Here is a 144,179-nt window from a genome sequence, read left to right on the forward strand (position 1 = left end):
CTCAAATATACATGATTATCAAAAGAAAAATAAAAAGTACAAATATTTTTTTAAAAAAAGATAAATGATTATCAAACAACGAAGAAGACATAATTATTATTCAATGGGATTTAACATGTTTACCCTAAAAAAATTAGTAATAAACACAAAATGTGATTAGCTTTACTATATATATCCTAAAGATTGAAGAAAGGATGAGTACAAAAATATAGTAATCAATTACAAAGTTATATTTAAAAACCAAAATGATGGAAATATGAAAAATAAAAATTCACTTACAACTTCATATTGCAGTATATTCATCTTGTAACTATCATAATTTGCTTATTTCTTGACCAAAAAAAAGATAATAATATGCATGAAATTTTAAAGAGAGCAAGTTATGATATATTCAAATTCTAAAGAAATTAGAGAACAAGATATGGAAGAAATACGCCAATGGATACTTAGTCTACTCAAGCCAGAGCAAAAATCAACAACAAGAGCATTAAGGAAAATGTTTATTTCGGAAGAATTATTGACCAGATATTGCAAAATTATTGGACAAAAATACCCCGACCATATATGTTCAAAATGCCAAGGAGAAGATAATGTCATACCAGATGTTCAAATCGAATAAAGATAAAAAAAAAGAGTATTCTGTATTTTGTATAATTTTGTGTCGGCTGAATATCAGCCATATGTAAAAAGTAATTTTTATTTTTGTCGTGTTGTGTCGGCTGTAAAAAGCCAATTGTAAAAGTCTGTAAAGTAAATAGTGTGTATGTCGGCCATAAATAAAGAAGAGGCCATTATGTAAAGTAGTAATAGTAAGTATTTTGTTTTCTTGTGTCGGCCGAATATAAAAAGGACAGGTGTAAAGTAGAGTGTCGGCCATTTTGGCCAAAAGTCTGTAAATTTTGTGTATAAATAGAGGGTTTCCCTCATAAATAAAATCATCAATCTTCCACCATCCTCTTCTCTCTACAATATTTCCTCTTTCCCGCTTCCACCCTAAAGATTGATGATTTTATTTATGAGGGGAAACCCTCTATTTATACACAAAATTTACAGACTTTTGGCCAAAATGGCCGACACTCTACTTTACACCTGGCCTTTTTATATTCGTCCGACACAAGAAAACAAAAATACTTACTATTACTACTTTACATAATGGCCTCTTCTTTATTTATGGCCGACATACACACTATTTACTTTATAGACTTTTACAATTGGCTTTTTACAACCGACACAACATGACAAAAATAAAAATTACTTTTTACATATGGCTGATATTCAGCCGACACAAAATTATACAAAATACAAAACAATTTAGACGAAGCAAAAGACATAAGAAAACAACATTTTACAAAATTACCAGAACCATTTAGTACAAAAATAATAAAGGATTGGATTAATGAAGGAATGGTAGATACTTTAGGAGCTAGAATAAAATTTCTATCTCAATGGTTTACACAATTATGTGAGAAACAAAAAGAAAAATTAAAAATGGAAAAAGTACTAAATAAAAATTATGTTGTAAAAATAGAATGGCACCACTGTTTGGATGTACAAATAAAAAACAAAAATCCAAAAGATATAAAAATTATAGAAAAAATAAAACTAATTAAGCTAATAACTATGGCGAAATCTGGAGCTACAAATCTACAAAATCAGGTATACACTCTTAAATTTATGAGTAGCTAAATAAATTTATTCCTGAAAATCTCTTGTTGATTATAATTGTTTATCATGACTTAATAATGTTATAATAAGCATCATTAGAAGGTTTGCTACAGAAATATTCTACGAATAAGTATGCCCAGACTATGTCATCTAGTAAGTATTCTTATATTTACAAACTGGTATGAAAATTTTACAACTGATATAGACTAACCTATTGTAGAATGCAAGATAAACACAAACTTGAATAAAAGAAGGAATATAAACAATGTGGTGTGAGTGTGTTTGATACACTCTTCATTACCTCATCTTATCTTACAAATTAAAATTGAAAAGTTATTAGACTATTCATCACCCACATTTGATTAGTACATGAATATATGATGCATTAAGATCTTGTTTGATGCATGAATTTAAATATAACTATTACTTAATATTTGATTAATTTTTTTTTTGGTAATTAATGTAAACTATTACCATAGCCAACAAAAAACCAATTACAAATAAAGAGCACCTTCTCCTGATAACAGGTTTAGGTCTCCAACAAAAAGAACAAGAAACTAATTACAAAGTAAGTGCTGAATGAAACAACTACATCTCTGAGCTTATTTTGAATTACTAAGGAAATGTATTCTCTCTGTTATCTCATTCTTTATCTGTATGATTGCATCTTTTGTATTTACCGTCTTTCCTTTATACTTCTTCCAATTACTTGTACTCCAAGTGTGATAAAGGACTGCTCCACTGACTGCCGCAATAATTTCCTTCTGAAATTGCTTCCAATGCTTCACTTTTATTCTATCAAGAATCTGTTTGATTAATTAAATAGATATTAATATTAAATTATTTTAGGGATAATATAAGAGCAAAATGGTAATTGAACTTTGAGGTTAGAAGCTTTTCACTTATTATATATATATATATATATATATATATATATATATATATATATATATATATATATATATATATATATAACAGAAAAGGGTCAAAAATACCATGAACTATTCAAAATAACTCAAATATACCATTGAACTATATTTCGGCTCAAAATATCCTTCCCCTCAAACTATAGAGTCAAAAATACCGTTCCCTTAGAACTTATGTATTTTGTGAAATCGTTCTAAGGAAATGGAGAAATGAGGAAAAGAGGTTCTATGTTTTTCAGTGAAATCGTTTCTAAATTCTACGGAAAATGGAGAAAATTGGAGGAAATTAGGGATAAGTTTATTAGTCTGTGTGGCACGAGTAGAACTCTATTGGCTCATGTGGCATGCCATGTGACATCCACATGGCATCTAAGTGACGTTTAACCGATTCTATTAATTAGAAGGGTAATTTTGACCCAATAGTTTGATGGTAAGTGTATATTTGAGCTATTTCTGATAGTTCAAGGATATTTTTGACCCTTTTCCGTATATATAATGAAAATGAGTTTCTTACTGTAATGATCCTAAAGGTCTTGTGATTTTTGTTTCTTTTCCCTTGGTGAGGTCAATTCCGAGTTTTGGTGATTTCTCTAGCTCTATAAGGTGATTTGTAGTGTAGAACCACCGTTTCCGAGGCATTAAGAGGTGTTTTGGACCTAGGATTTGATCCCTTGTGTTTCTAAAGTTTTAAGTTGACCACGATCAAAACATGGTCATGTCAACTCCATAATAGTTTTTATGGCGATTAAGTCTAACACAAAACACAGGGAAGAAACATGTCTCAACATGATCAAGTTCCTTGTTCTTGTAGTCGTACATTGCCACCTGACGCCGCTCTCTTGAATCGACTACAACACCTCATGCCTCCAGTTGATTATAATTTCATGTCTCATATTAAGTCAGAACATTCAGATATTGGTGAAATTGTTGATGAAATTGAATAAGAAGCAGAGGAGTTGTCGGATGAAGATATTATGGAAGGAGACGAGGAAGAGGAAGAGGAGGAAGAAGAAATCGTGAATGAGTTACAAATAGGAATGGAGTAAGATATACATCTGCTTGATCAATGCAATCAGCAAACAAGTGGAAGGAGGACAAGGACAGCTCGAATAAAAGTGAATACTAACTACATTGGTTACAATATTCAAGTGCCTCAATCGATTCTTGATCACACCTATACTGATGAAATTGAAGACGAAGAAGAAGAGGTGGTGGAGGAAGAAGATACTAATGAGTCTGTGGATTAAGATATGTCTGAGTATTTCGAAAGAAGTACATTTTATGTTACTTGTATTATGGACATAGACGCCAACAAAGATGCTGATGCTGATGAGGAACAAGAAGCATGTGCTATCTGCTTGCTTGAATATAAAGATGAAGATACCATTGGCACACTTCAATGTGTCCATGAATTTCATGCTGAATGCATCAACAAATGGTTGGAGAGGAAAAAATCAAGTCCTTTTTGTAGAGCTTCAGTTTTGCCCACAAACACATGACTGACTGTCTATATTATTCTGGAATGATTCATATTGCAATCACAATTCAGTTTTTTAGACTTCTACCTGATTCCGTATTGTAGTTTTCGGGCATGTAATCTGTTTATAATGGACATCTATTACACAATCGATTGAGTTATGTGGACACGTTTTGGCCTTGTCACCTGTTTATTCCATCTATATTGCTCAAAAAGAAGGGCAGTAATAAGCCAAACAGTCAATACCCTTGTATTCTAAACTTCGAAATCATGTGTAAAAATTAACAAAAACACAGAGATAGTGCGCACTATTATCTTCTGTAACATGAGAAATTAAAAATATTCCTCAATTAACAATTTATCAAACAATCAATTACAAGGTAGTATAAAATGTGTTTATAGTAACATGACGAGTGGCAGTAGTTATAAACTCAAAAGTTCACTACTGTAGCCTAGATCGTCCTATCTGATTTTTTGTTTGAGGAAAACAACATGAAAGACATCAAACTATATGATTATTTCGTTAAGTAGTCATGAATGTTCAAGTTGATATGACACTCAAGAGTTAAGCAAAGTTAAAATTTCTCTTAGCTTAGAACTCATATAGGAAAGACACTGGCAACGCTTCAACAACAAAGCAGATGACAATGTATGATACTTTAGACAACCAAATTAAGACTAGTTGTTTTTTTATAAGTAATAATCTTAACCCTACTGTTTTTCTTTTTAGCTTTCCGATGTCACTCATTTCTAGATCAGTTAAACCCTGGAACACACATAACTTAAAGCCTTCTTCGATGGGTATCATTGGAGGACGGGATGATATCCAGTAAAATTAAATTTGAGAAGGAGAGCCAAGACAGAGCTTGAACTCCTTTTCTAGTCTTGTCCTACAGTTCACTTGTGAAGTGCTCTCTGTAATGAACCCAATAACTAGACCAATACAATTCAAACTCAAACAACCAATAGATATATTTCACTAACTCGTAATTACAAGTACGAAGGACTAAAGAACTAAAAGGGAAATTGAGGAACAAAAGTAGAAGAAAGGGATGAGAAGCAGAATTCAGAGAAAAGGAATGAGAGGACTAGACATTTTTCTCAACAATTTGCACAAGTCTAATTTTCCTTCACAAGTATTTATCAACCCGGATCTAAACAGCAGTGGCGTAGCCACACAAGTGTAAGGGGGTGTCCAATTGGACACCCTTCGTCGGAATATTATACAATATATACAAATAAAATGATAAATTAAGTGACTAAATAATATATTTTGGACATAAAATGATAAATTAAGTGACTAAATAATATATTTTGGACACCCTTGACACAACAATATGATGTAGTCTGGTGGTTTCAGGCGCCTTGAAAGAGTAAAGATACACAAATTTAAAGTGTTTGTGTATATCGAATTTCACTAGTAGAATTTTTTTTTCACTTTTTAAGAACAACAAATTTACTTTAGCACTTGGACATCCTTTGTAAAAATCGTTGCTCCGCCACTGTCAAACATTGTCTCTTGATCCAGTGTTGGGCTACTTCACCCATACTGGTCCTGGCCCATCCATAACACTCCCAGTGACAATTGGGAGGGATAGCTTATTCAGGACGAGAAATAACGGAAAAAGTCTTCGGACTTTTGCAGTGGAACTTGCGTAAAAAGGGCATATAGGCCAGTGATAACAGTAAATGATCCATGATTGCTTCAACAAATTTTCTTGAAACGTAACAAGATTGTAATGATGTGTCCATTTTGTACGTTCTAACTGCAAGGCATCTCGTCCGAAGCAACAGAAAATACAGAGTTTCTTGTACCTCTAAGGAATATAGTAAGTAATCAAGAGCCAGGATTAAATGAAAATGCTAACCCGCATTGGTCACGAGTAAACGAATACTACAAAATTAAGATAAGTGAAGCACGACCAAGTCTACTAAAGTGATCAGTTATAACTTTGTTCTATAAGTTGGGCATATGTGCTAGTTGAAAACATCTCCTCCGAGCATTAGGTTATCCCAAGTCCAATTTGCATTTTAAACATGACAAGGTCACTCTACTCACCCTTAACTCATTGAAACATTTAATCAAACATATAGTATGCAAGGAATAGAGGTTGAAGAACTCCCTTGAATTTAACAGCTCAAGAGTACTTTCAAATTGGCCATTCAAATTGCAATCATTGTATGATATTATTCGAAATACTCGTCCTTTTTTCATTTTTAAGAAGATCTTTATTGAAATGCTCTTCCTTTCAAATTATTTTGATTTGTACATATCCCATATTTTATTTGGAAAGCTAATGAAAAGGTTAACGTGTGTTTTTTTAAAATCATATTTTTAGGGAAAATGCACAAGTAGCCTTATACTATAATAATAGATAGTATTAAATAAATAGTATTAAATAATATTAGTATTTACTGTGTACTAATCCTAGTCCTATTAGGATTAGTACTCCTTAATCCTAGTCCTATTAGAATTAGTACTCCTTCCTATATCTCCTATATATATCTCCCATGTATTCCCTTATTAGGTTAATACTTCAATACAATCAATATTCCTTCATGGTATCAAGATCCAGAAAACCTAGATCTTCTTTTCTCTAGGTTTTTTTCTCTCTTTAGGGCACCGATCGTTCCCTCTCTTCTCTTGGGTGGCGGCATCCATGACAATCGAGGTGGATCCTCTCGATTCACTTCCTTCTGGCGTTAAACTCCTTCTCAGGCATCTTCATGCCCTGATTCCCGAAAAATTATCAGACATAAATTACCCTACATGGAAAATCACTGTTCTTACAGCCCTTGAGACCAATTACCTTCTCAAATACGTCGATGGAAGCACAGAACCGCCGCCGAAAGTCATCACCATCACTGACAAATCAGAACAAACCAATCCGGCCCATGCCGCCTGGAAAGCCGTGGATGGCCAGATGCGATCATGTTTGATTGCGGTCATCTCTCCCAGGGTTCAGAAACACGTCCGATCCTACACAACTGCTTCAGCCCTGTGGACGGCCCTCGCAACACGCTATGCATCAATTTCCCACTCTCATATTTTTTAATTGCGTGATCGTCTCCACACAATTACCAAAGGCACGAAAACTATGGCGGAGTATTTAGACGAGGTCTCCACCATCATCACAGCCCTCAAAACCATGAACAAAATCATTCCCGAAAAAGATCTCGTCATGTGCGTCATTCGGGGGCTCCCATCAGCTTACTCCTCCATTAAACAGGCGGTTCGCATCAGTCCAACGCCCGTTGACCTGGCTACTCTCTCCTCGTGGATAAAATGTGAAGAAATCAACGTGGATCTGGAGAGCAAACTTCTTCTCCGAGAAGCCGCTGTTATGAAGCCGGCCACCGCCCTCACCGCAAGCCAGAACTATCACGGGGGGCGTGGTGGCGGCCGGCAGGGGAGTCGCGGTGGCTACGGCAGAAACAACGGAGGCCGCGGGTGCGGCAGTCGGCAGGGGAGTCGTCCGTCGTACGACGGTTAGCAGCACGACAGCAATAACAGCCTGCACTCCTTCGGTAGCGGCGGGCAGTCATCTTCCAGCGAATGGCAGGGCACTTACGAGTGGGATTGTCCAACTTGTCAAATCTGTCATAAAACAGGACACACCGCTGTTCGTTGCTGGTTTTGATATGAGGAGAGCCGAAATAGTGATAACCATGCCAATTATGCATCTCAAGCCGGCCCCTCCTCTGAATGGCTGTTGGATACTAGGGCCAACATGCACGTTACTTCTGATCTATCCAAGCTTAACGCTCCAAATCCATGTCATGGCTCCAATTGTATTACTGTTGGCAACGATGAGTCCCTTAATATTTCTCACACTGGCACGGGTACCATTAAAACCCCCACCGCTATCTTTCACCTAGGTAACCTTACCCACGTCCCTTCTATTAAAACCAATCTTCTTTCAGTTCACCAATTCACAAAAGACAATAATTGCTCACTCTTGTTCACCTCTAATGATTATCAGATCCTAGACAATACTACCAAGAGGGTGATTTTTCAGGGCCCCTGTGAGCATGGTCTGTACGTTCTTCCTGGCACAAGTTCGTCTGCCCACCTAGTTTCAAAAAGCATTCCTGTGGCTCCGGTGGCTCTTTCGGCTGATGGCCATAGTCTGTTGTGGCACAGTCGTCTGGGTCACCCGTCTACTCAAATAATAAATTCTTTAATGTCTCAATTAGGTTTTTCTTCCATTCATGTAAACAATTGTGACTTCTGTTCAATTGCTAAATCTCATAAATTACCTTTTACTTTATCTGAGAAGCGTACAACTGCACCTTTTCAACTTATTCATTCTGAACTATGGGGTCCTACTGTTGTTCCTTCATTTGCTGGTTTTCGCTATTATATTTGTTTTGTGGATGATTTTACAAAATACACTTGGTTGTACCCACTAAAACACAAATCACAGGCATACACCACCTTTGTCACTTTTGAAAAAATGGTCGAAACACAATTCAATTCTCATGTTAAAGTTTTTCGAAGTGACAATGGAAAGGAATATGTAAATAACATCTTTGGCCAGTTTCTGCAATCCCTGGGTATTATACATCAAACCTCCTGTCCATACACTCCCGAACAGAATGGGGTGGCTGAGCGTAAGCATCGCCATCTCATTGAAATGGTGGTTACTCTTCTACATCAATCTCATCTCCCTGTCTCCTTTTGGGTAGAAGATCTAGCCACCACAAACTACCTCATTAACAGAATGCCCAGCCACACCCTCTCCAACAAATCACCCTATCAACTCCTTTACCAAGAACTTCCCAATTATACCAACCTCCGCGTCTTTGGGTGTCTTGCCTACCCTTGGCTACGCCCTCATATTACTCACAAATTACAACCCCAATCCCGTCCTTGTATTTTTTTGGGCTATCATCCTACCTTCAAGGGTTATCGGTATCTTGACCCACAAACTCATAAAGTCTACATATCTCGTCATGTCAAATTTGTCGAAAATGAGTTCCCCTACGAGTCTATTTCCTCCTCCACAAATACATCATTCATTGGCGTCCTTCCCCTTTTTCCAACATTCTCACAGGGTCCCTCACCACCTTCACCCACACCTCCACCCACTACCCAACCACCCCTCATCACCCCTTCGACCATCACCCACAATACACCCGCAACCACCACCCACACTCACGACCAGCCCGATCCGTTTTGGGTCCTTCCCGGCCACCCCCGAATCACCACCGCCCGTGCCACCCCCCAATACTCATCCCATGTTAACCCGTGGCAAAGCCGGTATCTTTAAACCCAAAACCTTTCAGGCTACCATACTACCAAATACACCCCTTCCTGATAGTGAACCAACAACCTACTCTGTTGCCTCAAAAAATGCTTATTGGCGTCATGCTATGGATGATGAGTTTAAGGCTTTGACTGATCAGAAAACATGGGTTCTTGTACCTAAGACCCATGGGCGGCACCCAGTAGGCTGTAAATGGGTGTACAAAATTAAACACAATGCAGATGACAGTATTTCCAGGTACAAGGCTCATTTGGTTGCTAAAGGCTACAATCAGGAGTATGGGCTTGATTACTCCGAGACATTCAGTCCTGTTATTCGGCAGGAAACCATTCGTCTGGTACTGTTACTCGTCGTGTGCAATAATTGGCTCATCAATCAGTTGGATGTTTCCAATGCTTTTCTCCATGGCATGCTTGATGAAACTATCTACATGACGCAACCACCGGGCTATGTTGATCCCGCTTCCCTCAACATGTTTGCAAACTCCAGAAGTCTCTGTATGGGCTCAAGCAATCCCCCCGTGCTTGGTACACACGTCTGAAAACGTTCCTCCAGGGACTCAGCTTAACGTGTTGCGTACACGACACGAGTCTGTTTACTCGACATTCAGCACACGGTACAGTCATTCTTCTTGTCTATGTAGATGATATCATTATTACAGGCTCTACTGCAGCTCTCATTCAGGATGTCACTCGAGCTATGCATACTACCTTCAAAATGAAGGACCTTGGCCCGTTACATTATTATCTAGGAATGGAGGTTTCTCGGACAGGCAACGACTTGTTTCTTCATCAGTCAAAATATGCTCGAGATCTGTTGCAGAAAGCTGGACTGGAAAAATGCACCAGTCAACCAACACCGATGGTAGTCTCTCCGTCTACGAATGGAGCCGACACCCCCTTTGCCGATATCACCCACTTCCGCAGCCTCATTCGGGCTCTATAGTATCTGGCCATTACCCGTCCTGACATCCAGTTTGCTGTCAGCCGAGTTGCTCAGCGCATGCATCAACCAAGTGAACATGATTACCATTGTCTAAAACGCATTCTCAGGTACATTTTTGGCACTCTTGGTCGTGGTTTACTCATTCGACCCGGGGACTTGGAGCTTCGGGGGTTCTCAGATTCAGATTGGGCGAATGATAAAAATGACAGAAGATCTACATCGGGGTTTCTCATTTTTTTGGGGCCGAACCTGATCTCCTGGTGTACAAAAAAACAACCCAAGGTCTCTCGGTCCTCGACTGAAGCTGAATACCGCGCCCTTGCTCTTCTCGTTGCTGAGACCATGTGGGTCACATATATTCTTCACGAACTCCGCGCCACTCACACTGTTCCTGCTCTCTATTGTGACAACAAATCAACCATCTGTGTGGCCAAGAATTCTGTCCTACACACCAGAATGAAGCATGTTGATACCGATTGTCTCTTTGTTCGTGATGAAGTTCAGGCCGGCACCATGACTGTGCAGTATGTACCCACTGAAGAACAACCGGCTGATATTCTCACCAAGCCTCTCCCGAGCCGACAACAGGATTACCTCAGTTCCAAGCTTCCGTTCGCTTCCGCTCAGCTCAGCTTGAGGGGGGATAATAACAGATAGTATTAAATAAATAGTATTAAATAATATTAGTATTTACTGTGTACTAATCCTAGTCCTATTAGGATTAGTACTCCTTAATCCTAGTCCTATTAGGATTAGTACTCCTTCCTATATCTCCTATATATATCTCCCATGTATTCCCTTATTAGGTTAATACTTCAATACAATCAATATTCCTTCAGACTATGACCGAAATCTCAAAGACAAATCTTAACTATTCTAAGGTATTACCCCTGAACCTTTTTTTTTTAATTTGACGATGGCAATTAGCATACAACAAGCATATACAAGGAATTCATTTTTAGTGTCTAATTTTTAAATCTTTTGATTTAAGAGGCTTCTTTTGGAGTTGGCCACATTGCTAATATATATAGTAGGATTCTTTCAATACATTTCCGGAGATAATTTTCACCAGTTTTTATATACACTCGAATACATTGTTATGCACTCGTAATAACGAAAGCAATAGATTCCACAAGGCATAGGCACACAATGTTTCTAATGCAAAGAAATTCTCAATCCACAAACTTCACTATGCGACTTTTATAACCAGTGATATGAATCTAGTATTTTCCACTTTAGAAACATCCAAGGAATGGTTTCTTTGGAGAACTTCCAGTGGCCTGACATTTTGCTGCCATCTTCTCAACAGTAAGAAGATATCTCCACGTTTAGCTCCAAATATCGCTCTTTTTTCTTCTGCTGACTTGTGGACTAGAGCAATCTTGTTTTTCAGTTTCTCAATGTTCTCTGCCTTCTTTTTCAACAATTGCTCCTGCTCACCCACAAGACCCATAAGGTTAAAGAAACCACAAATATGAACTTAGCTAGGAAGCTAAAATGCAACCACAAATATGGTTATTAAAGACAAGGATATGGTTTTTGATGCATCAACACATATGACTTGTATTAACTTATATCAAACAGAACCATCAAATAAAATGGAGAGTGAACAACTACAGATAAAATTAGAGTACCACAACAAAATCAACTTATTTGGTTGAAGTTTGCACAAAAGGCATATGAAAATACAAATTTTTATGATATTCATAACCTCCAAATATTTAATCTAAAACTTCATGATAACTTTCGATATTCCTTCTTTTTATGTCGTGATCTTTTTTGCTTCATGAAATCCTTATCCAAGGTTAGCATTTTTATTCTATAGTTAAAGTAAATGGTTGGATATCGGAAAAGGAGTTCATAAGAATTCATAAAATTCTATAATAATTTTGTATTAATTTTCCCATCTATATTATTATTAATTAAAAACATAAGAAGGATGTGCAGACTATATCTTTTCTTCTCTTTTGGTTTTGAGTGTCTGTCTTTTTTCAATTAAACTTCTTGATTTAATTTTCTTTGAATGTTTTATTATCATAAGTCTATACTCTCATTAATTTGGGCTTAAATTAGCCATTGTGATTTTATTAAAAGCTTACTAACTATAAACAAAAATTCTAAAGTTACAGTTTGTTGCTTAAAAAGAATTAGTTGAAACATCAAAATACACCCTTCATTTGGTGTTTTTTTTTGTCATATTATTAAATATTCATTCGTCCTTGTTACATTTTATTACTTGTTATATAAATGTTTTCATAGAAATTTAGTCATTTTAACATATTGATGAAAATTTAGATGGAACACGTGCGAAACACGTGTCCAAAACTAGTTAAGTGAATGAATTTGCATTTAATTTATTCAACCAAAAACTAGTTAAGTGAATGAATTTACATTTTAATTTATTTAACTAATCGACAAATCAAAAATCAATTGTATTTTCCTCTTTAACAACTAATAATACATTATGAGTTCACACTGTTATCGTTTTTCCTAAAACCTCCACTTTAGTAATTACAAGTGTCATAAAATATGATAATGACAAGTTTTAGTTTGTTTTATGGTATAACTTCTTTTTATCGCATGAATCACCATATTATGACAATCTAAAACAATTAATTAACTACATGGTATTGTACATCCTTTACATATATAAATACATTACTCTATAGGAACGTGCGTTGCACGTTTAATCTAAACGATAATATATTCATTCATCTTTTACACAATCAATAAAATTTAAAAAATTCATAAATTGATATTTACAACATAAAATATATGTTGCAAAGAAATAAGAAATTCTTACTAAATAAATATAACGAATCATTGAAGTTATCACATATAGTTGTAGTTATTAAAAAAACACCATCTTGAAAGAACGAAGAACAACTTTGGATTTTTAGTTTGTTTGAATACTTCCTTACTGGGACAAGCGTTTCAATCTAGGGTGTTTCTCCTTTCTATTTTTTGGGTGGTAGTTATTCATTTTCAATTGAGGCAAATCCCTCACTTTTTCTATATGAGGAGTTGTTACTTTATGTGAAAAACTTTCTTACAAGGCAAGCGGTCCTAACCAGAGTATGTGTTTCTACATTCTCTTTTAGGAAAATGATTTATTGGTGTTACTTTACTTGAAAACATAGAAATCACTTCCGACAATAATGTTTCTCCATTAAGGGAGGGAGGCAATTTATTCGTCTGGTCGATAATTCACCTTCCTTATAGGAGGAAAAAGAACTTTGAATTCCTACTTTATTTAAAAACTTCCTAAACATTGGAAAGTGCTCCCGGACAAATTGTTTATAAAATTTCTTTTAAGGGAGGGGATTCATTTTTGTTTAATTATCAAATCACCTTCGTTAAAGCAATATTGATCATAGTGTTTCTCTTTTCTCGAGCTCAAATAAAAAATATTTGATTGAAAAATTAGAGATTACATCCAATTAGGACCCATTTGATCTATATATATATAATCCAATTAGTTTAGATTTATCTTGCATATAGTCTAGTGATGGGGGGGGGGGGGGGGGAAGAACTCTTGATAAGAGGTTACTCATTCTTAGGGTTCAAACACAAGACTTCCATATAAGAGTGGATAAATCTCTATTTCTCTTTCTCTCTCTCTCTCTCTCACACACACACATACAACAAACACACACACACACACACGCGCGCACACACACACACACACGCACACGCACGTGCACGCACACACACTCACCCAGACACACACACACACAATATTATATTATTTGATTTGCAGGTTACTTTGTGTCAAGGACGACACATTCATGATTGAAGAATCACATTCAAGAAGTCAAGTGTAACGAAATAAGGAGTTGGACCTAATTGATTTCACAAAGTCTTTAATCAAGAAACTAGATAAGCCCTTCAATGTTTTTAAATGTTCAAGCAGATGACGATCGATACATGGACTTGAAATTGAAGCTTTATAGTCAAATAATCGAGCTCATACCAGAAATATTTTAGTAAAAACATGGGGATTACATCCAATCACGACTCATTTATAGTATATATGATTATACAAAGCTAATTAATTTAGATTTGTCTTGCGTACAGTCTATTTATGGGAAAGAATTCTTGATTAGAGGTTACCCATTCTTGGGATTCAAACACGAGACTTCTACATAAGAGTGGATAAATCACATTCATCTCAATTCTCATTGGTGTTATGTAAATGAATTATATATATACACACACACTTTTATACTTTTCTTCATGGCTACGTCTTTGATTTAGTGCTTTATAGATTTTGTAAGAAATTGTTTTGATCTTAAGCTTGTCCAACAATTATCATTCCCACCAGTTCTCCTCCATTGTCCAATTTTTTCTCTCATGATGATGAAAAATAATTAACTGAAGAATTGTCGAGGCATGTTGTTCTATCATCTTTTTAAGAATATCGTGATCCTCATCCTGTAAGTTAAAATTTGTTACCTACTAACCAAAGTTTAAAATATATAATTTAGGGAAAATGCACAATTACCCTCTCAACCTATGCCCGAAATCCCAAAGACACACTTATACTATACTAAGGTCCTATTACCCCCCTGAACTTATTTTATAAGTAATTTTCTACCCCTTTTTAGCTTACGTGGCACTAGTTTGAAAAAAAGTCAACCATCATTGGACCCACATGATAGTGCCAATTAGGGGTAAAAAATTATTAATTAAATAATTTCAGGGGGGTAATAGGACCTTAGTATAGTATAAGTGTGTCTCTGAGATTTCGGGCATAGGTTGAGAGGGTACTTGGGCATTATCCCTATAATTTACTTACAAATTAAGAACCCAATATGGTATGTGTTTGAAGTCTATACTATACGAAAGCATATATATTATATCATCATTAAGCAAGTATGACAAGCAAAATAAAACATGGACTGCCATAGGAAGATTACCTGAAAGAGGAACTTCATTGACTGGTTAGGGTTTGACTTTTCGAGCTTATGGTGATAGACTAATTAATTGTAATTGGAGAGCAAATAGCCATGGGTGTAGGGCCTTTCAAAATGAACAAATGCAAGTGTACAAGGAAGCATTTACATGAAACTTATTATTCTCCAATCTACTACAAAATAAAACACATTTTAAAGAAATATTGTATTCTCTTACACCATAGAATAACATGCATATATGTTTAATATACAGTAACTATTATAAATAGTATTAAAACTACCTTAATGTATATTTAAACTCTATAAATATAAGTATATTAAAAAATAAGATTTATTATCTTTAGAAATTGCATTAAAATATAATTAATAGGAGTATTGTATGTGCACACACATAACCAAAGACTAGTCATATTACAAGTGGAAAGATCCTAAGTGAAAAGTTACATTACAATCAATCATAATATCATATTTTTATATTTTTTTTATTTTTATAAATATTTATTGCCTTAATCACTTAATCATATCTTTGCGCTAAAAATATTGAAGTAAATTGCACATAGCATGATGCATGCACACCAAGCCATGATATAGAGTTAAAAAGATTTTTACATCAAAGTCAATACTTTTGAGGTTTGGAAGAAATTTGAAATGAAGACTTGAGAACATGCTAATGTGGAAGGACAAAAATTTAATTAATTAAAGACCATAATGCAATATAGTTATTCTTAAAATAAAAGCATCTTGACTAAGAAGACTAAGAGGACCTTTATTTATTAAAAATATTTTTGTAATAACTATTATTAAATTAGTATTAGTCTAATTAACTGAGTATAAATACGAGACTATTAGTCATGTTAATTAGGTAGATTATTTTGATATGATGAGTTCTCGTGAATTGAGTGTATTCTTTAGAAGAGTTTAAGGCTAAGTCCATAGTTGCTAGAAAATGTTGACGAGATTGCTTACCTAAGGATCAAAGCTCCTGAAGGTGGCTCTGTAATTTAAGTGCTTGTTTGGTATTCTTAATAGGAGGTTTTGATTTTGACATAGTCATTGTTGCCCAATAGTTCCATTCTTGTGTCTAGGTTTTTATCCTTTACTTTATTTCTCTTAGGTTTTAGGGTCCCTTCATTTTCCGCATTTCGATATTGTATCATAGCAATATTCGGTAATCATTGTATAATATTATTCTAAATGCTCATTCTTTTTTCAATTTCTTACAAGATCTTTATTGAATTGCTCTTCCTTTCAAATTATTTTGATTAGTTGATTTCCCAGATTTGATTTGAAAAGCTAATGAAGTGGTTAGCGTACCTATTTTTTTTTTGATGTTCAGGAACTTGACCTTAGAATATAATTTCAAACATTGAGTAAATGTTGAGTTGTTTTAGGGGGGTTTTTCCCTAGATATTCAATTATATTTTCATTTGAAGTCCTTTAAAATTTGACTCATTTTACTGTTAGGCTTCCTCTTACTTACTTATATTTTCAGTGCACTTGTGATATGCCAGGTTCAGAGTTAGCTTGGAATCGCTTGTGATCCTAGGTCTCGTGTTACATCTAAGGGGTAGCCTCGAGTGTCGTATCTTAATTGTATACTTACTAGGATTCATATCATTAATACTATTTGTATGAGACACATGTGCAACACACGTATGTAGACCCTAGTTTATATATAGTCAATGCATCTTGTAAATTTTGTCAATAAGTTATTTTCTACTTCAATATTATATTATTGAATATACAGGTTACCTTGTGTCAAGGACAACACATTTCAAGTTAGATTCTAAACAAAATCACTCTCAAGTTTCTTCAAGAGCAAATGGTCACGCTATTTTCCATTCAATGATAAAAAAATCTTATTCAAGGTGTCAAGTGTCCATAGATAAGAAGTTGGACCCAGTTAATTTTACAAAGCCTTTAATCAAGAAACTAGGTAACCCCTTCATTTTTCAAAATGTTGAAGCAGACGACGATCAAATATGACTTGAAATTGAAGCTTTACAATATAGTCAAAGGATCAAGCTCAAATAAAAAATATTTGATTAAAAGATTTAGGTTGCGTCCAATCAGTACAATTGGGTTTATATTAATAATACAAACCGAATTAAATTAAATTTGTCTTGCATATAGTCTATTTATCAGGGTATGAACTCTCGATTATAAGTTACTCATTCTTAGGGTTCAAACAAAAGACTTTTATATAAGAGTGGATGAATCTCCTTCATCTTAATGTGCGCGTGCACATGCACGCACAAACAATCTAGATACTTTTAGACAAAGTTTGTATAGATTGAAATTAAATTTAAATGGTGAATTGTGTACTTACTACGATTCATGTCATATGTACTCTTTGTATGAGACACACGTGCAATGCACATGTCCACACACTAGTGTTACGAGCGCATATATATATATATATATATATATATATATATATATATATATATATATATATATATTTATATTTATATTTATATATATATATATATTTATATAACAAATGCATCTTGTAAATTGTGTCGATAAGTTATTTTTCTACTTCAATATTATATTATTTAACTTGCATGTTACCTTGTGTCAAGAACGACACATTTTCAAGTTAGATTATAAACAAGGTCACTCTCAATTTGCTTCAAGAGAAAATGGTCATGCTATTTTCCGTTCAATGATTGAAGAATCACATTCCAGGATTCAAGTGTAGAAAAATAAGGAGTTGGACCCACTTAATTTCACAAATTCTTTAATCGAAAAATTAGATAAGCCTTTCATTTTTAAAATGTTAAAGCAGATGAGGATCAAAATATGTACTTGAAATCAAAGCTTTAGAAAATAATCATAGGATCAAAGGTGTGAAATAACTCCTAAAAAGTGTTTCTATGTAGTGTTTACTCAAACATAGATTTTTAATGGTGTTTTTCTTTATTAATATACTAGCTTCGGAAACGCGCGTTGCACGTTTGTCCCATATAATTATTATAAAGTTGAATTATTGTATAATGTCAAAATTAGAAATATTAGTTTTACTAATTTATATTTCATTAATTAAATAAAATTCATAATAATCGAATAGTACATTGACCATCAAGCAAGAAATATGGAAAAATAATTATATTACTATAGCATCTAATAATATGAATATATCTATATGACTAATCCTTAATAATCTCTCATTACGCTCCATATTAGCAAGTAGACAAATATGTAGCTACTTAAAGAAACTATATTAGTAAGGAAAGATAAAAGTAAATAAATATTATAAAAGTACATTTAAAAACTAATCTAAATGTCATAAATTAGTAATTTCAGCACTAATAAAAATAGACTTATAACATTCATAATTTCATTGAAGATTATATTAAAGAAGTATTATCGGTAAAGAATACAAAAAAATTAAACAAATAAGAATAAATACAACATTCATATCCTTCTTAAGACTTTTATTATAACATTATATATAGTAAAAAGAAATACACAAGGAGTAGAATATTCTTTTTCTCCCATAACAAAAAAAATAATCTAAAATGATAAAGATAAAATTTATGATACAAAATATCATTCTAATGAGGATCAACAAATATTAATGTCAAAATAAAAAAAAAAAGTACCTGAAAATTGTCTGATGATTCACATCAACACGAGGCAAGTGGTAAAGAAAAAATATTTTTTCATGATACATATATATAACTAAAGATTCATTGGATAAGATGAAAAGGTGAAGAGTTGTTTAAGTTAATTTTTAGAAGTTAAGTGATCTTAGACATGGGGTAGAGGGAAAGGTGATTGTTTTTACTAATAATTCAATACATTTAATCACATTAATTATAGAAAAAGAATAGATAAATTTTATTTTTGTAAAAAAGTAATTCCTAACAATTTCCTATGAAATAATTTCTAACAATTTTCTATAAAATATTTTTGTCTTTCAAAGTTTGACTTGACACCTTCTTATTTTTAGTATTTAGTATAATATAATATAATTATTACTTAGTATGTAAATAATTAAAATTTAAGCCATTGTGTCTAGATGCATGTATTTTTATATCATTATTTAATATTAAATTAATTATACATTAATATTTAATTTAATTTAGGAATAAAATAAGGACAAAATGGTAATTCAACTTTTAAGTTATGAGCTTCTCACTTATAATAATATATGATTAGTTGTCCTTCTTGTCATATCCACACAGACACACACCCCTTTAATTTTTATTTGAGTAGAGTCTCTTAAATGTTGGTATTAATAAAGTTCAAAACTTCTTGAAAGAAAAATTATTTTTCTTACTCTTCTTTTGTCAAAATGTTCATGGAATAACTCCTCAACTCTCCAATATTTAAAAAATCAAACTATTACCAAAAAAAATTAACCAATAACTTTTTACTGATGAATCAATAACTTTTTTAGCTGAAGTATCTTTTCCGTCCAGAAATTCTAGTTTGGACTCGTTTGCACACATGATAAAAGGTTCATCACTCTTAGAAGATATAGATTATTTGATGTATTATTCAATGAGTGGCATTAGCTAAGATCAATTTAATGATCAGAACTCAGACCTTTCCAAGAATGATTTTTGTTAGAACAATTTAGAGTTCTTAGATGCTTGCATGCATGATTTATTTATGAGTGAAGGGGTTGACAATGAAATAGTAGATGATGATATGTTTCAAGCAAACACGAGTTTGAAGATCACATGACTGTTGCAAATGGATTTGACGAATTGTGTTATCTGGTGAATTCAACATAAATAGTGATGGGATCAATATCCATATGAGTCATTTATATAATCAGCTTTGGAATGAATTACTTCTTATTGAATTTTTATGTAAATAGTTTTCCCTTAAGCATGATACTGTAGTTGTATCTTTCTTCAGTAATTCGACGATCGCAATAAGCACACAACAACCTCGTAACAAGAGATCCATTTTTAGTGTCTAATTTCAAATCTTTTGAATTAAGAGGCGTCTTTTGGAATTGCCACATTACTAATATAGTAGGTTTCTTTCAATACAATTCCAGGGATAATTATCACCAGTTTTTATATACACTCGAATACCTTGTTATGCACTCGTAATAACGAAAGTAATAGATTTCACAAGGCATACATACACAATGTTTCTAATGCAAAGAAATTCTCAATCCACAAACTTCACTACATGACTTTTATAACCAGTGATACGAATCTAGTATCTTCCACTTCAGAAACATCAAAGGTATGATTTCTTGTTGGATTTTAAAAATATGTGAATGGAAAATGAAGAGTTTCGACTTTTATGAAGAGTTGTGATTTTTATGAAATGTTGCGACTTTTATGAAAAGTTGTGACTTATATGAAAAATTGTGACTATTATGAAAAGTTGTGACTTTTATGAAAAATTGTGACTTTTATGAAAAGTTGTGACTTTTATGGAAAATTGTGACTTTTATGAAAGGTGACGACCTTTCTGAAAGATTGTGACTTATCCAAAGGTTTGTGACCTTTACGGTAAGACACAATAAGAACCTTTTCGCACTACCCTTTGTTTTTTATAAATTGAGGGATTTCCTCTCATTTTAATATATAATTCCTGAACTTATTCTTCAACTACTAAATCTAGTATTCTAAGTGTACTTTACTGCCGTTGAGTGGTTCGCTGACATCGGAGTTTTTGGTATCTATACTCTGGTGATTAATATCATTTTACCCTGGGAGGTCATATTACAAATCAAACCTCGGATACTATAGGGGAATAATTTCCTTAAGGGGACACTGTGAGTTTAGTGGACTTGATCTTTTTCCTATTATAATTTTTTCAGATTCTGGTACGTGTTTTACAAATTTTAGATTTGTGAATTAATTTCAATTCTTCTATTCTTTTGGTCTTCACTGTTTCGTTAAACTTGGTAACTTCGTGTTTCTGCAAAGTGTGTTGGAATCAGTTAGATTCTTTAGACACATATTAACAACAATTCTTCTTTAAGAAAAATATTTTGTATATTTTTTTAATCTGTTTCTGATTCTAGTTTCGCTACTAGTTTTAATTTTCTAGCTGTGTAAATGTTTTTAAACTTTGTTGTCTTACAAAGATGTTCAAAGTTTTGTTCTAAGTCTGTTTGGAATACAAGATGAACAACAATCTTAAGGAAATTATTATATTGTTAGCATTTTTTGTATTCTACTGATTGAGAAAATTTGATCATGGAAGTAGAAGAGAATGCATTACTTCTCCATAATTTGTTGTTTTGTTTAGCAAGGTCGAAGTGAGAATGTAACAGAAAATTTTTATGGTATTCCGTTTAAAGATTACTAGGTAACCTTCTTATTAAACTAATGAATTTTAAAAGTCACAAAGAATTTAATATGCATCTCTCATTTTGCAAACTAAAGAATTTTAAAAAATCTACAAACCATATGTTGTGGAATGAATTTTACTTCGCAAATATTGTTGCTTTTAAAATTCTTTAGTTTGCAAAACGAGAGATGCATATTTTTTGTTTGATAGTATGTCAAAATGTTATAGTTGGAAGACTATTTGATAAGAAAAACATTTCTATGTGATAAAGAATATGTGTTATTCTTTTTGGAGGAAAAAAAAGATTTTTGTAGTTTTGTACTCCATGAGAAATGTTAGTGTGACTGATTTTTGTAGACTAAAAACTTTTGTGGTTTTATACTCTGGATAAATTGGACTATGCAATTAGTTTGAAGAATATAAAAACTTCACATAATAAGTCAGTGTTGTACGTTTCATTTTCTATAAACTTCAATGTAATATAGAAATAAATTGTACAATTTTTTTTGTCCTTATTGTTAGTATTTAAAAACTAAGTGGTATGTCTACTTATGATAAAGAAAAAATACCAGTGACATAGAATTTATGATTTTGTGTCTCTATGGAATGAACTTTGACATTGTGTAAACATTGTCAAAGAGAATTGCAGCACTATAATTCTTTCGTAGAATATGTTTCCAACATTAAAATATGTGGAAAAACTATTTTCAAATACGAAAAAAATATTTTTGAGATCACATTTGAAATGTGGGGGTTTTTTGCTTATGATTAGACTTGATGTCTAATTTAACTTAGGAGCAAAAAATGTGAAATTCAATGATACTTTTGTATTATGTTATACACACAAAATTCTTGGAGTATATTTGGTATTGTTGTTGTTGAGTTTCTCTATTACTAGTATATAGTGTGACTAGTATGAAACATCCAAATTATATATATACTTGTTCAAAATAATTGTGTTCTTTTATGGAAAAAAAATATCACTTAAAATGTTGTGATTTTTCATGAAAAGATATGTCTATTATGATAAAAGTATTTGCATAGACATGAATATTGGTGAATAGTCATTTGTTATGTTTTTTTGTAAAGATAACATTTGGACTATATTGTCTTCATTGAACCCGATGAAACTTTGTTCATGGGTAATTCTATAACAATTATATTGAAAGTTATGGAAATGTCATTCTGAAAAGGAAATTTGACAATCTAAACAATGTTTGTATCACACAAAATTGTAAGAAATAGGAACAAAATATTAGTGAGGAAAAAGCTACCTCGCAAAGAGCTTTTCGAACTTAATGTTTTATTTTTTCTCTTGCTTGAGTCAATGTTTGTGACATGAACACTTGGGGCATGCCAATTACAAAACCTTGTAAGAAAAACTGATCAACTTAGAAGTTTTGCCTAACTTTGGATGCAATAAATAAAAATGTCAAGTTTTTTGTGGAATCTAAGTATGTTGAACATTCTTATAAATCTGTTGAAAGGAATTCTACACTGACATTTGTTATATGAAGTTAACAACATCTCATGGTGGGAAAAATTATTTGTTACTTTTATTGTGAATTGCATTAGAAATGACTATGTCTATTTGCTGAATGGTAAGGATGAAGCAATAGAAATGTCCAGATAATGCAATATCGAAGTTGAAAATCAGTGTGAAAAAAATAGAAGAAGTGATAAGAATGAAGAGTATAAATCTCATTGTGCAAAAATATGTTTGTAAAGTGGAATATCCATCAAACTACTGCCATATTCACCTCAATCTAATGAAAACCCGAATGTTGAAAGAAATGATGGATGCATTATTTATAAGTTCGAATTTACACAAAACTTGTGTGGAGGAACTATCCTTACTGCAAAAGGGAACAACAAAAAGTTGTATTTTTAGAAAGAAAGTGATTTTGTTTGATCAGAATACAATATTTTCCATATGAGAAATGGAAATGAAGGAAATTCAACTTGAAATATTTCAAGTGTGTGAGTATCTAGTCAAAGTCCAAGTTCCTATTTCTAAAAGAATTAAAATAGGACCTATGACTGTGGACTGTAAAATTAGACTTGAGTAGTCTAGAGAGGGTCTAAAAGGCCTAGAAAATGAAAATGATAATGTACTTAATAAAGAGATTCAGAGGCTTAGTAAATGTTTAAGGATATTTACTTCCTTCGAATATGATTTTGTAACATTTCTTGTGTCTTCTGTGGACTCATTCTTTGAAAAGATGGTGTCAATAAACAATATTGGAAGTTAGATCTTCTTCAAGAAATAAACCTTTTGGGTTCAAAGTGATTTTTTACAAAGCAAGACTTTTTGTCAAAGGCTTTAAACAAAAAAAATCAAGGTTTTGCTCTTGTCAATATATATATACTCGTTAGTAATTAGAATTACATCCATTTGGATGCAAAAAATATTAGTGTGGTATATGACCTCCAAATTCATCAAATGAATGTGAAAAGAACTTTCTTAAATGTAGAATTGGAGGAAGAGATTTACATAGAACAACCCGAGGGTTTTGTGGTTCTTGTAAATAAAAGAAGTGTGTGAACTTGTTAAGTCACATTATGGAAGCACCCAAACAGTGACATAATTTGATCAAACCATGTCGGCAAATGGATTGAAGAATGATGGAAGTGATAAATTTGTTCACATTAAAATCATAAGGTCATTGTTTGTTTGTATATTGGTTATATGTTGATCATTAATAGAGACACTAATGACATAAATTCTACTAGACGTATGCTATAAAGCAAGTGGAATGAAATTATTGGAGTTGCTAATGCGATCTTAGATATAAGAATTCATAGAACTCCACAATGTTTAGCATTTTCACGGTCTCATTGCTTTGAGAAGGTACTTAACTAGTTCAAATATTTGGATGTCAATATTGTCAAGTATCCAATAAATGTGAGCTTTGCATTTCAAAAGAGTGAAAACAAAAGTGACTCACAATTGGATTGTGCTAGAGTTTTGGGAAGCATGATGTATATCATATAGTGTGTGCGATCAGATATAGCATTTGCTATTTTAAACTGAGTCGGTTCACAAGTGATCCCAAATAAATTCATTAGATGACAATAAATGGAGTTTTGGAGTATTTAAAATAATATTTAAAACTATGTCTTGGATTATAAAAACAATATTCAACAATATCGAAAGATATAGTGATGCAAATTGAATCATCGGACAAATGAAGTAAAATTCATGAGTGGATATGAATTTACTATCGGTAGAGGAGAAGTTTCTTAGAAATATTTCAAAACAGACATGTATAGCTAGCTCTACAATAATCTTTGAGCTAGGTTCTCTAGATAAGGTCGGTGAATAAGTTGAAAGACTCCGGAATTTCTTGATAGATATTCTATTTTGGCCCAAGCCATTGGCATTAATATGCATACACTTTCACAGTCAAGATGAAATAGGTAGGACATGGAGCATGACGTATAACTTAAAGTCTCGTCATATACGACATAGACATGATATCGTTAGAAAACTACTCTCTAGTGAAATTATCAGAATTGACTACGTAAAGTCAAAGGATAATGTGTCGGATCCACTTACAAAAAGGCCTAACTAGAGAGGAAGTTAAAAGATTATCTAAGGGAATTAATTTACGGCTTAGGACAAGTAATCATGGCGGAAACTCTATCTAGTAGACTAGAGATCCCAAGAGCTAGATTCAAGGAGAAAAACAAAGTTGTGAATGATGGTTCGACATTGTCAACAAACTCAATCCATTCTCATGATGAAGACAATGCTCAGGGAACAAGGATACAACATTAAGGCTTGTTAATGAGTTAATAAAGCTTAATGATTTTAATGATTTGCTAAGTTTGGCAGAGTTACCAAATAATGTATCTACGTGATAACACAGTTACGAATCACCTATGTGGGTGTGAAGTGTAAGCCGCTTCAAAGAAGATGATTTTCAAAATCCCATCTCTCTATACACTCATGAAATCAGGAGGTGTTCATGGCTAAAATGAACACAACCGTAAGAACCATAAACGTAAAGGGTTAATTGTGTGACATATCGTTGTCTAGGTATACACCAAAGTTCGACGGTTCAAAGATATCATATCTACCGATTAACCGAGTATATCAGACATATGTTCACTACGGAAAGTCCAAGGGGAAACCTACTTATACAGATGCAATTAATTCAAGCTTGTAACACATACTTGTCCATTTCCCTTTCTTCGAGTCATTCCTCATTCATGCGGGGAATTGTTGGATTTTAAAAAGGTGTGAATGGAAAATGAAGAGTTGCGACTTTTATGAAGAAATGTGATTTTTATGAAATGTTGCGACTTCTATGAAAAGTCATGACTTTAATGAAAAATTGAGACTTTTATGAAAAGTTGTGACTTTTATAAAAAATTGTGACTTTTATGAAAAGTTGTGACTTTTATGAAAGGTGACGACCTTTCTGAAAGATTGTGACTTCTCCAAAGGTTTGTGACCTTTTCGGTAAGGCACAATAAAATACTTTTCGCACTACCCTTTGTTATCTATAAATTGAGGGATTTCCTCTCATTTTAATATAGAATTCATGGAATTCTTCTTCAACTACTAAATCTAGTATTCCAAGTGTACTTTACTGTCGTTGAGTGGTTCGCTGACACCGGAGTTTTTAGTATCTATACTCTAGTGATTGAGATCATTTTACCCTGGGAGGTCATATTCCAAATCAAACCTCGGATACTATAGGGGAATAATTACCTTAAGGGGACACTGTGAGTCAGTGGATTTGATCTTTTTCCTATTAAAAATTTTCCAGATTCTGGTACGTGTTTTGCAAATTTTAGATTTGTGAATTAATTTCAGCTTTTCTATTCTTTTGTTCTTCACTGTTTCATTAAACTTGGTAACTTCGTGTTTCTGCAAAGTTTCTTGGAATCAGTAAGATTCTTTAGACACATATTAACAACAATTCTTCTTTAAGAAAAATATTTTGTATATTTTTTTAATCTGTTTCTGATTCTAGTTTCGCTACTAGTTTTAATCTTCTAGTTGTGAAAATGTTTTTAAACTTTGTTTTCTTACAAATATGTTCAAAGTTTTTTTGTAAGTATGTTTGGAATACAAGATGAACAACATTGAGTGATGTGGACATTCAAATTTTAAGAAAAACAAAGCAACAAAAGATATTAAGGCGAAGAGAAGTTGTTCGCTGAGTGATGTGTGGATGTTGAGGTAACTTGGACTGATTTTTAGAGAGTGTTTTAGGTAGCAAATTCTTCGTTTGAACATCAATAAAGGTATGGGTTTATCTCATTGAATTCTTTCTCCAAGAGTACTTTCTTTTGAACGTTTCTCAAACTCGTGAAACTAAGGTTGTTCCCCCTTTGTATGTTCTTGTCCTTAGCTCCCTTACGAATTTGTAGGATGGATATGTTGTGCTGCTAGATTTTTGGATGAATGATGTGTTTAAATTAAATATGAATGTGTTTATGTTCGGGAAATCACGATAATGATCATTAAAATATGATCGGAAAAGTTGATGTATGGGCGTGTATAGAGCAGTATTTTAGGCACTGTTTTGGAGTGTATAAGTTGTATATTTATTGTGTATTTTATATGTATAATGGGTGTACAATGTGATGTTCAGTATGATGAAGTATAGTGAATTGAGTAACCATCTTATAGCTATTTAAAATTATGAGAAAAATTGCACCTAAAAATGGTTGGAGAAGGACAAAAATTTCCAACAACAATGCAATGTTTATTTAGACTAAAGTTTAATAAAAGAATCTGGAAATTTAATAAAATTTTAAAGGGGTGAGGCCACCAAGATTTGAACCAGTGACCTCACCCGTGTACCTGCTGTGTTTTGTGAGAAAACAAAATAAAAGGGTCTGGGGGGATTCAAAATCGGTTGCTGGAAGAGGAAGGAGGAAAAATTTAATAAGGTGAATAGAAGGGAGGCGTGGGATTCGAACCCACGACCTCCCAGTTCATGCGAGGAAAAAAAAAGAGGGGATGGGGGCGTGGATTGAACCCACGACCCCCAGTTCGCAAAAATAGAATAAAAAAAAGAGGCTGGGGGCGGGAATTGAACCCACGACCACCAGTTTGTGAAAATAGAATTAAAAAAGAGGATGGGCGGGAATCAAACCCACGACCCCCGGTACGCGAAAAAAAGGATTGCGAGGCGTGGGGATCGAACCCACGACCTCAGCGCTGAAGGGGGGGGGGGCAGAATATTAAGGAAATAAAAGTGAGGTTGTGGGGGTTCGAGCCCACCACCTCACAGCCTCCTCCTCTTCAGGGAAAATTAAAATAAAATAAGGGGGCTTGGGGGGTTCGAACCCGCATCCTCCTTATTGTAGCAAGTTTAATTCTAAAAACTAAAAAGGGGTTGATGGGGCTCGAACCCCCAACCTTTTGGTTAATTAATAAAAATTAAAATAGAAAATTTATTCTTCATCTTAATATTAAGATTTAAATTAGAATTCTAATTAAAATAGAAAATTAATTCTTTCATGTAAATATGGAGATTTAATTTATACAATAACAATTTAATAGGAAGTAATTTATCCCTAAAGATGTTTATGTAAATGACTCATATCACATTAATCACATCACAATTTATGTTGAATTCACCAGATAACGTACAATTCGTCAAATCCATTTGCAGCAAACATGTGATCTTCAAAGTCGTGTTGTGCTTGAAACATATCATCATCTACTATTTCATTGTCAACCCCTTCACTCATAAATAAATCATGCATGAAAGCATCTGAGAACTCTATATTGTTTTGACAAACATTTTTCTTGGAAAGATCTGAGTTCTGATCATTAAATTGATCTTAGCTAAAGCCACTCATCGAATAATACAGCAAGTAATCTGTATCTGCTAAGAATGATGAACCTTCTATCACGTGCGCAAACGAGTCCAAACTAGAATTTCTGGAAGGAGAAGATACTCCATCTAAATTTTCTGATTTTTTGGCAACTTTCTTTAGATAAAATATCCGTTCGTCCAGCCAAATGTTGTGCTATCCGAGACCACCTATTTATACATATCCTTTTTAGATAATGGATCTCAACATAAACGATTATTCTTCAAATACTAAAGGTAAATTAAATAATAGGCACCTCGGTGTATGAAGCCTCTTATGCTCACATAGAATCTAGGAAGAGCCACACCCCAAGGGGGTATAACGTGGACAACCTACCCAAGCATCCGACTTATTTATCGGCTCGTTTATCAATATTACAACTTACAACACTTTCCTTTGTTAAGTTTGTACATATTAGTGCTATATAGTGAGGAGGTCGATGTTCTGAAAGTCCACCGTGGTTTGGCAAAAAGGGCATTCGATACGCCTTCTAAATATCTGAAACCTTGTCCCCCTTCTTCTTTAGGGAGCTACAAGCTTATCCCATGCCACCTTATGCTTACCTTACACCTTCTGCAGTTTTATTCCCTGTGTTTCCATTGGATAAGTTCTTTTCTCAATTTTTGATACCATCACAAATGAAGTTAATTCTATCTCGACATTCTTTAAACTTGATCCAAGAAGGCTACAATACTTCCAATTAAATTTTATGACAGTACATCAATCCGTAGCAGCCCTATATCTAATTGTAAGGAGCTTAATGTTGTCATGAGAAACTTGGAACTGTTTATCAAAAAAATAAAGTTGTGTTATGTGTTTATACATGTGTAATCATCTAACTACTTGCATTGCTATCACAACCTGGGAAGGAACCTGAGAGGAATTGGTAACACATCCATGCGAAGAGACACAACAACAGCTTACTGCGATCCCTATTGTAGTTTGAAAGAGAGGATCGCATCATGAATTTAATAAGATATTTTTCACCGCGCTTCTATAGCATATGCTGGAAATACTAACAACTACATAGTTCAAAAAAACATAACTTATCACAAAGTAGAGAGTAGCATGAGTTTCAGCCAAAACAAACACGCCCTGCTGGTTGATTTGGTGGAAGAACATGATGAAAATTATATGCTAAATATCCTATTTCATGATTAACTTAAGAAAATGATAACAAGAGTAGTACTGCATCATGACACTTGACTATATATGTTAACACACTCAAATGGTAGAATTTACCACCAAATTCGAGATTCAGACGGTCAGACCTATACCAAATTCACTCATTCGATTATCAAGTTGATTGGAGATTAAGACATGACATAGTATAACAAAGTCAAACGAGCAGTAAACCACCAAAAATGAGAATGTCTATGTAAACAAACATTAATCAGTTCAGGATGAAAAAAGGAACACAAATTTGTCTAGTATCTCATCTTTTGAACAAAAAAACATATATAGCTAAAACAAGCTATCTCTTAATCTTCAGCAATGAGATGAAACTAACTCCATCGACTCAAAAGAAGTAATGCATTTTGTCTTGGATTATCACTTGCACTTGAGAGAAGTTTTGATCCCATTAATTATACCTTTGATGATTCCATTTGCATTTTTGGCTGACTCTATAGTGTGCGTTTTATTTTTGAAGGGTTTCACCAACATTTGCAACCCAATAGTCACAAGCGATCCACCACAGAATCCATTATCATTACAATCTTGAAAAGAATCGGGCACAATTGCAATTCCACATGGAAAGAGAGCCACACTAGAAGGGTCCCCTATTTTCTTCACCACATTCATTGCTAGTGAATCCATTCTTGCATATACTACAAGGGATCCTGTTGCGTCCATGAAAGTATCTTGCAAGATCATCATGTTATTTTGATTAGTACTGGTGCCATGCCCCTACAAGTCCAAACCAACATAATATTTTATTTATAAATCAATGATTAGTCAAAAAGAACTGATACTGTTATGTTTTTCAAAAATACAATAATCAATCACTCACATTATCTTGAAAAACAGAGATGTTATTATCAATGTTGTGATCCTTGGGAATGTAGACCACTAGTTTCATGAAATCACCAATATTTGAGAAGACATCCCATTGACTCCTCGTTTGTTCATTTATAAGGAATTTAAACAAGCGTTGATGTTTCACGGGCAACCAGATGGTCTTTGTGGCACTCAACACTATACCATTAGGTTCACCGAGGTCACTGATATTATTTCTCTTCATCAATTTAACATCTTTACCCTTTGCTAATTGAACTATTTGCCATTGATGAGCGGTTCCACAAACCCCTGCACAGAAGTTGTGAGTCATGCATTGCGCCAACTTTCCTACATTTTTCTCACCATTTAAACCAACTGCCACAAATAAAACCTCATCAGAATCCAAAATTCTTGTTAGTAATCAAAAGTTTAAACAAATGGAACAATAATGGGACATGCATGGTCACCTTTGGGGTCACTGAATAACCTCATTGATCCCAAAAACATATATTGCCTTTGCAAAGTAGCCATCCACCTTTGTGCGCCAAAACCAAGACCAGACCTGACCATAGGGCGATACAGATGGTGGACAACATTTTCATTATACTTCATGTGCTCGATCCAAGTTACCTGAAAATATTACATCAATTTTACAAGACCACTAAATGAATTAGTATACTCATGAAAACTAATGCACAAAATACAGCCCAAGAAAGGTGTGTAATATCAACCATCTGCTGTGGAGATGAGAGAAATATACATCAAAGTAACTTATGTATTAGAAATAAAAATAAAAATGTATTACTTTCATACAAAGACCATAAATTCGTAAATTCAAGATATATAATACCCCTCGATAATATCATTTCTAATGGTCAGTTATACTAATCATTCTAACAAAAGGTGTTGCATTATGAAATTAGATGATAGTGTAAATTATAGAATCATTTTCAAACATAAAATACCAATATAAGGTTAGAATTATTAGGATACCACTTTTAAAGTATCTGTTATGATCTCAATCTAGCTAATAAAAAACTTGTTGTGCTGATTGTTTAAATTTTGTAATTGGATTTTGAACTCGATTGACATCATAACATTATCCTACTTGGGGCATGTTCTTACTAGGAAAGGTATAGCCACGGATCCTCTCAAATTAGAGCCATTGTCGAGTGGCACAGACCAAAAACACTCAAAGCACTTGGAGGATTCACTGGTCTTAATGGCTACTACAGGAAGTATGTTGTTAATTATAGTACTATCAATAGGCCCCTCACTGATTTATTAAAAAAGGATGCACATTCAAATGAGATCTAGAGGCAGTAATAATAGCATTTGAAGCCCTTAAGACAACTATGAGCACCACACATGTGCTCGCACTTCCTAACTATTCACAGGAGTTTGTCGTTGAGACTGATGCTAATATCATGGAGGCATAGGTCCAATACTTATGCAGAAGGGAAGACAAATTGCTTATTTTAGAAAGATGTTGGCACCCAACCACCGAGGGAAGTCTATTTATGAGAAGAAGTACATGGCTTTGTTAAGTGTTGTGGATAAGTGGAGACACTATCTACTGTTCAAGCACTTCATGATGCAGATTGACCATCATTGCTTAAAATATGTGCAGTAATAAAAGATAAGCTCGACTATTCATAAGAAGGATTTAACCAAGCTGTTAGGGCTTGATTACGAGGTTCAATACAAGAAAGGTGCAGAAAATAAAGTAGTTGATGCCTTGTCTAGGAAACAAGAAGGGATGGATCCTTTGGATGATCAAAATTTAGTGGTCATAAGTAGGATTGGCAAACGAGCAGTCGAGTCGAATATGAGTCGATCAAAAAATTAATAAAATAAAAGTGGGTAAGTTCTCCGACTCGACTCATATTTTAAATGGGTAAAAACGAATTACTCAATGGATAATATGGATAATCATATTTACCTATACTATATTAGATATCTTGTTTAAAGATTTAAGAACAAAAAAAAAGATTAATTTTTTTTATCACTTCACTCCACCACCCCCTACAAGCCCCAGCCCTAACCTCCCAAAAAATGTAACAAAAATAGAAATAAAAATCCACCCAACCCCTACCCCCCCCCCCCCCACACACACACACCCCATCCAAAAAACAACTAAATTTTTTCATTAAATTTTTCTTTAAAATAAATTACCACACCATCCCCCTACCTCCACCCACATCCCCTAAAATATGTGTACTACTCGTTTTTTTACCAATTTTTAAATGAGTTGGATACCAATTCATTTAAAATAGGTAATATGAATGGATATCCATATTATTTACCCATTTTGCCACCCTCAATCGTAAGCAATTGCACCTCAACTTAGATACAAAAGATTATTGGGAGTTATATAGAGGATGCTCATGTCCAAGACATTCTTACACTACTAGTAGTAAATTCCCATGGACCCAATTTATTGAACTACTCAGCTGGAATATTACGGAACAGGGACAAGATATATGTAGGATCTCACGGGACTCTCTGACAACAACTCATTTTTTCATTCCGTGACACTCCCTTAGTGGTCATTCAGATAGGTAAATTGAAAAGGCAATAACAACTCCTCTATTGGCCAAAGATAAAGGTTATGGTTAAAGATTATGATTTTCAGTTGTAATGTATGTCATAAGAATAAGGATGATAATGCAATTTATTCGGGATTGTTGCAACCCTTATTCCAAATCAAACATGATGTCATATTAGACGGACTTTGTGGAAGGTCTTCCCAAGTCTAAGGATGTCATATTAGTGGTGGTTGACAAATTTAAGAAGTATACCCACTTCATATAGCACTATCACACCTATATACTACTGCTATGGTTGCTTGTATCTTTAGTAAAAGGATACATAGCCTATGTGGCACTCTAGAATCTATTGTGATTGGTAGGACAAAGTGATTCTGAGCAATTTTTGGTGAGTTTTATTCAACTTACTGGGCACTCAACTCAATTATAGTTCTGCCTATCACCCTTAAAGTGATGGTACAACACAAAGGGTTAACAAGTGCTGGGAAAACTACTTAAGATGCATGGTGGTAAGCAAGCCTAACCCGTGGAAATAATGGCTATTTTTGCTGAATTGTGGTATATTACTAATTTTCATACAGGGTTGAAGTGTATCCCTTTTAAAGCTTTTTATGGGTATACACCCCCTCAGCTATGTATCAGTCCTTTATTAGAAAATGTAGTGCAAACTTTTGAAGATGTGATCATACAGAGGCAACAAATTTTTACAATATCTCAAGGATAACTTACATGCATCTCAATCCAAGATGAAGTAATTTGTTGATTATAGAAGGATTGATAGAGAGTTTGCAGTTGGTGATTTAGTATATTTGAAGTTCTATCCATACAGACAAACATCACTAGTACTAATAAGGAACCTTAAGCGCAACTCTAAACACTATGGTCTCTATCTGGTTATTACTAAGATTGGTAATGTGGCTTACAAACTAGTATTAATTATTACTTGAATCTAAGGTCCACCCTATTTTCCATGTCCCATTACTCAAAAAGAAAGTGGGCAATAATGTAGTGGTTGTGGTTCAGTCATCTCTGCCTAACACTGAAGTTGATGGTCAGTTCATCGTGTTGCCATTCTACAGAGGCAAATAGTTAAGCAGATCAATCTTATTTCTATAAAGGTGTTAGTAAGTTCAATGGTGAAACCTTCAAACTGAAGATGCTACATGGGAGAGCGGGAGGGGTATGTTATGATATCAACCCTAGCTAATAAAATGTTGTTATAATCGAGATTTGAACTCGGAAAAGAAAGCCACTTACAGGAAAAATAAAAGACTGAAGGATCAAGATTTATTTCATTTAAATAAAGTTCAAGGAACGAGATTGTGTCACATGGATGGACGGTTATATATGTACAAATCATCACATAGGAGTGAGAAGGCTAACTGAAATCTGTTAATTTCAGTCAAATTTCTTTCTCTTCTCATCTAACGAAGTCTGGTTCTCTCCTCATCTTTTTCTTCTGCAGATTTTATCACTAATTGAGCTCACTATTAACTTGTTTTTTTAATATATAGTATTTCTTGTTCATTAGAGTTCAATATTTCTGTTTCGACATATAACAGAACATTGCCCCAAAAAACTTGTTGTATTGATTGTTTAAATTATGTTATTGGATTTTGATCTCGATTGAGGTCATAACATTATCCTACTGAATACTTCTCAAAACACACCAAGGACAAACAGTTGTGAAGAGAAGAAATACTTCAAACCCTAAATAATGAATGAGGCGACAGCCCGACAATATCCACCAAAATAGAGCAAAACATTATTGTGTGTCTACAGACCTTACTTTTAAAAAATAAATCAATAAAAAAAATCAATGCAAACTAAGAAAAATAGATCATTAAATTTAGAGAAACTTTGGAGGTCTACATGGGAAGCAAAATAAAAACACAGTTTAAGTTTAATTACCTTTGAGTAACCATCAAGCAGATCTTGCACAACACAGCCAGAAGGAAACCTCTGACAATTCCTAATTTCACATTGTTTTGCACTTTTTTTTATCAAGTCAACGGACACATCCACTATAACCCAAATATCTTTCGCATACTGGTGACAGTAGCGCAAAAATGTTATTTCTCGAACAGACACCAAATTAGAAATCATTTGTATTTCAGTGTTAATCTGCAAATCAATACTTTCAAACTCTTAGTGCATGGAATAATAGGATAAATGAGATGCCTAACTTCTTAGAAAAATAACAAATAATGATATATATAAAAAAATAAAAAATAAATACCCATTGTAGAATACCACTCTTGCTTCCACCTATACCATTTGAAATCACATCAACAGTAGATGTTTTTCCAATAATGCATGGGAACATCTTCACCCATAGATTCTACATGTAGAACAACATATACATTGCAAAAATCAAATAAATCTGTTAAACATAAGAAAAGGGGAAGAAAAGCACTGACTATAAGATGGAGAAGTTATGTACCTTATTCATCATTATCTCCATTAAAGTCGGACTATTATTAATCATGGTACAAGATACTCTTGTGGCTTCCGTTCTGAAATCTCTAAATTTCATGCAATTAAACTGGGTGAATAATGGCGCATATTCCTCAACATTTAGTGTCTCTACACTTCCATCCAAGCTTTTGACCCAGAGAGTTTCATCAATCATGGCCAACTTTAGCAGCTCATTCATGGCAGCCAAAGAATGATTCATCAACACCATTTTATCATACTCCATTTCCTCCACTATTTCAACAAATGAAACTGATCAATATAAAGACTTCTACTACTTATGATAATTATTATTAATCTAAGATAAGCTTGAATAAAAAACATGGTTTAATTCGAATGTATTTGAAGTCTACACGTAATTTTCATTATTATTGGTGACACAAGATGCAAATTTGTTTGAGGCCTAGAAATATAAACTAGATTCACACAAAATAAATAATTAAGAGATTGTAAGCTTTTTATCAAATAATTAAGTCTCTATTCTTGAGATTTAAAATCATAAAACCATGTACGTTTTGTTATTATTATTATTGAATGTAAGCAAAAAGACCTCAAGCATTACTGGGTAAAGATAAAAAAGAATTTCAATATTCACTAAAAATACATTGAAACTTATAAACGAACCAACAAAAGAGAACCAGATCAATTCCATAAAAAAAAAATTCAAAACATGGATTATTCCAATTCATTGACTTTATCTAATTTAGATTCATAATGAATGAGTTTAATAAAAGACAAAATACATTTTTATCCAAATATTTTTTATTTGTGAATCTTAAAATATTGTTTTATCATAAAAATTTTAATCTTATATTAAAGTTTCTTAGAAAAAATTCAATGATATCACAAAAGCTCCATTCATGAATTTGAAGGGTGTATAATTATAGCATAAAGTTACAAACCAACAAAACATTAGAGGAAACAACCCGGGGAAGAGCCACCAACGTCTAGCTATCGTTTGCTCTAAGTTCCAATTAATGTACTTTTGTCAAATAATTCTAAGTTAACAACCAGTGTTTGGTCCCAAGTTTTTCCAAAGATATGTGACTATTTACAAATATGATTTATATCTATAAGTTTTAAAAACTACTAAAAATATTCACAGATTTGTAGTATCTATTTATAATGAATATGCTCCATCCATAATGACCTTATAACATAATTGACAATAATCAACAACATCAAAATAATTACAAGGGAAAGAACAATACATTGATGCATATTAGTTTGATTAGATTATAAATTACAATATATTAAAAAAATTGTGCCTTTTTCTCAATATTGTCATTCAAATTAGAATATGAACTTTTCCGGAGGACATAGTAACAGTCTCTCTCTCTCTCTCTCTCTCTCTCTCTATATATATATATATATATATATATATATATAAAGTTGTCAAACATTTTTCAAGTTCTCAAAAACTAGTTTTTTCTAGTATATGGGAACTTGGAATTTTTGGCAAAAACATTTGTCTAGGCAGTTTTGGGTTTGAATCATGGTCCCTTCTCTAGGGCCCCTCGTGGGTCCTAGGTGAGGTCGTACCCGGACGTTAAACCCTTAAACATAGTTGTCTAGGTCTTCGGAACATCCCCACCAATTTCAATCAAATCTAACACGTAAAACTCACTAAAACACATGAAGATACACAAGCACAATCTAAGGCATATCTTCGAAACGTCATGGACGTTCTCGGACGTTTGACCTCCAAAATTAACAAAACTTTACACACTGCCTAAGAACATCATTATAACTATTTTAACACAAAATTAACTCAAGATACATTCACGAAGCTCTAGTTTACCTAAGTTATATTGTTAAACACCAAAAACCAAAATTTTCCCAATTTTTTTCCAAATATATTCCCAAAAAATACTTGGGACTAAACGGGTCCCTAGTTTTTGGATCTTGGTTTGGTCCTTTGGACTAGCCTAACAACTTTAATTGGTTTAATTTTTTCCATACATGTAATAAACCTGGCCCGATGGGTCAAAATTTTGCAACCCCCCAACCCAAAAAAGAAAAAAAAAAAGACACATCACAAATTAAATTTTTTCTGCTTTTGTCCACTGGTATAGTCTGAACCCAAAGTCGTGTACAAATGAAAAACGAAACAGCACATTTTTAATTGATGCAAAAAAATCACGAAGTAATTTTAAACATTTATAAAAAGTCTGCGACTAAGAGATCTATGGATCTCTTTCTCCATATATATATATTTATTTCAAGATCTCATGCATGCATCAACTGTTGGTGAGGCGCGCGCATATGTATATATATGCGCGCCGCCAACATACATGAAATGGATACATAAAGGGTACCTATACAGTAATTTAATTTTATAATTTCACAAATACCTTGCTAACAGGAACAAAAAGAAAATGAAATGAGAGCAGATTAATAGCTTACATATAAAGGTAGACACAAAAATAGAACAGATTGATTAATTCACTGAAGCAACTTTAGAATGGTAGTAAAGAAAATGTGACTAGTAATATCTATATACACTTACAGGTTTTGGATATGCTGGAAGAGAAATGTGCCCACTTTGAAGAACTTGGCTCCCCTTTGTTATACTTTTCTCTGTTTCGTTAAGTATATTTCTAGATAAAAAGTATGTGTTTTATTTTTTATTGTTTTAGGTCAAGATTATATTACATTAACAAGGGTCGTAACCATGGTTAAGTCAATAAATTTTGGAAAGCTACACTCCAAATTTGGTAAGAACAAAATATCCGGCGTATAAATTTGGAGATCCGTTTCTATGTTTAAGGGAAAATGCATAAGTAATCCCTCCAACCTATGCCCGAAAGAAGGTCCTATTATCCCATTGAATTTATTTTATTAATAATTTTCTACCCCTTTTCAACCTACATGGAACTATCAACCAGATAGCTTGAAAAAATTGTCAACATACGCTGGCTTTGAAGATAGTGTCATGTAGTTCCAAAAGAAAATAATTTCTAAAATATATTCAGGAGGTAAATGACCTTAGAATAATATAAGTGTGTCTCCGAAATTTCAGGCATAAGTTTGGAGGTATTTATGCATTTTCCCAAATTTAAACATAAAAATATAAGATAAAATTAATTAATTAATGATAAGAAAAATGCATAAGTGCCCAACCGATGCCTGAAATCTCAGAAATACAATCATACTATACTAAGGTCATATTACCCCTCCTAAACTTATTTTATAAATAATTTTCTACCCTTTTCGACCTACATGACACTATCTTCTGGGCCCAACGTGTGCTGATAATTTTTTCAAGTTTCTCCCCAGATTTGGTAAGATATATATATATATATATATATATATATATATATATATATATATATATATATATATATATATATAGGTGTACATGTCAAACCATTAACTCAAATAGAATTGATGAACCAGAAAAAATGACTTGAGATTTGGTTTGGTGTCCATAGAAAGAATTAACTCCAAGCTGACATGTCTTTGAGGTTCACTCAAGATCCGGATTTTCTCTATGATTATTAATTACATTTACATAAGGAATATTAAACAAAGTAAACTAGTACTTTGTGTAAATATTGAAATTTTGTAGTACCTAATAAGGCGTGTTTAATTTGAGTTGAGACCCTATAAAGTGTGTACAATTTCAATTAGAATTATTGGATGCTACTCATGAACTCTAAATGTTAGTTCATGGCTATATAAAAAGTACTATATTTCCTTGAAAAGGCATCTAGGTTATCTTAAATATTCTACAAACTCATGGAATAATCATAAAGAGATCAAATCCAAATCATTTTAATTGAACCTTAAATGCTAGTTCATGCCTATATAAAAAGTACTATATTCTCTCGAAAAGCAATCACGAATATCTCAAATATTCTACAACCTCATGGAATATTCGTAAAGTGATCAAATTCATATTACCTTAATTAAATAAATATTTGTCACGCCCCGAGCCTACACCCTAGGCGGGACTGACACTCGGTGACAATTGCTGGCCTCGAGCAAACCCTTGGCCTGGTTTACTTAACTCAGCGGAAGACTTAACTTAACTTAATATAACAGTAAAGAACATTTTCAAAGGAAAATACTCATTATGTATTAGTCTAACCAAAATAGCACTTGAGTCTCAAAGTTAGAGCATCCAAAATGTAAGATAAAAAAGACATCAAACTGAACAATCTAACTGGCTATCTGTCCATGAAGCCTTTAAAACTACTTTAATGAATATTGGGACAGACCCCACAACATTCTGAATAGAAGGCTAGAAACAATAAAAAGAATCCTACAAAATGCAAGGAGACTCACCACTGACTCTGGAGCTCAAATTGGATCAAGGAACCGCTGCGTGCTCATCCTAGTTACCTGTGTCTGCATCATAAAATGATGTAGGCCAACTGGAATCAGTACATTGAATGTACGAGTACGCGATTTGAAAAGACAAATAACGACTTAAACTTGATGTGAATAAGATAAACTTACGTTGGCTCTGCTCAACTCAAGAATTACTCTACTCAATGAATATATATAAGCAATTTAAAACACATGTGATACATATAAAGTTTTTAAAACAGTAAAGCAACTCAGTTCATCAAAGAAAATGCAATAGCAAACTAAACTTTACTTATATATGAAAGTAATGTAATTCTATGGGAGTTTCTCTAACCGACAACCACCACTATGAGCCTAAGTGGTGATACAACGTCTCACCCACGCTGCCAGAACTGTCATATACTTTGTCATCACATAGAATGTCCTCAAGCTAGTGAATTCACTGGCTAACCTCACGTGATCATCTAAAAAGTATGACTCGTTAAGACCCATGATGGCTACATGGTTTACATGGAGACTTGAGTTAATATGAACTCTCATCCCAACATCGGTGCTCAATACTACTCCCAAAGTATATTTTATATAATGCTTTTAAAATAACCTCTTTCCTCTGGGTTAAGATAATTTGCTCAATTTTAGCTTTAAAAAACCCTCTTGGGATCACTGTTCCTCTATTTATTTCTCAAAACTCTTTTGGAAATCTTAGTTCCTCTTCAACTTAAATGTGAAAACATTTATAAACTTTTAGGGAGTACTTAGTTCCCTTATAACGAGAAATGAACTCAGCTCTTACTCTTTGCTTAACTTGAAACTTAACTCTTAGGGAATACTTAGTTTCCTTATAACCTTTGAGAACTTAACTCAACTCATTTACCCTTTGCTCAACTCATTGCTTGAACCTTAAAACAAAGTTAAAATGTTTGTTTAAGACTCTTGAATGCTCTAGGAATTTACTTTGGCTTGCTTCTGAACTTTTAGACTTGACTCTTAACTTATTTATTTTAGGATCATGATCTTATGTTTATGGATTATTTCATGATGTTTAGATGTACTTTAGAGTATTGGAATTGACTAGGAATTGTAGGTACATCACATAGGAACTCCTACGAAAAGATGGGGGGAAAATGGGGTCTCTAGGTGACCTTGGCGCTCTGAGAGGCACAGGGCGCTAGAGCCTGATAGACAGAATCTGGTCTGAGCCACTTTGGCTGGAGCGGCGCGCCAGGTCCTGTCAGACAAAGTCTGCCCTGAGGAGCACTGGTAGGCGCGGCGACCCAGGGTTGTCAGACGGTATTTTTTCCAATTTTTCTTCTGCGATTTTCAACTCTAAACCTTCTAAACTCCCGTATATCTTTCCCCAAACACTTAGGATCACTAATACTTCAATACCTAATAGTTTAGACTCGTAAAACCGTCTGAAAACACGAATCAAAACAACTAAAGATATGCAACAACCCAAACAATAAGAATTAAACAATTGTTCATCAAAAACCTCAATATTCTTCATTCAATCTAATCAAAACCCGTTGAATTAAATATGTTGGTGTGTGGGTGACGAACCCAACATAGAAAGAGCTCACATACCTCGATAGGGATCACCCCAGATGAATTTTACTAGCGTTCTTGGTGAAATCTTGCTCTTTTCTCCCTTCTCTTTCTTCTCTTCTCTTTTCTCCCAAACCCTAAGAGTAAAAAGTATTTTTTAATCTGAACTTAAACTTGGTTTTAACCCAATTAAGCACTTAAAACAATTAGAAAATAGTAGGGTAAAAAGATTACTTCACCCTTACTAAAATCCGGACTGGACTTTCCTTAGTCCAACAACCCAACTTCTGAAAGGCATATCTCCCTTATATGACATTGAAAATACGCAAACTCGGCGCCTTTATAAAGATCTGTCCAAGGGATTTCGAACCACATAAATAACTCACACTAACTCCTCCTGAGCTGGGAGTTGTGGACGTTTGAAAATGACCAAAAACTCACTTTTACACTTAGGAAATCCAGATTTCCCTACTTATTTCCAAAAATGATTATTCTTGGTTTCTTAGCTTATTATTAGTTATTTCAAGTAACGAGATATTACAATACTTCACTAGAAGCCCTCAAATTATGTGGATCAAGTCCAAATCATCTTAGTTTGGGAAATACGTCACTAACTACCCTCAAATTATGTTGATCAAGTGAAAATCATTTTAATTTGAGAAATACGCCACTAACGACCCTCAAATATGTAGATCAAGTCCAAAGCATCCTTTGTCGAGAAATACGCCATAAACAACCCTCGGATTATGGACAAATACCTTATGAGAGAAGAATCAAGGAATCAACAAAATTGTACACGCATTGATTTATCAATAAAATATTTTTGTTTCTTAGATTTTGTTTGTGTTTTTTTATTTATTTTTCATATGCTTAAAATTTGTTGCAAACAAATTGGCATGCCAGTGGGACCAAATCTGCTCTTAATCTCTTCTCTCTTAAATCAAATCTGAAAATCTAAAGCTATAAAGGTGGAAGAATGTGTACTTCAAGCTTGCCTTTGAGTTTCATCAAGTCTACTCTTCGACAAGCCTTAAAGAAGGGGACATTTATAGACATTGAAATTTTATAAGAGTCTACAAGATGTGTTCAATTTGATTTGAGGTTTTATAACATATGTTCAATTCCAATTAGAATTCTTGGAGGCTACTTAAACCTAAACCTAGTTCAAGTCTATATAAAGAGTACTACATTCTCTCTAAAAAGCATCTCTAATATTCCACAAACTCATCGAATATTCATTAAGAGATCAAAACCAAATCATATTAGTTTGAGAAATACGCCATTAACGGCTCAAATTATGTAGATAAAGTGAAAATCATTCTACTTTGAGAAACACGCCACTAACGACTCAAAACCTACTCAAAACCCCCACTGCCTAAAAATCACCAAACTTAGAGAAGAAAGATAAGAAAGAGGCTTCAATTTTCCAAGACCAAGTAGAGGTGTTCTTCAACTTTCAGCCCCAAAATTCAAAGGATTTCTCTATCAATTTCGTCACCAAGTATGTGTGACTTCACTAGTGGGTTCCTTTCATCCTAGGTCCCTAGAATTCAGTAAACTTCTTGATTCCACGTAACTTGTTTAGACCTAGGATTTATAAAATCTATAGGAATTGTGACAATTTTAGCTGTTATAGTATCCATAGTCTAACTAACATATTTTTTTTGGAAACATTTCTTAATTTCTTGTATAAAACTTAGAACCCTAGTTTGTGTAAATTCTCTTACATCATGAATTATACATGCTAGGTCAGTTAAACAGAAAATCATGCTCCAGATTTCGAATGTCGCATTCTCAATGTATAAAATTTGCATTCTTTGTTGGCATATCAGTATTTTGAGTTATTCAGTATTTAATGCAGTTTATCTTCATATGTATTTATTTTGGAATAGACTTAGCACCGAGTTGGACTAGGACTCAACGTATCCTCATAGTCCTAAAATTATGTGTCCTCATAGGATTTTAAGTCCCCTCTATCGTGCATCAGTATTAGTGATCACGCCATTGTCATGCCTTTATACCCCTTGCAAGGTATATTGGATCCTCTTGATGAGGTTTATACATAAGACTCAACGTTTATTTCATGTGGTTTATATTGATTAATAGCATCTCCTATGGTCAGACTCTTAATGCATTGACCGAGCTTTCAGTATCTATATTTCGGTATATTCAGTCCAGCATGTACATTAATGATTAGTACTTGTTCATTGAGTTCATTTAGTTCTTTCAATTACACTTTACTAAATATATATATATATATATATATATATTTGTTCAAATTATATCATTGCTTAGTTAAGTATTATTTAGCCCACATACTTTAATCAGTTTTGAATCTATATCATGAATGCTCGGTACATTTCAAGTATTGATGCATATTTTGCGCTACATCGTTTCATGTTGTACGTTAAAGTACTCAGCATTTAGATCATGCATAGATCAATTCATTGTCCACGTTCAACAACTTCAGTTGTGAGTCCTCATATTTCGAGGATAATAGACATGCTTTCTTTTTAGGGTGTGTTTGGTGTGGAGGAAAAATGTTTTCCATGGAATATGTTTTCCTATAAAATGTATTCTTGAAAAATAAGTAGATTTTTTACTTATATTCTTATGTTTGATTTATGTATAGAAAATATTTTCTGAAAAAGATTTTTTAGTGTTTGATTTATGAATAGAAAATACTTTTTAGAAAATGTCTTTTATGTTTACTAGAGAGTGGAAAATTATTTTTGAATTGAAATTGAAAATATTTTTTTAAAATAAACTTAAATTTTTTTTGGGGGGGGGAGGAGAGTGGGGTGATGGTCAGGGTGGGTCGGCGCGGGGGGAGTGTGAGATGGGGTAAAAATGAAAATTTGAAATTGAAAATATTTTTTAAAAGCAAACTTGAATTTATTTTTGCAAGGGGCGGGGCTAATGGGGGAGGGCTCACAAGTAGGGGTGCGGTCGAGTGAAAAAATAAAAAAAATGAAATTGAAGATATATTTTAGAAACAATCTTAAATTTTTTCTTGGAAGGGGGGGAGGGGGGAGGGTTTCGCGAGTAGGGGGGTATAAAAATAGAATTTGAAATTGAAAATATTTTTTAAAAATAAACTTTAAAATTTTTTAGGGGGTTGTGGCGGGGGGGGGGGGGGGGGGGAGGAGTTCGAGGTTTGGGGTTGGATGGAATGGGATGGGATGAAAAATAAGAATTTGATAATAATTTTTTAATACAAACTTTAATTTTTTTTGAGGGGTGAGCGGCGGGGGTGGGGTGATGGGGTGATGGAAAGGGGTGCATTGAAAATATAAGTTTGAAATTGAAAATGTTTTTCAAAAACAAACTTAATTATTTTTTTTGGGGGGGGGGGGGATCGAGGGTGTGGGGGGTGGATTAAAAAAATAAGAATTTGAAAATATTTTTTAATAACAAACTTTTTTTTGGCGGGGGAGGGTCGAGGGTTAAGAATTTCAAATTGGAAATATTTTTTTTAAAAAATAAGCTTATTTTTTTGCGTGGTAGGGGGTAGGAGGCGAGGGTGGGGTAAAAAAAATAAAAAATTTAAAGTTAGAAAATATTTTTTTTTAAAATAAGTTTTAAATTTATTTTTTCAACAAAAAAATTGTAATTTGTAGTTGGAGAAGATTTTGAAAAAAAAATTCCTTAATTTTTGAAGGGAAGTCATTTTCCTTAAATTTGAGAAAAATAACTTGATTTGAAAAAACATTTACCAAAACATTTTATCCAATCAAACATGAGAAAATTGAAAACATGTTTCCTTCATACCAAACACACTATTAGTCTTTATTTTCATTTGTCAGTTTTGGTAGAGTTAGTTGGGAGCATGTCCCAGCAAATCAACTCAGTTAGAAGCTTTTCAGACATAATAGTAGATTTAGTTGAGTTGTTAAGTGGTTATTTCATCTTTCACTAAAACCTTTATGTTATGTTATATCATTATTCTGCCTAGTAAAGATTGTTCCTCTTCTGATAACAATTGATTTAGCTTCCGCTTAGTTCATTTTACTTGGCTATTTTTTTTCAGTATGTTCATGATATGTCAGATTAAGGATTATCTTGGGTCACTCGTGATCCTAAATCTATATTACGTGAAGGGGGTAGCCTCGAATCATGACAACACACAACAATGCATCTAATACTTGTTAACTTACATGATACATGTAAATGTCATACAAGTATGCATTAGATTCATTTATGGTAATACATCATGTTATTATCAAAAATTTGTTTAGTTTGAGACAAAATAAGTACATCTTGCAGCTATATATCTGATGCAACAAATATCGAGCACATTAATACATATACTAAATCAACTATTAGATACACAATACAATGAATCATGTAAACAACATTCTGTCTTTTAAATAATATAATATCAAATACAACTTTTTTTCAAATAGAACACAAAAATTGTGTGTTTTACACAATTTTATGAAGCAAAATATTATATCTACTAAACCATATAGTTGATACATGATATAATGTAATGAATACACAACATTCTGTTCTTGCATGAACGAATACACAATCTTTTAGGCATGATACATAAATTTGAATTTATACTAACTGTATGCGATACATAGCAATTGTCACACATTAATGTATCGATCTCAAACCTAACATCTTATTGGTAACAATTACTTATTTTATGTATCTAGAAGAAACACAATACTTATCATTTTAAACAATATATAAAAATAATAATGTATTCATAAATCTATAAATCTCGAAAATAAAATTCAAAAAATGGTTCCACACCATTATAAAAGGTATGAATGACCCATCATAGTTATGCATCTCTTCAACCTTTTTGTCTGTTGTATCAATGCAGAACGAATACATTAAAAATCCAGACTCTTGTTTTTTCACCTCAACGATATTTCAAATCTTCAATTTTTTTCCCTCAATTCATCAATTACAAATTCAACTGAAATGACTGGTTCGAGATTAACAAAATCAATATTTTGACGAACAACAATTCCATCACTTTTGTATAGTTCAATATCACCTCACTTTGTCAGATTTTGGAATGTCTCAACAAGATCGACATGTTCATATTGTATCAGTACAATTTGTTGACAAGTTTGATTCAAAACTGAAAATTTTTGAAATCATAGAAATAAGAATTTCAAAATTTTGAATTGTGCTAGCCTGTTAAAATTTTCCACGGATTGAATGATATTGTCAATAATTTTCGAGTCAGCATAAACCTAGTTCATTGCTCCAAGTGAGGAAATATAACACAATTCTTTCACTCTCATGGTTGATAACAATTACTTGACCATCCAATGTTCCATAAATCATAAGGCTTGCATGCATTGGATTGACGATACTCAAATTGGCGTGGTCGGTAGCTTCTTTGATTATCTCTTGCTGTGGTGCCCACGGTGGAGAATGGATGAAGGGCAGGCCAAACAACAGAACTAATATCTTCATGTGATTTTCTTCTATTATGTATCGATTTTTCAAGTTTTTCTTATCTCATCGATCTACTGCAATGACAAATTAGAGATTCACAAAAGAAATTATTTTGTCCAACAACTATTCATTATGTAAATTATAAACTTTTCAACAAATTTGAATGGTTTTGTAAACGATGAATAGGGAGAAATTTGTGTCTGACTAATTGACAGTAAGAAGAAATCTCTAAGAGTAATTTTATGGGATTTTAATTGGATTTTCTGTTTTCTCCCTTTTTAGCGAAACATCTTGATACATATTGTATATTATTAATGTATTTGTATAGTGAGTTATGTATCCAAATGGTGTAAAAATTAAGAAATTATTGTAATTAGAAAAAAACTAGGGATAAGATGTAATTTACTCCTTGCAAGATATGATTTATGCAAGTTATACAAAAAAATATATTTAGGACGAGTGGGCTTGACCGACCTTACCCACAACCCACAGAGGAATGAGTCACTCCGAATTGGTCCAGTCTAGCCCATCAAATTCAAAGGTTCATATAGGCTAGACTTAGGTGCGCTTGGATGAGTCTTTTTTGTGAAGGATAACACTAAATAGTTATGGATTAAATTATAGTGTCACTTAATTTGTTGTTTGGTTTGACGAGTTTGGAATAACGTATTTTGAAATAAATAATTAGTATTGAGATAAATTATCCCTCTGTTGGATGGCAACCCGGAATAACTTATCCGAGATATAATAGGTAAAATGACAAATACATCTCCTTATACCCTTTTTATACATCATCTTTAACATTCATGTATATTTGCATTATTTTCAATACAATGTATAATAACATTCACATTCATCATACTCCTTATTTTTATGATAATTCTTCATATTTTTTAGTTGAAAATTTATACTATATAAATAGAATTTTTATTTATGAATTTATTTAACTAATTCTTATGTTTATTTTCAATACAATGTATAATAACATTCACAATCATCATACTCCTTATTTTTTTGATAATTCTTCATATTGTTTTATTGAAAATTTATACTATATAAATAGAATTTTTATTTATGAATTTATTTAACTAATTCTTATGTTTATTTATATATTGATTTCTTAAAGATTTTCTTTTACTTTAACAAATTTAAGATGAAAGTTCTATCTTTATGTTGAACGAGAAGAAAACATTTTTAAAAAAAATACATACGATACTACCGTTATGAGAATGAGCACACAAAAATATTTAAGCTAAATAAAAAGTTTCACGCCCCGAGCCTACATCCTGGACGTGACCGACAATCGAAGACCATTGCTGACCTTGGCGGACCCTTGACCTAACTTACTTAACTCAGGGAAAGACAACAACCAATAAATATAATGATCAAACTCAACTGAACAGATAAAACATACTAACTAAGAATGTTGTAATGGTGTAAAACATTCATCTGACCAAAAGTGGCAACCCATGTCTCAACAAATTGAAAGAAATAGAAAAGCTAAAGGATTAACATCTGACTGTCTATCTATGAAGCCTTCTAAAACTAAGACGGATGTTGGAACAGACCTCATGATTTTATTCGAAATCAGAAAAATATTATTTTTGCAAGAGTTATCGACTTTTGAGAGTTGCCACTTAATTTTGAGAAAATTAAGAAAACTTTTACTTTCAAAAGACTTTAAACAAAAAAAAATTTAATGAAAACATCTTAGGGGGTTCGGGAATTAATATTAACTTCTTAGGAAGATTTTGAAATCACCTAAGATGTTCCTCTAACTTGCGGTTATCCAACAACAACTTACAATTGCGATAAAAATACTCTTTAGAGCTGTTTGAAAAATGAAAGCCAAAAATCATTTAAGATTGTTTTGAAAGTGAAAAATTATTTATCTAAGTGAATTTTAATTTGTAAAATCCTTTAAAGATATTTACTTGATTTGGTTGAGTCGTTAAAACAAAAGTGATGTTTTACGGGTTTCGAATTCTTCTAACCTTGAGCTAACGACAAACAAAATAGTTTAATATTTAAAAAATAAGTTGGAGAGAGAGGGAAACAGATTTGGGTCCAAATCTGGGCGTTGTTCGGCTTGACCGGTTTTTGGACCCACCTGTTTTGGGTTTTTGACCATTTCTTTTGTACCTGTCCTAGACTAAGTAAATAATTAATACTAAATAAATACAGTAAAGTAAAAGACGACAAGGGCTTATGCCCGAAAATAAATACAGCACGAAATGAAAAAAAAAATAAAACAGGTCTTCTAATCTATCTTCTCTGACTTTCTCCAATTCTTTAAATTTTGGGACCCGTCCATCCGCTTAATGGGTTGACTCGAAAAGAGAAACTTTGAGCCTTTACGGCTCTCACATGGAATGCAAAGGAGAGAGTGAGAGTTCACATTGAGCTCGGACAAATTTTACATGCAACGAAGAGCAAAATAAAAATGAATACTTGAAAATAATATCTCTAAATCATATCTTAAAGATGATTAAACGATTCCTAAATAACGAATGTGTCTAAGCAAATTACAACTTAACACCTTAAGCCAAAATAAGTAAATAAATAAATAGATTGGATAGGAGAAGGTAATCGATGCCATTAATTTTGTCCAAAGACGCACACAATAGATAAGCAGTAATATCCAAAATATGTAATGATCTTGGAAATAAATATAAAAATGATGCATGAGTAAATTTAAATATTTAGACAATTCAAGCTGGCAGAAAACTTTACATACAATAAACACATATATGACATATAAATCATGGGAAAATATCCAAGTACCCTCTCAACCTATGCCCGAAATCTCAGAGACATACTTATACTATACTAAGGTCCTATTACCCCCATGAACTTATTTTATATGTAATTTTCTACCCCTTTTTAGCCTACGTTGCACTAGTTCAAAAAAAAAAATCAACCATCGTTGGGCCCACAAGATAGTGCCACGCAAGCTAAAAAGGAGTAGAAAATTATTGATAAAATAAGTTCAGGGGGGTAATAGGACCTTAGTATAGTATAAGTGTGTCTCTGAGATTTCGGGCATAGGTTGAGGGGGTACTTGGACATTATCCCTATAAATCATAGATAAGTTTCGTATTTTTTTATCTCATCAATCCTAAGTTCCAAGTATCCTAGCATATTAATATGTAATTAAACAAAGTGTTAAACACCCCTACACGCAATGGAAAGTTGGCATCCAAAAGAGATTATACCTCCAACGCTCTTAATGACAAAGCTCAATCGAAATCCTTTTTTTTAAAAAAAAAAAAACTCAAATTTTATACCAAACCAACTTACAAATGTAAACATATCCGACTAAAAAAAAGTAACAAGAACGCCAAAAATATGATTCAAGTCAATCACATCAAGAAACATAATCCGAAAATAAACTCAAGAAATGGACAGAGCCGAACTAAGAAAAAGGCCTGCCACCATATCCCACACACTAATCATCCTAGTTGGTTTTAGGATCTAAACATGGGCAACTAGCAACATTGAAAAACAGCCAAGATAAACACATAATACTCCATACTTAGACACAATAAGCTCCAAACTTCGACTTGTCTAATAATGTAATCATGCGGCAGACCCAAGAAGGAAAACAATAAAACAAATAGAAAATTTTAGAACAGAACAAAACTTACAAAAATAACAAAACGGGTAGTGAGAAGATGTCATCAAAATGACCATATTACAACTTCTAAACTTAAAGTAAACTAAGATAAGCTAGTACCCACCAAATAATTTGAAACCAAACAAATATACCCCCCAAAAACATTGACACTGGATACAATCTAAACGAAATAACGGGAAACTTAAATTGCAATCACGGTCAGAAATGGACTCGATTAAAATAAAAGAACACGCATGCAACATTGATGCTTATACTCGAAATAAGGCATAACAAAACAAATAAGTTTGAATATAGAAACGAACGAACGGTAAACTCCGCATGATAATCATTCTAAAATGGTGTTGAAACTAACATCTATTAATAATAGATGAACAACAAATGAAGTCATCAACATTCAAATCCCGAACAACATCATCCAGACCAAAACAGAAGTTTCATAATTTTTCAAACATCCATTTGAAATAAAAAAAAATGAAGAAGTTACTATGGTGGAAAAGTTACCTTTTTCCGGACAGCGACCTAGGACGAGGCGAGCAAGAGAAGAACAACAACTATCACGCCAAAGAGGACTCCGAGAATCTTGAAAGACTGGACCAAAAGTATGATAACCCAACCGAACTAAATAATTCTAAAAAAAACTTTCTGTTTAAAAATCTATTCCCTACTTTCTTCTTCTTCTTTTTTTTTAAAAAAAGAAAAACCTCTCAAAAATCTATATTTGTTTTCCTCTTTTTCTCCTAGAAGTTCCTAGAAAAAAAATAAAAATTCTCCCCCCCCCCTTCGCAGTGAATCAAAAGATTATATAGGAAGAGATTAGGACTTTCCAACTTGGGGGAGGATGGATAGAATTTCGGACTCGTCACCGGCCCATTCTGAATTTCAAAAACCCTAAATCTTATCCAAAAACGAATATGCCCTTGATTCACAGCGATTTCAAACGAGTATGAGGGGAGGTGGAGGGCTGATATTTATCCTTTCTCTTTGTGTGCTTCGTGTCCTCATCTCGTAGCTACAACGCCAACCATTGCAGGCTTCCTTGCAGCAAAGCTGCGCGTGAGTACGGCTGAGAGTGACAGAAGAACAAGACGACAAGAAAAACTGTCGAGCACGCGGTTTGCTTTACGTCGTATCTTCTGTACATGTTGATTCCGTCAATTTTCTTTCGCGTGGTGAAGGGAGGGGCGAGTGCAGGGCTGCCATTATTTTTCCTTTCAAGTGTGTTCACTAGTGCTTAGTGCTTTGGATCTTTTGATAAACAAAAGTGGGTCGGGTCATGACAAGGAAGGGAATCGGTTTGATAGGGAAAGAATTACTGAGCTGATTTTGCCAAATTGAAGCGGACCGGGTCGGAGATCTGGGCCACCAAAATTTGGCTGCCAAAAAAATGTGTTGAATTTTTCCTGAATGATACGAAAATGGGCCTAAAGGAGTGGGCTTCTGTATTACATGAATGGAAATTGGAGTGAACATGCTTATAGGACCAAAATCTGTTGGTCCAAATAAAATAAAGAGTTTGGGTAATTAGATAAAGAATGTATTACCATAAATTAATCAGACGAGCTTTATAAATTTAACGAAATAAATTAATCATCATAAATATAAAAATAAAATTAATAGGTATTTATAAAATATAATTCATAATGTAAACGATAATAATTGCTAAACTAATTATACCCAATACATGCCGGGAACTAAACTCTTTTGAGATAATTTTCTAGTATTAAAAAAGCTAATTAGGTGCATAATTATATATAACAATATATTATGAAATTAGTTTAACAAAATGCAAAAACATTTGAAAACTTTATAAGATCTAATTATTTTAGATCGTTGGAATTAGGAAGCTCGTTAGCTAATTTATCGGGGAGGTCAAAATCGGATGTCAACAACTGTCCCTCATTTTACTTGGATTGATGCAAGAAATTCAATGAAAATGAAATTGACCAAAGCAATTTTGACCGAGCACATATTTATGTTAGAAACGGGAATTGATACTGACTTTAGGAATCATGGATGAGCCCTAGACACATGTTTACTACATATCTCAGGCTATATGAGAATTCTATCCACTTGTAGTTCGATATTCTTGATTTAACGCACGATTTTGAAGGAATTCAAAAGTCATCTCGATACCGGATTAAAAGGGATCGAAATGCTTGGGAATGGGATTCAAGAGTGAATGTTGGAATACAACCGAGTTTTCAACACTGAGCCCGCCTACATATCCTTAAACTTTAGGAATTAGGTTGTTTGTAGTTCGACTTCATCGGTGGAAAAGAAATCTATTATGCTTGATGATTTTGGCTTTGGACGTTTGACCAATTAAATCGAGTATGAAAAGGAGGCTTGTAACCTTTTAGTCATTAATGTGGTGCACTTCACACCCATAATTAAGAATTTACACGGACATAATTTCCAAAACTCTTGGTGCATGTCACTCAGATAGGAAACTTGCCCCTGGTAGACCGAAATTTCGGATGCAAAACCGAAACTGACAAAATAAAGAAAAATCCCACATGCCATCTAATAGGGATGTGGTTTGATTGTGGTAGAAGTCGCCCCTCTACTCGCGCCTTAAGAGTTTGACACTCCTCTTTGGACTATGTCCCAGTTCGCTGCTAACAAAAGTTTCACATTGTGCTGCATCCTTTTTGATGTCGTCCGTGGTATGTTTTGGAAAATTCATCCTTTCGGATGCTTTCGACAAAAACTGAGATAAAACTCGTCAGCATAGAAATGCAATTAAGATGGGAGACAGTGTCTTTTACCATGCAGACACTTAATTGTTCTCCTCGACATTTGACGTCAACTCGATTGGTTTGACATAAAACAAATAAAGCTTATGTCTTGTGTTGCAATATAATCTTCATATATTCTTCAATTGATGTCAACATACAGGAAAGTTGACACGGTGTGCTAGTATTTCTCTTGATGTCATCTTCGATGCCCTTTTTGATGTTTATTTTTATCAAAATAAAAGAATGCAGTTGACGCCGAATAGGTAAATACTTCTCTTGAGATGCACAATTTTCTTTTTTGGCAATGCATGACTTCTGACGGGGCATGAATGTCTTCCCCTGATGAGCAAATTTCTGCGAGGCATGAAATCTTCTCCCGATGCATAAATTTCAAGGCATGGAATCTTCTCGTGATGCATATATTTTTGCGAGGTATGACATCTTCTCGCAATGCGTGAATTTCAAGGAGGCATGCAATATTCTCGTGATGCATAAATTTCAATGAGGCATGGAATCTTGTTGTGATGCATAAATTTTTGCAAGGTATGAAATCCTCTCGTGATGCTTGGATATTATCTCGCGATGCATGAACATTGACTCGCGATGCATGATCTTAATTCGTGATGCATGGTATTCCGCGATACATGAATATTGACTCGCAATGCATGATCTTCCGCTATGCATGAATATTAACTCGCGATGCATGATCTCCCGCAATGCATGAATATTGACTCGCAATGCATGGTCTTCCACGATGCATGAATATCTTCTGTCTCTAATGACGATGATGGTGAAATGACTTCCTAATAGTATATCGTCTCGATCGATAATTAAATAACTGACCCCTCCAGGTAATGGATAATATCATATTTGACATTATGATGCAGATTACGTCCTTTACGAAAACTGTAAACTCTTCCTTGAGATTCTCGCTAGATTCACCTTCAAATCCAACTGAACGTTCTTTATAAATTTCATATTGTTGGAAATTCATTGAAATAAACAATTCATATTCTGAAGTATCCGACATAAGCGATATAAAATAATTCCTGCTTCTAGGAAAACTATTGATTTTGGGATAGTTTCCTCCTCTTTTGACTTCTCCATATTCATCCATCGGAAGAATTTGCTGATTTCATAGCAAATCTGTAAACCTGCATCCACAGAAAATTTGTTAGTTTTAAAAACAAACTGATCTGTGTCGATTTGTTCAGTTGTCTTCTCCTTGCCCTGCTATCTCTGGTTGATTTCCCTATCTCTCGACTCTTGATAGATAAGGCAAAATATTTTATGCCAAGACAAATGAAACGTAAAAGGGAAAAATGTAAGAGAAATAATTTTTTGAGAAATAATATCTGAAAAAGATCACTGCCAAGTCATGTCACATCAGGCTTAACAAACTTCTTTGAGACTCATGCTTGGAGGTTTATTTGATTATTCGTCGGGGAGTTTTCAGAGTCATTCTGGACTTGTAGATCCATGCTGAAATTTTGAGGTCATCCGCGAAATTTCTGTACCAGTTAACTATAATAGCTTATCTTTGAACTGTCGCTGAGTAAATCGTTGAATTTTTTAGATCCTCTCAAAAACTCTGTCACAGTTGCAAATCTTGGAATATCTTCAGTCTTGGATTGTTGAGGAAAGATCTTCTTCTCGAGAATTTTTGAGTCCCTTTAAAAAATTCTGTCCCAGTTTCTATTGTAAAGAGGAATAGAAATCTTACAGGAGATATGACCGAACCCTTGTGGGGCCTATGTATCCCGTTGAGGCAGGGATCAGGTCAGATGTAGTTCTCCCTTAAAACTTACCAAAAGAAGAAAATTTTACAAAGAAAACCGACTGAGGCTAACATAGGCCGCCTACGTATCCCAATCTTGAGAATTCAGGTCGAACGTAGTTCAAATATAAGGAAATATTAAAAGGGGCAAATGGGGTGACCGAAGCCGGCATACGTCGCCTATGTATCTCATTCTTGAGGATTCAGGTCAGATGTAGTTCATTACAAAGTGATAAAAATTTAAGCAAAACAAATACAACAAATAGAATGATTACAACTAAATAACAGAAATACAAACCGAAGCTTCACTTGTAGAATCTTTTGACAGCATTCGAGTTGATTTGTTTTGGCCATGCGGTTCCATCCATCTCCGACAAGACCAAAGCACCTCCAGATAATACCTTGCAATCCATGTAGGGTCCTTGCCAATTTGGCACAAATTTTCCTTTGTATTCGTCTTGATAAGGGAAAATGCACTTAAGGAGCAATTGACCAACTTCAAAAATTCAGGCTCTTACTCTCTTGTGAAAAGCACGAATCATTGTCTGTCGATAAAATTGACCATGATAGACGACAATCATTCTCTTCTTGTCAATCAAATTTAACTGATCGATTCTCTTTCTAACCCATTCAACATTACTCAACTTAGCTTCTTGGATGATTCTCATTAACAGTATCTCAACATTAGCAGGTATGACTGCCTCTGTTCCATATAGCAGTAAGTATGGAGTAGCTCCAGTCGATGTTCTGACGGTCGTTCGATAACCCAATAAAGCATATGGCAACATCTCATGCCGACCTCAATGATTGTCAATCATCTTCCTCAGGATATTCTTGATGTTCTTATTGGTAGCCTCCATAGCTCCATTCATTTGAGGGCGATAAGAAGTTGAGTTTCGGTGAGTAATATTGAATTTCTCACATATCTCTCTCATCAAGTGACTGTTGAGATTTGCACCATTATTAGTAATGATCGACTCTGGTACTCCGAACCTGCATATCAGATTGTTGCGAACAAAATTAGCAAAAAATTTCTTGGTTACGCACTTGTAAGAAGCTGCTTCCACCCACTTGATGAAGTAATCAAGGGTAACCAAAATGAATCTGTGTCCATTAGAAGCGGTTGGCTCTATCGGACCGATGAAATCCATACCACAAGCTACAAATGGCCAAGGTAAACTCATAGCTTTAAGCTCGTGAGGTGGCACTCGGATCAAATCACCTTGCACTTGACATTTATGACGTTTTTGCACAAACTTGCAACAATCATTCTCCATAGTCATCCAGAACTACCCGATTCGAAGGACACATCTGAGAAGACCCAAATCTGGAGTCCTCCTATAAAGGATTTCTCCACTCATAAAGAAATTAAGAGCCATACGGCGTATCGACTTCTTTTGGTTGGACTTAGCATCTTCAGGATAAGTTCCAGACTCCAAATACTTCTTTATATAAAGATATCAAGGCAAACCGTCCAGTTCTTCTTCAACATGAGAACAATGGACTGGATGTTCCTTCAACTCTATACCCAGAGGATCAATATAATCTATATTAGGATGTTTAATCATCAAAGTGATGGTGTTAAGAGCATCAACCAACTCATTTTTTATTCTGGGAGTGTGCCTAAACTTGATCTTACAAAACCTCTTGCGCAGCTTCTGCACATATTGCACGTACGTTATAATCATCGGGTTCTTTATAGCCCATTCTCTTTGAACCGGATGAATCAAAATATTTTAGTCTCCAATAACCAACAACTCGTAAACATTCATGTCGATGGCCATCTTCAACCCGAGAACACGAGATTCGTATTCAGCCATGTTATTTGTGCAATTAAATTGGAGCTTAGATGCCATGAGGTAATGATGCCGAGATTCTGACACTAAAACCGCCCCAATACCTTTACCTTGATGGTTCGCCGCTCCATCGAAGAATAATCTCCAACCAGGGTATGCCTCAAAAATATCTTCACCCACAAATGCCACTTCTTTACCATGAAAATAAGTCTTAAGCGGTTCATACTATTCATCAATGGGATTTCTACAAGATGATCATCCAAAGCCTATGCTTTTATCGCCTTCCGAGTCACATACACAATATCAAATTAACTCAACAACATTTGACACTTAGATAACTTTTCTCTCGGCATCGCCTTCTGGAAGATATACTTCAGTGGATCTATTCTGGAAATGAGTTATGTAGTATAGGAAGACAAATAATGTCTCAACTTCTGGGCAAGACATGTCAAAGCATAACACGTTCTCTCCATCAAAGTGTAATGAGACTCATATGAAGAAACTTCTTGCTTATATAATAGATAGCCCTTTCCTTCTTTCCTGTCTCGTCGTGTTGACCAAGTACGCATCCGAATGCACTATCTGAGACAGACAAGTACAACAACAAAGGACTCCTTTCCCGTGGAGGAACCAATACTGGTAGATTGGACAAATAGTTCTTGATAGCTTCAAAAGCAGTCTGACACTCTTCAATCCACTTTGTCGGGGCGTCTTTCTTCAATAGCTTGAAAATAGACTCACACACCATGGTTGATTGAGCTATGAATCGACTGATGTAGTTTAACCTCCCTAAGAAACTCATCACTTCTTTTCTTGTCTTCGGTGGAGGCAACTCTTGAATTGCTTTAATCTTAGAAAGATCGAGCTCAATACCCTTTCTGCTGACTATAAATTCCAACAACTTTCTGGCTGGAACTCCAAAAGCTCATTTGGCAGGATTTAACTTCAAGTTGTAACGATGCAAACGATCAAAGAATTTCCTTAGATGTGTCAAGTGGTCCAAACTCTCGCGGGACTTGATTATGATGTCATGCACATATACTTCAATCTTCTTATGAATTATGTCATGAAATCTGGTCGTCATAGCCATCATATAGGCACCACCAATATTCTTGAGGCCAAATGGCATCACTCTATAATGATATACACCCCAAAGTGTAATAAAAGCTGTCTTTTCTGCATCTTCCTCATCCATCAGAATTTGGTGATAACCTGTGTAAGAATCTACAAATGAATTAATTTAATGTTTAGCACAGTTATCAATCAAAATATGAATATTCGACAATGAAAAATTATCCTTCAGGCTAGCTTTGTTAAGGTATTTGTAGTCGACACAAATCTTGATTTTCCCGTCTTTTTTTGGCCACCAGAACAACATTGGCCAGCCAAGTTAGATATTGTGTCACTTCCACCAATCGAGACTCTATCTGCATGGTGATCTCTTCTTTAATCTTTAAACTCAGTTCAGGCTTAAATTTCTGAGTTTTTTGTTTCACCGAGTCAAACCCCGGGTTGATCGGTAGTTTATGAGATACAACGTCAGTACTCAGTCCTTGCATGTCACTGACTTCCCAGACAAACACATCAATGTATTCAGAGAGTAAATGAATCGGGCCCTTTCTCCGAGTTTCATTTAAGTTGATGTTGATCTTTACCTCTTTAACGCATTCTACGTCTCCCAGATTTACCGTTTCTGTTTTCTCTAGATTCCGCTTATTTTGATTTTCAAACTGCCGGAATTCCTTGGCAACATACTCTGGTTCCTCACTTTCTTCTTTATAATCATCAACCGCGTCATCACCTGCCTCATTTTGTTCATTCAGCTCGTGACATGATGTGACATTGGCAGGTGTAAAACTTACATTACTGAAACCATAAACAGACAAAGTTACAAAGTAGAGTATAACAGATGAATAAATAAATAAAGTTTAAAAACACAAGAGGCTTTCATTCAAATCGAAAAACAATGCAAACTTGGCCATGGCATAGGGCCATGTTGCCTTCTTTGAACATCACTATGAAAATTCAAAAATAAAACAGTTCAAAAATATGCAAAATGGTGGGTCTCGGGTTTCTTCGGACTACTACCGATTTTAATATGCATAAAATGACGCCCTTCTACCGAGGAATTCGGGGAATCAAGATAGGTGCGGAGGTCCAGTTCTGCAGCATGTCTCCTGGCTCAGCATCGCGGATACCAGCTAGCTCGACCTCTTCCTCAATAACAACATCGATATCCTTGAAGAGGTCACAGATTCCTTCCCCAAGGTCTTCATGCTTGGCATACTACCAGACTGGGAAAGATTGATACATATGTGGGATCGGCTTAGCCAATGCTTGATCATTTTTCTTCTTCTTCTTTATGTCATCATCTGTGGGGATGTACCCTCAACCATATATGGCTCCTTTGACGAGGACCGGAATAGGCTCAATAATTCCTTGGGAATTTCTTATCAATCCGAAACCTGGTTCAAAACCATTCTGCAGCATCACAGTGGCTATCATCTTGTACACAGCAGGCATGGGAGTCTGTGGGGACAAGTCTTCACCAGTGGCATTTACGAGCTCCACCATGAATAAATCTGTACCTCACGATACTTCATCAATGATTGGGGTCTGTCTTCCAGAGTGACTCCCTTCTCCATGAATAACCATCTCTTCTTTCTTCCAAACGAGCTTCATCATCTGATGCAAAGTAGAAGGGACAGCTCCAGCCATATGGATGAAAGGCCTCCTCAGAAGAAGTTTATAGCTGGTGTCGATATCAGATACTTAAAACTGTGCATTGAATTCTGCTGGACCCATTTGGATGATCAGATTCACTACTCCCAATGTATCTCTTTGAACCCCATCAAAGGCTCTTATGTTGACTTAGTTTTGTTCCAACTTCTCGAGGTCAAACCTTAACTGCCTCAGTGTCAAAAACGGGCATATATTCAGACTAGATCCATCATCTACTAAGAAGCGGTTGACAACCTTTTTGCGGCATACCACAATGATGTGCAACGCCTTATTGTGTGACCTCTTTTCAAAAGGTAGCTCATCATTACAGAAGTTGCTTCTGTGCCATAGAATAACCTGGTGAATCATAGCGGCCAAGTTATCGCTGCTTGTGCCTGCGGGTACATATGTATCATAGAGTGCCTTCATCAAAGCCAATCTTTGCAATTGAGAACTCATCAACAAGGCCCATATGTATCATAGACTACATTCTTCTCTAGAATTCCTCCGTTTCTCCTTCGCTTATTGGCCTTGTATCCTGATCCTTCTTTCGACCTCCCAGAGCAAGCTTGTCAGGAGTGTAACATCTTTCGGATCTGGTCATACCTTGAGCAGCAGCAGTTTCAATATTGAACTTTGGCTTAATGAGAGTTTTTGATGGCACCAAAGCAACAACCTTTGGGGGTAACAAAATAACGAACTCTTTCTTCTTTTTGATGATCAAAGAAGCTACAGCCTTTTCTAAATCATCGTGAACAATGGGAGTAATAATTTTTGTTCCACACCAGTCATCGTCTGTCTCGATCATATTGACATTGCCGCCCCCATGATTCGGCAATTGGTTGGTCTTTACATTTGGTGCCGCTGATTGGAGAGAGACTACCTCTTGGTCAATCAAACCTTGAATTTTGTGCTTGAGGTTGATACTGTCCTCGGTATCATTCCCAACACTGTTGCAATGATAAGCACATCTCTGATCTGGTCTGTAGAATATTAAATTGACATCCATGGGCTTGGGCCCCACTGGGTTGATATATCCAGCCGCAGCCAGTCGCTCGTACAACTTTGTTCAGCTTTCAGCGAGCGTAGTGAAGTTTCTTGAAGGCTTCTTCTCGAATCTGGGTTGGGGAGGGTTATAACTGCCTTGTTGAGGAGGAGGCACCTGTTGATAACTTCTGGTATTTGGATGGGGAGCTTGGCTTATGGGATATGGATGTGTTTTGTAGTTTGGCGATGGATCTCGGTAATTCGGAGTGGAATTTTTGTATAGTGGAGCTTGGACTTGATAAACAGGAGGGGTGCTTGATAGCTCGACTGCACATTAGAACACTTGGGAGCAACACCCTGGTAGGGAGACGGAATTTGGTAGGGTGGAGGATGATTTGGGTAAATGGGAGATGGATTTTGGTAATACGGGGCGTGAACTTTGGTATAGTGGAGCTTGGACGTTTGGATAAATGGATGCATCATTCTGATAAATTGGAGGATATTTGGGATGACTAGCTTGTGTGTAGCAAGCTTGGTGGGAATTTCGGAAGGTCGAGAGCGACCTTGGGAATATGACGAGCTTCTAGGGTTTTCCTTCCCCAATATGAAACAACAACAATTTCCTCTCTTTTCTTTTTCAACAACCCTGAAAATCCAAGCGATGCGTCTACACGGGCTATCTTTCCTTATTTTAAACCATCCTTGATAGTCTCACCAATCTTGACTATCTTGGCAAACATTGCTCCAATGAGCAACATAATTCTATCATAATATTTAAGCTCTTACACGTGTACGAATACTTCAATGATTTCTTTCTTAGACATGGGTGGTCTCACCCTTGCCACTTCTTTTCTCCACCTAGGTGAACAACCTATAAGTCTTGGTTGATTTTTGTTTTATCTTCTTCAAAGAGTATCGATCTGGCATAATTTCTATGTTGTAAGCAAATCGATCGATAAAATCTTTGGCTAATGCATTCCAGCTGGGCCATTGCCTGGTTTCATCCGATGTGAACCATTCAGAGCTTCGCCGCACAGGCTTTGGATGAAGAGCCTCATCAGTAAAGCTTCATCCCTTCCAACTCCCACGAGCTGTTCACAGTAGGATCTCAAATGAGCTATAGGGTTGCCCACTCCTCCGAAGGTGTCAAACTTCGGTATCTTGAACCCTTATGGAGGTCCAAATTTGATGAATACATAAGTCTTCAAAACTAAGCCCGGCGATATCAAGGATGCATTGGAGCTCCTTCATGGCCTTCTTGATATCTTATTTTATGTTAACATTTATCTCTTCCTTTGCCCTCCACTCCTTTTTCTGTTCCTCATAATGGTCCAGCTCAGAATCGTGCACATCGTGCTCGGTAGGGAGGGGGATTTGGAAAGTGGTTCTTTTGGGTAATGGTGGAGATACAGAGGGACTCTCACTATTTTGAGCATTTTTGATATTTTTGTGGGTACGTATGAGGATTGATATTCTGATTTAAGTGGTGGTGGGGTGTTTGAGGATTGAAAGTGTTTTGGTTTTGATTTTGGTTTTGATTTTGTGGTGGTAGAGCAGTTTGATAGTGGGTATTTTAGGGATGGGGTGGCATTTGGGGGTGGTTGTTTTGAGGATGAGGTGAAGTTTGGTAGGATGCAGAAGCATATTGGGGATTTTGGGTAGTCAGATCTGATGGATTCTGAGCAGGTGTAGATGGATGGTTTTGGGCTGGATCCATATTTGAAGAAGGGAAGTATATTTGAGGTATCCCATCAGCTGCGTTAGCAACAAATCCTGGTGGAGACAGATCATGTCTCTTTTGTATCTCTACCCTCATCTCTGCAATTTATTTCATCAGCTGCAAAATCAACTCATTCTAGTACGCTATGGTGGGTTGAGCCACCACAACATCAGTAAGACTCACTTCTTCGTTATTATCCCCCATAACTGTCTTTCCTTTTTCTGAGCTTTGTCTAGGGAAGGAATCTTCGGGACCTTTTGATCTGGTGAAATAGGGATGATCTGCCAGCTTTTGATCAACACAGATCAGTTTCAAAGTACCTGAGAAGGAAAACAACTCAAAGGCTAATTTGTCTGTGCAGATTCAGAGTACAAAATGCATAATATCATACAGAGAGCAGATAAACACACAAGTTGCTTTGTTTGAGGATATATATAACCAACGAGTGAAGGCAGAAACACATTTTTAACAAGCAGGAGTTTGCTTTTTTTAGTTTTGACGCTGTCTCGGAAAGGCTAAATCACGTTGAGCTACGGTCTTCTTGCAACTGCTCTTTGATGTCTGTTGACCTGGTCTTCGTATCTTCTCGTCATATGAAGGAGAGAATGAAAATTTTTAAAAATAGGGGACGGGCTTGGGAAGGCTGCCTACATATCTCACAAGGAGAATTCAGGCCAAATGTAGTTTGAGTACAAGATAAAACATTTTCATTCATTCGTTCATTACGATTACAAGGAAATTGAAAGGCAACAATAACGCTTTTAAAATATAAAATGATGACATCTCGTTCATAATTTCCCTTGTTGTTGCAGCATTAGTCTCCTCCTTTTTTACGTCCTAGGAATGGAGGCTTGTAGACGATTTCCTCGTCGTCATCTTCCTCAGTCGCTTCAGGGTGAGCGTTCTCGGGACCACTATTGGCGCTTTGCTCATAGATGTGGTATTTTTTACCCATTTTCCGAAGTTTATCAATCATGTTGCTAAGGAAGGCTTTGTTCTTCTTCCTCAGTGCAGCCATCCTTTCTCTCATGAAAGCGAATTCTTCCATTTCCACTGTCAGCTCCTCATCAAGTGACATGTTTTTAGCTAATAGAGCGTTCGTCTCTGATTTTTCCTCACCTCTCACGCTTCTATTTCTTGCACTTTCAACCGAAGCATGTCCAACTTCTCTCGCAATTCATTTGTCTCCATCTCATCATATTTCTTTCTCTTCATCTGTGATGCCAGATCCTCATCCAGCTTCACGATTGCAGCTTTGTAGATTACGGTGGCCATGTCGACTCTGAGCCCTTCCTCCTTGGCTTCTTGAATTTCTCATTTGATCTGTTCTATCTTTCTTTGTAGTCCTTCTCCAGTGATTTCCATCTGGATGATCTTACCTTTGTCCATAGTAGTGATTTTTGCCTTTTTTGAGACGGTAGAGTAGTGTTTTTAGGATTTGTGATATAGGAGGAGGTCTTTTGAGTGAGAAACTCTAAGAATTGGAAATTTTGGCCGGACGTTCTTTTGTAATAGTGACTTCTGTATATTCTTAGAAATTTCTTGATAGGAGTGGGTTTACGATATCCTCATTTATAGCAACATAGCACATAAGTAGTTAAACACACATATATCGCGTCCTAACACATACAGAGGGACCCTTTTGTGCCAAGGGTAGGCCTAGCGCATTTGAATGATGAACGTGTGAATTTGAACCAACTAACAATTCCCCCCAAAATTAATTTCACTAGTGAATAATAATGTTGACAAAAGGGAAAATAAAGGATAAAATATTGAATACAAACCCAAGCAGGGGCCATTTGAAAGTGCATAATGACAGGCCTACGCAGGGGCTAAAAACAATGTAAATACATATAAAACCCCACGCAAGGGTGAAGTCCACTATGCATCTCCAGATGATCCTACTCTGTCACCGTCCCCCTAAGTCTTGTACTGCTGAAACATATATCTTAGCATCAGCAAGAATCCTTCACCTAGGTGTCCTTTATCTTCCAAGCTTTCGTATCACATCCTCTCGATTTTCTCCTCAACCAAGGTATCAAAATCATCATAACCACACCTCAGTCTTTTCACCTCTTGAGTCACCCTCTCAAGAGTATCTTGGTTCTCGACAAACTTAGAGTACACCTCTAAGGCCTCTTTCTTTACCTCTTGTGCTTGGCCACTGCTTTGGCTTCTCTGTCTGTTACGCTGGGTTTGGGAGGAGACGTTTTGTATGTCCTTATTCATCCATTCTTTGTAACCCTTGTCGTATCCAGCATTGAATCGGTCAGGGGCGATGATGTCTTTATCCATACGCTTTGCACTTTTCCATTCTTTGAACATTTAAGACGCATCGTGCACTCTATTCTCCAATATCCTATACATAAGAGCCGTAATATGCTTTTTTGGGTACAGTTTGTCTCCTCCCAAACTGTCGCAAGACTTGAAAGAGTGCATAAGGGCGAATTCCTCAAATACTTGGGAGAGAGGGCACAATCTGTCTACGGCTCTCAACGACAACTTCTTTGGATATAAAACGATCAAGCATCCATTGGAGATCCTCTTCTCTCAATTCGGACAAAATCTGAGCCCATCTCCCCCTTGTTCTCCGATTGTCCATATTCGCCCAGTATAACATGTCATTAAATCTTTAACGGTGTTCTTGTTGTCAAGAGTATGCAGCTCCCGAGTCCCAGCACCCTTTTCCAAGTGGCTGAGAATCCACCAATTAAGGAGTAGGTTGCACACTTGGAAGTATCAATGTCCCTCTTTATATTTTCCCAAGGCTTGATACATATCGGATAGGATGACCAGATCTATAGGATAATACTTTGTTGTCCCTTGGTTCTCATACCCTTTGAACAAAGTGTGTGCGAGTGTTAAAAATTGGGTATCGATGCTCAAACTTGGGCCATGAGAAAAGACCATTGTTCCCAACAACGCCACAACAAATGCTAGAGGACGAATCTCGTTCCATTCTCTGCAAGTGACCTTGAACTCTTGGTTGTAAGTGGCATAGAAACTTGCATGTACAAATCGGATATAAAGATCTCTGAATGCCACATGGGATTCTTGGCAACAGTAGGCAAAGTATTTTCCCAACCCGAACCAGTCAGCAATATTTTCTACCGAAGGCTTATTAAGGATAAAGATGTCTTCTTGTTTTCTCGTTTTCTTTTCTATCCAGTGCCTACTGTGTCTATACAGTCTCTGATCTCCTCAAAAGTTGGGGTAATCTCGGCGGTTCCGAATCAAAACACCATTTTTTGGTTGTCCCAATATCCCGTAAGGACCTTAACCAGATCTGGACAACCGTTCATATTAATCAATTATGTTAATACACCTACGTATTTGTTGAGGATTCTTCTATGATCCCCATCCATATAATTATACCACATCGTGAGTTAAGGTGGCGTTGATACGACCATGTCGAGCTTTGGAAAACAGTCCATATCTTCAAAACAAAAACTAGTTAGGTTTACCCACCCCAAATTGGTTTTCACACGTACACCATTCAAATGTCAAATAATATAATGTGTCGTGAGGTCAAAGACCTTAGACACAATTTGGGTGATTTTCTACTAAATGAAATTAGTACACCTTGGGTATTAAGACGTCTTAGGCTAATGCTTAATTTTTGGGTTTGATTTCGCTCTAGCTTAGGATTACTAGAATAACTTTCAAGTTGACGGTTTCCCGAGTCGGACAAACATCATGGTGAAGCCACCAAACAACGTCGGATGACCGCATTCCAACTATTTGTTTGATAGTTCCAAACAAATTTTTGTGTATTTCTGAAGAAAGTCGTAGAAAGCCACATAACTTTCGTTTTCCTAATGGAAGCTATTTGCCAATTGGCGGAAAGATGCCATGATATGCAACATTGTTCAAAACTAAGGTAAACTAAACAAGTAAACAATTTATCAAAAATAGCCAAATGACATTCGTTTTAAGGTTATAATCCTCTAGATCCCCAACGGAGTCGCCATTTCTGGTTTATTCAAAATTGAGAAAATATTATTTTGCAAGAGTATTTGACTTTTGAGAGTCGCCACCTAATTTTGAGAAAATTAAGAAAACTTTTGCTTTCAAATGACTTTAAACAGAAAAAAATCTAATGAAAACATCTTTGGGAATTTGGGAATTCATATTAAAGTCTTAGGAAGGTTTTGAAAGCACCTAAGATGTTTCGCTAACTTGCGGTTATACAACAACTAACTATTTGGGCTTACAATTGCGATAAAAATACTCTTTAGAGTTGTTTGAAAAATAAAAGCCAAAAATCATTTAAGATTGTTTTGAAAGTGAAAAATTATTTATCTAAGTGAATTTTAATTTGTAAAATCCTTTAAAGATATTTACTTGATTTGGTTGAGTCGTTAAAACAAAAGTGACGTTTTGCGGGGTTCAGATTCTTCTAACCTTGAGCTAACGACAAACAAAACAGTTAAATATTTAAAAGTAAGTTAGGAGAGAGAGGGAAAGAGATTTGGGTCCAAATCCGGGTTTTGTTCGCCTTGACCGGTTTTTGGACCCACTTATTTTGGGTTTTTGACCCATTTCCTTTTGTACCTGTCCTAGACTAAGTAAATAATTAATAATAAATAAATATAGTAAAGTAAAAGACAACAAGGGCTTATGCCCAAAAATAAATACACCACGAAATGCAAAAAAAATAAAACGGGTCTTCTAATCCATCTTCTCCGACTTTCTTCAATTCTTTAAATTTCAAGACCTGTCCATCGGCTTAATGGGTTGACTCGAAAAGAGGAACTTTGAGCCTTTACGTCTCTCTCATGGAGTGCAAAGGAGAGAGTGAGAGTTCACGTTGAACTCGGACGGATTTTACATGCAACGAAGAGCAAAATAAAAAGAAGTACTTGAAAATGATATCTCTGAATCATATCTTAAAGATGATTAAACGATTCTAAAATAATGAATGTGTCTAAGAAAATTACAACTTAACACTTTAAGCCAAAATAAGTAAATAAATAAATAGAATCGATAGGAGAAGGAAATCGATGCCATTAATTTTGTCCAAAGAGCCACACAATAGATAAGTAGTAATATCCAAAATATGTAATGATCTTGGATATAAATATATCAATGATGCATGAGTAAATAAATTAAATATTTAGACAATTCAAGCTGGCAGAAAACTTTACATACAATAAACACGTATATGATATATAAATTATAGATAAGTTCCGTATTTTTTTATCTTATCAATCCTAAGTTCCCAAGTATCCTAACATATTAATATGTAATTAAACTAAGTGTTAAATACCTACACACAATGGAAAGTTGGCATACAAAAGAGATTATTCCTCCAACGCTCTTAATGACAAAGCTCAACCGAAATCCAATTTTTTTGTAAAAAAAACTCAATTTTCATACCAGACCAACTTACAAATGTAAACATATCCGCCAAAAAAAAGTAACAAGAACGCCAAAAATATGATTCAAGTCAGTCACATCAAGAAACAGAATCTTAAAAATCTATATTTGTTTTCCTCTTTTTCTCCTAGAAGTTCCTGGAAAAATAATAAAAATCCTCCCCCCTTCGCAGTGAAACAAAAGATTATATAGGATGAGATTAGGACTTTCCAACTTGGGGGAGGATGAATCGAATTTCGGACTTATCTCCGGCCCATTCCAAAATCCTATATCTTATCCAAAAAATATAGGCCCTTGATTCGCAGCGATTTCAAACGAATATGAGGGGAGGTGGAGGGCTGAGATTTATCCTTTGTCCTTGTGTGTTTCGTGTCCTCATCTCGTAGCTACAAGGAAAACCATTGCAGGCTTTCCTGCACCAAAGCTGCACGCGCGTACGGCTGAGAGTGATGGAAGAACAAGACGACAACAAAAATTGTCGAGCATGCGGTTTGCTTTGTGCCGTCTCTTTGTGTACTGGTTGATTCCCTCAATTTTCTCTCGTGTGGTGAAGGGAGGGGCGCGTGCAGGGCTGCCATTATTTTTTCTGTCAAGTGTGTTCACTACTGCTTAGTGCTTTGGATCTTTTGATAAACAAAAGTGGGTCGGGTCATGACAAGGAAGGGCTAGATCGGTTTGATAGGGAAAGAATAACTGGGCTGATTTTGGCCAAATTGAAGCGGACCGGGTCGGAGATCTGGGCCATTGGAATTTGGCTGCAAAAAATGGGTTGGATTTGTTCTGAATGATACGAAAATGGGCCTAAAGGAGTGGACTTCTGTAGTACATGAATGGAAATTGGAGGGAACATGCTTACACACCCAAAATCTGTTGGTCCAAATAAAATAAACAGTTTGGGTGATTAGACAAAGAATGTATTACCATAAATTAATCATACAAGCTTTATAAATTTAACGAAATATATATAAAAATAAAAATTAAAAGGTAATTATAAAATATAATTCATAAAGTAAACGATAATAATTTCTAAACTACTTATACCCTACACTTGTCGGGAAACTCTTTTGAGATGATTTTCTAGTATTAAAAAAAGCTAATTAGGTGCATAATTATATATAACAATATATTATGAAATTAATTTAACATAACTCAAAAACATTTTAAAACTTTATAAGATCTAATTATTTTAGATCGTTGGAATTAGGAAGCTCGTTAGCTAATTTATCAGGGAGGTCAAAATTGGATGTCAACACCCACAACATCCTAATAAATAAAATACTGAAAAACAAAACAACAAGAGGATTCCTCCTAATGCAAGGAGGCTCACCAGCTGACTTTAGAGTGCTTAACTGGATCAACAATGCATCGGATGCCGATCCTCGTTGCTCGCGTCTTCATCATGATACGATGCAGGCGTATTGGCATCTGTACATTGAATGTATGAGTATGCGAGTTGGAATGCTAAAACAACTTAAGCTTTGAAAGAGTAAGAAGGACACTTACCTTAGCTCTACTCAACTCATGAATAACATAGCACAATAATATTGACTTATTTCAATATAAAACAATTTAAAACAACAATCTAGATTACGCTGCTAGCGCATCCTATACCCAGCAAAAGGTATAAGATCTGAACTGCCTAATGGATCCACTAGTCTACTATGAAAAGGGTTCATCTAAAAAGTATGACCCTTTTTAACCCATGGTGGCTACATGATTTATGGGGGTTGTGAGTTGTCTGAACTCTTCCCCATATCGGTGCTCAATACTACTCTCAAATATACTCACTCATATGTATTAAAACATAATGCTTCTGTGATTTGAGATTAGTGCTCAAAAATTGTGCTCTTGACAAACTGAATTTGGATTTTCTCTTTTCTGAAAAATCATTATAAGCTTACAAAGAGAAAATCATCTTCAAGGAAGAACTCTGCTCAACTCAACAAAGGGACTTGATAGAGTAAAGGAGATTTCATTGGCTATTTGAATAATGCTTACTGTTTATGGCCATATGAATGAATGATTGTACATTCACTTGAGGAGTTATGCAGGTTGTATGTCATCATCAAAAAGGTGAAAATTGGTAAGTGTTTATTGTCTTAGATGTTTTGATGATCTCCTCACAAGTGCAGAGACCTGGTCCTCTGCAGAGTATGAAACTCGTCCAGGCTTCAAAGTGCTGGACAACTGTAAAAGTTGTCTGCATCAGGAAAGTTGGTGAAGCTGCAAAGTACTTCACCAATCAGGGACGACCAAGTTGTTTATTTGATGGGTAGTAACTTTTCTTGGTATATATCAAACAACAACAAAATTGATTAATTCATTCATTCAAAAGAGAAATTTCAAGCTTCAAGAACAACAGCAAGGGAACTGATCGAAGTGCATTTATTGCTTCCTGTATTTGTTGCATTTGTTTGCTTGTAATCATTCTTAAATTGTAGCATTCATTTCAATTGTGAAAGAATGTTTCAAATCTTGGTGAATCATTGTAAGGTCTAGGTTGAGGGTAACTTAGGCTCTTACTCTAAGTCTATATTAATCAGGTAGGATTAGTATAGAGAGCAGTGTTACATCTGCTCAGGATCAGCTAAGTGATGGGGAGTATTACTTAGTGGGGAGATTAGCAGGCTAATCTCTTGTTGTAACCGAATTTTACTTTTGCTTGTTGAAGATTAGTGAAAGTGGTTTGAAAAGTCCTCTTGAGAACAGGTTGTGGTTTTCCTCCCTTGAGCAAGGATGTTTTCACGTAAAGTTGCTTGTCAATCTTTACATTTCTGTATTTGTTCTTTACTGTCTGGCTTTACTACATTGAGGACCTGGTCGCATCAATATAAATGGACACATACATTCCAACAATTCTTGATTTCTATATGAACTATTGGAAGAGTTTAACAAGTTTTGTAAAACTTACCAGTATGAATATGTAGATCTGATGTTTTGGTAACTTATTTGGTTCATCTTTTCAACTACCCACAAATTCAAGCAATGCATCAAAAAAATCTTTCTTATTCCACCAATCTGCGCGCATATTCATTTGATCCTCATTGCTCGTAGTAAAATCAACAAATAATATTGTGTACTTAGTACATCTTTATAATTTGAGATAAATCTTTATTAGAAATGAAATTGAAAGAAGTTTTTAGCCTGATCAGAGACTACTAGCAGCAGCATGGCGTGGGTGCTGACAGAGCTCCTACGCCTCCCAGAAGCAATTTGAAGAGTAAAAGCAGTGATCTACTTACTTTATGCAAGTTGTGTTTAAAGAACCACTAAGATTACATACTCTCCTTTCTTTCTTATCGCTAAGAAGAGTGATGCCCAACACTAACTTCATGGGGTATGATATATCAAAAAACACTCAAGTGTTGTTTGATATTTGGGTAATTTGTCAAGTTCCTGTTTAGAAGACATACTATTATTTGATTTATTTTCTCATTAAAAAAAGTTAGATTTCTTTCTTCTCTACTTGAGCTGTGAAGACGTCGATTCTTCATCATTTATTAAGCGAGAGCATTGCTGCCAAAAATGATTTGTTATCTTAGCAGACAAGTTTGCAACTGCTTTCTCAAATTGTTTATTAGGTGGAATAATTGCGAATGAAAACTCATGTAATAGAAATAGTTATTGTAGGAATGGGGTAACTCAAGTTCAAGATCCAAGAAATCAAATAGTTGTTAATGTTGTGTTTAGTCCATTGATAGATTTACACGAGACGTTAACGGTTTGCAAAAATGACAAAAGAGTCAAAAGATTGAGGGTCAATGTTATAGCTCACCTTCTCCATGTACGTCGTTGAGACTAGTCTAAAAAGGCTAATGTCATCATTGATTCTTCCAATGACACTAAACCATCCCATGCAGGAGGAATGTTGATTGGAACTAAATCAGGGTCTCTTGGCACTCCATGTATAATTAAGATACATTAAGTACCGTAAGCAACAAGTAAGTTAGTGGCCATGATGGAGATAAAGATGATGGTTTTAGTGTTACTGATAAGCATCATATTTGCAGAATATCAAACTTAACAATTAGAGGCATTTTGATTCCCTCAATATCTTTACAACCGTGCAATTAAGGGTCGTTTGGTTACGATATAACTTACATTTTATTTATGTATAAAATAATGTATTAAGTTATATTGTGTTTGGTAAAAAATTTTATTTAGGTAGAAAAGTCAATATAACTTATACCATGTTTGGTTGCATTTTTGTAGTCCTAAATAATTAACACCAAAGTAACTTACGAGGGAATCTGTATAAAGTTATGCAGGGTAGAAAGTGGAATAAGTTATGTGGGTGTTAGTTATATATGTATTAAAGTGATAAATTATATATTTATCATATTAATTTATTTTATTATTTTTAATTGAAAACTTTATTGTTTTCCTATATATAAGTTTATTGTTTTTATTTATTTTTTATATTTAGACCATTTTAATTTCTTTTATTTTTTTAATTGGAAACTTTATTGTTTCCTATCAACATGTGTTGTTTTTATTTCTTATTATATATAGATTAGTTTCATATCTTTTTATATACTTACCATTTTTCATTGATTTATGCAAATATAAAAAAAATATTTAATATTAGAAATTGATTGTCTATTTTTAGCGGTATATATGTTAATCAAATATTACCACTATATATTATTCAATATATTTCACATTTTATTAGCATGTATTATTATTTTGTAAATAATATATATTAATAATTTACAACAAGTTTAATATTCAATAGTTTATAATTCATGTATTGTAATCTCTAACCCTACATAACTAATAACTCCATAACTAAACCCTGCACAGCTAAAACCTGCATAGTTAAACCCTGCATATAACTAGACCCTGCATAACTAATACCTGTATAGCTAAACCCTACATAACTAATACCTGCATAACTCTAGCCAGTAACCAAAGAGCCCATTAATGCGTAAGGATTTTTTGTAAGTAAATTCACTTTTACTGAGGATATATATAGCTATGAATGTTCTTAATATTATGAAAAGTATTCCTATTTTGAGTGCACCAAATATTCCAAAGTCAAAAAGGAAGGATGATTTTTAGAGGGACCTTAGTGTCCAGTGTCACCTTGTTGTAGTCTAATTTCTGGACTTGCTGATAACGAGGCTACCCTTTCTTTGACTTTGTACAACTATTAAGGCTAACGTTTTAATGTCCTGTCTCATGAAGTTAGCTTCCTAAAGTTTTCTCTTAAAAAAATTACAAAATATCTAATGCTTCGTTGTCAATTTATATTAATCTCAAGACTAGGCATACATGTGCAACTCACGTTTGAAGAATTATCACCCCAAGTTTTATGAGTATCAAGACTAGGCATACAAGTGCACGCACGTGCGGTGAATCATCATATCATCAACATAAAATTCTATGCTAAACTAATAAGAAACTTTGTAAAAGATCATCGACAATGAACGCCAACAGAAAATGAAACAACCAATTCGTCGGGAAAAATGAAGTACTATTAAGAAAATTATATTTGGTCATTCGGAATCAATTGTTTTCAACTATTCGTTTGATGTATATCCAAAATATTGAACAAATAAGTTATGTAAAATGGAGTATGCAAACTATTTTAGCGATTCTTATGGTTCAAACATAAGACTTCTACTTAAGAGTGGATAAATCTCTATTTCTCTCTCTCTCTCTCTCTCTCTCTCACACACACACATATATACAACATTATATTATTTAATTTGCAGGTTACTTTATATCAAGGACGACACATTTCAAGTTAGATTCTAAACAAGGTCCCTCTCAATTTGCTTCAAGGGCAAATGGTTATGCTATTTTGCATTCAATGATTGAAGAATCACATTCAAGAAGTCAAGTGTAAAGAAACAAGGAGTTGGACCTAGTTGATTTCACACAGCCTTTAATGAAGAAGCTAGATAAGCTCTTCATTTTTTTAAAATGTTCAAGCAGATGACAATCGATATATGGACTTGGAATTGATGCTTTACAATATAGTCAAATATTCGAGCTCATACCAAAAATATTTTAGTAAAAATGTAGGGATTACATCCAGTCAGGACTCATTTATTATATATATGATAATACAAAGCCAATTAATTTAGATTTGTCCTGTATACAATCTATTGATGGGGAAGAACTCTTGATTAGAGGTTACCCATTCTTAGGATTCAAACACAAGACTTCTATATAAGAGTGGATAAATCTCATTCATTTCAATGCTCATTGGTGTTATGTAAATGAATTATATATATACACACACAATTTTAGACTTCTCTTCATGGCTACGTCTTTGCTTTAGTGCTTTATAGATTTTGTAAGAAATTGTTTTGATACTCTTTTTGTTTTCTTATCTTCCATTTTACAAAGTTTGTATAGATTGAAATTAATTTTAAATGCTTAATTGCATACTAACTCCAATTAATGTTATCTATACTATTTGTCTGGGACATGTGCGAGGCATCAACATACTAGACATGTGTGTTGCACGTGTGTTTCATACAAATAATATAAGATTAAATGAATGAAAGACACAAGTATATATATAGCAAATGTATCTTGTAAATTTTTTCAATAATTTATTTTCTACTTCAACATTATACTATTTAATTTGCAGATTACCATATGTAAAGGAAGACATATTCCAAGTTGGATTCTAAATAAGGTCACTCTTAATATGCTTCAAGAGCAAATTGTAATGCTATTTTCCGTTCAATGATTGAAGAGTCACATTAAGGAGTCAAGTGTAAAGAGATAAGGAGTTGGACCAGTTAATTTCACAAAGCCTTTAATGAAGAAACTAGATAAGCCTTTCATTTTTTTTAAATGTTGAAGCAGATGAAGATCAAATATATGGACTTGGAATTGAATCTTTACAGTATAGTCAAAGCATCCAACTCCCGCTTAGTTTGATTTCCATCTTATACGCACTAGCTTCAGTGGTGAGTCATTATATTTTGAGGACGTTTCTTTATGCTTTCAATTTAATTAGCTTATTGTACATCCTTCCAGTATTCTAGAGATTGTTAGGGACTTATCCCAACAACTCATCAATATTAGAGGCTCTCAAACATAGTCAATATTCAGTTGTTTTGGGGGTTGTTTTCCCTAGATATTCAATTATATTTTCATTTAGAGTCCTTTAATTTTGACTCATTTTACAGTTAGGCTTCCTCTTAGTTAGTAATATTTTCGATATGCCAGACTCAGGGTTAACTTGGGGCTCTTGTGATCCTAGGTCCAACGTTACATCTAGGAGGTAGCCTCGAGAGTTGTATGCTTAGTATGATTCATGTCATCTATACCATTTGTATGAGACACATGTTCAACACACGTATCTAGACCCTAGTATATATATAGCCAATGCATCTAGTGAATTTTGTCGATATGTTATTTTCTACTTCAACATTATATTATTTAATTTGCAGGTTACCTTGTGTCAAAGACGACACATTTCAAGTTAGATTCTAAACAATGTCACTTTCAATTTTCTTCAAGAGCAAATGGTCATGCTATTTTCATTCAATGATTGAAGAATCACATTCAAGGGGTCAAGTGTCCAAAAATAAGAAGTTGTACCCAGTTAATTTCACAAAGCCTTTAATCAAGAAACTAGATAAGCACTTCTTTTTTTTTTTAAATGTTGAAGCAGATGACGATCAAAATATGAACTTCAAACTGAAGGCTTATATACAGTCAAAGGATCAATCTCAAATCAAATATATTTGATTAAAAGTTCAGGATTGCATCCAATCAGGCCAATTTGGTATGTATTAATAATACAAACCGAATTAATTTAAACTTGTTTGCGTATAGTCTATTGATGAGGGTAAGAACTCTTGATTATAAGTTACTGATTCTTAGGGTTCAAACATGAGTCTTCTACATAAGAGTGGATGAATCTCATTCATCTCAATGAGCGGCGCGTACAAAAGTAATTTTAGACAAAGTTCGTATAGATTGAAATTAAATTTAAATGGTTAGTTGTATACTTAGTATAATTCATGTCATCTATACTCTTTGTATGAGACATACGTGCAATGAACATGTCCAAACGCCAGTGTGTGTATATCATCATATATTACTATAAGTGGATACAAAAAAAATTAAAATATATATATATATATATATATATATATATATATATAAAAAGTTGATTTTACGGTTGTACCCCTACTATAAAATAAATTGTTATTAAAACATTTACATTTACATATATGTATAACAGAAAAGGGTAAAAAATTACCCATGAACTATTCAAAATAACTCAAATATACATGATTATCAAAAGAAAAATAAAAAGTACAAATATTTTGTTTTAAAAAGATAAATGATTATCAAACAACGAAGAAGACATAATTATTATTCTATGGGATTTAACATGTTTACCCTCAAAAAATTAATAATAAACACAAAATGTGATTAGCTTTACTATATATATCCTAAAGATTGAAGAAAGGATGAGTACAAAAATATAGTAATCAATTACAAAGTTATATTTAAAAACCAAAATGATGGAAATATGAAAAATAAAAATTCACTTACAACTTCATATTGCAGTATATTCATCTTGTAACTATCATAATTTACTTATTTCTTGACCAAAAAAAAGATAATAATATGCATGAAATTTTAAAGAGAGCAAGTTATGATATATTCAAATTCTAAAGAAATTAGAGAACAAGATATGGAAGAAATACGCCAATGGATACTTAGTCTACTCAAGCCAGAGCAAAAACCAACAACAAGAGCATTAAGGAAAGAGTTTATTTCGGAAGAATTATTGACCAGATATTGCAAAATTATTGGACAAAAATACCCCGACCATATATGTTCAAAATGCCAAGGAGAAGATAATGTCATACCAGATATTCAAATCGAATAAAGATAAAAAAAAGAGTATTTTGTATTTTGTATAATTTTGTGTCGGCTGAATATCAGCCATATGTAAAAAGTAATTTTTATTTTTGTCGTGTTGTGTCGGCTGTAAAAAGCTAATTGTAAAAGTCTGTAAAGTAAATAGTGTGTATGTCGGCCATAAATAAAGAAGAGGCCACTATGTAAAGTAGTAATAGTAAGTATTTTGTTTTCTTGTGTCGGCCGAATATAAAAAGGCCAGATGTAAAGTAGAGTGTCGGCCATTTTGGCCAAAAGTCTGTAAATTTTGTGTATAAATAGAGGGTTTCCCTCATAAATAAAATCATCAATCTTCCACCATCCTCTTCTCTCTACAATATTTCCTCTTTCCCGCTTCCACCCTAAAGATTGATGATTTTATTTATGAGGGGAAACCCTCTATTTATACACAAAATTTACAGACTTTTGGCCAAAATGGCCGACACTCTACTTTACACCTGTAAGATGTAAGAGCATAGCTACATTCCAGAGATAGTAAAGAGTTCTCATACACTATAGTAACTGCTTAACTCTAAATCTACACCTGGCCTTTTTATATTCGTCCGACACAAGAAAACAAAATACTTACTATTACTACTTTACATAATGGCCTCTTCTTTATTTATGGCCGACATACACACTATTTACTTTACAGACTTTTACAATTGACTTTTTACAGCCGACACAACACGACAAAAATAAAAATTACTTTTTACATATGGCTGATATTCAGCCGACACAAAATTATACAAAATACAAAACAATTTAGACGAAGAAAAAGACATAAGAAAACAATATTTTACAAAATTACATGAACCATTTAGTACAAAAATAATAAAGGATTGGAATAATGAAGGAATGGTAGATACTTTAGGAGCTAGAATAAAATTTCTATCTCAATGGTTTACACAATTATGTGAGAACCAAAAAGAAAAATTAAAAATGGAAAAAGTACTAAATAAAAATTTATCATGTTGTAAAAATAAAATGGCACCACTGTTTGGATGTACAAATAAAAAACAAAAATCCAAAAGATATAAAAATTATAGAAAAAATAAAACTAATTAAGTTAATAACTATGGAGAAATCTGGAGCTACAAATCTACAAAATCAGCTATACACTCTTAAATTTATGAGTAGCTAAATAAATTTATTCCTGAAAATCTCTTGTTGATTATAATTGTTTATCATGACTTAATAATGTTATAATAAACATCATTAGAAGGTTTGCTACAGAAATATTCTGCGAATAAGTATGCCCAGACTATGCCATCAAGTAAGTATTCTTATAATTACAAACTGGTATGAAAATTTTACAACTAATATAGACTAACCTATTGTAGAATGCAAGATAAACACAAACTTGAATAAAAGAAGGAATATAAACAATGTGGTGTGAGTGTGTTTGATACACTCTTCATTACCTCATCTTATCTTACAAATTAAAATTGAAAAGTTATTAGACTATTCATCACCCACATTTGATTAGTAAATGAATATATGATGCATTAAGATCTTGTTTGATGCATGAATTTAAATATAACTATTACTTAATATTTGATTAATTTTTTTTTGGTAATTAATGTAAACTATTACCATAACCAACCAAAAAACAATTACAAATAAAGAGCACCTTCTCCTGATAACAGGTTTAGGTCTCCAACAAAAAGAACAAGAAACTAATTACAAAGTAAGTGCTGAATGAAACAACTACATCTCTGAGCTTATTTTGAATTACTAAGGAAATGTATTCTCTCTGTTATCTCATTCTTTATCTGTATGATTGCATCTTTTGTATTTACCGTCTTTCCTTTATACTTCTTCCAATTACTTGTACGCCAAGTGTGATAAAGGACTGCTCCACTGACTGCCGCAATAATTTCCTTCTGAAATTGCTTCCAATGCTTCACTTTTATTCTATCAAGAATCTGTTTGATTAATTAAATAGATATTAATATTAATTTATTTTAGGGATAATATAAGAGCAAAATGGTAATTGAACTTTGAGGTTAGAAGCTTTTCACTTATTATATATATATATATATATATATATATATATATATATATATATATATATATATATATATATATATATATATATATATATAACAGAAAAGGGTCAAAAATACCATGAACTATTCAAAATAACTCAAATATACCATTGAACTATATTTCGGCTCAAAATATCCTTCCCCTCAAACTATAGAGTCAAAAATACCGTTCCCTTAGAACTTATGTATTTTGTGAAATCGTTCTATAAGGTGATTTGTAGTGTAGAAGCACCGTTTCCGAGGCATTAAGAGGTGTTTTGGACCTAGGATTTGATCCCTTGTGTTTCTAAAGTTTTAAGTTGACCACGCTCAAAACATGGTCATGTCAACTCCATAATAGTTTTTATGGTGATTAAGTCTAACACAAAACACAGGGAAGAAACATGTCTCAACATGATCAAGTTCCTTGTTCTTTTAGTCGTACATTGCCACCTGACGCCGCTCTCTTGAATCGACTACAACACCTCATGCCTCCAGTTGATTATAATTTCATGTCTCATATTAAGTCAGAACATTCAGATATTGGTGAAATTGTTGATGAAATTGAATAAGAAGCAGAGGAGTTGTCGGATGAAGATATTATGGAAGAAGACGAGGAAGAGGAAGAGGAGGAAGAAGAAATCGTGAATGAGTTACAAATAGGAATGGAGTAAGATATACATCTGCTTGATCAATGCAATCAGCAAACAAGTGGAAGGAGGACTAGGACAGCTCGAATAAAAGTGAATACTAACTACATTGGTTACAATATTCAAGTGCCTCAATCGATTCTTGATCACACCTATACTGATGAAATTGAAGACGAAGAAGAAGAGGTGGTGGAGGAAGAAGATACTAATGAGTCTGTGGATTAAGATATGTCTGAGTATTTCGAAAGAAGTACATTTTATGTTACTTATATTATGGACATAGACGCCAACAAAGATGCTGATGCTGATGAGGAACAAGAAGCATGTGCTATCTGCTTGCTTGAATATAAAGATGAAGATAACATTGGCACACTTCAATGTGTCCATGAATTTCATGCTGAATGCATCAACAAATGGTTGCAGAGGAAAAAATCAAGTCCTTTTTGTAGAGCTTCAGTTTTGCCCACAAACACATGACTGACTGTCTATATTATTCTAGAATGATTCATATTGCAATCACAATTCAGTTTTTTAGACTTCTACCTGATTCTGTATTGTAGTTTTTGGGCATGTAATCTGTTTATAATGGACATCTATTACACAATCGATTGAGTTATGTGGACACGTTTTGGCCTTGTCACCTGTTTATTCCATCTATATTGTTCAAAAAGAAGGGCAGTAATAAGCCAAACAGTCAATACCCTTGTATTCTAAACTTCGAAATCATGTGTAAAAATTAACAAAAACACAGAGATAGTGCGCACTATTATCTTCTGTAACATGAGAAATTAAAAATGTTCCTCAATTAACAATTTATCAAACAATCAATTACAAGGTAGTATAAAATGTGTTTATAGTAACATGACGAGTGGCAGTTATTATAAACTCAAAAGTTCACTACTGTAGCCTAGATCGTCCTATTTGATCTTTTGTTTGAGGAAAACAACATGAAAGACATCAAACTATATGATTATTTCGTTAAGTAGTCATGAATGTTCAAGTTGATATGACACTCAAGAGTTAAGCAAAGTTAAAATTTCTCTTAGCTTAGAATTCATATAGGAAAGACACTGGCAACGCTTCAACAACAAAGCAGATGACAATGTATGATACTTTAGACAACCAAATTAAGACTAGTTGTTTTTTTATAAGTAATAATCTTAACCCTACTGTTTTTCTTTTTAGCTTTCCGATGTCACTCATTTCTAGATCAGTTAAACCCTGGAACACACATAACTTAAAGCCTTCTTCGATGGGTATCATTGGAGGACGGGATGATATCCAGTAAAATTAAATTTGAGAAGGAGAGCCAAGACAGAGCTTGAACTCCTTTTCTAGTCTTGTCCTACAGTTCACTTGTGAAGTGCTCTCTGTAATGAACCCAATAACTAGACCAATACAATTCAAACTCAAACAACCAATAGATATATTTCACTAACTCATAATTACAAGTACAAAGGACTAAAGAACTAAAAGGGAAATTGAGGAACAAAAGTAGAAGAAAGGGATGAGAAGCAGAATTCAGAGAAAAGGAATGAGAGGACTAGACATTTTTCTCAACAATTTGCACAAGTCTAATTTTCCTTCACAAGTATTTATCAACCCGGATCTAAACATCAGTGGCGTAGCCACACAAGTGTAAGGGGGTGTCCAATTGGACACCCTTCGTCGGAATATTATACAGTATATACAAATAAAAGGATAAATTAAGTGACTAAATAATATATTTTGGACATAAAATGATAAATTAAGTGACTAAATAATGTATTCTGGTGGTTTCAGGCGCCTTGAAAGAGTAAAGATACACAAATTTAAAGTGTTTGTGTGTTCGAATTTCACTAGTAGCAATTTTTTTTCACTTTTTAAGAACAACAAATTTACTTTAGCACTTGGACATCCTTTGTAAAAGTCGTTGCTCCGCTACTGTCAAACATTGTCTCTTGATCCAGTGTTGGGCTACTTCACCCATACTGGTCCTGGCCCATCCATAACACTCCCAGTGACAATTGGGAGGGATAGCTTATTCAGGACGAGAAATAACGGAAAAAGTCTTCGGACTTTTGCAGTGGAACTTGCGTAAAAAGGGCATATAGGCCAGTGATAGCAGTAAATGATCCATGATTGCTTCAACAAATTTTCTTGAAACGTAACAAGATTGTAATGATGTGTCCATTTTGTACGTTCTAACTGCAAGGCATCTCGTCCGAAGCAACAGAAAATACAGAGTTTCTTGTACCTCTAAGGAATATAGTAAGTAATCAAGAGCCAGGATTAAATGAAAATGCTAACCCGCATTGGTCAGGAGTAAACGAATACTACAAAATTAAGATAAGTGAAGCACGACCAAGTCTACTAAAGTAATCAGTTATAACTTTGTTCTATAAGTTGGGCATATGTGCAAGTTGAAAACATCTCCTCCGAGCATTAGGTTATCCCAAGTCCAATTTGCATTTTAAACATGACAAGGTCACTCTACTCACCCTTAACTCATTGAAACATTTAATCAAACATATAGTATGCAAGGATAGAGGTTGAAGAACTACCTTGAATTTAACAGCTCAAGAGTACCTTCAAATTGGCCATTCAAATTGCAATCATTGTATGATATTATTCGAAATACTCGTCCTTTTTTCATTTTTTAGAAGATTTTTATTGAAATGCTCTTCCTTTCAAATTATTTTGATTTGTAGATATCCCAGATTTTATTTGGAAAGCTAATGAAAAGGTTAACGTGTGTTTTTTTAAAATCATATTTTTAGGGAAAATGCACAAGTAGCCTTAGACTATAATAACAGATAGTATTAAATAAATAGTATTAAATAATAATAGTATTTACTGTGTACTAATCCTAGTCCTATTAGGATTAGTACTCTTTAATCCTAGTCCTCTTAGGATTAGTACTCCTTCCTATATCTCCTATATATATCTCCCATGTATTCCCTTATTAGGTTAATACTTCAATACAATCAATATTCCTTCATGGTATCAAGATCCAGAAAATCTAGATCTTCTTTTCTCTAGGTTTTTTTCTCTCTTTAGGGCACCGATCGTTCCCTCTCTTCTCTTGGGCGGCGGCAACCATGACAACCGAGGTGGATCCTCTCGATTCACTTCCTTCTGGCGTTAAACTCCTTCTCAGGCATCTTCATGCCCTGATTCCCAAAAAATTATCAGACATAAATTACCCTACATGGAAAATCACTATTCTTACAGCCCTTGAGGCCAATTACCTTCTCAAATACGTCGATGGAAGCACAGAACCGCCGCCGGAAGTCATCACCATCACTGACAAATCAGAACAAACCAATCCGGCCCATGCCGCCTGGAAAGCTGTGGATGGCCAGATGCGATCATGTTTGATTGCGGTCATCTCTCCCAGGGTTCAGAAACACGTCCGATCCTACACAATTGCTTTAGCCCTGTGGACGGCCCTCGCAACACGCTATACATCAATTTCCCACTCTCATATTTTTTAATTGCGTGATCGTCTCCACACAATTACCAAAGGCACGAAAACTATGGCGGAGTATTTAGACGAGGTCTCCACCATCATCACAGCCCGCAACACCGTGAACAAAATCATTCCCGAAAAAGATCTCGTCATGTGCGTCGTTCGGGGGATCCCATCAGCTTACTCCTCCATTAAACAGGCGGTTCACATCAGTCCAACGCCCGTTGACCTGGCTAATCTCTCCTCATGGATAAAAAGTGAAGAAATCAACGTGGATCTGGAGAGCAAACTTCTTCTCCGAGAAGCCGCTGTTATGAAGTCGGCCACCGCCCTCACCGCAAGCCAGAACTATCGCGGGGGGCGTGGTGGCGGCCGGCAGGGGAGTCGCGGCGGCTACGGCAGAAACAACGGAGGCCGCGGGCGCGGCAGTCGGCAGGGGAGTCATCCGCCGTACGACGGTCAGCAGCACGACAGCAATAACAGCCTGCACTCCTTCGGCAGCGGCGGGCAGTCATCTTCTAGCGGAGGGCAGGGCACTTACGAGCGGGATTGTCCATCTTGTCAAATCTGTCAGAAAACAGGACACACCGCTGTTCGTTGCTGGTTTTGATATGAGGAGAGCCGAAATAGTGATAACCGTGCCAATTATGCATCTCAAGCCGACCTCTCCTCTGAATGGCTGTTGGATACTGGGGCCAACATGCACGTTACTTCTGATCTATCCAAGCTTAACGCTCCAAATCCATGTCATGGCTCCAATGGTATTACTATTGGCAACGGTGAGTCCCTTAATATTTCTCACACTGGCACGGGTACTATTAAAACCCCCACCGCTATCTTTCACCTAGGTAACCTTACCCACGTCCCTTCTATTAAAACCAATCTTCTTTCAGTTCACCAATTCACAAAAGACAATAATTGCTCACTCTTGTTCACCTCTAATGATTATCAGATCCTAGACAATACTACCAAGAGGGTGATTTTTCAGGGCCCCTGTGAGCATGGTCTGTACGTTCTTCCTGGCACAAGTTCGTCTGCCCACCCAGCTTCAGAAAGCGTTCCTGTGGCTCCGGTGGCTCTTTCGACTGATGGCCATAGTTTGTTGTGGCACAGTCGTCTGGGTCACCCGTCTACTCAGATAATAAATTCTTTAATGTCTCAATTAGGTTTTTCTTCCATTCATGTAAACAATTGTGACTTCTGTTCAATTGCTAAATCTCATAAATTACCTTTTACTTTATCTGAGAAGCGTACAACTGCACCTTTTCAACTTATTCATTCTGAACTATGGGGTCCTACTGTTGTTCCTTCATTTGCTGGTTTTCGCTATTATATTTGTTTTGTGGATGATTTTACAAAATACACTTGGTTGTACCCACTAAAACACAAATCACAGGCATACACCACCTTTGTCACTTTTGAAAAAATGGTCGAAACACAATTCAATTCTCATGTTAAAGTTTTTCGAAGTGACAATGGAAAGGAATATGTAAATAACATCTTTGGCCAGTTTCTGCAATCCCTGGGAATTATACATCAAACCTCCTGTCCATACACTCCCGAACAGAATGGGGTGGCTGAGCGTAAGCATCGCCATCTCATTGAAGCGGTGGTTACTCTTCTACATCAATCTCATCTCCCTGTCTCCTTTTGGGTAGAAGCTCTAGCCACCGCAAACTACCTCATTAACAGAATGCCCAGCCACACCCTCTCTAAAAAATCACCCTATCAACTCCTTTACCAAGAACTTCCCAATTATACCAACCTCCGCGTCTTTGGGTGTCTTGCCTACCCTTGGCTACGCCCTCATATTACTCACAAATTACAACCCCAATCCCGTCCTTGTATTTTTTTGGGCTATCATCCTACCTCCAAGGGTTATCGCTGTCTTGACCCACAAACTCATAAAGTCTACATATCTCGTCATGTCAAATTTGTCGAAAATGAGTTCCCCTACGAGTCTATTTCCTCCTCCACAAATACATCATTCATTGGCGTCCTTCCCCTTTTTCCAACATACTCACAGGGTCCCTCACCACCTTCACCCACACCTCCACCCACTACCCAACCACCCCTCATCACCCCTTCGACCGTCACCCACAATACACCCGCAACCACCACCCACACTCACGACCAGCCCGATCCGTTTTGGGTCCTTCCCGGCCACCCCCGAATCACCACCGCCCGTGCCACCCCCCAATACTCATCCCATGTTAACCCGTGGCAAAGCCGGTATCTTTAAACCCAAAACCTTTCAGGCTACCATACTACCAAATACACCCCTTCCTGATAGTGAACCAACAACCTACTCTGTTGCCTCAAAAAATGCTTATTGGCGTCATGCTATGGATGATGAGTTTAAGGCTTTGACTGATCAGAAAACTTGGGTTTAAGACCCATGGGCGGTACCCAGTAGGCTGTAAATGGGTGTACAAAATTAAACACAATGCAGATGACAGTATTTCCAGGTACAAGGCTCATTTGGTTGCTAAAGGCTACAATCAGGAGTATGGGCTTGATTACTCCGAGACATTCAGTCCTGTTATTCAGCAGGAAACCATTCGTCTGGTACTGTTACTCGACGTGTGCAACAATTGGCTCATCAATCAGTTGGATGTTTCCAATGCTTTTCTCCATGGCATGCTTGATAAAACTATCTACATGACGCAACCACTGGGCTATGTTGATCCCGCTTCCCTCAACATGTTTGCAAACTCCAGAAGTCTCTATATGGGCTAAAGCAAGCCCCCCGTGCTTGGTACACACGTCTGAAAATGTTCCTCCAGGGACTCGGCTTCACGTGTTGCGTACACGACATGAGTCTGTTTACTCGACATTCAGCACATGGTACAATCATTCTTCTTGTCTATGTAGATGATATCATTATTGCAGGCTCTACTGCAGCTCTCATTCAGGATGTCACTCGAGCTATGCATACTACCTTCAAAATGAAGGACCTTGGCCCGTTACATTATTTTCTGGGAATGGAGGTTTCTCGGACAGGCAACGACTTGTTTCTTCATCAGTCAAAATATGCTCGAGATCTGTTGCAAAAAGCTGGACTGGAAAAATGCACCAGTCAACCAACACCGATGGCAGTCTCTTCGTCTACGAATGGAGCCGACACCCCCTTTGCCGATATCACCCACTTCCGCAGCCTCATTTGGGGCTCTATAGTATCTGGCCATTACCCGTCCTGACATCCAGTTTGCTGTCAACCGAGTTGCTCAGCGCATGCATCAACTAAGTGAACATGATTACAATTGTCTAAAACACATTCTCATGTACATTTTTGACACTCTTAGTCGTGGTTTACTCATTCGACCCGGGGACTTGGAGCTTCGGGGGTTCTCAGATTCAGATTGGGCGAATGATAAAAATGACAAAAGATCTACATCGGGGTTTCTCAATTTTTTGGGGCCGAACCTGATCTCCTGGTGTACAAAAAAACAACCCAAGGTCTCTCGGTCCTCGACTGAAGCTGAATACCGCGCCCTTGCTCTTCTCGCTGCTGAGACCATGTGGGTCACCTATATTCTTCACGAACTCCGCGCCACTCACACTGTTCCTGCTCTCTATTGTGACAACAAATCAACCATCTGTGTGGCCAAGAATTCTGTCCTACACACCAGAATGAAGCATGTTGATACCGATTGTCTCTTTGTTCGTGATGAAGTTCAGGCCGGCACCATGACTGTGCAGTATGTACCCACTGAAGAACAACCGGCTAATATTCTCACCAAGCCTCTCCCGAGCCGACAACATGATTACCTCAGCTCCAAGCTTCCGTTCGCTTCCGCTCAGCTCAGCTTGAGGGGGGATAATAACAGATAGTATTAAATAAATAGTATTAAATAATATTAGTATTTACTGTGTACTAATCCTCGTTCTATTAGGATTAGTACTCCTTAATCCTAGTCCTATTAGGATTAGTACTCCTTCCTATACCTCCTATATATATCTCCCATGTATTCCCTTATTAGGTTAATACTTCAATACAATCAATATTCCTTCAGACTATGACCGAAATCTCAAAGACAAATCTTAACTATTCTATGGTATTACCCCTGAACTTTTTTTTTTTTTTGTAATTTGACGATGGCAATTAGCACACAACAAGCATATACAAGGAATTCATTTTTAGTGTCTAATTTTTAAATCTTTTGATTTAAGAGGCTTCTTTTGGAGTTGGCCACATTGCTAATATATATAGTAGGATTCTTTCAATACAATTCCAGAGATAATTTTCACCAGTTTTTATATACACTCGAATACATTGTTATGCACTCGTAATAACGAAAGCAATAGATTCCACAAGGCATACGCACACAATGTTTCTAATGCAAAGAAATTCTCAATCCACAAACTTCACTATGCGACTTTTATAACCAGTGATATGAATCTAGTATTTCCACTTTAGAAACATCCAAGGAATGGTTTCTTTGGAGAACTTCCAGTGGCCTGACATTTTGCTGCCATCTGCTCAGCGGTAAGAAGATATCTCCACGTTTAGCTCCAAATATCGCTCTTTTTTCTTCTGCTGACTTGTGGACTAGAGCAATCTTGTTTTTCAGTTTCTCAATGTTCTCTGCCTTCTTTTTCAACAATTGCTCTTGCTCACCCACAAGACCCATAAGGTTAAAGAAACCACAAATATGAACTTAGCTAGGAAGCTAAAATGCAACCACAAATATGGTTATTAAAGACAAGGATATGGTTTTTGATGCATCAACACATATGGCTTGTATTAACTTATATCAAACAGAACCATCAAATAAAATGGAGAGTGAACAACTACAGATAAAATTAGAGTACCACAACAAAATCAACTTATTTGGTTGAAGTTTGCACAAAAGGCATATGAAAATACAAATTTTTATGATATTCATAACCTCCAAATATTTAATCTAAAACTTCATGATAACTTTCGATATTCCTTCTTTTTATGTCGTGATCTTTTTTGCTTCATGAAATCCTTATCCAAGGTTAGCATTTTTATTCTATAGTTAAAGTAAATGGTTGGATATCGGAAAAGGAGTTCATAAGAATTCAGAAAATTCTATAATAATTTTGTATTAATTTTCCCATCTATATTATTATTAATTAAAAACATAAGAAGGATGTGCAGACTATATCTTTTCTTCTCTTTTTTTTATGAGTGTCTGACTTTTTTCAATTAAACTTCTTTATTTAATTTTCTTTGAATGTTTTACTATCATAAGTCTATACTCTCATTAATTTGGGCTTAAATTAGCCATTGTGATTTTATTAAAAGCTTACTAACTATAAACAAAAATTCTAAAGTTATAGTTTGTTGCTTAAAAAGAATTAGTTGAAACATCAAAATACACCCTTTATTTGGTGTTTTTTTGTCATATTATTAAATATTTATTCGTCGTTGTTACATTTTATTACTTGTTATATAAATGTTTTCATAGAAATTTAGTCATTTTAACATATTGATGAAAATTTAGATGGAACACGTGCAAAACACGTGTCCAAAACTAGTTAAGTGAATGAATTTGCATTTAATTTATTTAACCAAAAACTAGTTAAGTGAAAGAATTTACATTTTAATTTATTTAACTAATCGACAAATCATAAATTAATTGTATTTTCCTCTTTAACAACTAATAATACATTATGAGTTCACGCTGTTATAGTTTTTCCTAAAACCTCCACTTTAGTAATTACAAGTGTCATAAAATATGATAATGACAAGTTTTAGTTTGTTTTATGGTATAACTTCTTTTTATCGCATGAATCACCATATTATGACAATCTAAAACAATTAATTAACTACATGGTATTGTACATCCTTTACATATATAAATACACTACTCTATAGGAACGTGCGTTGCACGTTTAATCTAAACGATAATATATTCATTCATCTTTTACACAATCAATAAAATTTAAAAAATTCATAAATTGATATTTACGACATAAAATAAATGTTGTAAAGAAATAAGAAATTCTTACTAAATAAATATAACGAATCATTGAAGTTATCACATATAGTTGTAGTTATTAAAAAAACACCATCTTGAATTAACGAAGAACAACTTTGGATTTTTAGTTTGTTTGAATACTTCCTTACTGGGACAAGCGTTTCAATCTAGGGTGTTTCTCCTTTCTATTTTTTGGGTGGTAGTTATTCATTTTCAATTGAGGCAAATCCCTCACTTTTTCTATATGAGGAGTTGTTAGTTTATGTGAAAAACTTTCTTACAAGGCAAGCGGTCCTAACCAGAGTATGTGTTTCTACATTCTCTTTTAGGAAAATGATTTATTGGTGTTACTTTACTTGAAAACATAGAAATCACTTCCGACAATAATGTTTCTCCATTAAGGGAGGGAGGCAATTTATTCGTCTGGTCGATAATTCACCTTCCTTATAGGAGGAAAAAGAACTTTGAATCCCTACTTTATTTAAAAACTTCCTAAACATTGGAAAGTGCTCCCGGCCAAATTGTTTATAAAATTTCTTTTAAGGGTGGGGATTCATTTTTGTTTAATTATCAAATCACCTTCCTTAAAGCAATATTGGTCATAGTGTTTCTCTTTTCTCGAGCTCAAATATATATATATATATATATATATATATATATATATAATTCAAATCCAATTAGTTTAGATTTATGTTGCATATAGTCTAGTGATGGGGGGAGAACTCTTGATAAGAGGTTACTCATTCTTAGGGTTCAATTAAAGACTTCCATATAAGAGTGGATAAATCTCTATTTCTCTTTCTCTCTCTCTCTCTCTCACACACACACACAACAAACACACACACACACGCACCTGCACGCACACACACTCACCCAGACACACACACACACAATATTATATTATTTGATTTGCAGGTTACTTTGTGTCAAGGACGACACATTCATGATTGAAGAATCACATTCAAGAAGTCAAGTGTAAAGAAATAAGGAGTTGGACCTAATTGATTTCACAAAGTCTTTAATCAAGAAACTAGATAAGCCCATCAATGTTTTTAAATGTTCAAGCAGATGACGATCGATATATGGACTTGAAATTGAAGCTTTATAGTCAAATAATCGAGCTCATACCAGAAATATTTTAGTAAAAACATGGGGATTACATCCAATCACGACTCATTTATAGTATATATGATTATACAAAGCTAATTAATTTAGATTTGTCTTGCGTACAGTCTATTTATGGGAAAGAACTCTTGATTAGAGGTTACCCATTCTTGGGATTCAAACACGAGACTTCTACATAAGAGTGGATAAATCACATTCATCTCAATTCTCATTGGTGTTATGTAAATGAATTATATATATACACACACTATTTTATACTTTTCTTCATGGCTACGTCTTTGATTTAGTGCTTTATAGATTTTGTAAGAAATTGTTTTGATCTTAAGCTTGTCCAACAATTATCATTCCCACCAGTTCTCCTCCATTGTCCAATTTTTTCTCTCATGATGATGAAAAATAATTAACTGAAGAATTGTCGAGGCATGTTGTTCTATCATCTTTTTAAGAATATCGTGATCCTCATCCTGTAAGTTAAAATTTGTTACCTACTAACCAAAGTTTAAAATATATAATTTAGGGAAAATGCACAATTACCCTCTCAACCTATGCCCGAAATCCCAAAGATACACTTATACTATACTAAGGTCCTATTACCCCCCTGAACTTATTTTATAAGTAATTTTCTACCCCTCTTTAGCTTACGTGGCACTAGTTTGAAAAAAAAGTCAACCATCATTGGACCCACATGATAGTGCCAATTAGGGGTAAAAAATTATTAATTAAATAATTTCAGGGGGGTAATAGGACCTTAGTATAGTATAAGTGTGTCTCTGAGATTTCGGGCATTGGTTGAGAGGGTACTTGGGCATTATCCCTATAATTTACACACAAATTAAGAACCCAATATGGTATGTGTTTGAAGTCTATATTATACGAAAGCATATATATTATATCACCATTAAGCAAGTATGACAAGCAAAATAAAACATGGACTGCCATAGGAAGATTACCTGAAAGAGGAACTTCATTGACTGATTAGGGTTTGACTTTTCGAGCTTATGGTGATAGACTAATTAATTGTAATTGGAGAGCAAATAGCCATGGGTGTAGGGCCTTTCAAAATGAACAAATGCAAGTGTACAAGGAAGCATTTACATGAAACTTATTATTTTCCAATCTACTACAAAATAAAACACATTTTAAAGAAATATTGTATTCTCTTACACCATAGAATAACATGCATATATGTTTAATATACAGTAACTATTATAAATAGTATTAAAACTACCTTAATGTATATTTAAACTCTATAAATATAAGTATATTAAAAAATAAGATTTATTATCTTTAGAAATTGCATTAAAATATAATTAATAGGAACATATGTGCACGCACATAACCAAGACTAGTCATATTACAAGTGGAAAGATCCTAAGTGAAAAGTTACATTTTAATCAATCATAATATCATATTTTTATATTTTTTTGCCATTTTTATAAATATTTATTGCCTTAATGACTTAATAATATCTTTGTGCTATAAATGTTGAAGTAAATTGCACATAGCATGATGCATGCACACCAAGCCATGATAAAGAATTAAAAGGATTTTTACATCAAAGTCAATACTTTAGATGTTTGGAAGGAATTTGAAACGAAGACTTGAGAACATGCTAAGTGGAATTTAATTAATGAAAGACCACAATCCAATATAGTTATTCTTAAAATAAAAACATCTTGACTAAGAAGACTAAGCTGACCCTTTATTTATTAAGAGTATTTTTGTAATAACTATTATTAAACTAGTGTTAGTCTAACTGACTGAGTATAAATACTAGACTGTTATTCATGTTAATTAGGTAGATTATTTTGATATGATGAGTTCTCATGAATTGAGTGTATTCTTTAACAGAGTTTAAGGCTAAGTCCATAGTTGCTAGAAAATGTTGACGAGATTGCTTACCTAAGGATCAAAGCTCCTGAAGGTGGCTCTGTAATTTAAGTGCTTGTTTGGTATTCTTAATAGGAGGTTTTGATTTTGACATAGTCATTGTTGCCCAATAGTTCCATTCTTGTGTCTAGGTTTTTATCCTTTACTTTATTTCTCTTAGGTTTTAGGGTCCCTTCATTTTCCGCATTTCCATATTGTATCATAGCAATATTCTATAATCATTGTATGATATTATTTGAAATGCACATTCTTTTTTCAATTTCTTACAATATATTTATTGAATTAGTCTTCCTTTCAAATTATTTTGATTTGTAGATTTCCCAGATTTTATTTGGAAAGCACGTATTTTTTTTGGATGTTCAGAAACTTGACCTTAGAATATACTTTCAAACATAGAGTCAATGTTGAGTTGTTTTAGTGGGGTTTTTCCCTAGATGTTCAATTATATTTTCATTTGAAGTCCTTTAAAATTTGACTCATTTTACAGTTAGGCTTCCGCTTACTTGCTTATATTTTCAGTACACTTGTGATATGCCAGGCTCAGGGTAAGCTTGGAATCGCTTGTGATCCTAGGTCCTGTGTTACATCTAGGGGGTAGCCTCGAGTGTCGTATCTTAATTGTATACTTACTATGATTCATATCATTTATACTATTTATATGAGACACATGTGCAACACACGTATGTAGACCCTACTATATGTATAGTCAATGCATCTTGTAAATTTTGTCAATAAGTTATTTTCAACTTCAATATTATATTATTGAATTTGCAGGTTACCTTGTGTCAAGGACAACACATTTCAAGTTAGATTCTAAACAAAATCACTCTCAAGTTTCTTCAAGACCAAATGGTCACGCTATTTTCCATTCAATGATAAAAAATATATATTCAAGGGGTCAAGTGTCCATAGATAAGAAGTTGGACCAGTTAATTTCATAAAGCCTTTAATCAAGAAACTAGGTAACCCCTTCATTTTTCAAAATGTTGAAGCAGACGACGATCAAATATGAACTTGAAATTGAAGCGTTACAATATACTCAAAGGATCAAAGATCAAATAAAAAATATTTGATTAAAAGTTTTAGGTTGCGTCCAATCAGGCCAATTTGGTTTATATTAATTATACAAAGCGAATTAAATTATATTTGTCTGGCATATAGTCTATTTATGAGGGTAAGAACTCTCGATTATAAGTTACTCATTCTTAGGGTTCAAACAAAAAAATTTTATATAAGAGTGGATGAATCTCCTTCATCTTAATGTGTACGCGCACATGAACGCACAAACAATCTAGATAATTTTAGACAAAGTTTGTATAGATTGAAATTAAATTTAAATGGTGAATTGTGAACTTACTATGATTCATGTCATCTGTACTCTTTGTATGAGACACGTGCAATGCACGTGTCCACACACTAGTGTGTACGAGCATACATACATATATATATATATATATATCATATTTTATTATAAGCATGACGATCTATAGTGTAAAGTTGAATTACTACTTTGCCCCTATACTAAATTAAAAAGTAATAAAATACTTTACCCAAATATAAATTAAATATCTAATTAAATAGTAATATTGAATTACATAATAGAGGAGCAAAATAAGAAGTTCAGCAGTCTATTCAATTACTATGTGTGAAACAACCAAATAGGATGAACACTAATAAAGTTTCAATTAATATAGAAGTTGAAACGTATTTTGCTAATCATGAGAAGTTGAAAGGAATCAAATTAAGTAATTGAGGAATATCAAAGAGTTTTTATCAACAAATCTTCAAGACCACTATATAAACATACTCAATATTAGTCATTCAACACAAGCTTCCATTGTTAAGTGGGTACAAAAATGTCTTCTAATTTTCAGGAACAATCTTATTAAGTCTAGATTTTTCCATTTGATTTGCTAACTTCATTTGAATGATAACTTTCTAATTTTTTTAATACGTAAAATAAATAGCTTGAAAGGTATAATCGCACATATCAAAAATTGAATGTTATTGTACACATATGGTTTGATGTTTAATGATGATCAACTCTCTTTGAAACTCTCTACGCATAGCTTCCCACAGAAAAGAAATCATGTTTAAACTTTTAAACTATTAATAATAAATTTAAATTGCAGTTGTTTGCTAGCAAAATATATCAGATTTTCTTCAACAAATGTAGCAACTCTAAGTCTTCTCTAACAGTGATGGATAGTAGTTGTAAGCCTGTAAATGTAAGTCTGGGTATATCTGAATGTTTTTAAGGAAGTTGTTACATTTGTAACGACACACATTAAGGATACAAGATGACTTTAAGTAACGTCGCATTTTCCCTTTTTAATTCTTCAACTTGATGTGTCTTTCTTGGAAATTTTACTTGTTGATGATTGTCTGTATATTTAATTGCTTATAAATGGGTAAGCTTTGAAGACTTATCTAATGTGCAGTAGATCAAAAATATCGAGAGAACACTCGAAAAAAACATCATAATTCTCATAATAGTTTATTATATACTTTTTCATTTATTTTTTTATTGATATTTATTTGGGATACACGTGCAACGCACGTGCCCGGAGACTAGTATATAACAAATGCATCTTGTAAATTATGTTGATAGGTTATTTTTCAACTTCAATATTATATTATTTAACTTGCATGTTACCTTGTGTTAAGAACCACACATTTTCAAGTTAGATTCTAAACAAGGTCACTTTCAATTTGCTTCAAGAGAAAATGGTCATGCTATTTTCCATTCAATATTTGAAGAATCACATTCCAGGGTTCAAGTGTACAAAGATAAGGAGTTGGACCCACTTAATTTCACAAATTCTTGAATTGACAAAATTAGATAAGCCTTTCATTTTTAAAATGTTAAAGCATATGAGGATCAAAATATGAACTTGAAATCGAAGCTTTAGAAAATAATCATAGGATCAAAGGTGTGAAATAACTCCTAAAAAGTGTTTCTCTGTAGTGTTTACTCACTTAGATTTCTAATGGTGTTTTTCTTTATTAATATATTAGTCGTCTTTCTTGTCACATCCACACACACACGCCTTTATTTTTTATTTGAGTAAGTCTCTTAAATGTTGGTATAATAAAGTTCAAAACTTCTTGAAAGAAAAATTATTTCTATTACTCTTCTTTTGTAAACATGTTCATGGAATAGCTCCTCAACTCTCCAATATTTAAAAATTCAAACTATTATCGAAAAAATTAACCAATAATTTTTTACTGATAAATCAATAACTTTTTTAGCGAAAGTATCTTCTCCGTCCAGAAATTCTTGTTTGGACTTGTTTGCACACATGATAAAAGGTTCATAATTCTTAGAAGATACAGATTATTTGATGTATTATTCAATGAGTGGCATTAGCCAAGATCAATTTAATGATCAGAACTCAGATCTTTCCAAGAATGATTTTTTTTAGAACAATTTAGAGTTCTTAGATGCTATCATGCATGATTTATTTATGAGTGAAGGGGTTGACAATGAAATAGTAGATGATGATATGTTTCAAGCAAACACGAGTTTGAAGATCACTTGACTGTTGCAAATGGATTTGACGAATTGTGTTATCTGGTGAATTCAACATAAATAGTGATGGGATCAACATCCATATGAGTCATTTATATAATCAGCTTTGGAAGGAATTACTTCTTATTCAATTTTTATGTAAATAGTTTTCCCTTAAGCATGATACTGCAATTGTATCTTTCTTCAGTAATTCGAAGATCGCAATAAGCACACAACAACCTCGTAACAAGGGATCCATTTTTAGTGTCTAATTTTAAATCTTTTGAATTAAGAGGCGTCTTCTGGAGTTGGCCACATTGTTAATATAGTAGGTTTCTTTCAATACAATTCCAGGGATAATTTTCACCAGTTTTTATATACACTTGAATACATTGTTATGCACTCGTAATAACGAAAGCAATAGATTCCACAAGGCATACGCACACAATGTTTCTAATGCAAAGAAATTCTCAATCCACAAACTTCACTATACGACTTTTATAACCAGTGATACGAATCTAGTATCTTCCACTTCAGAAACATCCAAGGATTGGTTTCTTTGGATAACTTCCAGTGGCCTGACATTTTGTTGCCATCTGCTCGGCGGTAAGAAGATATCTCCAGGTTTAGCTCCTGTTATTGCACTTTTTTCTTCTACTGACTTGTGGACTAGAGCAATCTTGTTTTTCAGTTTCTCAATGTACTCTGCCTTCTTTTTCAACAATTGCTCCTGCTCACCCACAAGACCCATAAGGTTAAAGAAACCACAAATATGAACTTAGCTAGAAAGCTAAAATGCAACCACAAATATGGTTATTAAAGACAAGGATATGGTTTTTGATGCATCAACACATATGGCTTGTATTAACTTATATCAAATAGAATCATCAAATAAAATGGAGAGTGAACAACTACAGATAAAATTAGAGGAGTACCACAACTGAAAAATGTTTGACAACAATAGAAAGAGAGTCGGGCACATGTACAAACAAAATCAACTTATTTGGTTGAAGTTTCCACAAAAGGCATATGAAAATACATATTTTTATGATATTTATAACCTCCAAATATTTAGTCTAAAACTTTACGATAACTTTCGATATTCCTTCATTTTTATGTCGTGATCTTTTTTGTTTCATGAAATCCTTATTCAAGGTTAGCATCTTTATTCTTTAGTTAAAGTAAATGGTTGGATATCGGAAAAGGAGTTCATAAGAATTCAGAAAATTCTATAATAATTTTGTATTAATTTTCCCATCTATATTATTACTACTTCCCGAACACGTGCAACACATGTGTATTTCTTATCATTTTAAACTACACTAACACACAGTCAAATATGAACCTGTGTACTCCAAATATTGTCCATGTCTACATTTCAAAGTTAAAATATGCAAAGGCATTCATAGATTAACTTATATCTGAATTGAAGTTTTATTGCAACAGAAACTTTTAATGAATAGATATTATACTAAAAGAAGAGAATATGCTACTAGTTTACCAATAATACAAAAAGTGTTGGTCAATATTTGTAGTTAAATCAATTATATTGGAAAAGATTTACCTGAAGTAGACTCTTTTTGGAGGAGAAATCTAACCAAAGAAGGCAAATGAAATAATTGGATAAACCCACCTTATGATACACTTTATAGAGTATTTAACGAATGTAAAAAGATTGATTAGAATAAATATCATTAAGAAAATTAAACTATGTATAAGCAATAATAACAAAGAATTTTTTTATATATTAAAGTATGAATGAATAATGTAAAAAGAAGTTTAAGAAGAAAGAAAGAAAATTTAATGAGTAAAATAAATGTTGAGTTCCTACACACAAGAATTGTAGGAATAGTAAATAAAAGTTTTTCTTGACAAAGTTAAATTTATAGAACAAAATAAGGAAACATGAAAAGACACATGGAAAATTGAAAGGTCAAATACTATTAAAATATAAAAAAAAGATAGACATGAATTTTAACTTTAATTTCTTGTCTTTAAGGAATAATTACTCATTTGTATTTTTAAAATATTTGTGTGAGAAATTTAAAAGGTCAAGATTTTGAAATGAAAAGAAGATTAAATATATGTATATGAAATTATAGAAGTTTAATTTAGCATAGGGACACAAAATGGTAATTCAACTTTTTACTTGTCACGACCCAAAGCGGGCCGCGAGTGGCACCCACACTTATTCTACTATGTGAGCGAACCAACCAATCTAAACCCCAACATTTCAACCATAAATAACATAAAGTAATGCGGAAGACTTAAATCTCATAAATGAACATTGATTAAATAACTTCTAAAACTCAATAACTATTATTATCCTCAAAATCTGGAAGTCATCATCACAAGAACATCTATCTCAAATTACTAAATCTAAGAGTATCTAAGAAGCTAAAAAAAAGTAAAAGCTAGTCCATGCCGGAAGTTCAAGGCATCAAGACATGAAGAGGAAGACCCAGTCAAAGCTAGAACCATTAGCTCACCCTGAAATCCGGTGTAATGAAGACTGGCTAAAGTTGCGGTTGAGTTGAAGACGACGGCACGTTTGTTGCACTCCACAAATAACAAAGAAAGAAACATACAAGTAGGGGTCAGTACAAACACCAGTACTGAGTAGGTATCATCGGCCAACTCAAAATAGAAAATAGTATATATCAGATCATATCATAAATCAACTACAATACTCAATATGTAGCAACAACATGTACAAGAATCTTTGATAAATAACGTCAAGTATACTCATGAGGACTCAAGCCTCCATATCATACTCATTTGGGAAATAGGTTCTTTTCATTCGAATTTATTAACATACTTTCGAGATTCATTATCTTTATTCCTCTTGTGTCGGTATGTGACACTCCGCTCCCCTACTACTATGTGTCGGAACGTGACACTCCCATCCCCTAGTTCTACTATGAGTCGGAACGTGACACTCCGATCCCCTAATTCTACTATGTGTCGGAACGTGACACTCCGATCCCCTAATTCTACGTGTCGGTTTGTGACACCCAATCCTCTAATTCTACGTGTCGGTTTGTGACACCCGATCCCCTAATTCTACGTGTCGGTTCGTGAGACCCGATCCCCTAATTCTACGTGTCAGTTCGTGACACCCGCTCCACTAATCTCATTCTATGAATTCATCAAGCCTTCTTTTATACCAAGGCATCATCAATCGCATTACTTTAGTTCATCAAGCCTTCTTTTATACCAAGGCATCATCATTAACAAGAGGTTTTCAAGATTTAGGATTCAATAGCTTCATCATGCTTATTTTATCCCAATTATATAAACACATCATGCAAGCACACAATTAAGCATATAGAAGGTTTTATAATACTACCCAACACATATCATTCGCTATTAAGAGTCTACTACGAATAGCATAAAAACCATAACCTACCTCCACCGAAGATTCGTGATCAAGCAAGTAATTTCCCAAGCTTTGTTTCCTCTTCGTTTCCCTCTTCTCTCGATCGTTCTCTTTTCCTTTCCTTGTTCTTTCTATTTTTCTTATTCAAACCCTCTTTCTTTTACCCTAATTAGCATATAATTAAGTATAAAAGATGATGAATTAACCCATTAATTATTTCAAGGTTATCTCTTTTAACCCTCAAGTAGTTAAATTATTAACATTAACCCACTAAGTTTATAATTATAGCAGGAATAGTCCAAAACGTCCCTTAAAACATTTAAAGAAATTCGACCCAGCCAGGGATTACGCAGCCTGTGACGGGCCGTCGTACCTGCGACGGTCCATCCTGCTGAGTCATCACAGAGTTCAGAGACTGAAATTTAATGAAGAGCCTGTGACGGTCCGTCATGCCTGTGACGGTCCGTCAGGCCTGTGACGGTCCGTCCTGCCACTTCGTCACGAAGTTCAGAGAGTCGATTTCAGTACCCAAATTTCAAAATTCTAAGTGTTTTGGAACGAGACACCCTCGACAGTCCGTCGTGCCTACGACGGTCCGTCATGGGATCTGTCGACCAAGACAGTTTTTCCAGAAATAAAATCTGCTGCTCAAAACGACTAAACAGGTCGTTACAATACTTTGGAGATTTCCTCTTATAGTACATTTGTTCCTTATTGTTAAATTTCTATATATTAAAAAATTGAGTAATAAAATAGGAAATGTTGAAATTAGTAATAGTAGTTTTACCATTTATATTTTGTTCACTAAATAATAAAAAAATATATTATGAATACTTCAGAATTTTTTTATCCTACATTTGTAGTTTCTTATTCTCTTTTCTTCTCGTGTTGACTTATGCACATAACATAAATCTTTGTAAATTGGTTCTTAAAAAGCATATTGAAATTTTAATTTTGAAAGTGTTTTACATATAGTGGAGAGAATCCTCATGTTCAACTTTAAATTTTAAAAAATTATGGGTATGAGTAATAATTAATATTCAATAATTTGGCAGAAGAATATCACATTCTCTTATATAAAAAATATCTTTAAGGCAAAAGTGGACATTCCAATTTGGACAATTACTACATAACTATTTATGAGTCTAGCCAATAAACTGGAAACCAGAGTTAACAATTTTCAGTCATAATTAAAATTTTACGTCAATAATAAATAGTTTCTCATCACAATAAATGGAAGTTTGATGAATAGAATTTACAAGTTCTAAAAGACATCATCAATTTGGTATATATGCAAATGATAAAAACAATTGATATACTTGCAGCCATCATCATAAATATTATGTTAATTGTTTTTATTATTGTATCACATATACATCTTCTTTTTAACCTTAGAGAAATATTGTACATATGATTTATGAAGAGAAAAGAATAATACTCTTTTACCATAAAATTTCTTTTTAAATAATTAATACAAATGGAGCAACACAAACTTTTCAAAATGACTTATTCTAGATATATGGTCGAGTCCGGAGCCCAAAGGGTGAAAAATGTTAACAAAAATTTCAAAACGGTATATGAAATTTTTTAAAACCAAAACGGTAAAATCGCTGACGAAGTAGTGATTTTGTCTGCAAAAAAAAAATCGTTGCGGTCGCAACGATTTGTTAAATTTGATAAGAGGATTAATTATACGAATCAAACTCACATTTATTATGTCAAAAAACTTAAGTCGCTGCTGAGGCAGCGACATATGAAAAAGATTAAAAAATCAAATTTAACAAATCGCTGCTACGGACAAAATCGCTACTTCATGAGCGATTTTGCCGTTTTGGCTAAAAAGAAATTTCACATACCATTTAGAAATTTTTGTTAACATTTTTCACCCTTTAGGCTCCGTACTCATATATGGTCAATTTGAAGAATGAATGTTTCCACAAATAAATAATAGACTAATAAGATCAATAGATTATACAATATAAATGAAAGTCAAACAAAAATACATTTAAAAAGATTATATGTGATTTTTCTCATATAGTTATTCCTCTCACTACTAATAAATAATAATCTCAAAAATATATTTAAACTAAAGTATAGCATTCTATCGATAGTCGCATATCAAACTAACTGATTAATCTTTCATTATGAATTTCATCAATAATTAAGAAATATAGTAGAACATGAATTGTATATCATTAATTTTCATATAGGACACAAGATATTCCAATAGCAAAACAAAATCATGAGAAAGTATATCGATCAAAATATTAAAAAAGATGAACAAAATACTTAAGCTTGACAAGGAGGAGTTGATAAAAAACAAAAGGAAATTACGGCTATACAAAATGATAAGCAAGATTCTTTTTTTGCTTGATAATCTCTCATCCTCCTCTTATCACTTACATGAAGACCATGCTACGTATTTTACAACAGTAGCTAGTATAACTTTTGAATAGGTAAAATTAATTTGCATTAAATTAGTTCGACGATGTTAGTCCATATCAAATTTATTTAGGGAAAAAACTCTTCGAATACTCTTGATTTTTACAATAAAATAGAATATTAATTATTAATGTGAATTTGATTCATGCACTGATTTAGATGAGTTATTTATTAAATATTTAATTATATTTTATTACATTTGTTCTAATTATTTTAATATAAGGGTAAAATGGTAATTCCACTTTGAGTGTTGAATTTTTCCACTTATAATAATACTAGTCTTCGGGCACGTGCGTTGCACGTATATCCCAAATAAAAATCAATAAAAAAATAAATGAAAAAGTATATTATAAACTATTAGGAGAACATGATGTTTTTTTTCGAGTGTTTTCTCGATATTTTTGATCTACTGCACATTTGATAAATTTCCAAAGCTTACCCATTTATAAGCAATTAAATGTACAGACAGTCATCAACAACTACAAATTCATGAAATTGATCAATCAAAAGGTGATTAGATATCAATAATTGTAAAATATTCCAAGAAAGACACATTAAGTTAAAGAATTAAAAAGGGAAAATGCGTTACTTAAATTCTTCTTGCATCCTTAATGTGTGTCGTTACAAAGGTAACTACTTGTTTAAAAACTTTCTGATATACCCAGACTTACATTTATAGGCTTACAACTTCTATCCATCATTGCTAGAAAAGACTTGGAGTTGCTACATTTGTTGAAGAAAATGTGATATATTTTGCTAGCAAACAGCTGTAATTTAAATTTATTATTAATAGTTTAAAGTTTATAACATGGTTTCTTTTCTGCGGGAAACTATGCTTAGAGAGTTTCAAATAGAGTTAATCATCATTCAACATCAAAACATATGTGTACAACACTCAATTTTTGATGTGATATTATACCTTTCAAGCTATTTATTTTACCTATTAAAAAAATTAGAAAGTTATCATTCAAATGATGTTATCAAATCAAACGAAAAAATCTAGACTTAATAAGATTGTACCTGAAAATTAGAACACTTTTGTACCCACTTAACAATGGAAGCTTATGCTTAATGAATAATATTGAGTATGTTTATATAGTGTAGTCTTGAAGATTTGTTGATAAAACTCTTTGTTATTCCTCAATTACATAATTTGACTCCTTTCAACTTCTCATAATTAGCAAAATACGTTTCAACTTCTATATTAATTGAAACTTTATTAGTGTTCATCCTATTTCATTGTTTCACACATAGTAATAGGGTAGACTGCTGAACTTCTCATTTTGCTCCTCTATTATGTAATTCAAATATTACTATTTAATTAGGTATTTAATTTATATTTCATAAAATATTTTATTACTTTTTAATTTAGTATAGGGACAAATATTAATTCAACTTTACACTTTAGAGCTTCATACTTATAATAATATATAATTAATTAAAAACTTAAGAAAGATGTATAGACTATATCTTTTTTTTGTCTTTTTGTTTTGAGTGACTATCTTTTTTCAATTAAACTTCTTTATTTAATTTTCTTTGAATGTTTTATTATCATAAGTCTATACTCTCATTAATTTGGGCTTAAATTAGCCATTGTGACATTAGTAAATGCTTACTAACTATAAACAAAAACTCTAAAGTTACAGTTTGTTGCTTAAAAAGCATTAGATGAAACATCAAAATACACCCTTCATTTGGTTTTTTTGTCATATTATTAAATATTTAGTCGTCGTTGTTATAGTTTATTACTTATAATATAAATGTTTTTATAGAAGTTTAGTCATTTTAACATATTGATGAAAATTTATACGGAACACGTGCAAAACACGTGTCCAAAAACTAGTTAAGTGAATGAATTTGCATTTAGTTAATTTAACCAAAAACTAGTTCAGTGAATGAATATACATTTTGATTTATTTAACTAATCGACAAATCAACAATTAATTGTATTTTCCTCTTTAACAACTAATATTACATTATGAGTTCACACAATTATCGTTTTTCCTAAAACCTCCACTTTAGTAATTACAAGTGTCATAAAATAAGATAATGACAAGTTTTAGTTTGTTTTATGGTATAACTTCTTTTTATCGCATGAATCACCATATTATGATAATCTTAAAAAAATAATTAACTACATGGTATTGTCCATCCTTTACATATATAAATACACTGCTCTATAGGAACGTGTGTTGCACGTTTAATCTAAACAATAATATAGTCATTTCATCTTTTACACAATCAATAAATTTTAAAAATTCATAAATTGATATTTACAACATAAAATATATGTTGTAAAGAAATAAGAAATTCTTACCAAATAAATATAACGAATCATTGAAGTTATCACATATAGTTGTAGTTATTAAAAAAACACCATCTTGAAAGAACGAAGAACAACTTTGGATTTTTAGTTTGTTTGAATACTTCCTTACTGGGATAAACGTTTCAATCTAGGGTGTTTCTCGTTTCTATTTATTGGGTGGTAATTAATTCATTTTCAATTGAGGCAAATCCCTCACATTTTCTATATGAGGATTTGTTAGTTTATGTGAAAAACTTTCTTATAAGGCAAGCGGTCCTTACCAGAGTACTCTTTTAGGAAAACGATTTATTGGTGTTACTTTACTTGAAAGCATAGAAATCACATCCGACAAGAATGTTTCTCCATTAATGCAGGGAGGCAATTTATTCGTCTGATCGATAATTCACCTTCCTTATAGGACGAAAAAGAACTTTGAATTCCTACTTTATTTAAAAACTTCCTAAACATTGGAAAGTGCTCCCGGCCAAATTATTTAGAAAATTCCATTTCGGGGTGGGGATTCATTTTTGTTTAATTAGCAAATCACCTTCCTTAAAGCAATATTGATCATAGTGTCTTTTCTCGAGCTCAAATCAAAAATATTTGAATGAAAAATTAGACATTACATCCAATTAGGACCCATTTGATATATATATATATATATATATATATATATATATATATATATATATATATATATATATATATAATTCAAATCCAATTAGTTTAGATTTATCTTGCATATAGTCTAGTGATTGGGGGAGAACTTTTGATAAGAGGTTACTCATTCTTAGGGTTCAAACACAAGACTTCCATATAAGAGTGGATAAATCTCTATTTCTCTTTCTCTCTCTCTCTCTCTCTCTCTCTCTCTCTCACACACACACACACACACACACACACAACAAACACACACACACACACACAACAGACACACACACGCGCGCGCGCGCACTCACCCAGACACACACACACACAATATTATATTATTTAATTTGCAGGTTACTTTGTGTCAAGATCGACACATTTCAAGTTAGATTCTAAACAAGGTCACTCTCAATTTGCTTCAAGAGCAAATGGTCATGCTATTTTCCATTCTATAATTGAAGAATCACATTCAAGAAGTCAAACGTAAAGAAATAAGGACTTGGACCTAGTTGATTTCACAATGTCTTTAATCAAGAAACTAGATAAGCCCTTCAATTTTTTAAATGTTCAAGCAGATGACGATCGACATATGGACTTGGAATTGAAGCTTTACAGTCAAATATTCGAGCTCATACCAGAAATATTTTAGAAAAAACATGGGGATTACATCCAATCAGGACTCATTTATTGTATATATGATTATACAAAGCCAATTAATTTAGACTTGTATTGCGTACAGTCTATTAATGGGAAAGAACTCCTGATTAGAGGTTACCCATTCTTGGGATTCAAACAAGAGACTTCTACATAAGAGTGGATAAATCACATTCATCTCAATGCTCATTGGTGTTATGTAAATGAATTATATATATACACACACAATTTTAGACTTTTCTTCATGGCTACGTCTTTGCTTTAGTGCTTTATAGATTTTGTAAGAAATTGTTTTGATCTTAAGCTTGTCCAACAATTATCATTCCCACCAGTTCTCCTCCATTACCCAATTTTTTCTCTCATGATGATGGAAAATAATTAACTGAAGAATTGTCGAGGGATGTTGTTCTATCATCTTATCTTGATCCTCATCCTATAAGTTAAAATTTGTTACCTACTAACCAAAGTTTAAAATATATAATTTACACACAAATTATGAACCCACTATGGTATGTGTTTGAAGTCTATATTATACGAAATCATATATATTATATCATCATTAAGCAAGTATGACAAGCAAAATAAAGCACGGACTGCCATAGGAAGATTACCTGAAAGAGCAACTTCATTGACTGGTTAGGGTTTGACTTTTCGAGCTTATGGCGATAAACTAATTAATTGTAATTGGGGAGCAAATAGCCATGGGTGTAGGGCCTTTCAAAATGAACCAATGCAAGTGCACAAGGAAGCATTTATATGTAACTTATTATTCTCCAATCTACTACAAAAAAAAACACATTTTAAAGAAATATTGTATTATCTTACACCATAGAATTACATGAATATATGTTTAATATACAGTAACTATTTAAAATAGTATTAAAACTACCTTAATGTATATTTCAACTCTATAAATATAAGTATATTAAAATATAAGATTCATTATCTTTAGAACTTGCATTAAAATATAATTAATAGGAACATATGTGCACACACATAACCAAGACTAGTCATTAAAAGTGGAAAGATCCTAAGTGAATAGTTACATTACAATCAATCATAATATCATATTTTTATATTTTTTTGCCATTTTAATAATTATTTATTGCCTTAATGACTTAATAATATCTTTGTGCTATAAATGTTAAAGTAAATTGCACATAGCATGATGCATGCACACCAAGCCATGATAAAGAGTTAAAATGATTTTTACATCAATGTCAATACTTTTGATATTTATAAGGAATTTGAAACGAAGACTTGAGAACATGCTAAAGTGGAAGGACAAAAATTTAATTAATGAAAGACCACAATGCAATATAGTTATTCTTAAAATAAAAGCATCTTGACTAAGAAGACTAAGCTGACCCTTTATTTATTAAGAGTATTTTTGTAATAACTATTATTAAGCTAGTATTAGTCTAATTAACTGAGTATAAATACTAGATTGTTAGTCATCTTAATTAGGTAGATTATTTTGATATGATGAGTTCTCATGAATTGAGTGTATTCTATAGCAGAGTTTAAGGCTAAGTCCATAGTTGCTAGAAAATGTTGACGTGATTGCTTACCTAAGAATCAAAGCTCCTGAAGGTGGCTCTGTAATTTAAGTGCTTGTTTGGTATTCTTAATAGGAAGTTTTTATTTTGACATAGTCATTGTTGCCCAATAGTTCCATTCTTGTGTCTATCTTTTTATCCTTTACTTTCTTTCTCTTAGGTTTTAGGGTTCCCTTAATTTTCCGCATTTCGATATTGTATCATAGCAATATTCTGTAATCATTGTATGATATTATTCGAAATGCTCATTCTTTTTTCAATTTCTTACAAGATCTTTATTGAATTGCTCTTCCTTTCAAATTATTTTGATTTGTAGAATTCCCAGATTTTATTTTGGAAGCACGTATTTTTTTTTGGATGTTCAGGAACTTGACCTTAGAATATACTTTCAAACATAGAGTCAATGTTGAGTTGTTTTATGGGGTTTTTCCCTATATGTTGAATTATATTTTCATTTGAAGTCCTTTAAAATTTGACTCAATTTACAGTTAGGCTTCCGCTTACTTACTTATATTTTCAGTGCACTTGTGATACGCCAGGCTCAGGGTAAGCTTGGAATAACTTGTGATCCTAGGTCCCGTGTTATATATAGGGGGTAGCCTCGAGTGTCGTATCTTAATTTTATACTTACTCTGATTCATATCATTTATACTATTTGTAGGAGACACATGTGCAACACACGTATGTAGACCCTAGTAAATATATAGTCAATGCATCTTGTAAATTTTGTCAATAAGTTATTTTCTACTTCAATATTATATTATTGAATTTGCCGGTTACCTTGTGTCAAGGACAACACATTTCAAGTTAGATTCTAAACAAAATCATTCTCAAGTTAGATTCTAAACAAAATCACTCTCAAGTTTCTTCAAGGAAAAATGTTCACGTTCTTTTCCATTCAATGATAGACAAATCATATTCAAGGGGTCAAGTTTAAAGAAATAAGGAGTTGGACGTAGTTGATTTCACAAAGTCTTTAATCAAGAAACTAGATAAGCCCTTCAATTTTTTAAATGTTCAAGCAGATGACTATCGATATATGGACTTTGAATTGAAGCTTTACAGTCAAATATTCGAGCTCATACCAGAAATATTTTAGTAAAAACATGGGGATTACATCCAATCAGGACTCATTTATTGTATATATGGTTATACAAAGCCAATTAATTTAGATTTGTCTTGCATACAATCTATTGATGGGAAAGAACTCTTGATTAGAGGTTACCCATTATTGGGATTCAAACACGAGACTTCGACATAAGAGTGGATAAATCACATTCATCTCAATGCTCATCCGTGTTATGTAAATGAATTATATATATACACACACAATTTTAGACTTTTCTTCATGGCTACGTCTTTGCTTTAGTGCTTTATAGATTTTGTAAGAAATTGTTTTCATCTTAAGCTTGTCCAACAATTTTCATTCCCACCAGTTCTCCTACATTGCCCAATTTTTTCTCTCATGATGATCGAAAATATTTAACTGAAGAATGGTCGAGGGATGTTGTTCTATCATCTTATCTTGATCCTCATCCTATAAGTTAAAATTTGTTACCTACTAACCAAAGTTTAAAAAATATAATTTACACACAAATTATGAACCCACTATGGTATGTGTTTGAAGTCTATATTATAGGAAATCATATATATTATATCATCATTAAGCAAGTATGACAAGCAAAATAAAGCACGGACTGCCATAGGAAGTTACCTGAAAGAGCAACTTCATTGACTGGTTAGGGTTTGACTTTTCGAGCTTATGGCGATAAACTAATTAATTGTAATTGGGTAGCAAATAGCCATGGGTGTAGGGCCTTTCAAAATGAACAAATGCAAGTGCACAAGGAAGCATTTATATGTAACATATTATTCTCCAATCTACTACAAAAAAAAAACACATTTTAAAGAAATATTGTATTATCTTACACCATAGAATTACATGCATATATGTTTAATATACAGTAACTATTTAAAATAGTATTAAAACTACCTTAATGTATATTTCAACTCTATAAATATAAGTATATTAAAATATAAGATTCATTATCTTTAGAACTTGCATTAAAATATAATTAATAGGAACATATGTGCACACACATAACCAAGACTAGTCATTAAAAGTGGAAAGATCCTAAGTGAATAGTTACATTACAATCAATCATAATATCATATTTTTATATTTTTTTGCCATTTTAATAATTATTTATTGCCTTAATGACTTAATAATATCTTTGTGCTATAAATGTTAAAGTAAATTGCACATAGCATGATGCATGCACACCAAGCCATGATAAAGAGTTAAAATGATTTTTACATCAATGTCAATACTTTTGATATTTATAAGGAATTTGAAACGAAGACTTGAGAACATGCTAAAGTGGAAGGACAAAAATTTAATTAATGAAAGACCACAATGCAATATAGTTATTCTTAAAATAAAAGCATCTTGACTAAGAAGACTAAGCTGACCCTTTATTTATTAAGAGTATTTTTGTAATAACTATTATTAAGCTAGTATTAGTCTAATTAACTGAGTATAAATACTAGATTGTTAGTCATCTTAATTAGGTAGATTATTTTGATATGATGAGTTCTCATGAATTGAGTGTATTCTATAGCAGAGTTTAAGGCTAAGTCCATAGTTGCTAGAAAATGTTGACGTGATTGCTTACCTAAGAATCAAAGCTCCTGAAGGTGGCTCTGTAATTTAAGTGCTTGTTTGGTATTCTTAATAGGAAGTTTTTATTTTGACATAGTCATTGTTGCCCAATAGTTCCATTCTTGTGTCTATCTTTTTATCCTTTACTTTCTTTCTCTTAGGTTTTAGGGTTCCCTTCATTTTCCGCATTTCGATATTGTATCATAGCAATATTCTGTAATCATTGTATGATATTATTCGAAATGCTCATTCTTTTTTCAATTTCTTACAAGATCTTTATTGAATTGATCTTCCTTTCAAATTATTTTGATTTGTAGAATTCCTAGATTTTATTTTTGAAGCACGTATTTTTTTTGGATGTTCAGGAACTTGACCTTAGAATATACTTTCAAACATAGAGTCAATGTTGAGTTATTTTATGGGGTTTTTCCCTATATGTTGAATTATATTTTCATTTGAAGTCCTTTAAAATTTGACTCATTTTACAGTTAGGCTTCCGCTTACTTACTTATATTTTCAGTGCACTTGTGATACGCCAGGCTCAGGGTAAGCTTGGAATAACTTGTGATCCTAGGTCCCGTGTTATATATAGGGGGTAGCCTCGAGTGTCGTATCTTAATTTTATACTTACTCTGATTCATATCATTTATACTATTTGTAGGAGACACATATGCAACACACGTATGTAGACCCTAGTAAATATATAGTCAATGCATCTTGTAAATTTTGTCAATAAGTTATTTTCTACTTCAATATTATATTATTGAATTTGCAGGTTACCTTGTGTCAAGGACAACACATTTCAAGTTAGATTCTAAACAAAATCACTCTCAAGTTAGATTCTAAACAAAATCACTCTCAAGTTTCTTCAAGGGAAAATGTTCACGTTCTTTTCCATTCAATGATAGACAAATCATATTCAAGGGGTCAAGTTTAAAGAAATAAGGAGTTGGACGTAGTTGATTTCACAAAGTCTTTAATCAAGAAACTAGATAAGCCCTTCAATTTTTTAAATGTTCAAGCAGATGACGATCGATATATGGACTTTGAATTGAAGCTTTACAGTCAAATATTCGAGCTCATACCAGAAATATTTTAGTAAAAACATGGGGATTACATCCAATCAGGACTCATTTATTGTATATAATGTTATACAAAGCCAATTAATTTAGATTTGTCTTGCATACAATCTATTGATGGGAAGGAACTCTTGATTAGAGGTTACCCATTATTGGGATTCAAACACGAGACTTCGATATAAGAGTGGATAAATCACATTCATCTCAATGCTCATCCGTGTTATGTAAATGAATTATATATATACACACACAATTTTAGACTTTTCTTCATGGCTACGTCTTTGCTTTAGTGCTTTATAGATTTTGTAAGAAATTGTTTTCATCTTAAGCTTGTCCAACAATTTTCATTCCCACCAGTTCTCCTACATTGACCAATTTTTTCTCTCATGATGATGGAAAATATTTAACTGAAGAATGGTCGAGGGATGTTGTTCTATCATCTTATCTTGATCCTCATCCTATAAGTTAAAATTTGTTACCTACTAACCAAAGTTTAAAATATATAATTTACACACAAATTATGAACCCACTATGGTATGTGTTTGAAGTCTATATTATAGGAAATCATATATATTATATCATCATTAAGCAAGTATGACAAGCAAAATAAAGCACGGACTGCCATAGGAAGATTACCTGAAGAGCAACTTCATCGACTGGTTAGGGTTTGACTTTTCGAGCTTATGATGATAGACTAATTAATTGTAATTGGGGAGCAAATAGCCATGGGTGTAGGGCCTTTCAAAATTAACAAATGCAAGTGGACAAGGAAGAATTTACATGTAACTTATTATTCTCCAATCTACTACAAAAAAAAACACATTTTAAAGAAATATTGTATTATCTTACACCATAGAATAACATGCATATATGTTTAATATACAGTAACTATTGTAAATAGTATTAAAACTACCTTAATGTATATTTCAACTCTATCAATATAAGTATATTAAAATATAAGATTCATTATCCTTAGAACTTGCATTAAAATATAATTAATAGGAACATATGTGCACACACATAACCAAGACAAGTCATATACAAGTGGAAAGATCCTAAGTGAAAAGTTACATTACAATCAATCATAATATCACATTTTTATATTTTTTTGCCATTTTAATAATTATTTATTGCCTTAATGACTTAATAATATCTTTGTGCTATAAATGTTGAAGTAAATTGCACATAGCATGATGCATGCACACCAAGCCATCATAAAGAGTTAAAAGGATTTTTTCATCAAAGTCAATACTTTTGATATTTAGAAGGAATTTGAAACGAAGACTTGAGAACATGCTAAAGTGGAAGGAAAAAAATTTAATTAATTAAAGACCACAATGCAATATAGTTATTCTTAAAATAAAAGCATCTTGACTAAGAAGACTAAGCTGACCCTTTATTTATAAAGAGTATTTTTGTAATAACTATTATTAAACTAGTATTAGTCTAATTGACTGAGTATAAATAATAGAATGTTAGTCATATTAATTAGGTAGATTATTTTGATATGATGAGTTCTCCTGAATTGAGTGTATTTTTTAGCAGAGTTTAAGGCTAAGTCCATAGTTGCTAGAAAATGTTGACGGGATTGCTTACCTAAGGATCAAAGCTCCTTAAGGTGGCTCTGTAATTTAAGTGCTTGTTTGGTATTCTTAAAAGGAGGTTTTGATTTTGACATAGTCATTGTTGCCCAATAGTTCCATTCTTGTGTCTGTCTTTTTAACCTTTACTTTCTTTCTCTTAGGTTTTAGGGTTCTCTTAATTTTCCACATTTCGATATTATATCATAGCAATATTCTGTAATCATTGTATGATATTATTCGAAATGCTCATTCTTTTTTCAATTTCTTACAAGATCTTTATTGAATTGCTCTTCCTTTCAAATTATTTTGATTTGTAGAATTCCCAGATTTTATTTGGAAAGCACGTATTTTTTTGGATGTTCAGGAACTTGACCTTAGAATATACTTTCAAACATAGAGTCAATGTTGAGTTGTTTTATGGGGTTTTTCCCTAGATGTTGAATTATATTTTCATTTGAAGTCCTTTAAAATTTGACTCAATTTACAGTTAGGCTTCCGCTTACTTACTTATATTTTCAGTGCACTTGTGATATGCCAGGCTCCGGGTAAGCTTGGAATCGGTTGTGATCCTAGGTCCCGTGTTACATATAGGGGGTAGCCTGGAGTGTCGTATCTTAATAGTATACTTACTATGATTTATATCATTTATACTATTTGTATGAGATATATGTGCAACACACGTATGTAGACCCTAGTAAAAATATAGTCAATGCATCATGTAAATTTTGTCAATAAGTTATTTTATACTTCAATATTATATTATTGAATTTGCAGGTTACCTTGTGTCAAGGACAACACATTTCAAGTTAGATTTTAAACAAAATCACTCTCAAGTTAGATTCTAAACAAAATTACTCTCAAGTTTCTTGAAGAGAAAATGTTCACGCTCTTTTCCATTCAATGATAGAAAAATCATATTCAAGGGGTCAAGTGTAAAGAAATAAGGAGTTGGACGTAGTTGATTTCACAAAGTCTTTAATCAAGAAACTAGATAAGCCCTTCAATTTTTTAAATGTTCAAGCAGATGACCATTGATATATGGACTTCGAATTGAAGCTTTACAGTCAAATATTCGAGCTCATACCAGAAATATTTTAGTAAAAACATGGGGATTACATCCAATCAGGACTCATTTATTGTATATATGATTATACAAAGCCAATTAATTTAGATTTGTCTCGCGTACAGCCTATTGATGGGAAAGAACTCTTGATTAGAGGTTACCCATTCTTTGGATTCAAACACGAGACTTCTACATAAGAGTGGATAAATCACATTCATCTCAATGCTCATCGGTGTTATGTAAATGAATTATATATATACACACACAATTTTAGACTTTTCTTCATGGCTACGTCTTTGCTTTAGTGCTTTATAGATTTTTTAAGAAATTGTTTTGATCTTAAGCTTGTCCAACAATTATCATTCCCACCAGTTCTCCTCCATTGCCCAATTTTTTCTCTCATGATGATGGAAAATATTTAACTGAAGAATGGTCGAGGGATGTTGTTCTATCATCTTATCTTGATCCTCATCCTATAAGTTAAAATTTGTTACCTACTAACCAAAGTTTAAAATAAATAATTTACACACAAATTATGAACCCACTATGGTATGTGTTTGAAGTCTATATTATACGAAATCATATATATGATATCATCATTAAGCAACTATGAGAAGCAAAATAAAGCACGGACTGACATAGGAAGATTACCTGAAAGAGCAACTTCATTGACTGGTTAGGGTTTGACTTTTCGAGCTTATGATGATAGACTAATTAATTGTAATTGGGGAGCAAATAGCCATCGGTGTAGAGCCTTTCAATATAAACAAATGCAAGTGGACAAGGAAGCATTTACATGTAACTTATTATTCTCCAATCTACTACCAAGAAAAACACATTTTAAAGAAATATTGTATTATCTTACACAATAGAATAACATGCATATATGTCTAATATACAGTAACTATTGTAAATAGTATTAAAACTACCTTAATGTATATTTCAACTCTATAAATATAAGTATATTAAAATATAAGATTCATTATCTTTAGAACTTGCATTAAAATATAATTAATAGGAACATATGTGCACGCACATAACCAAGACTAGTCATATTACAAGTGGAAAGATCCTAAGTGAAAAGTTACATTACAATCAATCATAATATCATATTTTTATATTTTTTTGCCATTTTAATAATTATTTATTGCCTTAATGACTTAATAATATCTTTGTGCTATAAATGTTGAAGTAAATTGCACATAGCATGATGCATGCACACCAAGCCACGGTAAAGAGTTAAAAGGATTTTTACATCAAAGTCAATACTTTTGATATTTAGAAGGAATTTGAAACGAAGACTTGAGAACATGCTAAAGTGGAAGGACAAAAATTTAATTAATGAAAGACCACAATGCAATATAGTTATTCTTAAAATAAAAGCATCTTGATTAAGAAGACTAAGATGACCCTTTATTTATTAAGAGTATTTTTTGAAATAACTATTATTAAACTAGTATTAGTCTAATTAACTGAGTATAAATACTAGAGTGTTAGTCATGTTAATTAGGTAGTTATTTTGAAATGATGAGTTCTCATGAATTGAGAGTATTCTTTAGCTGAGTTTAAGGCTAAGTCCATAGTTGCTAGAAAATGTTGACGTGATTGCTTACCTGAGGATCAAAGCTCCTGAAGGTGGCTCTGTAATTTAAGTGCTTGTTTGGTATTCTTAATAGGAAGTTTTTATTTTGACATAGTCATTGTTGCCCAATAGTTCCATTCTTGTGTCTATCTTTTTATCCTTTACTTTCTTTCTCTTAGGTTTTAGGGTTCCCTTCATTTTCCGCATTTCGATATTGTATCATAGCAATATTCTGTAATCATTGTATGATATTATTCGAAATGCTCATTCTTTTTTCAATTTCTTACAAGATCTTTATTGAATTTCTCTTCCTTTCAAATTATTTTGATTTGTAGATTTCCCAGATTTGATTTGGAAAATAAATGAAGAGGTTAACGTACGTATTTTTTTTTGTATGTTCATGAACTTGACCTTAGAATATACTTTGAAACATCGAGTCAATGTTGAGTTGTTTTAGGGGTGTTTAACCCTAGATATTCAATTATATTTTCATTTGAAGTTCTTTAAAATTTGACTCATTTGACAGTTAGGCTTCCGCTTACTTACTTATATTTTCAGTACACTTAGGATATGCCAGGCTCAGGGTTAGCTTTGAATCGCTTGTGATCCCAGGTCCCGTGTTACATCTAGGGGGTAGCCTCGAGACTCGTATCTTAACTGTATACTTAATATATTTCATATAATTTATACTATTTGTATGAGACATATGTGCAACACACGTATGTAGACCCTAGTATATATATAGTCAATTCATCTTGTAAATTTTGTCAATAAGTTATTTTCTACTTCAATATTATATTATTGAATTTGCAGGTTACCTTGTGTAAAGGACAACACATTCCAAGTTAGATTCAAAACAAAATGACTCTCAAGTTTTTTCAAGAGCAAATGGCCACGCTATTTTCCATTCAATGATAGAAAAATCACTTTCAAGGGGTCAAGTGTCCATAGATAAGAAGTTGGACCCAGATAATTTCACAAAGCCTTTACTCAAGAAACTAGGTAACCCCTTCATTTTTCAAAATGTTGAAGCAGACGACGATCAAATATGAACTTGGAATTGAAGCTTTACAATATAGTCAAAGGATCAAGATCAAATAAAAAATATTTGATTAAAAGTTTTAGGTTGCGTCCAATCAGTCCAATTTGGTTTATGTTAATAATACAAACCAAATTAAATTAAATTTGTCTTGCATATAGTCTATTTATGAGGGTAGGAACTCTCGATTATAAGTTACTCATTCTTAGGATTTAAACAAAAGACTTTTATATAAGAGTGGATGAATCTCCTTCATCTTAATGTACGCACGCACATGTACACACAAACAATCTAGATAATTTTAGACAAAGATTTTATAGATTGATATTAAATTTAAATAGTGAACTGTGTACTCACTATGATTCATGTCATCTGTACTCTTTGTATGAGACATACGTGCAATGCACGTGTCCACACACTAGTGTGTACTAGCGCATATATATATATATATATATATATATATATATATATATATATATATATATATATATATGTTACCTTGTGTCAAGAACGACACATTTTCAAGTTAGATTCTAAACAAGGTCACTCTCAATTTGCTTCAAGAGAAAATGGTCATGCTATTTTCCGTTCAATGATTGAAGAATCACATTCCAAGGTTCAAGTGTACAAAGATAAGGAGTTGGACCCACTTAATTTCACTAATTCTTTATTCAAAATTAGATAAGCCTTTCATTTTTTAAAATGTTAAAGCAGATGAGGATCAAAATATATACTTGAAATTGAAGCTTTAGAAAATAATCATAGGATCAAGGGTGTGAAATAACTCTTAAAAAGTGTTTCTCTATAGTGTTTACTCAAACTTAGATTTTTAATGGTGTTTTTGTTTATTAATATATTAGTTGTCCTTCTTGTCGTATCCACACACACACACCCCTTTATTTTTTATTTGAGTAGAGTCTCTTACATGTTGGTATTAATAAAGTTCAAAACTTCCTGAAAGAAAAATTATTTTTCTTACTCTTCTTTTATCAACATGTTCATGAATAACTCCTCAACTCTCCAATATTTAAAAAATCAAACTATTACCGAAAAATTAACCAAATATTTTACTGATAAATCAATAACTTTTTTAGCTGAAGTATCTTTTGCGTCCAGAAGTTCTAGTTTGGACTCGTTTGCACACATGATAAAAGGTTCATCATTCTTAGAAGATACAGATTATTTGTTGTATTATTCAATGAGTGGCATTAGCTAAGATCAATTTAATGATCAGAACTCAGATCTTTCCAAGAATGATTTTTGTTAGAACAATTTAGAGTTCTTAGATGCTTTCATGCATGATTAAATTATGAGTGAAGGGGCTGACAATGAAATAGAAGATGATGATATGTTTGAAGCAAACACGAGTTTGAAGATCACATGACTGTTGCAAATGGATTTGACGAATTGTGTTATCTGGTGAATTCAACATAAATAGTGATGGGATCAATATCCATATGAGTCATTTATATAATCAGCTTTGGAATGAATTACTTCTTATTGATTTTTTATGTAAATAGTTTTCCCTTAAGCATGGTACTGCAGTTGTATCTTTCTTCAGTAATCCGACGATCGCAATAAGCACACAACAACCTCGTAACAAGGGATCCATTTATAGTGTCTAATTTCAAATCTTTTGAATTAAGAGGCGTCTTTATGAGTTGGCCACATTGCTAATATAGTAGGTTTCTTTCAATACAATTCCAGGGATAATTTTAACCAGTTTTTATATACACTCGAATACATTATTATGCACTCCTAATAACGAAAGCAATAGATTCCACAAGGCATACGCACACAATGTTTCTAATGCAAAGAAATTCTAAATCCACAAACTTCACTATGCGACTTTTATAACCAGTGATACGAATCTAGTATCTTCCACTTCACAAACATCCAAGGAATGGTTTCTTTGGAGAACTTCCAGTGGCCTGACATTTTGTTGCCATCTGCTCAGCGGTAAGAAGATATTCTCCACGTTTAGCTCCAGTTGTCGCTCTTTTTTCTTCTGCTGACTTGTGTACTAGAGCAATCTTGTTTTTCAGTTTCTCTATGTACTCTGCCTTCTTTTTCAACAATTGCTCCTGCTCACCCACAAGACCCATAAGGTTAAAGAAACCATAAATATGAACTTAGCTAGTAAGCTAAAATGCAACCACAAATATGGTTATTAAAGACAAGGATATGGTTTTTGATGCATCAACACATATGGCTTGTATTAACTTATATCAAACAGAACCATCAAATAAAATGGAAAGTGAAAAACTACAGATAAAATTAGAGGAGTACCACAACTGAAACATGGTTGACAACAACAGAAAGAGAGTCGGGCACATGTTGTACAAACAAAATCAACTTATTTGGTTGAAGGTTGCATAAAAGGCATATGAAAATACATATTTTTATGATATTCATAACCTCCGAATTTTTAATCTAAAACTTTACGATAACATTCGATATTCCTTCATTAATATGTCATGATCTTTTTTCATGAAATCCTTATCCAAGGTTAGCATTTTTATTCTATAGTTAAAGTAAATGGTTGGATATCGAAAAAGGAGTTCATAAGAATTCAGAAATTTCTATAATAATTTTGTATTAATTTTCCCATCTATATTATTATTAATTAAAGACTTAAGAAGGATGTATAGACTATATCTTTTCTTCTCTTTTTATTTTGAGTGTTCTGTCTTTTTTCAATTAAACTTCTTGATTTAATTTTCTTTAAATGTTTTATTATCATAAGTCTATAGTCTCATTAATTTGGGCTTAAATTAGCCATTGTGACTTTATTAGAAGCTTACTAACTATAAACAAAAACTCTAAAGTTACAGTTTGTTGCATTAAAAGAATTAGTTGAAACATCAAAATACACCCTTCATTTGGTGTTTTGTCATATTATTAAATATTTATTCATCGTTGTTACATTTTATTACTTATTATATAAATGCTTTCATAGAAATTTAGTCATTTTAACATATTAATGAAAATGTATATGGAACACGTGCTAAACACGTGTCCAAAAACTAGTTAAGTGAATGAATTTGTATTTAATTTATTTAACCAAAAACTAATTAAGTGAATGAATTTACATTTTAATTTATTTAACAATCGAAAAATCAACAATTAATTGTATTTTCCTCTTTTACAACTAATAATACATTATGAGTTCACACTGTTATCGTTTTTCCAAAAACATCCACTTTAGTAATTACAAGTGTCATAAAATATGATAATGACAAATTTTAGTTTGTTTTACGGTATAACTTCTTTTATCGCATGAATCACCATATTATCATAATTTAAAAAAATTAATTAACTACATAGTATTGTCCATCCTTTACATATATAAATACACTACTCTATAGGAACGTGTGTTGCACGTTTAATCTGAACGATAATATATTCATTTAATCTTTTACACAATCAATAAATTTTAAAAATTCATAAATTGATATCTACAACATAAAATATATGTTGTAAAGAAATAAGAAATTCTTACCAAATAAATATAACGAATCATTGAAGTTATCACATATAGTTGTAGTTATTAAACAAACACCATCTTGAAAGAACGAAGAACAACTTTGGATTTTTAGTTTGTTTGAATACTTCCTTACTAGGATAAGTGTTTCAATCTAGGTGTTTCTCCTTTCTATTTTTTTGGTGGTAATTAATTCATTTTCAATTGAGGCAAATCCCTCACCTTTTCTATATGAGGATTTGTTAGTTTATGTGAAAAACTTGCTTACAAAGGCAAGTGGTCCTAACCAGAGTATGTGTTTCTACATTCTCTTTTAGGAAAACAATTTATTGGTGTTACTTTACTTGAAAACATAGCAATCACTTCCGACAAGAATGTATATATATATATATATACAAGAATGTATATATATATATATATCCAAGAATGTATATATATATATATATATATAATATTCAAACCTAATTAGTTTAGATTTATCTTGCATATAGTCTAGTGATGGGGGGAGAACTCTTGATAAGAGGTTACTCATTCTTACTCATTCTTAGGGTTCAAACACAAGACTTCCATATAAGAGTGGATAAATCTCTATTTCTCTTTCTCTCTCTCTCTCTCTCTCTCTCTCTCTCTCTCTCTCTCTCTCAAACACAAGACTTCCATATAAGAGTGGCTAAATCTCTATTTCTCTTTCTCTCTCTCTCTCTCTCTCTCTCTCACACACACACACACACTAACATACACACACACACACACACACGCACACATACACACCACGCACACACACACACACTCACCCAGACACACACACTCACAATAATATATTATTTAATTTGCAAGTTACTTTGTGTCAAGGACGACATATTTGAAGTTAGATTCTAAACAAGGTCACTCTCAATTTGCTTCAAAAGCAAATGGTCATGCTATTTTCCATTCAAAGATTGAAGAATAACATTCAAGAAGTCAAGTGTAATGAAATAAGGATTTGGACCTAGTTGATTTCACAAAGTCTTTAATCAAGAAACTAGATAAGCCCTTCAATTTCTTAAATGTTCAAGCAGATGACGATCGATATATGGACTTGGAATTGAAGCTTTATAGTCAAATATTCGAGCTCATACCAGAAATATTTTAGTAAAAACATGGGTATTACATCCAATCAGGACTCATTTATTGTATATATGATTATACAAAGCCAATTAATTTAGATTTGTCTTGCGTACAGTCTATTGATGGGAAAGAACTCTTGATTAGAGGTTATCCATTCTTGGGATTCAAACACGAGACTTCAACATAAGAGTGGATAAATCATATTCACCTCAATGCTCATTGGTGTTATGTAAATGAATTATATATATACACACACAATTTTAGACTTTTCTTCATGGCTACGTCTTTGCTTTAGTGCTTTATAGATTTTGTAAGAAATTGTTTTGATCTTAAGCTTGTCCAAAAATTATCATTCCCACCAGTTCTCCTCCATGGCCCAAATTTTTCTCTCATGATGATGGAAAGTAATTAGCTGAAGAATTGTCGAGGGATGTTGTTCTATCATCTTTTTAAGAATATCTTAATTCTCATTCTGTAAGTTAAAATTTGTTACCTACTAACCAAAGTTTAAAATATATAATTTACACACACATTATGAACCCACTATGGTATGTGTTTGAAGTCTATTGTATACGAAATCATATATATTATATCATCCTTAAGAAAGTATGACAAGCAAAATAAAGCACGGACTGCCATAGGAAGATTACCTGAAAGAGTAATTAGTAATGTTAATTAGGTCGATTATTTTGATATGATGAGTTCTCATGAATTGAGTGTATTCATTAGCAGAGTTTAAGGCTAAGTCCATAGTTGCTAGAAAATGTTGACAGGATTGCTTACCTAAGGATCAAAGCTCCTGAAGGTGGCTCTGTAATTTAAGTGCTTGTTTGGTATTCTTAATAGGAGGTTTTGATTTGGACATAGTCATTGTTTCCTAATAGTTTCATTCTTGTATCTAGCTTTTTATCCTTTACTTTCTTTCTCTTAGGTTTTAGGGTTCCCTTCATTTTCCGCATTTCGATATTGTATCATAGCAATATTCTGTAATTATTGTATGATATTATTCGAAATGCTCATTCTTTTTTCAATTTCTTAGAAGATCTTTATTTAATTGATCTTCCTTTCAAATTATTTTGATTTGTAGATTTCCCATATTTGATTTGGAAAGCTAATGAAGAGGTTAACGTACGTATTTTTTTTTTTTTGATGTTGAGGACTTGACCTTAGAATATATTTAACTTATTTTTTAGATAAAAATTATTTTCTCAATAATTTATTCACTGTATCTAGAAAAAAAATTGGGGGGATCATGGTAACTTTTGTAAGAAGATAAATCATATTTTTTAGGGATAATGCCCAAGTACCCCTTCAACCTATGCCCGAAATCTCAGAGACACACTTATACTATACTAAGATCCTATTACCCCCTGAACTTATTTTATTAATAGTTTTTTACCCCTTTTTAGCTTACGTGGCACTATCTTGTGGGCCCAACGATGGTTGAATTTTTTTTCGAACTAGTGCCACGTAGGCTAAAAAGGCGTAGAAAATTACATATAATATAAGTTCAGGGGGGTAATAGGACCTTAGTATAGTATAAGTGTGTCTCTGGGATTTCGGGCATAGGTTGAGGGGCTACTTGGGTATTTTCCCTATTTTTTATATTAGAAGTGAGACGACATTCAAGTAAAAGATAAAATACTATTTTATCCCAATATTATATTCTTTTGCTTCCTAACACGAATTGTTTTTATGGTGTTTCGATTATCACACCGTTTTTTGTTGTTGTTGTCATTGTTTTCGTAATAGTTGTTATATTATATTCTCTTAAGTCTCATTTTTATTTTTTCATATTTTACTCTAATTTTGTATACTCGATTCAAGTTGAGGTAATTCTGAATTGAGGTAAGGTATGTGTATGTCACGACCCAAACCGGGTTGCGACTGGCACCCACACTTACCCTCCTATGTGAGCGAACCAACCAATCTAAATCTTAACATTTCAATATAATATAAACAGAAAGTAATGCGGTAGACTTAAACTCATAAGTAAAAATAAATAATCAACTTATATAACTCAAAAGCTTATCATTATCCCCAGAAACTGGAAGTCATCATCACAAGAACATCTACTTTAAACTACTAATTCTAAGAGTTTCTAAGAAGCTAAAAATACATAAGAAGCTAGTCCATGCCGGAAGTTCAAGGCATCAAGACATGAAGGAGAAGATCCAGTCCAAGCTCGAAGCGTTAGCTCACCCTGACGATCCGGTGTGACGAAGACTGGCTTGAGTTACTGTTGAGTCGAAGATGACGGCACGTTTGCTGCATTCCACAAATAACAAGAAGAAAAACATAAAAGTAGGGGTCAGTACAACCCACGGGTACTGAGTAGATATCATCGGTCAACTCAAAATACAGAACAGTATATATCAAGTAATATCATAAATCAACTATAAAACTCAACATGTAGCAACAACAAGTACTATAATCATCAGTAAATACCATCAAGTTCATCCATGAGGGCTCAAGCCTCAACACCATACTCATTTGGGAATTAAGTTTTATTAAATTGAGTATATTATCATCTTCCAAGATTCATTATCTTTCTTCCTCTTGTGTCGGTACGTGACACTCCGATCCCCTACTACTATGTGTCGGTACGTGACACTCCGATCCCCTAATTCTATGTGTCAGAACGTGACACTCCGATCCCCTACATGTGTCGGTACGTGACACTCCGATCCCCTACATGTGTCGGAACGTGACACTCCGATCCCCTACATGTGTCGGAACGTGACACTCCGATCCCCTACATGTGTCGGTACATGACACTCCGATCCCCTAATTCTATGTGTCGGAACGTGACACTCCGATCCCCTACATGTGTCGGTACGTGACACTCCGATCCCCTACATGTGTCAGAACGTGACACTCCGATCCACTAATATCATTCTGTAAATCATCAAGCCTTCTCTATACCAAGGCATCATCAATCCCATTACTTTAATTCATCAAGCCTTCTTCTATACCAAGGCATCATCATTAATAATGTATATTAAAGTTTCTTTTCAAGATTTGGGATTCAATATTTTCATCATGCTTATCTTATCACAATCACATAATCATATTCATGCAAACATACCATTAAGCATATAGTAGGGTTTACAATACTACCAATACATATCATTCACTATTGAGAGTTTACTTATGAAAGCATGAAAACCATAACCTACCTCCACCGAAGAATTGAAATCAAGCAAGTTAATCCTCAAAGCTTGGTGTTTTCCTCTTCTTCTCGGTCGTTTCTCTCTCTCTCCCTTCTTGTTCTTTCTATTTTCTTATTCAAACCCTCTTTCTTTTACCCTAATTAGTATATAATTAAGAATAAAAGATGGCAATAATACCCCACTAATTAACTTAGGGTTACCTCTTTTAACCCCCAAGAATTTGAGTTATTAATATAAACCCACGAAATCTATAATTAAGGAAAGAATAGTCCAAAAACGTCCCTTAAAATGTGTAAGGAAATCCGATTCTGCCTGGGATTTGCGCAACTTGTGACGGGCCATCGTGCCTGCGACGGTCCGTCCTGCAGGTCATCGCAAGGGTCAGAGAGTCAACTTCCACTGAACAATCTGTGACGGTCCGTCACGCCTGTGACGGTCCGTCCTACCATTCCGTCACGAAGTTCAGAGAGTCGATTTTCAGTACCCAATTTCAGATTTTCTAAGTGTTTTGAAACGAGACCCTGCGACGGTCCGTCGTGCCCATGACGGATCGTCGTTTGGTCTGTCGCCTCAGCCAGTTTTTCCAGAATTGAAGTTTGTTGCTCAAAACAACTAAACAGGTTGTTACAATAGATACCAATTTACCCATCGTTCGTCCCCGAACGATCAAAAGAAGGAAAACAAGGGGGAAAAGGAGTACCTGAATCTGTAAATAGATGTGGGTATCTTTCTTGCATATCTGCCTCCTTCTCCCAAGTGGCTTCTTCAATCGGTCGATTCTTCCATTGCACCTTGATGGATGCAATCTCTCTTGACCTCAACTTGCGAACTTCTCTATCTAAAATAGCAACAGGCTCCTCCTCATAAGACAAGTTCTCATCAAGCAACACTGAATTCCAACGGATAATGTAATTTCCATCCCCATGATATCTTTTCAACATAGACACATGGAATACCGGATGCACTCCGGACAGCCCTGGAGGCAAGGCTAACTCATAAGCCACCTCCCCTACTCGCTTAAGTACTTCGAATGGACCAATATACCTTGGGCTAAGTTTACCCCTTTTACCAAACCTTATCACCCCTTTCATTGGTGAAACTTTCAACAAGACTTGTTCACCCTCCATGAACTCTAAGTCTCTAACCTTTCGATCTGCATATTCTTTTTGTCTACTTTGCGCCGCTAGAAGCTTTTCTTGAATAGACTTCACTTTTTCCATCGAATCCCTCAAGAGATCAGTGCCCCAAGGTCTAACCTCAAATGCATCAAACCAACCAATGGGAGACCTACATCTCCTACCATACAATGCTTCAAATGGAGCCATATCAATGCTTGAGTGATAGCTATTATTGTATGAAAACTCCACTAAGGGTAAGAAGCTATCCCAATGACCACCAAACTCTATCACACATGCACGAAGCATATCCTCCAACACTTGAATCGTTCGCTCAGACTGACCATCGGTCTGAGGATGGAACGCAGTACTAAGGTCCAACCTAGTACCCAATTCCGCATGCAATGTTTTCCAAAACTTAGAAGTAAACTGCGTACCTCTATCTGATATGATGGATAGTGGAACCCCATGCAATCGAACGATTTCTGAGATATAGATCTTGGCTAACTTCTCGGCATTGTAAGTCACCTTAACCGGAATAAAATGAGCAGATTTAGTTAACCTATCAACAATCACCCAAATGGAGTCATACTTACCCATTGTCTTCGGAAGACCAACCACAAAATCCATTGCAATTCTTTCCCACTTCCATTCCGGAATGGGCATTCTCTGAAGTGTTCCTCCGGGCCTTTGGTGTTCATACTTTACTTGTTGACAGTTTGGACATTTGGCGATAAAATCCACAATGTCACGCTTCATTCTACTCCACCAAAAGTGTTGTTTTAGGTCACGATACATCTTGGTTGCACCCGGATGTATAGAATACCTTGAACTATGAGCCTCTGTCAGAATTGTGTTGATCAAATCATCGACGCGGGGTACACATACCCTTCCCTTGATCCTCAAAACACCTTCCTCATCGATTTGTGCTTCCTTAGACTCTCCTCGCAATACCTTATCTTGAATTCTGCGCAGTTTCTCATCATCAGACTGTCTTCCCTTAATCTTGTCAAGGAAGAAAGATCTTGCCTCCACAGAAGCCAACAATCCTCCCCTCTCATTTACTTCTAATCTCATCAAGTCATTAGCTAGAGTTTGAACCTCTCTAGCCAATGGGCGTCTAGAAGCTTGCAAGTGAGCTAGACTTCCCATGCTTCCCGCCTTCCTACTTAAAGTATCCGCTACAACATTCGCCTTCCCCGGATGATACAAGATAGTGATATCGTAGTCCTTTAGTAACTCCATCCATCTCCTCTGTCTTAAGTTCAAATCTTTCTGAGTAAAGACATACTGAAGGCTATGATGATCCGTATAGAACTCACACTTAACCCCATATAAATAGTGTCTCCATTGTGTTAATGCAAACACTACCGCGGCCAATTCCAAATCATGAGTGGGATAGTTACGTTCATGCACTTTTAATTGTCTTGAAGCATAAGCAATCACACTCTTCTCTTGCATTAGTACTGCACCCAAACCAGAATAGGATGCATCACAATAAACAATGAAGTTCTTACCCTCTACTGGCAAGGTAAGGATAGGTGCGGTAGTCAACAAAGTCTTGAGCTTCTGAAAGCTTTCCTCACATTCATCCGACCATACAAATGGGACATTCTGCTTAGTCAAGTTCGTCAATTGGGAAGCGATGGAAGAGAATCCCTTGACGAATCGGCGGTAGTAGCTAGCTAACCCAAGAAAGCTCCTTATTTCTGACACATTAGTAGGTCTTACCCAATTCTTTACTGTCTCAATCTTAGAAGGATCCACCATCACTCCATCCTTAGAAACCACGTGTCCCAAGAAGGACATTGCATCTAGCCAAAACTCACACTTAGAGAACTTGGCATAAAGCTTTTTCTCCCTACCATTCTCAAATGCTCTTCATGTTCCTTCTTGCTCTTTGAGTATACCAATATATCATCAATAAATACGATCACGAAGAGGTCCAAATATGGCTTAAAAATCCCGTTCATCAAGCTCATGAACGCAGCAGGGGCATTCGTAAGACCAAAAGACATCACTACAAATTCGTAATGCCCATACCTCGTTCGAAAAACAGTCTTTGGCACATCCGTTGCCCGTATTTTCAATTGATGATAACCGGATCTCAAGTCAATCTTACAGAAGACACAAGCACCTTGTAACTGATCGAACAAGTCATCAATGCGAGGAAGAGGGTACTTGTTCTTTATGGTTACCTTATTCAGTTGTCTGTAGTCTATGCACATTCGAAAACTGCCATCCTTTTTCTTTACAAACAAAACCGGAGCACCCCAAGGAGATGCACTTGGTCTAATGAAGCCTTTGTTCAATAACTCTTGAAGTTGTGCTTTTAACTCTCTTAACTCCGCGGGAGCCATTTTATAAGGGGGTATAGAAATGGGGCGAGTACCGGGTTCAAGATCAATACAGAAGTCAATATCCCTATCCGGTGGCATACCAGGAAGATCTGCAGGGAACACATCCAGAAACTCATGAACTACTGAAACCGACTCAATCGAAGGTACTTGGGTAGTGTCATCCTTGAGATGTGCCAAGAAAGCTAAACACCCTTTACTAATCATTTTCCTAGCACGAAGAAAGGAGATGATGCGGACCGGATTGGAAGTGTAGTCACCCTCCCACACTAACGGGTCTGTCCCAGGCTTGGCTAACGTCACCGTTTTAGCATTACAATCCAAGATTGCAAATTGCGGAGAAAGCCAAGTCATACCCAGAATCACATCAAAATCATCCATTTCTAAGATAACCAAATCTACATAGGTGTTGCTCCCCACAAAGTTCACCAAACAAGACCTATACACCTTTTCAACTACCACAGACTCACCCACCGGAGTAGAAACACGAATAGGCATATCAAGTAATTCACAATGTAAATTTAGACCATTAGCAAATGAGGAAGATACATAAGAAAACGTGGATCCAGGATCAAACAATACAGAATACATGCAATCACAAACCAGAAGATTACCTGTGATGACAGCATCAGATGCCTCCGCTTCAGACCGCCCAGGGAAAGCGTAACAATGGGCCCTATCGTTCGTCTGTCCATTGCCCCTACCATGTTGTGATGTAGTGGCCCCAGTTTGCCCATTACCTCTGCCGTTTTGGTGACCACCATTACCTCGACCACCACGTCCTCCAGAATAACGGCCTCTACCATGACCACCTCTACCTCTAGCTATTGGGGGTCTATAACTTTGTCTGGGACAATTTTTCCTAATATGTCCAATATCCCCACATCCATAACATTCTCTGGAGTCAATCATAGGCCCCTCGGAGAAGTGTTGACCGGTCTGAGGTGGTCCCCCAACTACAGTCTGTAGTGAAGACTGAATTGGTCGGACTGAGTAACTTCCCGAACCCTGTCCTCTAGTGTAAGAACCATTAAAATCACCTCCCTTTCGAAGCCTTTTTGATGTGGATGTTGTGGTGAAGTTGTCTGGCTTCACTCCTTCCACTTCTATCACAAAGTCTACCACTTCTTGGAAGGATTTTGCCGTTGCCGCTACCTGTAAGGCCGAAATCCGCAATTCTGACCTCGACCCCTTCACAAACCGGCGAATCCGCTCTTGAGGACTGAAACAGAGTTGAGTGGCATATCTGGATAGTGCACAGAACTTAGCCTCATAAGCATTAACCGACATCCTACCTTGATCTAGGCTCAGGAACTCATCCCTTTTCCTATCCCTCAAAGTTCGGGGGATATACTTCTCCATAAACAAGATAGAGAACGAGGCCCAAGTCATAGGTGGTGCCTCTATTGGTTGACACTCAATATGTGACCGCCACCACATTTTGGCGTTCCCTTGAAACTGATAAGTCACAAACTCCACACCAAACCGTTCTACTATACCCATCTTGTGTAGTAGCTCGTGACAGTCAACCAGAAAATCATAAGCATCCTCCGATTCAGCACCCTTGAAGACCGGAGGTTTCAATTTCAAGAACTTACTGAAAAGTTCATGCTGATCACTTGTCATTACAGGCCCTGTAGTCAGACGAGGAAATGTGCCTATTTCCAATGGAACATCCATGCGGGGAGCCATAGTAGCCGCATGTTGTACCTCCGGAGCCTGAGGTGCTGGTGCAGAAAACACTAGGGGTGTCTGGCCCTGATCAGATAACCCGCTAAGATAAGCCAGAACCTGATTGATTATCTCGGGGGTAGGTTGGGGTGGCAATCCCTCATTCTGCACTTGTTCAGTTTCCCTATCCTACCCTTCTCTTATTACTTCCTCAGTCGGTGGAGGAGTCACTGCGCTAGTATCAGATGGTCTAGGTGCTCGTCCTCTTCCCCTAGAGGACGTCCTCCCACGACCTCTACCACGGCCCCTTGCCGCTGTTCTTCCTCGAGCCACATCCCCAGTGGCTGGCTCAGTTGTTTCTTGTCTGGCCAGTGTTGGTGTTGACGTAGTCGTTGCTCTAGTTCTAACCATCTGCGAAAGAGAATGAAGATGGTCAGATACCAATTCGTATCGCCTAGATACCAATTGGACTCAAGTAGTAGCACGAAAGAAAGAATGAAAGAGTGAAATTTTTCCTAAAGTCTTATAGCCTCTCAAAGAAAAGTAAAGGCGTCCCCCTACCGTTCCTTAAGACTCTACTAGACCTGTTCTTGTGTGATGAGACCAACGAACCTAATGCTCTGATACCAAGTTTTGTCACGACCCAAACCGGGTTGCGACTGGCACCCACACTTAACCTCCTATGTGAGCGAACCAACCAATATAAACCTTAACATTTCAATATAATATAAACAGAAAGTAATGCGGAAGACTTAAACTCATAAGTAAAAATAAATAATCAACTTATATAACTCAAAAGCTTATCATTATCCCCAGAAACTGGAAGTCATCATCACAAGAACATCTACTTTAGACTACTAATTCTAAGAGTTTCTAAGAAGCTAAAAATACATAAGAAGCTAGTCCATGCCGGAAGTTTAAGGCATCAAGACATGAAGGAGAAGATCCAGTCCAAGCTAGAAGCGTTAGCTCACCCTGACGATCCGGTGTGACGAAGACTGGCTTGAGTTACTGTTGAGTCGAAGATGACGGCACGTTTGCTGCACTCCACAAATAACAAGAAGAAAAACATAAAAGTAGGGGTCAGTACAACCCACGGGTACTGAGTAGATATAATCGGTCAACTCAAAATACAGAACAGTATATATCAAGTAATATCATAACTCAACTATAAAACTCAACATGTAGCAACAACAAGTACTATAATCATCAGTAAGTACCATCAAGTTCATCCATGAGGGCTCAAGCCTCAACACCATACTCATTTGGGAATTAAGTTTTATTAAATTGAGTATATTATCATCTTCCAAGATTCATTATCTTTCTTCCTCTTGTGTCGGTACGTGACACTCCGATCCCCTACTACTATGTGTCGGTACGCGACACTCCGATCCCCTAATTCTATGTGTCGGAACGTGACACTCTGATCCCCTACATGTGTCGGTACGTGACACTCCGATCCCCTACATATGTCGGAACGTGACACTCCGATCCCCTACATGTGTCAGAACGTGACACTCCGATCCCCTACATGTGTCGGTACGTGACACTCCGATCCCCTAATTCTATGTGTCGGAACGTGACACTCCGATCCCCTACATGTGTCGGTACGTGATACTCCGATCCCCTACATGTGTCGGAACGTGACACTCCGATCCACTAATATCATTCTGTAAATCATCAAGCCTTCTCTATACCAAGGCATCATCAATCCCATTACTTTAATTCATCAAGCCTTCTTCTATACCAAGGCATCATCATTAATAATGTATATTAAAGTTTCTTTTCAAGATTTGGGATTCAATATTTTCATCATGCTTATCTTATCACAATCACATAATCATATTCATGCAAACATACCATTAAGCATATAGTAGGGTTTACAATACTACCAATACATATCATTCACTATTGAAAGTTTACTTATGAAAGCATGAAAACCATAACCTACCTCCACCGAAGAATTGAAATCAAGCAAGTTAATCCTCAAAGCTTGGTGTTTTCCTCTTCTTCTCGGTCGTTTCTCTCTCTCCCTTCTTGTTCTTTCTATTTTCTTATTCAAACCCTCTTTCTTTTACCCTAATTAGTATATAATTAAGAATAAAAGATGGCAATAATACCCCACTAATTAACTTAGGGTTACCTCTTTTAACCCCCAAGAATTTGAGTTATTAATATAAACCCACGAAATCTATAATTAAGGAAAGAGTAGTCCAAAAACGTCCCTTAAAACGTGTAAGGAAATCCGATTCTGCCTGGGATTTGCGTAACCTGTGACGGGCCGTCGTGCCTGCGACGGTCCGTCCTGCAGGTCGTCGCAAGGGTCAGAGAGTCAACTTCCACTGAACAATCTGTGACGGTCCGTCCTGCCATTCCGTCACGAAGTTCAGAGAGTCGATTTTCAGTACCCAATTTCAGATTTTCTAAGTGTTTTGAAACGAGACCCTTCGACGGTCCGTCGTGCCCATGACGGATCGTCGTTTGGTCCGTCGCCTCAGCCAGTTTTTCCAGAATTGAAGTTTGTTGCTCAAAACGACTAAACAGGTCGTTACAGTGTACATCCTGCACTCCCTGGACGGATTTCACGAGAAAGGTTATTATTATAAAAGAAATAGTATAGTTATAAAACCAGACAACAAATTTAAACATTTGGTTGAACTGATAAATGTATATCTATTTTGCTTTGTTAGCAATTTTTGTTGACAAATATGTTTATTCATACTTTTTTGATAAGTTATTGATAATTTTTAAGATTTCTTTTATCGTTAAATTTTTATTCTCTTAGTTAATTTAGTATTTAGAGTTAAAGGTATTTATATGTATTTACAGTAACCTGGAGCATGGAATTCAAACGACACATTTTTATATATCATTATGGGGATATATGATATTGATTTTCTTCACATAGTAAACACAATACAAGTTCAAATTTTAAATGGTGTCTCCTTGTAATAATAACAAATATTTTCTCAACTGAAAGCTTTTAAAATAGATGTTTGATTTATTATTTTGTCACATTCGCGTACACACATTATGGTATGTGAAGCAATGAATATGATGTCAAGCACCGCTGGTAAATGTTGTCTCTACTTTTGTCAGAAATAAGTATTATTTTATTTTGGAGAAAAAAATGATGCATACTTCGTTATACATAATTTGCAATTATAAAATTTGTAAGTGCAATTTTTGTGTCTTTTGTTTTTCCACTTTACACTTGTACCTTCCGAAATTCGAATATGAATAACTTGTTGATTCTATATTTATTTTTTATCTATGATTGATATGAATAAAGTCTTGCGAATGGTGTATATATTTTATTTTTATTTTATTTTTGTGTTCTTTTTCTTTGTTAGATTTCACCGATCTAATTTTTATGAATTTTCTTATCATTATCGTAAGTTTATATTCTTACTTGTGATGAGGAAATAGTTCTTTAGAATATTACTTTAACATGGATAATTTGTAAGTGAAAGAGAGGGAGGAAACAAAAAATAAATTGAGTCATTTGAAATGAAGCTATGTTAATAATTAAAAATGCCAATAGATTATCAGAAACACCATAAAATTGATAAAATTAGAGGACTACCACAACAAAAGAAAGAGAGGCGGGCACATAATGTAAAAACGCAATCAACTTATTTGGTTGAACTAGCACAAAAGGTATATGAAAATACATAAAATATGAGTTCCGTAGGATAATATGACCCAAGTTAGGTTGAATGTATTTGTACAACACGAGCCTACCACAAGATATTGAATTAGTGATAATGTGAGCAAGAAATTGAGAAGCTTTAAATTTAATATTTGTAACCTCCAAATATTTAATCTAAAAGTTTATGATAACTTTTGGTATTCCTTCATTTTATCCATATAAATTCATCTTCTTTTTTTTGTTTCGTGAAATCCTTACGCAAGGTTAGCATTTCTATTCTATAGTTAAAGTAAATTGTTAGGATATGGGAGAAGGAGTTATAAGAATTCAGAAAATTCTGTCCTAGTTTTGTATGAATTTTCCCATCCACATTATTATTGATCAAAGAATATATTTTTGCTTCTCTGTTTTTTTTTTTTTTTGTAAGTGTGTTTTTTCTCAATTAAACTTCTTGATTTAGTTTCCCTTGAATGTTTATTTGTTGTAAGTCTTTACTCTCATTAATTTGGGCTTAATAGCCATTGTGACTTTATTGAAAGATTATTAACTATAAACCAAATATCAAAAGTTACAGTTTGTTTCTTAAAAAGAATTAGTTGGAAACATCAAAATACGCCCTTCATTTGGTATTTTTTTTGGTCATATTATTAAAGATTTGTTTGTCGTTGTTACATTGTGTTACTCCTTATATACATGTTTTTATAGAAATTTAGTCATTCTAACATATCGATGAAAATTTACGCGGAACACACGTGTCCAAAAACTAGTTAAGTGAATGAATTTACATTTTAATTTATTTAACTAACCGACAAATCAATAATTAATTATATTTTCCTCTTTAACAATTAATAATACATTATCAGTTCACACTGTTGTCGTTTTTATAAAACCTCCACTTTAGTAATTACTAATTGTCATAAAATATAATAATGACAAGTTTTAGTTTGTTTTATGGTATAACTTATTTTTTTCGCATGAATCCCCATATTACGATAATCTAAAACAATAAGACTAGATAAGAGGTTACTCATTCTTAGGGTTCAAACACGAGACTTCTACATAAGAGTGGATAAATCTCAATCATCTCACACACGCGTGCACACACGCACGCAAGTACGCACACGCGTGCACGCTCACCCACAGAGACTATCTTAGATAATTTTAGACAAATTTTGTATAGATTGAAATTAATTTTAAATGGTTAATTGTATACTTACTATGATTCATGTCATACTCTTTGTATGAGACACATTTGTCCAGGCGCTAGCGCGCGCGCGCGCGTGTATATATATATATATATATATATATATATATATATATATATATATATATATATCATCTTGTAAATTGTGTCGATAAGTTATTTTCTATTTCAACATTACATTATTTAATTTGCAGGTTACCTTGTGTCAACAACGACACATTTCAAGTAAGATTTTAAACAAGGTCACTCTTAATTTACTTCAACAACAAATGGTCTTTTTTTTTCATTCAATGATTGAAAAATCACATTCAAGTGGTCAAGTGTACAAAGATAAGGAATTTGACCCACTTAATTTCACAAATCCTTTAATCAAAAAATTAGATAAGCCTTTTAATTTTTTTTAAATGTTAAAGCAGATGTCGATCAAAATATGGGCTTGAAATCAAAGCTTAAGAACATAATCATAAGATCAAGGATGTGAAATAACTCCTAAAAAGTGTTTCTCTTGTAGTGTTCACTCAAACTTAGATTTTTAATGATATTTTTCTTTATTAGTATCTTAGTTCTCCTTCTTGTCATATCCACACACACACACCTTTATTTTTTATTTGAGTAGAGTCTCTTAAATGTTGGTTTTATTAAAGTTCAAAACCTTTTGAAAGGAAATTTATTTTTTTACTCTTCATTTATCAACATGTTCAAGGAATATAATTTCAAATCTTTTGACTTAAGAAGCTTCTTTTGGAGTTGGTCACATTGCTATAGTAGGTTTCAATACATTTCCATAGATAATTTGCATCAGTTTTTATATACACTCGAATACATTGTTATGCACTCGTAATAACGAAAGCAATAGATTCCACAAGGCATAAGCACACAATGTTTCTAATGCAAAGAAATTCTCAATCCACAAACTTCACTATACGACTTTTATAACAGTGATACAAATCTAGTATTTTCCACTTCAAAAACATCCAAGGAGTGGTTTCTTTGGAGAACTTCCAGTGGCCCGACATTTTGCTGCCATCTCCTCTGCGGTAAGAAGATCTTCTCCACGTTTAGCTTCAGTTATCGCTCTTTTTTCTTCTGCTGACTTGTGGACTAGAGCAATCTTGTTTTTCAGTTTCTCAATGTACTCTGCCTTCTTTTTCAACAATTGCTCCTGCTCACCCACAAGATGTGTAAGGCTAAAACAACCACGAATATGAACTTCGGAAGCTAAAATGCCATGAACAAGATGGTACGTAGAGATTGTAATTTATGGTGATTAACTATTGCAACCACAAATATGGTTGCAACCACAAATTGCAACCGCAAGAATATGGTTTTTGAGGCATTAACACATATAACTTGTATTAACTAATATCAAACAGAACCATCAAATAAATGGAAAGTGAACAACTACACATGATTAGTCCAACAACATTATTTGATGAGAATCCTAAAAATTATATTCCGGAAATTATACTCAAGCATCTAGCATTTCTTTTGACTGAAGACAAGCAAGCGGAATATTTGTGGCATTACGAGATCTCTCTTGGACTTATAATAACAAAATCACAGTCACCAGATGATGTAACCATAATAACTCGTTAGATTATAGCATGTACCAAAATAGAAGAATGACTTCTCACCTCAGTCCTTTTTAGCTCAGCCTCCAAGCTTGCTTTCTTGCTGTTCTCCCATGCAAGAATTTCAGCTATCTTTTTCTGAGCTCTGTCAACAAAGTGGGGAAAAACAGATTCAAATTATCAACTGTAGTCAAATTCATGAGTTATAACATTTCCTGAATCATTACACATAAAATGAATGAATTCAAATGCCATAACGAAGTGAAACAACTGTCATACATTTGATAATTTCACTTCAAGAAATAACTTATAAAATGCCTTCATGACAAGTAATTATCCACAACTTCATAACATACTTGTTTTCAGCTTTTGCTTTCTCACTTTCTTCCCAAGCTTTGATTAGCGACAATCTCTTCTCTGTCGTTAACCGAGCAAGAGTTGCATCTGAAGATTGTACATGCAAATTAGTTTTCATTGAGCTGTAGAGTGATTGAGAAGAAAAAAAAGTATAGCACAATAAAACAATCGTAAATACCTCTGTCAATAGATCCCTTTTTCTCAACGGGTACCAGCGCTTCTGCCAAGGACATAAAATTCATACGAAGACGTTAATTGTACAAAGACTATATTAAACTCTAATGTAATACTGTAGTTTATATAAATGAGCTCTACTAATACAGATGAGGGAGGGAGGAAGCAAAAAAAATTGAGTCATCTGCAATGAAGTTATGTTGATCATTTAAATTGCCAATAAATTATCAGTTTGTTTCTTTAGGTTCAGTAGGGTAATAGGACCCTGCTTAGGTTGAATGTGTTTGTGCAACACGAGCCTACCACACGATAATAAATTACTGATAATGTGAGCAAGATTTTGAGCAGTTTTGAATTTGATATCCGTAACCTCCAAATATTTAATCTAAAACTTTACGATCACTTTTGGTATTCCTTCATTTTTATCTATATAAATTCATCTTTTTGTTCATGAAATCCTTACCATGGTTAGCATTTCCGTTCTATAGTTACAGTAAATTGTTGGATATGGGAGAAGGAGTTTATAAGAATTCAGAAAATTCTATATTGATCAAAGACTAAAGAAGGATGTATAGACTAGATTTTTTCTTCTCTATCTTTTTTTTTTGGTTTGTGTGTTTTTTCTCAATTAAACTTATTGATTTAGTTTCCTTTGAATATTTTATTATTGTAAGTCTATGTTCATTAATTTGGGCTTAAATTAGCCATTGTGACTTTATTAAAAGTCTATTAACGATAAACCAAAGTTCTAAAGTTACAATTTGTTGCTTAAAAAGAATTAGTTTGAAACAATAAAATACACCCTTCATTTGCTGTTTTTTTGGTCATATTATTAAAGATTTATTTGTCGTTGTTACATTTTATTACTCATTAATAAAAATCTTCATAGAATTTTAGTCATTCTAACATAACATGAAAATTTATATGGAACAGAAGTGCAAAACACATGTTCAGAAACTAGTTAAGTGCATGAATTTGCACTTTAATTTATTTAACTAACCAACAAATCAATAATGAATTGTAGTTTTCTCTTTAACAACTAATAAGTTCACACTTTTGTCATTTTTCCTAAACCTCCACTTCAGTATTACTAAATACTAAGTGTCATAAAATATAATAATGACAAATTTTAGTCTGTTTTATGATATAACTTGTTTTTTTCTCATGAATTACCATATTACGGTAATCTAAACAATTAATTAATTAATTACATGGTATTGTCCATCGTTTACATATATAAATATTAGTCTCTAAGAACGTGTGTTACATGTTTAACCCAAACGATAATGTATTTATTTCATCTTCTACACAATTAATAAATCTTTAAAATTCATAATTTGATAAAAAAAAAATTTGATATGTGCAACATAAAATGTGTGTTGTAAAGAAATAATAGATTCTTACCAAATAAATATAACGAATCATCAAGTTTATCACATATAATTATAGTTATAAAAAATCACCATCTTGAAAGAAGGAAGAACAACTTTGGATTTTTAGATTGTTTGAATACTTCCTTACAGGGATAAGTGCTCCTATCCATGGTGTTTCTCCTTTCTGATTTTGGGTGGGAATTCATTTTTAATTGAAGCAAATCACTCATCTTTTCTATATGAAGAAGCTAAGATGAACTTCGTTAGTTTATGTGAAAAACTTTCTTACAAGGGAAGTGGTCCTTAGTAGAGTGTATGTTTCTACATTTCTCTTTTAGGAAAGCGATTCATTTATAGTTCGATCGACAAATCATATTTCATTAGAGAGAGAAAACTGCTTTGGTATTAGATTACTTGAAAACATAGAAAGCACTTCCCACAAGAATGTTTCTCCATTCTCTTTCACAGATGCAGTTTACTTAGGTCTGATCGATAATCTACCTTCCTTATAGGAGGAAAAAGAACTTTGAATTCCTGATTTATTTAAAAACTTCCTAACATGGGAAAGTGCTCCCGGCCAAATTGTTTATAAAATTCCTTTTTAGGGTGGCGATTCATTTTTGTTTAATTAGCATATTACCAGCAATATTGATCATAGTGTTTCTCAAGCTCAAGACAGAAATATAGATTGAAATTAAGAAATATTGTTGAAATGCTTAATTGTATGAGATGCGTGCAACATACTGGACTCGTGTGTTGCACGTGTGTCTCATACAAATAATATAGATGACATGAATCATAGACACTAGTATATATATAGCAAATGCATCTTCTAAATTTTGTCAAGAAGTTATTTTCTGCTTTAACATTATATTATTTAATTTGCAGGTTACTATGTGTCAAGGACGACACATTTCAAGTTAGATTATAACCAAGGTCACTCTCAATTTGCTTCAAGAACAAATGGTCATGCTATTTCCCATTCAATGATTGAAAAATCACATTCAAGAAGTCAAGTGTTGCACGTTTGTCTCATACAAATAATATAGATGACATTTCACATAGACACTAGTATATATATAGTAAATTCATCTTCTAAATTTTTTCAATAATTTATTCTCTACTTCACCATTATATTATTTAATTTACAGGTTACCTTGTGTCAAGGATAACACATTTCAAGTTAGATTCTAAACAAGGTCACTCTCAATATGCTTCAAGAGTAAATGGTCATGCTATTTTTCATTCAATGATTGAAGAATCACATTAAGGAGTCAAGTGTAAAGAAATAAGGAGTTGACATAGCTAATTTCACAAAGCCTTTTATCAAGAAACTAGATAAGTCTTTCATTTTTTTAAAAATGTTGAAGCAGTTGGCGATCAAAATATGGACTTGGAATTGAATCTTTACCATATAGTCAAAGCATCCAACTCACGCTTAGTTTGATTTTCATCCTATACTCAACAGCTTAAGTGGTGAGTCTTCATATTTGGAGGACGTTTCTTTATGCTTTCGATTTAGTTAGCTTATTATCAATCCTTTCAATTTTTTTAGAGTTTCTTGGGGACTCGTCCCAATAGCTCATCAATATTAGAGACTTTCAAACATAAAGTCAATGTTAAGTTGTTTTGGGGGTTGTTTCCCTAGATATTTGATTATATTTTCATTTGTAGTCCTTTAGTTTTGACTCATTTTACAGTTAGGCTTCCGCTTACTTAGTTATATTTTCAGTATGCTTATGATATGTCAAACTCAAAGTTAGCTTGGGATCGCTTCGGATCACTTGTGATCCTAGGTTCCGTGTTACATTTAGGGGTTACCCTCAAAAGTTGTATGTTTAATTGTTTACTTACTGTGATTCATGTCATGTATACTATTTTATGAGACACATGTGCAACGTACGTATGCAGATCCTAGTATATATATAGCCAATGCATCTTGTAAATTTTGTCGATAAATTATTTTCTACTTGAATATTATATCAATTAATTTGCAGATTACTTGTGTCAAGGACAGTACATTTCAAGTTAAATTCTAAACAAGGTCAGTCTCAATTTTCTTCAAGTGCAAATGGTCATGTCATTTTCTATTGAATGATAGAAGAGTCACATTCAAGGGGTCAAATTTCAAGAGATAAGGTGTTCGACCCAGCTAATTTCACAAAGCCTTTAATCAAGAAACTAGATAAGCCCTTCATTTTTTAAAATGTTGAAGCAGATGACGATCAAAATATGAACTTGGAATTGAAGCTTTACAATATAGTCAAAGGATCAAGCTCAAATCAGAAATATTTGATTAACAATTTAGGGTTGCGTCCAATTAGAACAATTTGGTATATATTAATAACACGAACCGAATTAATTTAAATTTGTCTCGCATATAGTCTATTAATGAGGGTAAGAACTCTTGATTATAAGTTACTCATTCTTAGGATTCAAACACAAGACTTCTACATAAGAGTGGATGAATCTCATTCATCTCCGTGCGGATGCACGCTCACATACACACACAAACAATTGTAGATAATTTTAGACAAATTTGTATAGATTGAAATTAATTTTAAATGGTTAATTGTATACTTACTATGATTCATGTCATCTGTACTTTTCGTATGAGACACATGTGCAATGTACATGTCCAGACGCTATTGTATGTGTGTGTGTAAAAAATGCATCTTTTAAATTGTGTCGATAAGTTATTTTCTACTTCAACATTTTATTATTTAATTTGCATGTTACCTTGTGTAAAAAACGACACGTTTCAAGTTAGATTCTAAACAAGGTCGCTCTCAATTTGCTTCAAGAAAATATGGTCATGCTCTTTTTCATTCAATGATTGAAGAATCACATTCAAGGGGTCAAGTGTACAAAGATAAAGAATTTGACCCACTTAATTTCACAAAGTTTTTAGTCAAGAAATTAGATAAGTCTTTCATTTTTTAAAATGTTAAAGCAGATGACGATCAAAATATGCACTTAAAATTGAAGCTTTAGAATACAATCATAGGATCAAGGGTGTGAAGTAACTCCTAAAAAGTGTTTCTCTTGTAGTGTTCACTCAAACATACATTTTTTATGGTGTTTTTCTTTATTACTCCCTCCGTTTAAAAAGATTCGTCTTATTTCCTATTTAGTTTTTTTTTAAAAAAAGAATGACCCTTTTCTCTTTTTGGCAACACTTTAACTTTAACTTTTTATGTGACATGTTTATGACCACAGGATTAAAGGTCGTTTTTGGTATATTTGACATAACATTAACTTAGAATCACAAGATTGAAAAGTCTTCTTTCTTTTCTTAAACTTTGTTTCAAGTCAAACTAGATCATTGTTTTTGAAACTTTGGGAGTAGTATCTTAGTTGTCCTTGTCATTTCCACTCCCTTATTTTTTATTTGAGTACAGTCTCCTAAATGTTGGTATTAATAAAGTTCAAATTTCTTCATTCAAAAATTATTTTTCTACTCTTCTTTTTATCAACATGTTCAAGGAGTAAGTCCTAATAAGAGTGTTTCTCAACTCTCCAATATTTAAAAATTAAAACAATTAACCAGTAATTCATTAGAGATAAATCAATAACTTTTTTTTGAATTATTGATTTTGGTTCGATCTTGGCCATGCTTGTACACACAAAGATAACTTGTGACATTTCATAAAACCCCTTTCAAGAATCAAATTCTGTATGAATTCAAACAAAAATATATTTCTAGCGAACGCTCAACCGAAAGATAAAAATAAACAAGAGCAATCTTAGTGCCTCAGTTATTTGACTATCCAAACTTTCACCTTATTGATGAGAGTTCGATTTCCCAACTAAAAGAGAATTTCACTTCTCTCAAAAGTCAGAGCTAAAACAGAGAAACAAAAACAGAGTCAAAAGGAAGAGATCAATTACTAGTTTCAGGTTCGACGATGACGAGAGCTTTGGAATCATCGGGTTTGTCTTTCGATTCTTCAGAAGGAGGTACAGTTGATAAGACGATGGCTTTCTCCTCCGCGGCATGTTCAGCAGTCTCCACTTTCTTGGCTTCTTCTTCACCCATATCTAAATCGAATTTCAGAATTGTGAGATTCAATCAGAGAGTGGGGTTGAAGAGAAGATATGTGTAATGGATAGTTGAAATAAATGTTGCCTTTAGAATAAAGAGAAAAGCTAGAGACAGAGTGGACACCCATTTATATAAGCTTAGCTGGATTATGATTTGTACATTTGTTGTAAAGGACCCCATTTTGTCAGCTGTCACAACACTCTCATAAACTTTTGTAAATATATAATCATGATTGATACAGTCGTTGGCCTAACTAAAATGATACGAAACAGGATGTCAAATTAAACTTTAAATAGTTTATGGGTTTATTATCCGTTATTCGATATTTACAATTGAATTCGATTAATCTAGATTCACATCAAGTAAGATTCCCTCAGCAGTAGAGCTCTCAAGGAATCTTTTTTTATATTCAAAACCGAAACTAAACTATATAATTACGGGAGGAAAAGTCTAGTCTCATTAAGTGCACTACATAAATTCAACTCTAAGCATGATTAGCCCATCCTAACACTTTCGGTTAATAATTGTGGTTCTCGCACTAGGTATCCAACAGGTGGAAGAAAAATATGATTAAAATATCTTGTTTGTCAAAAATACAATGCAAAAATTACTTATATTTTTGTAAAATCAAACTCAAAATAATACTACGAAACATGAAAGTTGACAAGTAATATTGAGAAATAGGAGAAAATATTTGCCTTGATTTTTTAAGCAAGTATCTCTCAAGTGTATATGATATGAATTCTTATACCACTATTTATAGTAATAGACTAGTTTTGGACACTTATGTTATATGTATATCCCGTGCTAAATTGTGTGGAGTTTGTATAAATGTATTTTTTTTTGCTAATTTTTCCATTTCGATTTTTGGAGAATATTCCATGATATATTATCTATATTAAACTTGCCCAAAACTAACTGGTAAGCGTAGCCCCATCCATTACACCAAATTCTTTGGAGCTAACTTACCACTTAGTAAATTCATGAGCGCGCACAAAAGGAAATTTCTTTACAAAAAGTAAAATTAATATTGAAAAATAAGATAAATCATTTGCTAAAATACCAAAATTACATCAAATTCTAAATTTCTTTAAATTATCGTTATACACATGCTACATGCTAACTCCATTTTACAACTACCTCAAGGTTAGAAGTTAGAACAGTGCAATTTGTATCATAAAAATAAAATCCAGGAAGGAGAAAAACCACATGGTACATTATTTTACTTTACTTTTACTACTATACTATAATAGAAATGGCTTGTGTGATTAGATGTTTTTTTTATTTCAAATCTGAGGTTATATTTGTCTTTTCACATACCTTAGTATTTCTGTGGAGGTGTCTTGAATGAACACATCATTGTTTATGTGTCCCTTCATTTTCATTTATTTCATTATTGTTGTCTGTGCATCAATTCCTTCTTGTTAGTGATCAATTGTTTCTCTTCTTTATCTGGGAAGTTTCTTCCATCGTCAACTCAAAAATCTCAATATATGCTCAGGTAATGAACAATTAAAATTGATTTTTGGCTCAGTTTGATAATCTTGAGAAAAAAAAATAGATTTAAGTTTGTTGTGATGTTTTAATTTTTCCACTTTTTTATATTAACAAATATCAATTTTTCATTTCTCCCATCTCTTTCTGGCTGGTGTGTTATTATTTTCACATTATTTTATTCATAAATTCGATCTGGGTCTCTTCATACTCATAATTTTTTTCAATTTGAGTTTGTTGATGTTCTATTTTTGCTTTTGCTTAGGAGAAGTTTTGTTGTTTCATTTTTTCATTCGTCAATGTTGTGTTTTAATGTTTTTTTGTCACATGCAGTAATTAATTTGACCTTCTTTCTGTTCATATGGATTTTTGGTGCAATTAAAGGGGATTAAAATTCAGAACAGATTTGATTCCTAGCGAATCAACTTTTTGGTTAGCTTCACATTATCAATGGCCACCAACATTTCAAGGGAGCAATTTAGAAAGAAAAAAAGAATGATGAGATATTAAAATTAACCATCTTGTTCCTAACTCCATGTATGTTTTGTAAGTTTTTGTATCTATGTAAATGGTGTATCAAGTCATTGTCAGCTGAGTTGGCCTTTCTGCAGGTGAGACCCTCAAATTAGCAAGTTCACTTTATATGCTATTTTGTTTCATGAAAATGTCTTTGTATTGTTGATGTTAGTCGTAGCATCATAAATCGTATTGTTTTGTATAGAAAAGGAGAATACTAGCAGAAAGTTGAAAAGATATTTCATAGATCGTATTGTTTTGTATAGAAAAGGAGAAAAGAGTATTCGATTATATTAGAAGGTTGACAAGGTAAACATTGATATGTTTTACTTTTTTTTTATAGTATAATAAGTAGTTTATTTGCATTTTTTTCTCTTTTCTTTGTAATTTATTATCAAATGTCTTAATTAATTGCTAAAGTAGTGAATCTAGCGGATGGAATTTCACCATAACATATTCAACAACAACGCATAGATGAAATTTCATGTATTGCATTTTTAGATTGGATATTTTTTATTATATATGCATTAAAGCAATGAAGGAAGAAAAGAGTCTCATCACAAGTGTGATGCATTGGTTCTTCCTTATATTTAACATTTTAAGATTCGAGGATTACATTTTTTATGCCTCAATTACTATGTTTATGTTAGGATATACTATTAACCATGCGTTTTGATATAGTATTAACATTGAACAATTGTTTATTTATTTATTCAATTCAATAAAGTGTTACATTAAATAGATCAATTGTCATATATGTGTCCTTAACTTATATAGTAGATGATTTGGTGTATAGAGTTTAAGATTATACACAGAAGATTAAATCATCAGTTCTTATAAGTTAAAATTTATAGTTCACAATCTTAGATGAAAATTTGGACAAAATCATCAGAAAGATTGTAGCACGAGATTAAATGTAATTTATCTTGATTATGAGAATGGCATAGTTCTAACTTCTCGTGCTAGTGCATTTGGTATGTATTGAACGGGACCAAACAGAGATAGTTGTTTTAGACTGACTGATAAAAACATATTCTCTAAACTATTAAATGTACTTATATTCTTAATCTTGATATAACGATTATGATCTGTATATATTATTTATCATTTTGACTTATTAAAAGGTGAGATTCTGAGATGGGTCAATATGCCTGGTAGATTGGATGATAATAATATATATTGGTGAAATAATTAGTTAGTTGATGGAATTCATGTCTCAGTATAGAGATTGATGATACACCTTTTATGAGAAGCTTGTAAGTTTTCATGTGTAAATCCGGCCGGTAGATTTATGAATCTGGCACATGAAATAAGTTAAGTATTGCTCTAAAAGAAGTTAATCATTGAATTAAATTCGTCAGTAATTTAATTTATTGATTAGTATCGGTAATCTTAACATGGGGAATCAAATAAGTGTTTAGTGGTGAATTTCGAAATAAATAGAGGAGTTCAATTACGAATTTTTAGTGGAATGATTTGTAATTTATTATGGTAAGAATAATTTAAATTAATTATTTAGTAATATTTCCATAATAGGAAGCCTCAGTAATAAATTCTGTGGTCCCTCCATTCCCCAATTTAACTAGAACTCAGAATCCTATTTTCTAGTAGAAGATGGAAAAGTAGCGTGAGTTTTTTTTTTTAAAGGGAAGAAACGTGTGTTTCAATTTTTCTTAAAAAAAATGCTTTCTTCTCCTCTTTGGACTAGGAAGACATCTCTATAAATAGGGATTCTTCTAACCTAGATTGAGAGAGTGTTCTATACAATACTTGCCCACCCAATTATTGAGAGAGTTCAATTGTTGATTGGGATCACTGTAGAAGACTATAGAACTGGAGTTGAATTTACTTCAAGATATCTACACACGCTTCAAGAGGTAATCCTGAGTTAATTTTCAGCATACTTTGTATGTGATAACTATTTGTGATTGTTATTTATATTCATGCAAGATGTATGATTCTGGAATGCTTTCGCTGTATATGCTATTTTTCAACAGTTTATTGACTATGGCAGCCCAATTTGGC

At 33.7% G+C, this 144,179-nt stretch overlaps 4 protein-coding genes and 2 long non-coding RNA genes across 6 annotated transcripts in view; 1 reads left to right on the plus strand and 5 right to left on the minus strand.

Annotated features, from left to right (window-relative positions):
* Nucleotides 1-7,431: 7,431 nt before the first annotated feature.
* On the minus strand, nucleotides 7,432-35,563 carry LOC138349316 (homeobox-leucine zipper protein ANTHOCYANINLESS 2-like). Its single transcript, XM_069299638.1, has 9 exons — nucleotides 35,306-35,563; nucleotides 35,102-35,203; nucleotides 34,774-34,986; nucleotides 30,828-30,943; nucleotides 30,327-30,723; nucleotides 29,975-30,223; nucleotides 11,491-11,715; nucleotides 8,069-8,229; nucleotides 7,432-7,699 (listed from the first exon to the last, which is right to left on the minus strand). The coding sequence occupies exons 1-9, from the start codon at nucleotides 35,561-35,563 to the stop codon at nucleotides 7,432-7,434; spliced, it is 1,989 nt and encodes a 662-aa protein (XP_069155739.1).
* Nucleotides 35,564-46,262: 10,699 nt separating this feature from the next.
* LOC138349124 (uncharacterized) lies at nucleotides 46,263-51,196 on the minus strand. Its single transcript, XR_011221706.1, has 2 exons — nucleotides 50,759-51,196; nucleotides 46,263-46,694 (listed from the first exon to the last, which is right to left on the minus strand). It is a non-coding gene; the product is annotated as an uncharacterized lncRNA (long non-coding RNA).
* A 2,908-nt stretch (nucleotides 51,197-54,104) lies between these two features.
* On the minus strand, nucleotides 54,105-55,560 carry LOC104647893 (uncharacterized). Its single transcript, XM_069299639.1, has 2 exons — nucleotides 55,291-55,560; nucleotides 54,105-54,149 (listed from the first exon to the last, which is right to left on the minus strand). The coding sequence occupies exons 1-2, from the start codon at nucleotides 55,558-55,560 to the stop codon at nucleotides 54,105-54,107; spliced, it is 315 nt and encodes a 104-aa protein (XP_069155740.1).
* Nucleotides 55,561-56,232: 672 nt separating this feature from the next.
* On the minus strand, nucleotides 56,233-57,316 carry LOC109120454 (uncharacterized). The gene is made up of 3 exons (XM_019214265.2): nucleotides 57,134-57,316; nucleotides 56,524-56,793; nucleotides 56,233-56,430 (listed from the first exon to the last, which is right to left on the minus strand). The coding sequence occupies exons 1-3, from the start codon at nucleotides 57,314-57,316 to the stop codon at nucleotides 56,233-56,235; spliced, it is 651 nt and encodes a 216-aa protein (XP_019069810.2).
* A 76,073-nt stretch (nucleotides 57,317-133,389) lies between these two features.
* Nucleotides 133,390-140,265, minus strand: LOC101266641 (remorin). The gene is made up of 5 exons (XM_004240689.5): nucleotides 139,991-140,265; nucleotides 134,731-134,772; nucleotides 134,552-134,639; nucleotides 134,259-134,340; nucleotides 133,390-133,786 (listed from the first exon to the last, which is right to left on the minus strand). Exons 1-5 carry the CDS (start codon nucleotides 140,136-140,138, stop codon nucleotides 133,589-133,591), a joined length of 558 nt encoding a protein of 185 aa, XP_004240737.1. The 5' UTR covers nucleotides 140,139-140,265; the 3' UTR covers nucleotides 133,390-133,588.
* Nucleotides 140,266-141,499: 1,234 nt separating this feature from the next.
* The window catches only part of LOC104647857 (uncharacterized), a 4,405-nt gene continuing 1,725 nt past the window's right edge, over nucleotides 141,500-144,179 (plus strand). The window contains exons 1-2 of the long non-coding RNA XR_741882.4: nucleotides 141,500-141,645; nucleotides 141,972-144,179. The exon at nucleotides 141,972-144,179 is cut by the window's right edge and continues 1,725 nt beyond it. This is a non-coding gene — a long non-coding RNA (uncharacterized lncRNA). The remainder of the gene's footprint in view (nucleotides 141,646-141,971) is intronic.

Source organism: Solanum lycopersicum, chromosome 6 (assembly GCF_036512215.1).
Source record: "Solanum lycopersicum chromosome 6, SLM_r2.1".
Classification (NCBI taxonomy): domain Eukaryota; kingdom Viridiplantae; phylum Streptophyta; class Magnoliopsida; order Solanales; family Solanaceae; genus Solanum; species Solanum lycopersicum.

Coding starts and splice junctions, on each gene's coding strand:
- LOC138349316 (XM_069299638.1), bottom strand. CDS start 35,563: ATGGAGTATGATAAAATGGTGTTGATGAATCATTCTTTGGCTGCCATG. Junction 30,724..30,827: donor TGGATGGCTACTTTGCAAAG/GCAATATATGTT, acceptor ATTACTAACAAG/AATTTTGGATTCTGATGAGG. Junction 30,224..30,326: donor TCTCTGTTTTTCAAGATAAT/GTGAGTGATTGA, acceptor TTGGACTTGTAG/GGGCATGGCACCAGTACTAA.
- LOC104647893 (XM_069299639.1), bottom strand. CDS start 55,560: ATGTTGCCATATGCTTTATTGGGTTATCGAACGACCGTCAGAACATCG. Junction 54,150..55,290: donor TTCGTGCTTTTCACAAGAGA/GTAAGAGCCTGA, acceptor CTGTGGATGCAG/GTTTACAGATTTGCTATGAA.
- LOC109120454 (XM_019214265.2), bottom strand. CDS start 57,316: ATGGTGTGTGAGTCTATTTTCAAGCTATTGAAGAAAGACGCCCCGACA. Junction 56,794..57,133: donor CAGATAGTGCATTCGGATGC/GTACTTGGTCAA, acceptor ATTGATGAATAG/TATGAACCGCTTAAGACTTA. Junction 56,431..56,523: donor TGAATGTTTACGAGTTGTTG/GTTATTGGAGAC, acceptor CAATATGTGCAG/AAGCTGCGCAAGAGGTTTTG.
- LOC101266641 (XM_004240689.5), bottom strand. CDS start 140,138: ATGGGTGAAGAAGAAGCCAAGAAAGTGGAGACTGCTGAACATGCCGCG. Junction 134,341..134,551: donor AAAGCAAAAGCTGAAAACAA/GTATGTTATGAA, acceptor CTTTGTTGACAG/AGCTCAGAAAAAGATAGCTG. Junction 133,787..134,258: donor CTGAGCTAAAAAGGACTGAG/GTGAGAAGTCAT, acceptor GTGGGTGAGCAG/GAGCAATTGTTGAAAAAGAA.